Genomic DNA, 123,516 nt, shown 5'->3' with positions numbered 1-123,516 from the left:
GAGTACGTGAAATACAGAGGCACAACAAAAGCAGAGAGAGAAAGGGAAAAATATTTCAGAAGCCAAGAAAATAACAAATGAAGGACTCAAGCCTAAATCTTGTGTTGCAAGAGAGCGAGGGGTCAAGAATGCTGAGGGGAGAGGGAACAGGAAAAAGTACTTAAGAGGGGGAGGGAGGGAGGGCGAAAAAGAGATAGAGGTGATGTGATAGAAGTGAGCAGGGAGAGAGGCTCACACTGAATTTATTTGTATTTCCACTCAAATGTTACCCTGGAAGAAAAGCCCCGTTCCTGTGAAGTTGTGAAGGCTGGGACTGCAGGATCCCTCCTGGGTGGCCCCGGCTGCCGCCAAGCAGCATTACTGGTGAGATATATTTTAGAGTACACCCTGCCACAGCAGGTGCCTGCAATTAGAGGAGAGATCTCCAAAATAGCAGGCGGCTGTCAATTTTTTAGCAAATGGTGTTGCCCTGTTTTTTTTCCTTTGTCCAACTGTGTAGAAATTTATTCTAAGATGCACCATCTTTACAGTAACATTTTCAAAGGACCTGTTATTTTTACCCTTCTGTTGCTTTTTGTGACCAGACGAGGAGCAGAAGGCTAATCCAATGGCCACCAGGGGTGAAATTTTTTTCACTGAAGGAAAGTAATGAGCTCTAATGTACAAGCAAGTTTCAGGAAACTTTCCACTCTGAAAGCAGAGAGCAAATTTCCTCTTGGTTGGAATTTAACCAAAATTGCAATGATTGCTATCTTTGTGAAATATGATTGCTATCATTTGCCTTTTACAGTGCTGCAAAAATGTATCACACCTCAGAACACTCTGGTTTTATAAGTTTGCGTTTACATCTTCCTTTTTTTGAAGAGGAAACTGAGTCATAGTGAGCTTTGTAGTTTGACCAAGTCATGCAGTCATTGTGTGGCTGATAAATTGATAAGGTGTGAGGCCTGAGTTTTGTAGTTTGACCAAGTCATGCAGTCATTGTGTGGCTGATACATCGATAAGGTGTGAGGCCAACTAGCACTATTAGATTTTTTTGTTCCATGACATAGCTCAAAATTAAATAATGCTTTAAAAATACCCCCAAAAGAAACAACTTAACCTAATGAGTTGGTGTGGTTTATTGTTTTTCGGACTAAGTGAACACCTTGTCCCTGAACAAAGGTAGAGGATGGCCAGGTTGGATGGGGCTCCGAGCAACCTGGTCTAGTTGGTGTCCCTGCCTTTGGGGGGGTTTGGAACTGGATGATCTTCAAGGCCCCCTTCCAACACAAACCATTATATCATTCTACAAAAGATCTTTATCTCCTTGTGGTGTAAATCAGAGATTTACCATAAAGTGTTTGTATGGTAGAGGCACAAATATCATCTGGATGGCCCTTAGGGAGATGGGTTTATTTCCCCCCAATTAGTAGGGGTCAGAAAATAGACATATTGCCTTGACTTCTTTGGTTCCTTTCCCAAGTGCGTTTTGCTCAGCGAGGAGAGTGAACAGGGAATGTTCTCCCGCATCTCTTCACCACACAAGCTGCAGCTGGGCTGGGAGCCTGGCTGCTGGAGAAGGGTGGCTTAACCAGCCTGGTGTGACTGCCCAAAGTGGGCCACAAGCAACTCCTGCCAAGCACGATATCTCTGTGTGCCAGCCTTGTTTTGGGGCAGCTCCACCTCTGGGTGGAGTACGGGCTGCTCTGCTGTAGCACAAAGTGTTTTCCTGCCCTTCCAAAAACTTCTTCCACTCCAAAATGTTCCCATGGCTGGCTTTCTGAGTGCAATGAAGGTGCTTTCACTCTGGGCCCTTGAAGTGATCACAGGTCCTGAAATCTCAAATGCAACATGGGCAGGAGTTTGTGCAGGATTCACGTTTGGGATCACAGGCTGTGGCATTCTGCAGCCAAAAGAGCTTTCTCCATTCCCTTCTCTGGAGCTAATGGTGCTGTCTCTGTGTCCTGCAAGGACTGCTGACCACAGTGGCTATTATAAACCAGTCAGTCTGGACATGGAAGCTGTATTGCCTTCACAAAGGGCTGAACTTTATAAATAAATTGAGTGTGCTGTGCTGCTTCCTGTGGAGCCATATCACTCTTGTCTCCTCCAGTCTGTCTGTTGTGGTGAACCTTGTAGCCAGCTGCTTTGTGAGCAAGGCGCCTGGGGAAATGGAAGGAATGTTTCCACTCCTAAAGTCTGTGATCCTTTGGGGTGGATTTGGCAAAAATAAACCCCTAAATGCCACTGCAGAGCGAGCCCTCCCTGCAAGACACCATTCATGGTACACTGTACAGATCTGATGCGTCTTGTCTCATTTTCTGCATGCTTTCACATCAGTGCTTTACCTTCCAGCAGTGAAATGATGTGTGTCCATACACAGAGGTCATAATTTAATTTCTGAATTCCTGCAGGTTATGTGGGAGAGTCCTGGAAGTCAGACTTGTCATATTTAGGGCTGGCATTGTGAGGGGATTTTTGGAAATTTTTTCTTTTATGTAGTTTAGAAACAGGTCATCAGAGAGTTGGTAGTTTCCTGCCTCTTTTACCTGGGAAGATGTGGCTTTTCCTCACTTTTCTTTGTCATTTCCAAGCTTGGGCATTTGGTCATTGTCCGTGTGGCAGTGGGAGCGCTGGAAGCTGGCTGTGCGCTGGCGACGGACCGACTGCGCCAAAGTTCAGCCCCTGCCCAATAACCCAGAGCAGAAGATGCATTCCCTGCCTTCTGTTTTTCTTTTGTTCCAACTTTGTCATCCTAAACTGGATGATGCCTGCAGCCATCTGCTGCATTTGGTAGTCTGCGGCATCATGCCGACTCAATTATGCGCCGCTCTGGGAGAACAGCAGGCTGGCTTTCTCTGCAGCTTTGAAGGAGTGTTCTTCCCTTGCACAGGAAGGCCGAGGGAAGTAGGAGCCTCCAGAAGCAAGCTGGATAAGCTGTTCCCAGCCATGTCAGGTGGACTCCGTGCCTGTGCAGTCCAGGTGTGGTGAGAGAGCTGCCAGTCTGTCACCGTGCCCGAGATGCTGCACCCTGGGACTCGGTGCTCTGATGCCATGGCAGATGTACTCCCCTGTAGCAGCACTTAACCATTTGGCACTTGTAAGCTTTATCACCTCATTTACTTTTCGTGGATATGTATTAAACCAAGGGTATTTCTATTAGACCAAATGTTTTGGGATGAGGTGAAATTAAAAAAGAGATGGTGCAAGTGTAAATTACATTTGCTTTTTTTCAAAACAGCCAGGAGAGAAGGGCTGCAAAGAGATGATGAGCCTTACAGGCTCCTAGCAAAGTTGTTTTGTCATGCTTTCATACTCAGAGAGAAGTGACCAGGCAGGAGGATTTATGTGTGTGATTCAGCGTGTGACATCAGTCTTCTTCCTGTGGTGGGCAGAGGAGACATAACTGAAATCTGGGTTTAAATGTTTTTGGGGTTTTGTTTGTTTGTGGGTTTTTTCCTTCTTTTTTTTTTCCTTTTTTTTTCCCTATTTTTTTCTGCAGGTTTAGGATCAATTTTGAGACTCCAGGACTGCTTTGTTTTTTATTCTTTGCTTTCCTTGCTGGTAGTGGACTTGATGGGTTTCAACATGCAGCCACTCACGTTTGCTGTTTGAATCCTTCTGGGCTGTCCGTAGTGCCCTGATCCTTTTTTCCTTTCAGTAAATTCTCCTCTTCATTACATGAGGATAGGGGTCAGATCAAGTGGTGGGGAGCTAGAAAACAGGGACTTGTGCTATTTACATTTAAGACATTTCTGGCCTCACCAGCTGTTCCATGTGTGTTATTTTCAGAAGGGCAATAATCCACAGGAGGTCAAGAGGGTGGAATTGTGTGAATATACTGGGTGGAGGAAATCAAGACGCTTGGGAGTACCCAGGCCTTGTCATGACCAAGAGTCTGGATCCCAGATGATTCTGGCTGGGAGAACTCAAGGAGAGTTCTCAAAGTGCTGCTCAGCTGGGTGTTTGTTAGCTGTTTTCAAGATGTCATCTGTGTTTACACTGCTGGCAGGACCACCTGTTCTTTTTTTGATCAATAATATGTGTGTGTGTATATATATATTGCTGCATTTCTCCATTTATTTTTAGCCCTTTCTAAAAGTCCCCGACAGGTTTGAAAGATGCTGTGGATTGTGAATGGTGCCTGGCGGCATTGCTCACATTGAAGGTTGTCAGAATTTCCATGCCAATCTTTGCTTTGAAAGGTTTATAACTTGTTCCTTCTATTCTTGGTCCTGCAGCTCTCATACCCTGGAAAAAGTAAAATAAAATAAAATAAAACAAAAAACAAAAAATAAAAAACAAGGAACTTTTGAAAAATGACATTTTTCCCTACAGGTTTGTGGAAATCAGACTTGTTGATCTAAACAAGAGCTTTTTCAAAGCAGCGTCTTGCCACTTTATTTTTCAGCACCTAATTGCAAATGTGTGGCAGGTCTCTTTGACGTGTTTCATGTGGTCAAATGGAGAAGCTGTTTTGCATATCAGGCTGATACAGGCACTGGATGGTGTAAAATGTAAGGGAGCCAACAGCAGTTAGCTCTCCACCACCAGCTCTGAGGAAGCATAAAACCAGCTGAGTTATGGCAGAGGTTGGGCAGACTCCACATCTGGGGTGACACCAGTTGCAGAATCACGGGGTGAATGCTCCTCTTATCAAGAACTAGCAGAGACATGAGACATACCATGGTTTTTTACATTCATAAATAAAGGACATGCATCTCGCTGTTTCGTGCAATCAGCAAGAGAAATCCAGTACAAAGCAGCAGTTGATAATTTTAAGAAATACACAGTTATCCCTTATTAATTCTATGTCCATATTTTGGAAGTGTCTCCCATCCATGCAGTGCAAAGCTGGTTGCAGTTGTTAATCTGCACCATTCCCTGGTGAAGTCCTACACACATCCTGATGATTCCTGGTGCCCACTGAGAGGGATGGTGTTGGGAGGGGATTTAACAGAGTGCCCTGGTGCTGCTGAGAATCCACGGCAGAACAGGCAACAGCACACAGAAACCTGACTCATGCAACAGTGCTAGAAGGAGTGAACTGCATCTCTTCTGAGGGTTTTCCCAGGTTTGGAAAGCTGTTGGAATGTTGGCTGCAAACAGTACATTTGTATGCAGGCAGCAGGCACTAATTCAAAACACGAAGGTAATGAACTTGAAACTGGGTCCTGGCGCACAGTGAGGAGCGTGGAGGGAGCACTGGGAACTTGAGCTAAATCAAAGGCAGGGTAATTTCTCATGCAGCATTCAGCAGGCCGTTCAAACTCAGATTATCTTTTGGCAGATGGGAATAACACTTATTCCCTGTCTCTGCAGGAAGGCTGTGAGGTAGCAAAAGTACATGCAGAAGGCTTTGTCTATGCAAGAGCTCAGCTGTTTTTTCACACTATATTAGTAGCTGTTTGAGTGGCAGATACAACCTTTCCTTCAGGTCTTTTCTGACAGCTCTGGACCCTAGTGGTTATGAGAACACTGCTATTACAAAATGGAAATAGTTGGGTTGCTTTTGTGCATGTTGCATGGGTACACATGCAGTGTTGCTGAAGACACAGAGTTTACACTCTTTTATCCTGATTTGTCTTCCCCAACAACTGATTTTTCTGAAGACACAAAGGTGTTTTTTTCTGATTCCCCTGTACATTTATTGCCTCTCTCAGGTCATGGCATTCCTGTAGGCTCTCAGCACCTCCTTAGTGGGAGGCAGGATCCACTATATTTTTTCAGATGGGAATTTCAGGCAGGCAAAGCCAAAGATGACTGGCCTGTTGTCAGACATGAAACTTCTTGGAGTAGGAACCTGAGGGCACTCTCCAAATTTCCAGGCTGGTGCCTGAGCTGCTTGTCCAGGCTCAGTGTTATCTTTTGCTGCTGTTCTGATCCCATCTGGCTGTCAGCTGTACCAGCCAGTGCTCCGTGGGTATTTATGCTGCTGCCAGTTCTCATGTCTCAATTGGGAGTCATTTAATGCGGGTGACTGAGATTCCTGGAGAGGAAGAATTTGAAGTATCCCAGACAATGGTATAGCTGACATAGTTTTTGTCGTAAGACTATGTTTTAGTATTAATTTTAAGGATTGTTGATACACATGAGTTTTTCTTGGGCTTCAGAGCCTGTGGTTTCAGCCATAAAATAGGGTCAGAGGCACAACAGTCTTGGTATCGGAGTTTAATATCCTTTTCTTGTAAATAAATAGAATAAATGGGAGGAGAAACATATATTTTAAAATTTCCAGTGATGGTGAGATTCTAAGAAAGAGGCAGCACAACACTTTTCATTTATGCATTTGGCATTTTTGAAGAAAGATTCCTGGTAAAGCCTGACTGCAAGTCAACAGAGTCAACACCTGAGTCAGAGAAGGAAAAGGGGCACGTCTCCCTTAGTGAAAAACTTGATTGCATGTTCTCTTACTCTCAATTACCCTAATTTGAAGTGGGGAGCTAATGAATATTGCTAAATGGTTTGAAACAAACAGCAGCACTGTGAACAAAAAATAGTCATTATGAGCTGCAGTGTATCAACCAAAGTGAATTTTTCACAGATTTGTGGGTTTTACTGCTGGGGTGACTGGTCTGGCTGTTTGCTTAGTGTAGGGGAGAGGACCTTACCCAGTAATTTCCAATGGGGTCAGTAATTTCTATTGGTACCACTGCACACCTTTTAAAATCCCATCACAATAATTAGAAATTACCTCATCCCTAGACTGTGCTTTCCAATTGTTAATTAAAATATTACTTCTCATTGTGAGAGTGCTTCTGTTAGAAGAGCAGTCAGATGTCAGAAATGTTGTTCCTTTTTGCAAGATATCAGAACTGGAATCCTTCTCACCTTTGTCTTGGGAAGTGAAGCAGGGCAAGCTGCAGATCCCACTGCAGGACAGTCTGTGGTGCAGAGATGCTGGGGGTGACATGGGAGGTGACACTGCATGGAAGTACAGAGCAGCCAGGCCTGTCTGAGTCTGTGTTTGCGTGTCTGAGATGCTGTGGATGTGAGATGCTGTCAGGTGGATGTGCTCTGCAGCCTCGCTGCTTGCTTAGGAATGCACCTGGTGTGATGGCAGCCCTGATGTGGGGTGTGGGAGGGGTGCTGTGGAGTGTGCCAGGTGTGCACTAGGGCAGGAAAAGGGATAAAGCATCTCATGTTTTTTCCTTTGATGATCTGGAGCCCTCAGGTACCTCACTGTGATGTGCTTGAGTGGTCAGAGATATCCATCAGGAATCAGTGAAGGATTATTCCGAGTTCTCTTTCATTTAATGAATGTCTTTGTTGTTGATTTAGGACTGAGTACTTTAATGAACTTTTCAGAAAGTCCTCAAATTTGGCATTTCTCTGGAAATGTCAGAGATTAATCTCGTGAAGCTAGAAATAGGGAGAGCAAAGTGTAATTATATCCTAAGAAAGTACAAGGCCACAGAGGGAAAAAATAATCCAAAACTTCATTTCAGAGGAAAAAAAACAGGTGAGAAAAGAGTTTTCATGATCTCCAAGGGTTGAAAAAAATGAATTGAACTGAATGTGAAAAACTGATATGAATTGGAAGAAAGTGCATTTTTCTGTGAATATGCAGCAAAGATGGTGGTAATTTCTGCTATGTATGTGCACCTAAGTGCTTTCTTGAGTCTGGGCTGAAGTGGAAGAAAAGCAAGGTGGGAAAGAAACATGGTTTCACTGGACTGCATGATTTTGCAATGTCTAATTTTGGACACTTGTTTCTGAAAAGTCTTGCCTGTAGCCTGGCACACATCAAACTGGTTCTGTCAGAAGCACTTTTCAACCTCAAAGTTTGTTCCCAGGCCGAAGAGCTGGCACGGCATTTACTGCAAAACCCAAACAAATAGCAGCAAGTTTCTGACCTCAGGCTTGCCTCTTGCTGCTAATCTGATTCCTTTTAAGGGTAGGAGCTGGTGGTTAACATGATTTCTAGTGAAACCCTGCTTGCAGCTGAATATGAGAATGTTGGGTTTTGCTGGGGCTGTTGATAAAAATGTCGTGGCCACACACCCATATCCAGTTTCTAGGAAAATCTTCCAATGTGTCTTTTGCATTCTTTATATTGTCAAATGGCTGACCATCACTGACATGCCTTCCTAAGATTATGTTCATGTCCAATAAGAGCATGAAATTTAACTCTCTCATGGGTCTCTACCAGTTCATTTTGACCCCTAGCTTGGCCCCATCTGCTTTACCCCTTCCTGTCTTAAGCACCTTTATCATAAAGAGGATCTCTTGCATATGAATAGTGAGTTGCAAACCCCGATTCTGAGGAATCCCTGAGCAGCTCCCTGCTGTGATCCAGTCCCAAGAAGTGGAGATGTCCTCTCAAAAAATAGCAGGGGTTTGCAGCAGACTTGGTCTTGCTCCTGCAAACGCTGTGGAGGGGTTGTTTTTCTTGCCTGTCATGTGGCAGCCAAACGGAGTTTGTAATACAGAAATGAAAAGAGAAAAAACTGCCTAATCTTCTAATAAAATGTAGCCACCTCGAGGGAGGAGAATGGCTTAATGTAGCAGCCCTACAGGCCTCAGTCAGGGAATAATTTTAAAGGAATATGTAAATATTGCAGCTTTTCTGCATTTTGCTTTCTGACTTGCTCTGAGGGAATACTTTCTTCCAATGTATGTGGAATGATTGCTTTTATTTCCCCAGAGACCAGTGGGTTTGTGTTAATGGGTTGGCTATGAAGCCTGGCATGTTAGAGGACAGGGGAGGAGGTTTTATGCTGGTGCTGCAGTGTGTTCATAGAATCACAGAACCACAGAATCATTGGATATGTTGGGTTGGAAGGGTCATCAGGCTCATCAAATCCAGCTCCTGGCCCTGCACAGGACACCCCAAGAATCACATCCTTGTCCAAACAATTCTTGAACTCTTGGCTTGGTGCTGTAACCACAATTTCCACCAGGCAGTGGTTTCACATCACAGTTCTCTTAGGTGTTTGCTATTACTAATCTAAATGCATTTAACTGTCCTTAAAATGTCTTTTGGTAAGTATTTATTGCATAAAATCTCCAGTGGAGGTGTGTTGTTTGGTTTGTGATTGGCTACAGAGCACGGGATTGGTTGCACAATATTGTTCGTGCTTCCTGAGGGCTGGAGGAACACAGAGCTGCCTCTGGGGTGGATATTGGCCCATATGAATTTAAAATTTGGTTTCCTTGACTAATATTTACTTTCTGAGAACTCTGTTGCCCATCAAACTCAATTGCTCAAAGGTCTGTGGGAAACCAGTGGTGGTATGTGGCCTCAGCAAATTAATTTTTAAAAAAGTGAACCAATGTTCACTGGAGGAAAAATGAAGCATTTCTGCATTATTTGGCTGCAGTGAGTCTTACAAGCTCATTTGATCCTCCTTCTTTTTCTGTCATCAGATTTTCATGACAAAGTTATATATATATGGTATTGCAATTCCCGAGCTCCCCAGAAAGATCTTTAATCATCTAGACCATATAAGCAATGAACACTTCAGGCAAAAGCAAAGCTATTAATTTTGCACTTCAAAGTCACAGTTTTTTTCCCCTACAAAGTGTATCTTATAGAGCTGCCACTCTCCATCCTCATTCTCAGTCTATCCATACCTCTGGTGCCCCACTAACCCGAATCACTGAAATGTTCTTTATTCAAAATGTGTGCAGAACCTGCCATCAGCCCTGTACAGGATCCCCTCCTGTCACCCCTGCTGGGAGGAGGTGCTGGATTCCCTCAGGAGCACTCAGAGCCTTCTGCATGGTTGCTGTGAGCCTCCCAGGGGAGCTCCCCTGGGAGCAGCAGTTCCCCTTGTGCCTGTGTTAGTCCCAGGCTTCCCAGGAGGCAGCGATGCCAGCAGGGAAGCTGCTCTGGAGTACCTGCCATTGCTGTGTGTCAGGCTCTGTGCTATGCTACGCTGACTTTTTGAGCTCTGAATTTCTGCCTTCTTTGTACTTTGGCCATTTGCAGTCCAGTCAAGCATGGTCTCATTCCTGTGAACACACAGTGCTTTTGTTCTTTGGGGTTTGGGTCTTCCTAATTCCTTGGCCTCAGTGATGTTTCATGGAAAAGTGTTTGAAGGGGGATTGTGCAGGCTGTCATCTTCTTACCTATTCCCTTCTAACAGTGTGAAATTTTATTAGCACTGGATTTGCTTGAGTATTGTCTTACCCACATATTCTGGAAGGGGAAACAACTTGGTTGATCCTTGTCCTCTAGATCAGCCATTATTTTAAACCTCTCCCTCAATTTCTCCCTCAAATTTGTCTTAGCCTGCTCTTCTGTCCCACTGTGTTGCTCGTGGAGAAGAACTCAGAGGCATGACCTTGTCTCAGTTAATACTTTATTAGTTTTGGCATTCTATGTATTTTTAAATATAGGTTTTCCTTTTATAGGATTAAGTATTTCTGCTTTAAAGGCTAGTTGAAACATGTTCCTCTGTCTTCCTATCTCAGGCTCAGCAGCTGATCAGCACAAGACTGTAGATCAGAACTGACTTCTGGCTCCTTCAGACATCAGCTAGAGGAGGAAATGGTTTGAGGTGTGCTGACCAAGGAGATAACTGGGGTTGGCATTTCTGCCAAATGCTGGTTCCAGCTGTTGCTGGAGAATTCACAGTTCTGAGAGTCTGAGCAGTCCCAGCAGGTAGAATTGGAGAGAAGAGGGGCAAGAACAGAATGAAAAGCTCTCGTGTTTCCTCTCTTCTCCCTCTCAGAGCATTGTCTTTGTAATGCTGCCATTTAAAGATTGAGTACCTATCCAATAACTGAATTTAATATGTAATGTTGATTCAAGTTGCTACTGTGGGATTGTCTACCCATCCATCTGGTACAAAGAAATACATACTAAGTCTGTCAGAAAGGACAGGTCAGCCTGTAGTAAATGTGCTCCTACCATGGTGTGACAGCCTGGCCAGCCTTGACAGCAGGTTCCAAGAATCACAACTTTATGGCCTGTCAGCTAGTGCAAACATCCATCCATCAAATATCCCCCACTTGTTATGCCTAGAAGACAGAACCATGGAGGCATTAAGAAATGGATGGCAGAGGGAAATTATTTGCTTTGATACATTCAATCTCTAGGATGAGAGAGAGCTGGGATGGTTGTACTCCCCTGGTCTCAAAGATCACCAAAACCCCACCCGTGACTCTGGATCACAGAGGTCTGAGACAGCATGGAGAAGATCTTTGTCCTCTTTTTTTTCAGCTCTGCCTTGCCCTCCAGCAGAGACTGTAGCTTAGAGTTTTTAAAGTTTGGGCTATTGCTTGTTTTAAACCACAAACAGTTTATTAAACAAGGTCTGTGTTCATGCTTGAGAGGCTTTACTAAACATTAATGTCACTCAGTAGCCAAGTGTTCCGCGGGGAGTGCTGCTGACTTCCCCATTGCCTGTCTCTCACAGCAAGGTGACACCCTAAGGGACAGGCATGCTCAGGGCTGTACACATGCCAGTTAAAACCCGGGGTTTGCAGGACCAATCCTGCCTTCTTGCTGCACTGTGGGGCTGTCGCTGCTCACGTGGCATCCTCACTCCTGAGCTGGAAACCCCAAAATCACAGCTCCTTAATCTTAAAGGGTGCCTGTAGTTTCTAATGCAGTTAAAGGTCCTGTCCCAGTGTCCTCATTGAATTCTGGATTCACTCTTTATGTCCCCTCTCAGGCTCCTTGCTGGGACCCAGTACTTTACTGGTCTCCAGCTTCCCAGCCTGCAGAGTCCCACGGGATGGGAGATTGTGTGGAGAAAATGAAGAAGGGCACTTCCTTTGAGTGAACAGGGGGATCCCAGGCCAGAAGGAGGGAGCCTGTGAAAGTTGGAAAGTGGGAGAGCAAAGGATAAATTTCAGAGGAAGGACATAACTGAAGGGAGAAAAGGAATTTCTTTGGGCTGGGCAAATACATCTTGGGAGATTTGAGTACTCAAAGAATCGCTGCAGAGATGGTTAGCAGTGGATTCTCTCAAAACCTTGTCTCTTAAAAAGACTTCAGGGTTCAGCTACTGCATGGACAAGCAATCACATGCATGGGGGACAGGTTTTGCTTCCCTCTTCCTGCTGAGTTGGCTTCACATCACAGGTGTCCTCTCTGGGTACAGAAGTGTGCTGGGATATGAAAGGAGATGCAGAGAGAAAGCATTTGCAACAGGATGGAAGCTCTGCTCCCTGACCAGCTTCTCCTTCCTTGCTAATGCAGAGGCAGGCAGGGGAGCTGGGGGGGTTCCTGTTAACCAGTCAATCAATCATTTCCCTATGTTTATTATTTATCCCCCTGGCCAAACCCTCCCCTCATTCCTGCCACTCTGGGCAATGGGAATTTTCGTGATCTCTGAGCAGCAGAGGCTGGCGGGCAGCCTGAGCCCTGCTAGCAGCTCATTCTCAGCCATGTGAGCAGAGAAACATCCACAAGGAGAGATGGAGTTAGAACTTTATTAGGAGAAACCTGGACACGGCTGACTAAAATCTCATGTTAAGGAAAACACACACGGTCTTTTCAGGATTAAAAAATACAAATATATAAAAACTTACAAACAAAAACATGGTTTCCCCCATCTGAGTGTGAATGTGTATTTAAATGTACAGGGAGCTGTACCAAAGCTGTGTATCAGGAGCAGGCATGCACTTTCAGTGGCCCTAGGAGAGGGAATGGCTCAGTCCCCTCATCAGCTGGTCCCAGGCCTTTTGCTTGTGCAGTCCAGTGTTGGGAAGCTGTGGCCTGTGTCTGAAAGGGCAGTGCAGGGTAAACAACAGGAAGCAGCTTGGCTCTGTTTAGCAGATCTTTAACAGAGGGATGTCAGCTCTGCACTGAGGAAATGTATCTGGAGTGGGAGCTGCCTGCAGACCTCACCCACCAGACTCACAGTGCAGCCTCGGGCCCCAGGGGCTGCTCTGAGAGGTTACAGTGGTGGAAAGACCCGGTCCATGGGTGATTGCTAGCACTGTGTGTGCTAGGATGGAGTGGAGAGGATGGCCTGGGGGCAGAGCAGAGACTTGCTGTGGGGACAAATAACTTGACCTGTGCTGGCTGGCAAGCTTTAGAGAGCAGGCAGGAGCTGAATGATGTGCAGGACCTGAGCAGGACTCTTTCTGCTTGCAGAGGATGCTGAAGTGTTTCGGTAAGTTGGTGAGAAGACACAGGCCATACCTCTTCTGCAGATAAACAGAGGATGCTTTTCTCTCAAGTGGGCAGCTGGCAGCACCCTTTCAGCAGAATTCAGATTGCTGGAAAGATGAGTTTCAAAAAGGGGAAACCCACTTTGTTTCTACATGATACTCGTGAGATATCTGTTCTCACAGGAGAGTCTCTATTTCTGGTAATGGATGTCTTGCTTAGGATTGATGACATAAGTATCTTGGGAAAATTACCCAGTCTTCATCAACTGGTCATCTAAGTGATTTCCCTGGGGCCAGTCTGCTGTGCTGACTTAGGAATGAGGAAGGGATTCCAATGTTAGACATGAGGCAGCTGTGCACTGGGGACCACAGATGTCCTTATTTATGGAGAGGAGTTGTTATATACACAGTGTCAAAAAATTCAAGTAGGATTCATTGTGTAGGTAAACTGGTATAAAATACCTGGGCTCAGGTAGAAAAAGGGAGGGTTAGAAAGAGCCAAAATGAAGCAGATGAGAAAATCTCTTTCAGAAAGCTGGCTGGTGTGTTTCTGCTCCCTGCAGGTGAGAGAAGCTTCAGCTCAGTGTAACTGCCAAGCTGATGTTGCAAGTGTTGAACAGAGACACAGAAGATGTAGGGGTGCAGTCAGTCTGTTGTCAGTGTCACAGTGGATATCCACTGGGCAGTAGTCTGCTGGTCTGTGCTCTACCAGGCTAAGGGTGGGGGGTCTCTAACCCCTGTGGGTCCCATGGTGAAAATACAGCTGAGGGCTTCTTATCCCAAGACTGATGTCTCTCTTCAGTGCCTGTGGCTGCCCCTGCCTTGAGCTGTGAGAGGTGCTGTCTGGACAGGATAGAGAGAGGATATTAAAACAGGGAGGTTAGTGGAGAGAGTTTGGAGTCCACTTTGCACAAGTTTTACTGAGCGCTGGGACAACTCCTTCTCCTCATCCCTGCTGGAGACAGGTCACACAGACAAATCATCCGACCTTGCCTTGCTGCTGGCACGGCTGGCCTTGCTGAGCCGGCGTTTCTCGTTGAAGTAGTTCTCGGGGAAAGCAGGTGCTGCACATTCACTGGCCACCTCTGGACTCTCCACGTAGCTGGACTTAATGAAGGGCCCTTCCCCAGCAGCATCCTCCTGGCTGTGGACCCTCTCGGTGGCGAAGTTGGCGGTGTTCTGCTGGGAGGCCATCTTGTTGCTGAAGGGGCTGATGAACTTCCCGTTGGGACTTGACAAGCACTGGTTAAAATCCGGCGGCGGGGTGTACATCTGTGCCCTCTCCGCCTGCGGGGCAGACTCCAGCCTGCCGGGGGCCGTGCTGGGGCTGGCTTTGTAGGACCGGGAGCACCTCTCTTTGGCTTTCTTCCAGCCCAAGTGGTACAGCTCGGCCAGGCTGAGGAAGAGGGAGAGCACTGCCACAGCCAGCATGAAGACGATGAAGACGTTCTTCTCCGTGGGGCGGGACACGTAGCAGTTGACAGGGTGGGGGCACGGCGCCCGCTGGCAGATGTACAGGGTCTCCAGGAAGATCCCGTACAGGACGTACTGCCCCACAATGAAGGCCACTTCCATGGCAGTTCGAATCAGAATGCTGTAGACGTAGGTGTTGAGCAGGCTGCCCCTGAGTATGATTTGGCCTCCTGCTTCATCCCAGCCAGACAGCTTAGTCTCCTTCTCTGCCACGGAGCACTTCTGCTGGTAGTATGTGTCACCACCGTTTTTGTTCTCTCGGGCCTCCATTTCTGCCTCCTTCATCTTCCTCTTCTCCTCCATGCGCACCGTGTGCATGGCATGGCCCATGTACACCAGGGACGGGGTGGAGACGAAGATGATCTGGAGGACCCAGAAGCGGACGTGGGAGATGGGGAAGGCCTTGTCGTAGCAGACGTTCTCGCAGCCGGGCTGCTGGGTGTCACACATGAAGTCAGACTGCTCGTCCCCCCAGGAGGACTCCGCGGCCGTTCCCAGCACCAGCATCCGGAAGATGAAGAGCACAGTCAGCCAGACTTTCCCCACCACCGTGGAGTGTTTGTGGACCTTCTCGAGGAAGTCTCCCAGGAAACTCCACTCCCCCATTTCTGCTCACCAGGAGGGGTGAGAAGTCTTGAGCTAAGCGCAGTCCTCTGTTGGGAGAAAACAGAGAGTGGTTCTAAGGAGGGATAGGAAATGCCCAGCTGGTAATGGATGGAATGAAATGGATTTTTTTGTTTTGTGTCAGAGGAAATGTTTTCATTTGACCTGAAATGAATGAGGTCTGGTTTGCTGAAAACTGTGTTTCACATCTGCTGGAAACCTTGCGTTGTTTTGGGGATTTCTTTTTCTTTTTAAATTCAGCTACTGAAACAAAAAGTGATCTTCTTTTTTTCTTTACATAACTTATCCACAGCCTGCTAAATGAGTTCCCAAAACCTTGAGGGTGATCCAGATTTATTTTTGATTCAGAAAGTCCTTTCACTGTGATCTGCATATTGCATCCTCTGTGGGCTGCGTAGTTAAAGGAGCATTCACCTGTCTGTAGACTGAACTCTGGGAAATCCTTGGTGGGCTGATCCCCTGGGAGATAAGAGTTACCTTTGTGTAACACCTGCACAACACCTGGAATGTGAAGTGTGTTCAGCTCTGGGTTTCCTTTATGAGCTCAGTGCCACCACTGAAGCACAGAGAAAACCTCTCTGTTGCCCACCTGCTCCCTGTCTGTAGGTTTTGCTTTGGTTTTGCAGTGTTTTCAGCTGCAAATTTCATTTACAAGCTGAAAATGTTTAGGGGAGTGTAAAGACTTTGGTGGGCTGTGCCAGTTCTGGAAACCTAATCTGCTGCCACCCTGTCATGCCTCTCTGAGAGGGAACTGCTGCAAAATCTAAATGGTAGGTCTTGCTCCTTCTGCTTTTCTTAAAGTATGAGGAAAATTTCAAAGTTCAAATGAAACAGACAAAGAAAAAAGCCTCCTTTGAAGTGCCTCTCAAGGACTAGCAACTCCTGGGAAGTGCTGTTGGTAGGTGGTCTGATGACAGGAAAGTTTTGCTGGACCGGGAGTAAGATTGCAAAGTGGAAATGAAGGAGGGACTGTTTCAGTTTTGTTTCTGACTCTGACTGACTGTTTCTGGCTAAGTCACTTAACCTGATGGATAAAAAGAGAGCCATGGGTTTAGTCCATCTTTTGTGGGGCTCTGTGGGAGTGCTTGAGCAATCATTTGATCCAGTTATGCTCACCATACTTTCCTTGCCAGGGCACTGCAAAGCTCTCCCTGGTGAGAGTTAAGGGCTGGGTGCTATAAAGTGTGCACTATTACCTTGGAGCTAATGTCCTCCCACAGTCATTCTTTTGGAAAATAGCATTTTAATAAGTTAATGCAAAAATAATCATTATAATGAAATATTAAAAGCACTAGTCAAGGTAAATCCCAAAGCCACAGGGACTAAATTGTTAACTCTCCTTTATTGTTCCTTGTCCTGTCTTTAGGAGCCAATTATTTTTATAGTGCAAAGAACATTTGTGGAGAGCAGACACTGTTAAAAGCTGAAAATTTACTGTAGCAATATTGTGTGGATTTCCTGTGAGCAAAAGCTGGAGAACAGAAACACTTGTTGAGGGAAAAAATATCCCCTCCTCTAGTTATGTGAGTGATATAATTTAATGTAGCAGCACACACCATAATTCATCCCATCCTTTGTTCCTGTGCTGTGTCCAGCTGCAAGGATGGATGGGACAAAGATCAAAAGCTGAATCTTCTAATTCCTGGTGCTGCTGAGGGCTGCCCTGGGGAAGGTGAGGATTGCCCAGGAAAGGAGACAGGGCAGTGGCCACTTGCTGCCCCACCACCTGTCAGAAGCCATGTGAGCAGGGAGAAGGGACAGACAGGAAGCAAAGGATGGGGTTTGGCTCTTTCCTGCCCTAGCAGGCGTGCTGCAATCATCCTGATGGAGATCCTGGTGGCTGCTTGGCATATGCAGAAGCTTTGGTCTGCTGCCAGCCCAGAGCTGGAGGAGCAGTAATACAGAAAATCAGCTGGTCTTTCTGACTCCTCTCATCTGCACTGGTGGAACCTGGTGAATGTGTGGGTCTGCCTCGCCTTCTGAAATGGCTTTGGTGCAGTTACTGCATTCTGGAGAAATTAGCATATGGCTTCATTCCAGGAGCACCAGGGGATTGAACACAGGCAGATAAATCAGTGATGGGAAATATTTACAGACTGTGGCACTGAGATCAGCATGTTTGCTTTTTTTCCCCCAGAGTGCAGAGAAGGCAACCAGTTGCCTACAGCTCAGTGTTACGTGTGTCCAACATCACTGTGCTGTAGTACAGCTGTATGTCTGGAATATTCCTTACAAGGCAGCACTTTTCCAGATGAGTTTATGTTGTTTACACACGCCTTTTCTTGTCTCACCTTGCTTGGTGGTGTAAATATGAGCACAGTTCTCCCTGGCTGCGCAAAGGCTGTTTTTACTTACTGCCACAGGGAAGTACAATCACAAACTGAGCCCCTCTTCCCATCCATTCCACTGTGTGCAGGTTGTTTGGGGTTTTACAACAGCTTGCTTTCCCCAGGGAAGGCTACTAAGCCTAGACACTTGCAAATTGTAAAAATCAGGATGTGCAGGACACAAAGTAAAGAAAACATAAGTGCAAGAGGAATCCAGAAATAAAAAATGTTAATGGATGCAAGAAGAACAGCAATTTACCTGTCTCACACATGCACAGAGTATTTCAAGAGGCTGTAAATCAGAAGGATCTGAGGCTGGTAGTCATGAGGCTTAGGCTAGATAATGGGGATATTTCCTCTGCCCTCCCCTGCACAGACTGTCTAAAGAAGGTTCTCCCTGGAGGTGCCTCCTGATCATCCTGCTACAGCCCTGTAGAGAGCTGAGGTGGCTGCTGCAAGGGCGTAGGTGGCCACAGGGGAACAGATTTTGGAAACCAAGAGAAGGAGTTTCCCTCCTAGAGCAGCATTTTTTGCTTAGACATTTGATACTTACTAGTGAGCTATTTTTGCAGCGCCAGACCAAGAGTCTTTGAGAGCATCTAGTTCTCTGCTGCCAGCAAAAAAAAGAAGGATTGTCACCTCCTGACAGCTTTTCCTGGCTATGCAGAGCTGCCCCTGACCTAGCCTTTCTCCTCATAGCTTTACTATTCTTGGGAATTTTCCATATAGCTCTTTTTCTCAGTCCCAGACTACTGTTGCCCTCACATGCTTTGACCTCTCAGCGTCTGAGCATCTGCAGCCTTTTATATTCCTAGTTTGGGCTCAGTTGGACAAATCTTGTCCTGCTCTGGTGTGACTGGGCAAAAAACCCCTCTGGGTATTTTTGTGGGGTCTCAGCACCTGGTAGAAGACAGTCTTGGCAGCAGGCTCGTGCATATTCACGAGCAGTCGTGGATTGTGCCACTGCTCTTGCCTGCTTTTTCCTGGCAGCTTTCTGCTGGATCCACACGGGAGCTGGGCACCGTCACGGGACCCTGGCACCGGGAGAAGCGTGTGTGACACAGAGCAGTGCAGCTTGGCACAAACCCAGCGCCGTGGCCAGCCCGGCTCAGTCATCACCTGGAGCGCCACTGAAGCTGAGGAAAACTGAGCATCACCCCACGGGCCAAGCACGGAGTCTGCTCCGCTCCGGGCTGCCTTGTGACTGCCAAATTCCACGATAAAAATACCCCAGCGGGGACAGCACCTGCCAGCACGCCAGGCTGGCTCGCCAGCCATGGGCTGCTCCCTGCCATTCCTTTTTTGCACTACCTTTATCTGTGGGAGGGGAAGTGTCTGTGCCCTCTGAGCAGTTTTGCCCATCCTCTTGGCGATGCCACGTGCTCTGAAGGACAGGCGAGCATTTCACATCACTGCTGCTCGCTCATTCTGGTTGGAGCTAGCCAGGGCTCTAATGAACAGCCAGCAAATCCACACCAGAGAGCCAGGAGGGCTGTTCCTGTGCAATCAACTTGATATGAGTTTATTTCCCTGGGGGTCACTAGGAAGAAAGTTTTCCCCTCTTTAGAAGACAGGCTAGACTATCAGCAGTGATATAAATAGCTGAGCTCAACACTTCAAGCTAGCTTTTCCCACAAGGAAGGTGACAGGAGGTCGCCATCTCTGCGGGATGATTCTAAAATAAAGTGGAGAGTCTGATTATAACACTGTTTCTGCTCTCCCTTGCTGGGCTCACCTTTTTCCCGTGGCAGATCCCAGGGGCACCTGGAGAGGCTCTCCAAGGAAGGCTCCTTCGTGTGAGGCAAGCACAGTTCCCAGGGAGGGGGAAAGTATCAGATTCAAAGCCATTGCATTTTTGCCCAGTTGCTGTGATTTGCTCAATCAGGTACAAATGTGTGTCTCTGGGAATTAATGACATTTCACAAAGAAGTGGAGGGCCCAGGATGTTTTAAGAAGCTCACATTCCAGACACGTGGCTGTGTGTGGATGCCATGCAAGAAGTGCATCCCCTCCAAGCTACTGAATGAGGAGGCAGCTGTCCCCTCTGGGCACTGGGCATGTGAGCAGTGACATTGCAGTGGGGCATCCAGGCTGGCTGGGGCATGGTCAGTGCCTAGGAATTGCTCATGGCTTTCCTCCCTCCAGCTGTGATACCTCATACAGGTCCAGGCCAGCACGTGGCACAACAGATCACGGTGGGTGAGTGGGCAGAGATCTTTGCCCTGTGCTGACACCTGGCTGAACGCAGACAGGAGTGGGGCCCACAGTGCCAAACTGTGCACTCACAGCTGTGGCACTTGGGAAGGACCCTTCAAGCTCTGCACTGGAGGTTGGTTAATGCTGCTTTCCTTTAGGATCTCCAGCCACTTGTTAGTAGCCTCAGCATCCCACGCAGTGCAGGTGTTGTCAGCTCTGTCTTGCAGACGGTGATCACTGGGGTACAGAAGGGACAAACTGCTTGTTTGAGGTCACTGTGTTAGAGACAGTTTGGGGACACAGCTTAGAGGTTGTGACTTGCAAGACTGTGTCCTTTTTTCCACACAGCACTGCCTTTTAAACCTCATGACAGCAACACAAACTGCTTTTGCTGCACGTCTGCTTCTACAGACCACAACCCTTCTCTCCTGTGCCCTCAGACAACATTGACTTGGTTACCTGAGAGAAAACCCTGTCCTGCTGCCCTTCTATAGTTGGTACACCTGGCAGAACCAGAGGCGTTTTGTTTTATTTTGTTTGGTTTGGTTTTGTTTTGCATTGTGGGGCCATGTGGCTTACAGCATTAAATGATGAATAGAGTTAGAAATCCACTCTGCAGAGTGGGTGCAGTGCTTTGGATTACAGAGAATTTGTCACGCTAAAGCCCACCTCAGCAGGTATATTTTTGTTCAGAGTTTACATTCAGGCATTGGCTCCTTCCTATGGTTATACAATGGACAAGCAACAACTTATAAGGCATTTTTGTCCAAACACCATCTCTCTGGCTTCATATATGCACACATATGCTTATGATAAGTTTCTGCCTGAACCAGGCTAGTTCTTTAGCCAAATTTGTAACTCTGATCTGCACATGAATCTGGAATAAAGAGCTTTGTACTTGTGCTTTTAAAGAAAAATAATTGCCACGTTTGCATAGGTTCCATTCTGGTTCCTTGGGTTTGAAGTCCTGTGTTGAGCCAGTATCAGAGTGACTTTGACTCTAGAGCTGAAATCTCATAGGAGAAGAAGAGCTCTGTGTTAACAGCTCTTGTCCTAGAAGACAGACATCCAATGTTTCTTATCTTTCTGCTCCTCCCAAGTTCACTGTAATTTCTGGAAGGGTCATACTGGTATCCAGACCACCAGCCCTACTTGTAGTTGCAGACAGCTTGTTATTCTTGATGAGGTGTGCTTTCCCCCTCCTCTCCAAATGTGGAAAATCTCAGAGTTCACGAAAAAGACAGTGGGTGAGAAGATAAGGGAGTTGAATGACCTGTCACCTCCTGCACACACAGGCACACAACCCTGACGCACACAGGGACAGACAGAGGGGAATCACTCAACACCTCCAAGTGTGTACATCAGGGATGTGTTACACACACAGATGATAATAATATGTAGAATATTTTCATCTGAAGTGATGGTGGAAGCTGCAGACTCCCAGTCAGCTGAATTTTTATTAGTTGTCTGTCCAGAACATCTAATGCTATTCCTCCCCGTGTGCTTTCATATATCCAAATATTAGGGCCAAGCTCTGCCTGGTGTGATCTCAGGAGACCAAGAACAGAAGAGACCTTGAACTCAGATGAGTCAAGCTGAGGGATGAATTTATCCCACTATCTTTGAAAAGCTGGCATCAAATAGTTACATGATGGTGGTATCCAGGCTTACATTTAAAAAGCAGGGAGCATCTTCTAATTCTCTTGGGATTCTGAATTTGCAGATGATACTAACTTGAGCAAAACAGAGGTGAGGAGATAGGCAAAGAGGGCATAGGGAGCTCTGGAAAACAAAAACAAGCTGAGAAATTTGGGGGCTGCTGTAGTAAAAGCTGTCCCTGAGCTCTGCTGAGAGAAGCTGATCTCAAGCACTGCTCAGTTTGTGGGGAAGGCTGGTGTAAGGACACGTGCAGGGATGGCTGGCCTCACACTGGGCACAGTATAGCAGCAATTAAACCTGCCATGTGATTTTAGGCTTGTTCACAGACTGCATGAGATGCAACCTGTTCTAGTGTGGAAATAAAACAGACTGAAGAGGTAATGAGAGAAGGACAGAACTCTCATTCAGACTTTTCCCATCCTTCCTTCCTCTCTTCCCAGTATCTCCCTGCCTATCAGTTCCCCGTGGTTTCCCTACAGTCAAGCTCCCCCAGAGAGCATTGCCTCAGTTTCTGGGCAGTTTTGACCAGCTAACTCTATACAGCACCCAAATTGCTAATTCTTTCAGCCTTAGAAAAGGGACATTTTCAGCAACTATCTATTTCCCACTTATTACTACCTTGTCAAATCTCATTTCTTCCTTCTTTACAAAAATCTGTAGGATTCTTTTCACACTCCAGCATCATTGCTGTATCCTTGCCTCAGTCTGGCTATGTGAGTGGATTATTTTTTGTACTCAGTGTATGCACCATATATATATCTATATGCACAAAAACACACCCCCCCTTGGAAACTAACTAATACTAATTTGGCAAAGCCCAGCAGTAGGGAGTTAGGAAATGCTGGGGTTACTGTTCTCACTAATCTTAATTCAATCTCTTTGTGCCTGTGCCTCTTAGAGTCCTTAACCACATCCTCACATTGTCACCTCATTCTTTGCACAGGATGCCTGCCTTGTTCTGTGCCAGCCTGGCGGGGGCTTTCTTGAACAGCAGCTATTCAATGTTTTGTTTTCTCCTCATTGTTCAATGGGTGGCCTGTGCCTCATTTACTGTACATTATTCAAGTCCAGCTCTAAAGGCAGAATTATTAGTTTCCTCATGGGTTTTCCTATGGCTTTCATCACAACAGTATCTGATCGCTTCACAATTATAAATCTACTTACTTTCATTACCACCCAGAGGTGAGGAGATGGTATTAGATCAGTTGTGCAGCTGAGGGACTAAGGCAGTGAGAGATTAAGATAAAAACTGTTCATTAATTTTGGAAGCTCCTTGGTGATGTGGTTAATCTGTTGGTGCTTTTTTCCCAGTGTACTTAGCAGTGTATAATGTGTATTCAAAGCACAGCTCTGTCTCTTTATGCTGGAGTGGGAGAGTTTATCACTTCCACCAGTTACACCACATGTAGAAGTCAGATACCCAAAAGATAAGAAATGGGCATTTGTGGGGAAATGTGGCTTAAGTGATTTACCTCATCATGACAGAGGAAATTGGAGTAAGAAGCAAGAATTAACCCCAGTCCTCTTGGATAGCTTTATCTCATTACAAACTGGAGACAGTTTTTTCCCATCCCACTATTCCCTCCTTTCTTCACCAGACATCTGAGTGCAGCAGAAGACCCTGGAGCAGCAGAAGACCCTGGAGCTCTGCAGGCATCACCCTTGCCAGACTGCTTCACTTTCCCAGCCACCCTGTGCCCTGACCAAGGCATCTGTCAGCTTTTCTGCTTCGAAGAAATTCTCAGCCATTCTCACAGCATGTCCATAATGACATAAAGAATGGAGAAAGGCAGAAATATAAGTGTAAACCCCGTGGTTCTTAAATTAAAACCCCCTGACACCTCTTCAAAGATACACTAGAGATACTTAAAAGAGTGCATCTCTCTGCTCCTTGCATGCTGTGTGGCATGAATATTTCTTTGTTTCAGGGAAGAGCTAGCATGCTGAGTGTTGCTCACAGACATCTCTCTGTTGCTTATCAATAGCAATAAAATTGATCCCTCCCAAATTTTGAAGTCTTTCTGTTGTCTTCTGGGAATTATTTCTAATTTTAAGCCTCTATCCTTGTGCCTCATTCGACAGCACCCAAAGTGTGGAGCAGTCTCCAAACTGTGCTCCCTAATGGCATAGGGTAGTGCTGAATTGCTCATTCCTCCTTGTCTATTTTCAATGCTGCAAGATAAGTCAGAAAATGGGCAAATGTGTGCAGAATGTGTGAAATTTGTCTGAAGGTCAAAAAGAGAAGAGCGGCTAAGGTATGAAGTTCTGTATTTTCTGTCAGAGCTTAAATTTTTTAATGTCCATATAATACTAAAAATATAATATATACTGTTGATAATATATACTGTTGAGTGGAAAAAAAAAAGAAAAAAACAAACCAACAACCAACACCAAATACTTATAGTAACAGGAATACTTAACATAGTTCCCAAGCGACAAGAGCCTGACGAGTATTTTAAACCCTGAAGCCTCAGGAATTCTCCTAAAGTATTGCTCTGCTCCCAAGAAAAAGGGGAACAAAGTTAGAAATGTGCGCTCTTCTCAGAGTAGATTTTGAAAATAGCAGCAAATGCAGGTTTTTTTTTGGCTCCTGATAAAAATGCTGAATACTGTGAGGCTTTAAAATAACTGTTTAAGCTGCTCCTAGCTGCACACACATATGGACACACATGCTACATGCATGAAGTTCTTTAAAGAGAGGAACACACAGGCAGCAGTAGGGGAAAGCTTTCATCCACAATGCTTCACCAAGGAATTTTGATGTGCTTATTATCATGGAGGGAGAGTTCAATGCTTAAGGCTCATTCAGCACAGGACTTTTTTAGCTGAGGTTTGTCTAGAAAAGCCACTTATATGATCATCTAAAGGTTGTTATGCCACTTGAGGGACAGGGGCACTGCCTCAGTTTACCTGAGTTGTTAAAACCAGAATGCCACAGAGCTCCTTAGACATGACAAATTGACAGCCAAAAGACCCTTCAGGAAATCAAAGGAGCCACCACAGACCTGAGGCGGCAATTAGTCATCAACCTTTACACTTGGTGAGATTGCCTCTTTCCAGGTGGGTGTGTTCCAGGGGTACCATATTCTCAGGGCAGGCTGTTCTTTGAACAAGCAGTGTTAAATTACGTAAATGTAATTGTATAACTATTCCAAGTACAAAAAGTGGGGAGAAAGTTAGGAAGGCAAATAAAAAGAAGCAGCAGCTGCTGGTGTGGGAGAGGACATTTGTCCCTTCAGGTCTGCGTGGCTCCTCGCTGAGGCTGTCACGGGCAGTGTGGGGATGGAGGAGAAAGGCATTCATTCCCTGGTGGCGCGCACAGAACGTGTGACTGCCAGATACCAGCAAGGCACTTCCCTGCACTGGAGCTGCATTCCCAGGCTCCATGTCACAGACCAGCCAGGACACAGTACTCTCAAGGAAAAGAAACTGCAGTATTTTGAAAGCATCCTGCACACTTCACAATATAGGCGGTTAATGCAGACACTTGATAAAGAGTTTGTACCCCGAGAGCCTCTCCTAGGTAAGAGTTCCCTTCACCACTGTCCCCCGAGCAGCTTGACAGCATGTTGAAATGGGATCTGACAGAAATGGCAATTTGCACTTTATACTGTCTGAGGGAGGATGTTTGGGGCTCTTATCATGCTTTCCTATACATTGGAATCTATTGGTATCTATGTTCATCACAGGGAAGTTACTTCTTAATTCTGTAGCTGCCTGTGGCAAAACAATTTAATTTTTAAAATGTCCCAAGCCCACCATGTTACTAGTGGGAATGTTTTGAAGAGAAAATGAAAGAAAAAGTAAATTTCTTAAGTCATTTTTTTGCTATCCTTTTCATGCCTCTCCAAATCCCTTTTTCCCCCTCATGCTGTTTTCCCCTTGAGTGTAATAACTTGATCTACCATCGGCACTTCTGCATTTCTATTATTTCCCCCTCTTGGTTTCTTACCTGATTTCCAGTGCCTTGTCTTCAGTCTCCTTTCCTTGCTTTAGCACTTGCCCTTTTTGTAGTGAAGTTGAACTCCTTGTTCTCCTCAGCTGCTTCGTTTTATTCCTTTAATATGGTTCTCTCTCTCTCTCTTCCTCTCTTTTTCTCCACCCCCTTTCTGTGTCACTTTCTGTCTTCCCCACTGCCTCTCCGCCTTTCCCCCTCTTCTTTCTTCACCTACTTTTCTTGTCTCTCCCACCCCCTCCAGCCTAATCTTTCTATTTTCAAACCTGGTTTCCTGTTGTTTTTCCTTTAAAGACCATGGATCTCATTCCTCCCTCTCCATTCTCAGCCTCTCCCTGTGCCACCCTCCTCATGCCGACAGGATGCATTCGCTGCCGGCTTCGCGCAGTCCCTTCCAGCCACTGCTCCTCCTGCTCCTTTGCACATCTTCCCACAAATAATACTCCAAGCCTTCCCCAAATGAAAAGAGACAGCCTTGCCCCACAGTTACACCAGCCAGACCCTGGAAAGCTTTTTCCAGACAAGACAAAAGACAATTCAACTGACAAAGGACGTATTTCTGACTCGTTCAAGTTTAATCTGGCAAAGCAGAGTTCATGTGGAGCAGGGTCTTCCACCTCTTCAAATCACACAGAACTTGCTCTGCTGGCTTGGACCGGGGGCCCAGCACAGCTGCAGCTTTGTCCTAAAGGACACCAAATGATTCCCAGAGACTTTTTACATGCTCCCTTACTGATAAGTAGAGAATAATCTGCCTGTCAAGAGAGGTGTTTTTTGTCACACCACCCTACCACCTCCTCCCTGCACACACAGTTACACTCATGAGCGTTTGGGCCTCTCTTGAAAATGTTTTTTTGACATATCAAGTCTCTGAAGGTCTTGTATTTCATGTATGTGTCAAGTGAGCCTCTGATTCCTGCACATCAGGAATGGCCCAGCGAGGAGGCAGAATCAGAGATGTCTTCTGGCTTTGATAAAGGTCTCAAAGAATCAGTGGCAGGAGAGTGAGATTTGCACAGAATACTCTGCTGACCTGAGAACTAACTTGCTGCACACAAGCTTTGGTGGTTATCCCTCCAGCAATCCTTCCCAGGCCAGGTATCTCCACCCAGAGCATTGCCTGGTGGTCTCTATGTATCAGTGAGTGCAGATCATGAAACAAAAGCTGTCCAGGGACTAAGACACAACGCTGGGCAACTCTTCTAATAATTTTTCTCCAGCTAATTTAATACCTCCTTTAGTCACAAGATTGAAAGCCAGCCTACAAAGGGACAGTTCTGTGCAGAGGCTGTCTCTGGAAACATGTCCTGTGTGGACACTCTCACTCTGAAGTTAGGAGTGCAATTCTTTTCCAGGAGGGCTGTATCCTCACTGATGGTTAGTGCAGGATGCAGGACAAGGAGTGCACAGTAAATTCCCACAGAAGCTCAGTAACCTCCTGATATGGAGACATGTATAGTCACCTGCTGCCTCATTTCTAACTTTATTGAAAGCCCTTCTGTGGCTTTTAAGAAAATGGAAATGTTTCTGGAGTGGTTTCTCCCTCTCTTGTATGGCAGCTGTGTATCTGCAACGGAAATTCTCGGGAAGGAGAATATCATTCCAGCTTTTTGTCTTTGTAGAGCAATTTCCACGAAGCATTATTATGTAAACTCATGTTGATTTTATGCCAATGAGATTGTCAAGGAATTCATCATAGAAGTGTCCTAAAAAAAGGTGTTAATAATACAGGTCCAGCTCACAGATGGCTTTGGGATAGGCTAGGGATAAGGCTTGTCAAGTGTTTTTCACATGCTGTAGAGAGACAGGTCCTGTGAGAGAGCTGTCTGAACTGCACTCACCTCCCTGCGTGCCTTACACTTTGCTGTACACTCAGGGTGATCAGGTCTGATTCCCCCTGCTCACTCCTTTGTGTTTCCTGCCCAAGGGGTGTTCCTGAGTGTCATACAGAGCTAATCCTGAGTCCAGCAGATACAGTCTGGTCCTGCTGAATGTGTGAGGGAGGGGAGAAGGTTCTGTCCAACACATACATGATGCACAGGAGGTACCTGTTGAGAGCTCTTTCTGTTTGGTGCTAGTGGTAACTATTTGGATTTTGATGCACAAAAAGGAAATGGTAGAAGGCAGACAGGGAGGCAAAAGACAGAAAGGGAAGTAGAGATGTTGTATAGATACTTCAGCCAGCCCCTCAATGTGTCATCCCTTCTACACTGCACCCTCTTCAAGAGAAAACAGAGGAGTCCTGGAAGCTTCTCCAGCCCATCAGCTAGAAAAATAGCTGGTTTGCTCAATCTTTAGCAGGGAAGAAGAATTTTGACTCCCCTCCCCAAGAGCCTGTTACGCAAAACTTGTCTGACTTAAGTGAGGAGAGCAAGTGGAAGGGAATGCTGCCCCAGACAGTGGGAATGAGGAGAGCAGCTGACAGCTTGCCATGCTAAGCTTGCAGATCACAGCAGTTCGTGATGCTGTGCAATGCATTTTGAAGGAAAGCAGAAATAAAACCGGGAGGGAAAGGGAAAATAAAACAACATGTACTATCTTTTGATCAAAACTTAAGAGCTTTCTTCAATTAGGATTCCCAACCCCCTAGGTAAAAGAAACAGAGCAACCCTTATCTACCTGGAGTTCAGTAAACCATATGATACGGTGTCCCAGAAGAAGCAAATTAGTATAGAAGATTCAGCTGAAGAAGACAGGGATTATTAAATAAATCCTCAAGTGAGTAAGAGACTGACAGAATTGATACACCAGTCCCTTAATAGGTTGAAGGGAAATTATCTGTGAGGCTGCTTAAAGATTGCTCTTAGGAATGATCTTTTTTTTTTATATTTTTGTTAATTACCTTGGCACAGAATGTAGAAACACTAATGAAATCTGCTGGCGAAACCAAGCTGGGAGGTATCATGAGGGCAGAGGTGGATTCCAGCACTGCCAGAGCTGAAGGCTCTTTGTGACTGGAGTGATCGAGGTGAGGTTAAGTGGGAGAGTGCAAAGTCACACATTGGGAACTGGTTTGAAGAGTAACAGGAATCTCCATCTTCCAGAAAAAAGACATGGAGAAAGATGGGGAAAGTTCATGGCTCAAAGGAGGAGGAACCAGCGATGCTGTGTGGGGGTGAAAAAGGCAAGGAAATGTTGAGGATGTTGCAGTAGTTACAATTGCAGTGAGTGGAAGTAATGCTATCCAAGAGGATGAGATTTCTCCTAAATAGTGTCTGCAGTGCTGCTTCCCCACATGCAAGGAGGATATCCAGCCTGGAGCAGGTGCAGAGGAAGGCAGTGGGGTGGTCAGAGGGATGGAAGGTGTCTCAGCCAACAGCGTGTTTACTCATCGGTCACAGCAGTGACTGCACAGAGGTATTTGAGCTGATTTGAAAATAGATGTGCTACCAGTTTGAGCTTTTCAGCATTAATTATTTTGCACTGAATTTCATGCTAGTGCAGCTACACAAAGTAATTAAACCACGGTGTGATGTGCCTGCAGGGTGAATACTATAAGGGAGCTTAGTTACTTAGTCTGGCAGAACAAAGGTTAAGAGAGGAGAGATTTGCTGCCTATAAATACTTTTAGGGGTTGGGGGTTGGGAAAGTAAGTGCTCAGGAGAGAGCAGAGCTACATAAGCTAAAGGACAATGTGGCACAAGAATAAATAGATATAAATTGGCCATGAATGAATTTAGGTTGGAAATCAGAAGGTTTCTAAGCAACAGAGCAGGCAAGGAGGTGCTGGAACAGCATTTTAGCAGCACAAGTTAGGGTGGAAACCTAATGAGATTTAGGACAGAGTTTAGTAAGTTTAGAAAAGGCCATTTGGTTTGTACTTGCGAACCTGATAAGCCAAGAGGTCCCTTTTTCATTCTATTTCCTGTACTGGCCTTAGTGCCTTAGCAGATCTGCACCCTTGCATACAAAAGGCAGGTAAATCTGGAGCAGAGTTTGTGTGATGAGTTTTTCAGCACTGATCCCATGGGTATTTAATGGAAGGATTCACTCTGTGCCTGAGATTTAAACAAACGAAAAGAGCAAGCCAAGACGATGCATGGAGCAGGTCTGCAGATACGCAGCAGTACAGATGAGAGCTCACATTTGAAAGAGTTTCTTCACATAAAACAGGTGCTCCCAGAGCACCTGGCTTTGCTGGAAGGCTGTTTCAAATGCAGCTGGATGTTCTCTTGAGATATGAAAACTGAAAGAGATTGTCTGAAGGACTTCTGTCTGTGAGGAGAATGTCAGGATGTTACTGCATCGGGAAATTTCAGAAAAAAACACCACCCAACAGTGGTTGAGTTCATCTCTGCTGCCTGGCCACAGCACTGCACTTACTCTGGTTCTTCATAATGTTCCATGCTGGACAGGCAACTCTCCAAAGCACCTTAGCACCTTCTCCAAAGTACCTTCCTGATGAAACATTTTATCTCAAATCCCCATGCACGGATATGATTGAAAGAGAAGTCCAGAGAGGGAAATTCTCTGTTGTGCATTAGACCTCTGGAGACAGTTTGAAGGCATCCTCCAGCAGGAGGCAAATTCCCAAGGACATGATGGGCCCAAGGGAAGAGGAGTAGCCTCTGAATAAGAACAGTTTTATAGTTACCGTTCCTCATTTAGTAAAAATCCCAAATTATTCCGTATTCATATTCCCAACCCAGAGTACCATACCAGCACAGAGTGAGAAAAGAGGAAACAAGAAACAGCCAGTTGAGAAATATCACGCTGTGTCAGACTCATTTTCCAGTAAAGTTTTCAGCAAGAAAAACTGGAAGAGGTTTTCGTCTCACTGAGGAGAAATTGCCATCTATCCCAAAGCAAATGCTCAGCTGTCAGCTTTATGTTGCTAGAGACAAAGTATGGCCCTCTCACCCCTTCTGCCTCCACTTCTCAACTCTGCAGCATCTCTGAGTAGTTGAGAAGTGCTTTGCAGATGATAATGAAATTGTGAATGAATTTAGGTTGGAAATCAGAAGGTTTCTAAGCAACAGAGCAGGCAAGGAGGTGCTGGAACAGCATTTTAGCAGCACAAGTTAGGGTGGAAACCTAATGAGATTTAGGACAGAGTTTAGTAAGTTTAGAAAAGGCCATTTGGTTTGTACTTGCGAACCTGATAAGCCAAGAGGTCCCTTTTTCATTCTATTTCCTGTACTGGCCTTAGTGCCTTATCAGATCTGCACCCTTGCATACAAAAGGCAGGTAAATCTGGAGCAGAGTTTGTGTGATGAGTTTTTCAGCACTGATCCCATGGGTATTTAATGGAAGGATTCACTCTGTGCCTGAGATTTAAACAAACGAAAAGAGCAAGCCAAGACGATGCATGGAGCAGGTCTGCAGATACGCAGCAGTACAGATGAGAGCTCACATTTGAAAGAGTTTCTTCACATAAAACAGGTGCTCCCAGAGCACCTGGCTTTTCTGGAAGGCTGTTTCAAATGCAGCTGGATGTTCTCTTGAGATATGAAAACTGAAAGAGATTGTCTGAAGGACTTCTGTCTGTGAGGAGAATGTCAGGATGTTACTGCATCGGGAAATTTCAGAAAAAAACACCACCCAACAGTGGTTGAGTTCATCTCTGCTGCCTGGCCACAGCACTGCACTTACTCTGGTTCTTCATAATGTTCCATGCTGGACAGGCAACTCTCCAAAGCACCTTAGCACCTTCTCCAAAGTACCTTCCTGATGAAACATTTTATCTCAAATCCCCATGCACGGATATGATTGAAAGAGAAGTCCAGAGAGGGAAATTCTCTGTTGTGCATTAGACCTCTGGAGACAGTTTGAAGGCATCCTCCAGCAGGAGGCAAATTCCCAAGGACATGATGGGCCCAAGGGAAGAGGAGTAGCAAAGGCCCCTGAATAAGAACAGTTTTATAGTTACCATTCCTGATTTAGTAAAAATCCCAAATTATTCCGTATTCATATTCCCAACCCAGAGTACCATACCAGCACAGAGTGAGAAAAGAGGAAACAAGAAACAGCCAGTTGAGAAATATCACGCTGTGTCAGACTCATTTTCCAGTAAAGTTTTCAGCAAGAAAAACTGGAAGAGGTTTTCGTCTCACTGAGGAGAAATTGCCATCTATCCCAAAGCAAATGCTCAGCTGTCAGCTTTATGTTGCTAGAGACAAAGTATGGCCCTCTCACCCCTTCTGCCTCCACTTCTCAACTCTGCAGCATCTCTGAGTAGTTGAGAAGTGCTTTGCAGATGATAATGAAATTGCAGCTCCTATAAACACCCTCCTTGTTTTACAGGTGGAGGAACCAGACCGTGGAGAGCATAAAGGATTGGTCCAAAGGATCAGCAAGTCATTTTAAAGCAAGGAGTCCTCATCTACCTAGCCACCAGACATTCATCTTGTCCTGCAAACTTCCAGCTGGATGAATTGCTGCTTGACAGAAATATGTGTGTATACATATATTCACAGATATGTTTCCAAAAGAAGAAAAGAAAGAACAGACCTTTACCTCTTTTTTGCTGAGCCTGCACAGGTAGAGAGAGGAGCAGGTAAAGCTGACTGGAGGGTGGGTGAGCTTTAGCACAGCACTTGCTGGAGCACTTGCTGGAGCCCAGCGTTGGGCTCCCAGAAGAGATCCTGAAGAGTCTGAGGGAGGACACAGGCTGAGCAAACCCCGTCAGCTGCCAGGAGCTCAGCCTGTGTCTGACACTGTCTCACTGGCTGGAGATCCCCTCCAGCCTGGAGGACCAGTGCTGGGGGAGACTCGCTCCTGAGCTGTTCCTGACATGCACTGGCAGCTGTCTGCCTGCTATTCTTTTAAAGGGTCTTCGTGGATCAGGATAAAATGTGATCTTACGCAGGCGGCATTGTAAGCACAGCTTGGCTCAGGTTCAGCTCTTCCTCTGGCTCCCAGCTACTCTATTTTTATTGAAGGAATTTGAGGCTATCAGAAAGGAAGTCAAATTGTTTTAGGAAAACAATAGAAAAGCAACTTGAAGTTTATTAGCTTCCTGCCCAGGGCCTGTGACCAACTTGTCAAACTTATTAGAGTGATGGCAGAACTATTTATTTAAAAGGGCTAGCAACGGGAGCTGCAATTTCATTCCTGTTTGGGCCTTAGTGAAAACAAAGGAAAGCCATAAAATAATATCTGAAGGGAGCAGATGGCTAACTGGTAAATGGTGAGAGTAAGGTTGGCCTGTGAGCCATTCCTGGTGTTCACCAGTGCAATGGCTTTTGTGGGATTTGTTATCAAATGAATGGATCAAATTCACAGGCCAGACCCATCACCCCAAATTCCTTACTGTGGCTCAAATTTTCAAGTGGAAGCCTCACACCTAAGAAAACAAATTTGGCAGGAAAAGGTCTTCATTTAGAGCCACTGAAAGGAGCGAAACAATGCATCAGGTCTGCAGGAGAGCCAGGAATAGAGCCCAGGTGTCCCTGACCCTGTTGGGCTGCTGCAGCCCCTCGAGTGCAAAAAATATTTATATCCTTCAGAAGCAGCTGCAGTCTGCTTCCCCATCCAGCTCCCCCAAAGCAGCCACACCATGAAGTCACTGAATGCACGCTGGCACGTGGCTGGTGTGAAGAATGGGCAGCCAAACCATCAGAGTCACAAAGTGTCTGTGAGCCTGAGCCTTCCTGAGGAGCCTCACGGTTTGCAACGAAACAAGAAGAGAATAAAACATGCAACTGAGAAGCATTTGCAAACTCTACCCAGTGCAAAGCCACATCCCTTGTTCAGAGGGCCCTCTGCTAAGTGAGTGTTTAACCAGCTTCCAGGGAGGATATAGGAAGAACTCACCTCTCCTTTCAGCAGGGCAGTCTCTGGGAGCTCAGGCGCTGATGTTCTGAGCTCGCAGAGCTGTGCACACAGGCTTTGCACAGCTCAGTAACCACTTTTCAGATGAAAGGAAGAAGAGCCCACCTCAAAAATTCTCTTCCTTCTTCTCCTCATTAGCTTAACTAAAAGCAAGAATGCAAAGCTGCAGTTTTCTCTGAGGCCTGGGGCAATAATGCATCTTGTATTGGCAAGTGATAGAAGGTCTTGGTTTATATGTTCCTTTTAATTTATCCATGTTAGGTGTTTATAAAAGAGTCACATTGAGTGCATTATCTCTGTAAGGGCCTAAGAAACTGGGTCTTAAAAACTTGGTAATTTTAATGTAAACGCAACAGTCTTCCCTTTATTTAAGGTGTCCTAGCAGCTTTTAGAAGGTTTCTGTGATTTCTGTCCCTCTGAGGTACTGCCTTGGTGAACAAATCAGCCAAAGAAGTGCACTGAGCAATGCAGCATCCTAGTTCATCATGTTCTCTAGGTGTTTACTTAAAATTAAGTACATTCTTGAGTTGCATTGATTGCAGTGTAATTTAATAGTCTGGAAGTTAGGCACCTTACACTGCCAGCCAGGCCAGCTTTCCTGGGGGAATTCCAAGGCAGACAGCAGACAGTGGATGCACTTCTCCATAGCCTCTGCAGGAAGAGATGCCACGTGCAAATCCCATGATGGTGTTCTGCCAGTAGAAAAATATTTTATTTGCACTTATTTGGGGTCTGTCTCCTCTGGGCTGGTCTCACTTAATCTGTGCTTTGTTCTAGTAAGTAGAGTTTTGATCCTGAATGTGAGCTGTGAGAGCCTTTTTGTCAGTCTCTCAGGCCTGCTGGACTCTTGGTAGCCCCTGAGGCTGAGATCCTGCAAAGTCTTGGTCATGTGAGTGCCTTGATATAGCTACAGCTTGGGGCCAGCTCTGTGGGTAAGGTCCCTCCGTGTACAAATGTCATAGACTGGAAAATGCTGTAGATTGTGGAAACTCCTGGGTTTTTTTTTCTTCCAGGACCCAACATGGTTTCTCAGAAGCTTCTGGAATGGCAGCAGCTCCTAGCCTGCTGGACACATGGCTGCTGGGGGACTTCTCACCCCAGAAGGCTGTGACTTGCAGCCATGTGGTGTCAGTGCTGGCACCAAGTTCCTGGGATGTGCTCTCCCATCCTGGAGTTGTGCTGCTGCAAGATCCCAGCTCTAAATCTTGAGGCTTTAGGAAAAGTCTGCAGAGGTGGAAAGAACCACAGGCACGTCTCTTCCTAAAGCAAGCTGTGGGGTAGAAGGACCTCAGCCTGCTCTGTTCTTTGTCCACAGAGGGAAGAGAAATCAGGACTTGAATCTGCTCTGAAGGCAAGGATCTCTAGAGCTTTCCCTGGAAGTCAGCTTCAGAGGAAGAAACAGCTGAAAGGATTTGAGGGAAAAGAGACATGTGCTTGGATGATGGTGAGTGAAACTGAAAAGTAAACAGCCTGAGCTATGGGAGGATTCTCAGATGGTGCTTTTTGCTCCCAGCCAGCTTGTTCTCTTTTGTGATGGTCTGAAAGAATCTCAAGGCGTGACCTCCTGGGTAAAATTAAGAACTTGATTAATTGAAAAAATTCATGAATCCTGATTCTTCCCACCAATTTTGTGATGTGTGTTGGCTGGATTCTGAAGCCTTCTGTAAAGTAAATCACAGCAAATGGGGGGGACGGGGGAAGGGGCAGGAGGACACTGCTGGCCCAAGCAGATTAGAAGGGTGCATTTCATACCAGAAGACCAAGTATCTGTGTGTGTACAAGAGCTCACAAGCCCAGCAGTGGTGTGGGGCAGGGAAAATGCCTTTGAAGGGGCTTTCCTTTCCCAGGTGTGCCATAAGCCCTGTGATAGAAGCAGGCAGCCCTGCTCCTTCATGCTGCACTTCTATGTGGCTGCAGAAAGGCAAATCCTCTCACAGGCATGCATCAGGCACGTGGTGTCCTGAGGATTTATCACAGGAAAGCTTGGAAAGGATTTGTACCCAGTTTTGCTCTCTGGAAGGGTGAAGGATTTGGTCAATTCAAATCTCCCTAATTGTTTTTCTGGACACCTGGGTTTCCTGGTAAAACCCTGTCTGTCAGTCTGCCAGCCCCACTGCCCAGAGAGGTGAGAGGCTGCAGAGGAAACAGGTGTGTGCATGAGTCACCTGCAGCACAAAGCCAAGGAAGTGATGTCCTGCCTTCTCCCCACAGCCACACCGGCAGCCCTGCTGGCTCTCCAGGTGGCCACAAGCTCATGTTTAAAGCTACAAGTAGTGAGGAGGAGGCTAGGGAGTTCCCTGGGGACTGATGTCCTGCCAGTGGCCTAACACAGGGCTTTCCCCACTTAGCTTTCCATTTAATTTAATTTGAATTCTCTCTTGGTGCTCATACATAGTGTGATGCCCTGCTCCATATAAATCCAGGCACTGCATTCTCACTGGGTCCTCTGCATGCTGGAGCTTCTTGTTTTTAATGCTAAGTGAAGTAAAAGATGAAGTATGCTCACAGGACACCTAAGAGAAAACTATCCCCAAAATTGCTACCTGTACAGAAATGTTTGATTTGTGAGTTAATGTCTTTTATCTCTCTGATTTGGTGATTGACAGATGTTGTTAAAATGGCCTTGCACTGTGGAAAAACCCTTGTATGAGTGAATGCAGAAACCTGGGGATAAAATCTGACCAGTAAGTGATGTCAGACAGGATTGTGTTTGCTTGCTGATGTTTATTGCTTTCCTTGAAAAGGTAGAAAAGGAAGAAATATTTAAACTTGATTGAAACAAGCTGAAGTACCTATAAATTCATTGGTTTTGTTCTGAATCTTGCAGTCCTGTTTGGCTTCTTGGTGAGAAATGTGAAATTTATTTTCCTTAAAAACTACCCCTCAGGTTCAATTGGGATATGAAAAAATAGCTATAAAAATGATAAGTAATTTTTTTTCCTGGTTGGGGGTGTTCAGTTTCATCTTTCTCTCTATGAGAAACAGAGATGCCTAAGCAGTGCACATTAGTAGGATATATGGTTTTTGCATGTGATACCCATGTGATGTGGCATAGGGACTTCCTATAATTATCCTATGCCTGTTGAAGGGGAGCAGTAAATTGGTTCTTTCAGCCCAAGAGGAACCCAAGACTGATTTTTCTGACAGTGCTGTCAGTATTTAGGAGTGCTGTCACCAAACCAGAGACAGCACAGGATGTGGCCACTGAAAGAGCTCTTCAGAAAATGAGTGGCAGTGGTTAAAAGCAAGACTGCTCACAAGAAGCACAGAATAAGGAAATGGGAATCCTTGATGTTGTCTGCTATTCCCACACTCTTTCCCCACTTTCTTCTCAGGCCAGATTTGTGAAGAGCCATGTTTCTCCCTCAGGGAAAGTAACAATTTAACACAGCAGGGAAGAAAGAGGTTTTGTGATGTGCTGCATGAAATGATGCAGTATCGCTCAACCAGCATCTGGTAAAACGTTCCTAAATAGCCTCATCTTCCTGTATCAGCATTTCCAACATCAATAACTTTATTGGTAACAATCAGTGAGGTCTGGGATTTCTTGGAGGAGGTTGGATGGCTGCATTTGGGGAGAGAATCTAAAGGGCTTTGAAGAATCCTGATAGAAAAATGCTGAGGCAACATCACAATTACTGAGCTGAGAAATCTGCACTGATTTGCAGTTCCCAAATTGTTTGGAAAACATGAAAATTGCTGCCTTGAGAGTAAGGCTGATGCCTTAATGCCATCAGGTTCCTAAGAGCTGGAGAACTCTCGGAGTACCACAATCTAGGGTGAATCTAAACCTGACTTCAGTGTTTCTCCTGAAGCTCCTGTAGCTGTCCATGCTGGACCCAAGAGGAACTTTCTCCAGAAGTCCCTACAACCCTCTCCCAAATACTTCTGAGAGAAGCTCTTCTGGTAGGAATGGACAAATCCAAGCCAGTTTTCCAAATTCTTTCTAATCCAGGTCACGCAACTTTTCCTTCCACCTGAGCAATCCTTTCAATTTCTCCTCCTCCTCTCAGAACCCTGATCATTCTTGCATTAGAAAAGATACTTTGATAAACTTCTTCATATACTTAAAAAGAATAATCCTCCACCCTCAAAAGTGGGTGAAAACTCCAGCACAGGAATGACACAAAATTATCTGTCAGCTACCAAAGTGATGTGAACTAGGAGCCTGCAGCTGTGTAAGCAAATAGACCAGCCCTAGAGGAATCCATGCAGAGGTCAGTGGTGATCTGTGGACTGGTGTCTGGCCTGCTTTGTGCAGGCAATCTGCTCTGTGCTGGCCTGCATGGGAGCTCACATTTGGTTTCCAAGCACAACAGAGCTCTGACATGGTTCAGCTATGAAAAAAAAAAAAAGATGATGGAGATGAAGAAACTTAATGTGATGCCAACATTAATATTATCTGGCCTTGGTAATGGTCAGAGTTCTCCAAAGATGGAAATTTCTGGGCCTTCTGCTTCCTTTAGTCCCCTGCTGTTACCTCCTGTCCAAGTGGCTGAACCCAGCTGGTGATGGTCAGAAATTCCCTGCAGCATTTCCAGGTGTTGGGGCACAACTGTGGTGACTGTGGTGGCATGGTCAGTGTGGATAGCATGGAGAAATTAATTCTGGACTGAGCTGTCAGGTGCAGTGAAGCAGAGAAGACCCATAACTTCTGTACCTTAAGCCATCTTAAAGCCCTCAGAGTTCTGGATCTGTTTGAGGCTTCTTGTATTACCCAGAGCAGCCTCCAAGCAGCTCTATCTGATAACAGGTTGTCCTCTGAGCTATACCCCTCCTGAGCTCTGCCACCATCCAGGCTAGACTCCTAGTCTGTCTGGAAATAAAGATGGGCTGCTGGAAGAACTGGTGTCAAAATGGGAGGCTGGTCTCAGCTGATAATATTAAAGAACAAAAAGTTCAAGTCTCTTGATGTCCCTTCCCACCTGAATGATGCTGTGATTGTAAATTGTTGAGAGCAGATGGTCTGCAGCAAGTCGAGGTCAATGCAGGCCTATACAGGTAAATCATATCAATGTACAGAATTTCTTCAGCATTTCAAGAAAAGTAGTAAAAGGAGAAATTATTTGTGTTATTTAAAAAAAAAATCAGATCAGGCTGTTAAGGGGGCCAAGTGGCCTTGGTTTGAGAAGGAAGCTTTGCTACAGAACATGAATAAGTAAAAAGAAGGAAATTAATGACGTAGTTTGCCAGTCTAACACAGAAAAAAAAAAAAAAAATAAAGGGACATATCCCAGAGCATGGATACTGTTTAAAATATATGGCAGTGACCTGAAAAGGAACAAGAACATGACCAAAACTGTAACTAGTGCAAATGTATCTACCTACCCATGTATGTGTCTGGTAAGTAGTGTTATACATAGGCACATATGTCCCACAGCATCAATAACATTTCTTATTTGGGGGTTAGATTGCTCATTGAGGATGTCTCTTCTCTCTAATGTTTTAACACACATTTTATTTACTTTTCTAGGTGCATATCTGTCAGAGGGGCCTTTTTTGTTTTGGTTGCTTGGTTTTTCCTGGTTAGAAATAAATATATCAACTTTTATTCATGGCTGGCTTTTCTCAGGAAGAAGGAGCCCTGAAAAGCAGATACAGACATTCTGGATTTGTTTGCTTTCCATGGAGCATTGTTCTGTAGCTGAGACTCCTTTGGCAGAGGATGCTTTGTCCCCTTTGGCAGAGGATGCTTTGTCCCCAGGTTCCACAGGGACTATTCCTGCCTCCAAGTTCCCGTTCCATATAGGGAGCAATTGCTGAAGTGCCTCGTAGATTGACATCTTTCTTTTCATGTGCCAGGGGGTTTCTGAGGCTGTCCCAAAGAGCCATCTCTCCTGCTCTGAGACATCATGGCACGAGTCCTGTGGGAGCTGTGGCCTGGACTCCTGTGATGGAGTAATCTGAAATGGCCAGGGGACAAAGCAGTGAGGCAGCAGTGGAAACCCCTGGCAGGAATACGAGCTGCTGCACTGGCAGAGGAAGTGTGATGATCTTTAAGTACTCCAGGCTCCAGGGTAACCTTAACTCCTCACAGAAAAGGTTTTGGGAAGTATTCTTATGAGCCATTCCATGACAAGAGAGGCACGACTGCCCAAACATGGGGCTTACTGCTGGAGGTGAAAAAACAATGTTTTAATATTAATGAGAGACTGCTCTGCTCATCTTGAGAACAACTGACGTGGCACAGCTTATGTCCATGTGGCTTTCCTCTGCCTCCCTTCCTCCCTCACACCCTATGCTGGGTGTTTCTGTCCATGCTGTCTTGTGGGAGCTCTTATTCATCAAGCCAAGCTCCTGAATCATCCTGGGAGAGCATCACTGAACTGTGAATAAATTGTCAGGGAACACGCTGACTGTTCAACAGTACTGATGACAGTGGGAGCAGACTGGAACCTGTGCCTTGGTCCCTTTAGTTTGTGAGTTTTGGATGGGACTTCACTTTCTGAGAGCACACTGGTTTGGAAGAGGATGAAGGTCACAAAGTAAACACTAAAAGTATGACTGTGCCACTGAGCTCAGGGAGAGAGGGAAAATTAAATGCCTTAAATTGCAACCTGCTGCATTTATTGGACTGTTTTTAGGTAGTGGGTAAGGTGATGGATTCCTCAACTCCTGGCTGCCCAAATAAGTGGATAAGAACATAATCAACACCTTTGTTAAACTGATGAGCTGTTGCAGTGGCTACGTTGTGTAGCTCTGGACTGATGTGCAGGTTGGTGCTGGAGTAGGGCTGGCTTTTGCAGAGCCAAGTGGCTCCAGCCTTTTGTGTCTGTGGTATCTCCATGAGCAGAGTGAGCCAAGCTCTGGGCCCCAGAATTCCCAAGCTGTGCAAGGCTTGCTCTGAGTACAAGCTGGCAGGGAGGCAGTCAGTCCTGAGACAACACGTCCACCAGCTTTGGAAAACGGTATTTGTGCACTAAATCTGCTTTTTGTAGAAGGGAAGCCATCAGCTATTAAACATCTAAGTTTAGCTTGGTTGTCCACTTGTCACAGATTGGAGGAGGAGAATCTTGGCTGATTCCTGACTGCCTTTCAACTTTGGGAAGGTGAAAAATTCGTGGAAAGAATGAAACTGGAGCATGAAAGCCTGCAGAAAAAGTTGGTGCAGTCACACTATTACCAAACTGTGCATTCTTACATGACAATGTTGCAGAGCATTTCTAGATGCTGGAATAAATATCTTGTGTCTGCAGAGAGCACATGCTGTGTCTGGAGGTCCACTCCCTAGTGCACTGTGCCCTTTCAGCTGAGGTGCCTGTGAAATGAATTTGTATATTGATGTTTGTCCAGGCAGCACCTGAAGGACTTCCATTTTATAATTTTATCTTAAGGGTGAAAATAAGGACCACCATGTGTATATATAAGGTGGTTACAGGTGAGATTTTTTTGGAAATGAAGAACAAACCTACAAAGAATATAAAATCAGGAGCCAACTGTATGGCTCTATGGACAGCCAGAAATATTTTGGCTGGCTGAAAACCTGGTTCTTGATCACTGCTTTTCCTCTACGCAGCCAAATCAGAAGTGCTGAAGTACTGAACTGAGCTTTTTAATGTACTGAGAATTACCAGAAACAGAAGATTTTATTTTTTTCCTGCCTGGAGCTCCCAGGAAGCTGTGTAAGTGTCTGTCAGTTCACTTGTTCAGGACTTGTGTTGGCTTGTTGGTCAGCTGCAGGCACCTGGGTAATTGAAATGGCAGTGATGTGTAACACCCCACATTGTTTGGTCTGTTGAACAAGGAGGAGATGCCCTCACCTACTGACATCATTGTGGTAGCTAGTGCAGGCTGGAGCCCATCCTGAAAAGAAATCCCTGCAAAAAACTGGCAAGAAACCTGCTCAGGAGGAGGGATAAGGACATTGGTGGTGAGCTTGTTCTCTGTGCTGTGCCACACGAGTTACAGAACTCAGCCTGGCTTCTTCAAAAACAAGGTCTGGTAGGAACAGCCATCACATCAGCTACTGCAGCTCGAGGAGAAATCCAAGAATTTTTAGCGGGCACAGGTGCTTTCTTCCTGCAGCTCTCTGAACTCACCAGAACCTGAACACAGCTCAGAAGAAACGGTGGATGGGGGATGTGCTGCATCGTGTTGGTGTGCCCCAGGACCTCAGAGATCCCAGAATAAGGTTCTCGGTGTGAATGCATTCCCTTGACTAACAGACACAACCATCTCTGGTTCCCAGAGACCCCTGTCCTCAGCTCAGTGATAAAAGCACTTTTTAACACCAAAGCTGCTGTGTTCCCACGCCTGTTGCTGTCATGGGGGAGGCCGCTCTCGAACAATAGCAGAGGAATAAAGAATGGCCTTGCTAATCAATATCCTGCCCAGACGCTGAGTCAGGTGGCAGCTCGGGCCTCTTTAAAATTCCTACATTGTTCCTGATTTCTCATTTGACTGGGGTAGAGTTTTATCTTTAAGGAAAGAAAACACACAGGACCGCATGTCTCTGCCTGCTCCACCATTCCCTTCCCACACCACCCCCACTCAGTTTTGCTGCCTTTGTCCTGTGGTGGCCTCCAGCAGTGAGGAATATGGGTATGATTTGCTAGTTTGGGCTTGGAGCTGAGTGTGATGTGCTGTGCTGTGGTCAGGACAAGGTGACTGTGGTCTGAGCAGGGCACCCTGAGTCACGCACACCTGCAGGGCTTTAGATAATGCACTCTTTCACACCCACATTTCCATGTGGGCTCATATTTATGTGTTTGGTTTTTAAATGGTTGGAAGGCAAGACAGGGATGCAGGCACAGGTTTCCAGAAAATTTCTCCACAGATGAATGTTTAGAGCCCTGGCAAGATGCTAAGACAGTCTGTGTGTGAACAGACATTTGGAAAATTGACAGAAGTGATATTTGCTTAAACAAACTGCAAGATCCAGTAGCTCAAGCTCTTGAATCCACCTCAGATGTACTAAAAACATTTTCCAGAAGGAGAAGGGGGCCAGCAAGGCTTTCTGAAATCTCACAGGACCTTGCAGGATCCTCTTTGGGGGTTTCACCCAGCTCCTGTCATCCCTGAGCATCGCCCCAGAGCTGCTCTCACCAGCTTGGAGTGAGGCAGGGGAAACTGCGGCTCTGCTCCTTCACCTGCACCAAAGGCTGTGAAGGAGAAAGCTCAGAAACCTTCAGGATTTTCCTCAGGGCTGGCGGGTCCCCAGGACATCTTTGTGGCTCTTTGGCCCTGCTTGCCTCGCACTGAAAGGCCTCAGCAGAGGGGGGAGCGTGGTCCTGGCAGTGCCGCCAGGCAGGAACTGTTGGAGCTGCAAAGGGAACCGGTAAGGGTTACATTTGCGCGTGGAGATATGAGATAAGAGCTGACCTACCCTTCACCCCAAACTGAACTCTCTGAAGCTCAAACAAGGTAAGCAAGTGCTTGTGAAAATGCTGGGGGGAAGCCTACCAGACTGGCAAACTCGCTGCTCCTGTCTGGGGCTGGGAGCAGACCTTCAGCCGCTGTCCGTGGAGTCCACGAGGAGCTTGCCAGGCTCTCGGCTAAAACACTCAAGGACTGACAGCACGGAGGAGTCAGGAGCTGAGGATGCCTGTCAGGAACCAGAGAGAGGAGCAGAAGTGGAGAGAGAAGCAGAAGTTACAGGCAATGGTGAAATTCTTTCAAATTAAGCTGAAATAGCATCTACAAGATGTTTGAGCAGGGCCTTTCCTGCACGTGGTAGATATCCCTACAGCAATACTCATTACAGACACTGTCACAGCCTCTCCCCTCTGTGCAAATATAAACAGGTCAGCATCCACATCTCAGTGTGTGACGGGGCTCCCACATAGGAAATCTGTTTCTTCTGGGAAAGAAACATCTCCCTTTAGTGACATCCCTGCGTGTTTAAGTCTCCTGGGAGCCTCGGATGTGTTTTTCGTAGCATGGGAAGTGGAGCCTGCCAACACAAGCATGGTGTGGCATGGGGAGGGCTGGCCTGGCCCAACAGCAAGCTCTCACCCTAAACCCTACGTGCCTGCTGGAGTGAGCAGGAGGATCTGCCTCTTCTGCTACTGCCTGTGAGGTCCATTGGTGAGATGTATTGGATCTCAGGGAGTAGGGAGAGACTCTTTTTGCCCATGGTTTTTTGAAAACTAGGAAACAGAAAGCACAGGTATCTCAGGAGGTGTTTTCCAAAAAGGACACACCAAGAAGAAGTGACTCTCTCTTCTCTCTGTGAATGCAAATTCAGGTGTCAGAGGATCTCACAGCTGGGCTGGTTAAACGCTCAGTGCAGCTCAGCCTTGCACAGGTGGGGACTCCCTGCAGATGAACTGGACATTTCTTTTCAGACCTGGCTGTCTGTGCTGAGGCTGCTCATAAGGGCTTCACTGGCACCAGCTGAGGAAGGGAGCAGCTGAGCCAACCACACCCACCCCCTGGGAATACAAGGGAGTCTTTTGGGAGGCATTCAGCTTCTTGCAGAGGTTGTGGGGGTTTGCTGTGTGTCTCTGCCTGGTAGCAGTGCTGTGGTGAGTTGGTTGCTCTCCAGAGTAGTGTTGCTTGAGCCACTGGGCCCCACCTGTGTCAGCTCAGGTAGAGGGGATGTCCTTGGTACACGTTTGGGTCCAGATTCCTGAGTTTCAGGCTGTTTTGAAACACTCTAATCAGTCTGTGGCCAGCTGGGCTGTCTCTGCTCTTGCCATGTTGAGTTAATGGTCACTGTGGCAAGGATGGGTCCAGGATGTTTTTACTCTAACAGCATCTATTGCCCTGTGACCTGGTTAAACTCCTGTTCTTTTGTGGGACTCAGCTCAGGGACAGTGGGTGCACGACAGAAATAAATTTCTCATGAGCTTGTTCATCTTCCCCTGAAAATCTGGTGGAAAAACACTCAAGTCCTAATCAAGCTGCTAGTCACAGCAGGCTTCCCAGATCTTGGGGCTTGCCTGAGCAGGGGGCTAATCTCTGTGGGGTGTATGCCAGGCATGCTGCTGGGGACTCTGCTCCAGGCATGCTGCTGGGGGCTCTGCTCCAGGCATACGGGAATGCTTGCCTGGGAAAGAAGTCACTTCAGGCAGCAAATCTTTCCTCCCTGGGAGGGAAGGGTGGGCAGGCATGAAGCAACCAGGAGACACATCCATCAGCGTGTTTGAGCAAAGAAAAACCTCTTAAATGCTCACTGAGGAACCCTTGGACCTTCCATATGAAAAAATTTGTTCGCTGCAGGGCTGGAGTTGTGACTGCTTCCAATGGAGATGGGATGGATGGACGGACAGACGGACAGGAGGCTGCACAGCGAGAGGAGAGGGCAAAAGGTGCCTCCTTCCAAGGCAGCAGCTGGTGAGAAGGAGCCTGGGCTGCTCAGTGTCAGCACACACGTGGGCCGTGGGGAAGCGAGAGCCCAGCTCCAGTCCTTGTCAGTGGCACCTCGTTGACTTTTAGCGCTTCCTTATCGTGTCCGTGCTCACCTCGCGCGGCGCCGATAAAATGCCGCGGCCGGGGCGATCTGTGAGCAGCCCTGCAGAAAACCCTGCCGAGCATGGGAGCTGAGCTGCCAGAGACCAGCCCGGGCTCCAGGGCACAGCAAGGTAACAAAGGAACGCTCAAAACCTGGGACAAGGCGAGGGCGGGATGATCTCCAAGGTGTGCACCACGGGACGGCGCGGCAGCAAGGGAATTTTGGGGCAGAAGAGGAGTTTGCAGAAGTTGGGCTCGCTGGGACTTTCCCATACCTGGCACAGTTGGAAGTGTTAGCCATATGAAGTGATTGCAGGATGTTAGTTCTCCGAGCTATAAACAATAAAGTTGGGAAGGAATGCCCAGGGTTTTGTTTTTTTGGTTTTTTTTTTTTTTGTATATTTCCTTTTTTTCTTTCTTTCTTTTCCAGTAATAACATTTCTTTTTCTTGGGGTATTAAACACCTAAGTAGTTCTGGTACTTTTTTAGTTATCACGAAAAAAGGCTATCATTTTCCCACGTTACTGCTGCCTTACCTCTAGGCCTACCTGTGGGCCCACAGCAATTTAAAGGTAGCTTTAATTAATTAATTTTTTGGTTTTTTTACAGGTGAGCAGCTTGCAGTGATACACTTGGGAGAGTCCTCTTGATGGTTTGAACTGAGGCTCTCTGAATATAAAACCCTGAGCATCTACTGAGCAGGTATGTAATTTTTGAAATCTGTAACTGCTGCCAAACTGGTGAACAGTATCTTGCCACTACAGGAGAACAATGAAACCTGACTGGTTGGAAAGAATAATTTTCCTTCTGAGTATGAAATTTAGAAGTCCTTTTCCTTTATTTTACTTTTGTTTTGTTAAAAAAAATTTAAAGGGTTTTAAACTTAGTGTCCTTCCTGAACTGGAGGGAAAATCCATGATGCCAGAGTTCCTTGCTGAGAAAAAAACCTCTCAACTTTTTACCACAGAACATGGAGTCAAAGTCCTTTATTTTGTGGTTGAAGTTTTGACTTCACCTTTACTGGTCCAAATATTTTAAGTGATTAAAAGTGAAACAAGGGACTGCTTTAGAGAAAGGAGTTATAGTTAACAACAGAAACTTGCAGAGAAATCAATGAAAGGTTTCAATTTGACTTGCTGTCCTTCTTTTATATCTTATTCAGAAAATAGGCTTATACAGCTCTTGGCATATTTTTTTTCTTCTTTGGCTACAGCTCTACTCTGTACTATGTTATTATTGAATGTTATTAACCCAGATCTCTTATATAGCATTGCTCTTGGAATCATCCCTGTAATCACTTCCACATGCTGCAAACTTGCAGAATGGAGCAAACTCCTTCCATATTCCCTGTATTGACATGAGCTTTGCCAAGTTCTTATTCTCCAATACTTGCAGGGATACCTCAAAGTTTATTTTCAAAATCATAGTCCCAAAGCTCTTCTCACAGGAATATCTAGTGTTGCCCCAGTCACCTTTAGGAGTCTTTCACTTTTTTCCCACCAACTTTGATCTGTTCTGTACTTTTGAAGTGTTCTCTTCTTCTGCTTTCTTTTGTTCCTGCCCAACATCTTCTGCTAGCATCTCTTTATTTCAGAGCCTCACCATTTCTCCAGTCTTCCATCATCCCCCACCAACATCTGTAACTCTGTGTGGGAAACCTGGGCCTTTTCCCAAAAGCACCACTCTTCATCACCCCAGCCCTTCTGCTCTTCTCCCTGACAGTGACATTCAGATCCCCACGCCTGTTACTGTGTCTAAGCCCTGCCTTGAACATGAACCTATGAAATCTCATCATTTTCTCCTCTGAAACCTGACTTTCTGTCTATATTGTTTGATTGAAAATGCATCTAAGCCTTTTTTCCAAGCCTTCAAAATTTATTACACTGCATGTCAGTATTGTTGGTCTTCTTGATTTTCTTTTTTTTTTGACTTTGTTCATACTGGGCAGCGTTGAGACCACAACACCTTGAAAACAGTGAAAACTAATTCCCCTTGTCATGGATACTGATTGTCTGCCCAGCTAGGAGGTGGGCAAGGGAATATAAGGTGTTTGTTGCCATTTGCCCCCTGGCACCCACTGTTAGCCCTTTGAGAGCAATACTTGGATTTCCAGCGCTGCTGATGCCCCCTGGTCTCTTTTTTCCAAGCCTTCAAAATTTATTACACTGCATGTCAGTATTGTTGGTCTTCTTGATTTTCTTTTTTTTTTTGACTTTGTTCATACTGGGCAGCGTTGAGACCACAACACCTTGAAAACAGTGAATAACTAATTCCCCTTGTCATGGATACTGATTGTCTGCCCAGCTAGGAGGTGGGCAAGGGAATATAAGGTGTTTGTTGCCATTTGCCCCCTGGCACCCACTGTTAGCCCTTTGAGAGCAATACTTGGATTTCCGGCGCTGCTGATGCCCCCTGGTCTCTGTCAGTAATGCCCTCAAAGTCTGTATTTTGTAACAGCCTGAGGATGGCATCTAGGTCTTGCTTCTTTCCACTGGGACCCCTCTGTCAGGGCTAGATCTCATACAGGTTGTTCTTTGACGTTTCAAGGAGCTTCCACTTCAGATTTGAGTCAATTTCATTCCAGAATGTGCTCCAGCCTGAAGGGTGGAGCCTTTTGTCCAAGGCACTTGAGGTCAAATGGAGAAAGGGTTGATCTTGATTTTTTTCTTCTTTTTTCCCATATTTTTGTGAAATGTGACTTAATTAGTGACCTATGGGGCCACATCAACACCAGCCTGACTTACTATAATTTTATCACTTTTTTTTTTCTCGAGTGCTTTACGACACCCACTTTGTACACAGAGCAGGAAAGACAGCAAGGTGGTGAGTCCCATTCTCAGATGGACACACGTGCTATGGGTGTGTGATATCCATGTCCTTATGAAACCATGCCCTCAGCAACTCTTTTCCCATGGATACCTGATGTGGCATCCCCTAAGGGGGCTGGTATTTGCGAAGGCACCCAGTGCCAGCCACCTCCACTCTTTGTGCAGCAGCGAGGGGGTGTGAGCTCCCAGCTGAGCTGCTCCTGTTTGCTGCTGACCTGGTGAAAAAGTTCACAGTGCCAGAAAAAACGGGAGGAGGAGGAGAAGAAAAAAGGGACTAGAGAAAATAAAAAGCAGAGCATGAAGTTAATGAAAGTGGGGGAGTGTTTCTGGTGTTACAACGTTGCCAGAATTAGGTTTCTTTAGCTCCTGCTGTGCTTTGCTGAAAACGAGTCTAGTTAGCAGCAGCAGATGTAACAGCTGTACAACTGTCAGGGGAACGAGAGAAGCTATGAGAACTTCATGAACTAAGCAGATTCTCTTACTTTCTTTGTGTGGAGGTCTTAGAAGTGGAAGTTTTCAAAGTGTGTCCTGCTGGCTGCTCATGTCAAGTGACTGGGATGTTGTAGAAGGTGAGAGAAGGGAGCAGCAAGCAAGATGCATGGCATGTTTTCAGCCAGGAAAAGGAGAGCATTTGGGGAATGGGTTACTGGAGCTGCTGGGGGATGATGGGCTAGCTGGGAGGAAAGATGTAGCTTAGGAGTAGACACTAATGTTGCAGAAGTGGGGATGGGAATTCATGCAGCTAAGAATAAATGCGTTTGTGGAAAGGATACTGGTGGTTATTTGGTAACCAGAAACTTAAATGATCAAAGAGTTTAATAAGACCTTCTGACTTTGCCTTGCCCTTCCCAAAAATATATCATGGCTGTGTGGAAGGTCACCTCCCATCCCTTCTTAGATGTTAATCACCCCCTTCAGTATAGGTGGCCTATCAGATTGCATAGGCTGGGTAAGCACTGGGATATGTGATAGCATATTTACTGGGCTGCAGGATCTAAAGGTAAGGCTGATATCTGGAATGCCAAGATATTTGTGAGGGGAGGCAGGATTCCTGCTCTCTTCAGCTGCTTGCCCTCCAAGTGGAAGAAGGCATTTCAAATTCCTTGCAAGCCCCAGGCTATAAACAGGCTCTTCCTGTATGAAACAATACGGACCTAACAGTACTCAGGAGCTGTCTGCTTTTCTGAACAGGTCTAATACTACTGAAATATGCTTTTGTGGGGAGGATGAAGCCCATCACTTGTGGGGACAGAAGTGCCCAGTGCCACTGGTGTAGATCATCCAAGAAGATGGTATTGAAGACAGAGTCAAGGGCCAAAGAGGAAATCAAAGTCCCATCAAGCTGAAGCAGTCAGACACAGAAAGGGGAAGGAGTCAAAACAAAAAGAAAGCAGGAAAGAAGAAGAAAATAATTAGACAAAGGTGGGAGAACTATTAACGTTGTTTTGTACAATGGAGAAGTGGCTCAGCCATTAAATACACTGTATAAACACTGTATTTTTTTCAGCTAGCTAGGCTAAGGCCCTCTGTGGGGGCAAGTACACAAATGATGGATCCCCAAGCCCTGCTGCTCTCTCAATGAGAGTAGAATTTATCACCTATATAACGATCCCGAATTCATCTGGGGGAGGTGCTGTGGCTCTAGCATGGTCTGGCTCCTCTGTATCAGATTTCTGAGTAAGCCTGTGTTCCCCAAAGTAATGTGAAGGTTGATATGAGCAAGGGAATGCATTTGGTATTTTACTCTGTGGATCACAGGGCAAGTGCCACATGCAGTAGTCATGGATGCTGTGTTTATCCTTACCCCTCTTGCTAGCTTGAAGACAGTGGTGCTGCAGCTTGAGTCTCTGAAGCTCTTCTTGGCATGTAGGCTTTTGGCATAAAAAATCTCCATGTGTCTGTCACCACAGGCCACAGCCATTCCTTGGGGTGCGGAGTTTGCAAGGTGTTGGTGCTTTGGAATTATTTGTAAAGCATTGCTGTTTTGCCTGGTCCTAGTCAGAGGACTGAAGTGAAGGTTACTGAAGTGCAAACCACGTGGATGATGCAGGAACAGAAGCGCCCCTTACAGCTAAACTAAAATCTTCTAGGAGGTAGGTTGTTCTCACACTCATCAGCTATGACAGTGGGGGGAAAAGTGCCTGTCCAGGTAGGACCTGTTTCACCTGGACCCTTTGTTTGCACAGAGCAAAGCCATGGGGTTTCATACCTTCTTGTACAGTGATCCTACAGTACAATGTGAAACTTCAGATATTCCTTTTTCCCAGATGGGAAATCTGCACAGTAAGACTGCCAGATCCATGAGCCTTTTTCCTCCATGGGATGAAATTCCTTTTTTTCCATTGTGCATCTTACCAGCCAAGGGTGTTGTCTCACCTTATTCATTAGCCAGCTAGTGTTGGTGTAATTAGGGGTTAAGTAGTTAATCTCAAAAAATCCCTTGGAAGTCAAGGAATCCATATATTTGCTTATTTGTAATTTGTACACTGCCCCTGAGGCAACCAGGCATGGCAATGTAATCCCATATTTGTGTATTTAACAGCTGAAAAGATGATGTGAGTACACTATAAAGAAAACTGTGACTGTCTAACCTCCTGATTCACCTCCCCTGTTGCAGGTCATGCATCTCCCTGGTGCCTAGTCCTGTGGAAATCCTGTATTTCAGTATGCATCGAGGCTGTTTTTTTTCTGACACAGGATGGAGCTGAGAGTGTGTTTAAGTTTGTTTTTGCTCCAGCCAGAAAGGGGAAAACTTTCTTCATTATGGTCCTGTTTGTGGTAGGCTCTACAGAAACATTCATCAAATGCTGGCTTTACTTAAAGCTCTGAGAGTCAAATTACACGAGGTAGGCTGAGGCAGGAATAAGTGGTGCTGCTACAGTGCTTCTAGAGAGGTTTGCTGCTGGTTTTTTGCAGTACAGATGTTGGGACTTTACAGGAAACCCATCAGTTCTCCAAATGGGTGGAGATGTGTAGTTGTAAGCAGGAGTAAACATTGGAAAGTTGGTCACTTGTGGCTCAGTGCTATTGAGCAAGACAGCAAGATAGGAACTGATCAGTAGGAATGACTCAAAAAAATCAGTGATCTGGAAAAAAAAATATTTTAAAAAATCCCAACCACAAACCAAAAGAACATTACTGCAATAGTCTGGATGACTCAGAAGGATGGGGCCAAGCATAACATTAGCTGCTGTAAGTCACATGTCAAAGAATAAGGAATACAGGCTGCATTTATCAGTTGGCAAGTCTGTCTCAGGAAGGAGTGGGGGCTGGTGCAGCTCATTGGCTGACTACAGAATTCCAGGAGGATGCTGTAGCTGGGGGAACTCATGCAGATTTCAGTAAATAGCCACAAACTGAATGGTTCTAGGAAGGGCTGAGTGTGTGTGTGTGATTTAGCACTAACATGTCACTTCCCATGTACTCTGTTTAGTGCTTTTGTTGGTAATTCCTGGATGGAAGAGGTTTCAGGGACAATGCCTGAGGGTGTTGAAGAATTGGAAGTGTGCCTTCCAGTAAAAGAGGTTCAAGAGGTGGGGTGAAAAGGGAAAGCTGAAGACTAACTTTTTTCAGTGTCTATATATACCTACAAGAAGAAAAAAACTTCCTGTGGTCTAGCAGACTGAGGGGCACTAAGACCCAAAAACAGGAATGTGAAACTGGATTTAAAATCCCCAAAAAATGATGTGAGAAGAACCACTATTTTTAAACATCATCTGTAATTAACCACTAGAAAAACTCAGGGAGGCTTTTGGAGGATCCTTCCCATGAGGCTTTAAAGTTGTGGCTGGATTCTTTTCAGAAATTGGACCCTTGTGGAGATGGGAATGATTTCTGCCAAGTTTTCTGACGCAAGTTTGTGAAGATGTGGGTCTGGATGATCATGCCACTTCTTTCTGGCATTACAGTCAGATGTTGGCTCACAGCTGTTGGCAGCTCTGGGGTTGAGAACTGGGACCTCAGGGCAAGAGGCAAAGGCATCCCCTCAGCCCAGGCATTGCTCCTTTTCACCCTGCCCTGTGCAAACACTCACCAGTGTTTGCTTCACCTTTTTACTGGGTAATGTTGCTCTGATATCCCAAAGTAAATGGAGCTTCATTAGTGTCCAGTGAAGTGGTCAGTGATGACTAATTGTCATCTATCAATGGTGCTTTAATTCTCTTCTAGCCTAATCAAGGCATTCCTTTTACATCCCATAATCTATGGCTCTGTCATCCATTTCAAACTTTAAACCTTGTTACTCTCTTGTATTTCTTAGCCAAACCAGAATGAGTTCTTCCTTCTGCTACCTCAATGAACATCTTAATTTTTTTATATTTTTTGGTGGAAAAACTATATTCCCTTGATGCCAGGTTTTGCTTTATTTCTTACCTTATTCCCCACAGACTTAAACTTTGTCAGAGGCCAAGTCCTTGCCTGTGGAAGACTCAGAGGTGCAATGTGTGAGGCCTGAGAGCAGGAGAAGGATGGGTGTTGATGCAGGTGGAGGCTGGGACAGCATGAAGAGGTGCCAGCAGAGGCTCTGAGCCTTTGCACACAGCGTGCTGTAACAGTGACAGAACTTCCTAGGAAACACAATGGCCACTTGTGAGCCAGTCCTGGCGCAGGGCAGCGGAGGAAAGCCCGGCAGGGCCGCAGGGCTGGCTGGGTGGGGCGTGCGAGGATCTGTGGATGTGACTGCCGAGGCTGTGCGGGGTGGGAAGCTTTTTCCTCCTGTGACTTCACCTGGAGAGTGTGCCAACCTCGGCACACAATGTTATCGCTACGCGGTCAGCGCGGCTGTGCTCGCACAGCGGGCCCCAGGAGACTTTCTCCCTTTCTCCAGGCCCTGCAGCTTTTGGCCTCCATGGCTCTTGCCAGAAACGTGCCATTCCGTGGTTTTGTTCCCAGTGGTACCAGAGCTGGCTGTGCTCGTGGTGCCACCGAGGTGGAGAGCTGGTTGTGAGGAGTAAAGGTGAAAGGTTTTGTCAGGACCTCTGCTCTACCCCACCCCTCTCTCAATCAGGGCTGCTCTTGGCTCTTTCCTTATCCAGGGCTTATTGCTGTGCTAAACAGCCGAGTTAATGAGTCATTAAGAACACTCTGTCCCTGCTGCATGGGGACTTTGCTGCCCGGATGGAAATCCTTCCCAAGAAGCCCATTTTCCTCTCTGTAGCAAACACAGCTGTTGAAACCTCTTGGATAAATAAATGCAGTCCTTCAGGGCTCAGGCCCAGCCTGTGGCATTGGTTTCCATGGGCCAGGGATGAGTGGTCTGCCTCCAACCATCTTTACTTTTGTCACTGTTAAATACCTTGCCTAAAAGGGAGAGTTGGGCCTGGATCATCAGAATCTCTTGGCAGTTTCACAGATCTCCTTTCACACGGAAAGTTCTATCAGTACAGAAGTACAGAAGTTCTATCTTCTCTCTAAGGACACACTGTAGATTAAATGCTGCCTCTAGAAGTCCCAGCTTCAGCCTGCCCTGCACTAGGAGAAACCCAATATTGTTTATTTTGTTCTCTTGTTCCATGAACGAGACCTTTCTACCCAGACAAGCTCAGGCATCCTTTCCTTAAACAAAGAACCTTTCCTTAAATTCTTTGGCAGACTTTGGTTTTCCCAAGACTGACGTTTCGAAGACATCCATGTTTGCATTCTTTGAATGTCAAAGCATGGAAACAGCACTGGACTAGTTGGCAGAAAAATGAGGTGGCTCCAGCCTTTGACATCTGAGACTCATCATTGACTGGTCTTTGGCATCAGGGAGATGCAAGACACTGGTTCATGCAAGTGTCTGTCTCCAGGTCGTTCAGAAGTCTTTTTAGGTTCATCAACAGCTCTCCAGGACTGGTGTTTGTGCTCCAATGCAGTTGAAATGGTGCAGTACCAAACAGGAGGCTGCTGGCACCCTCATGCTGTGTAAGAATCCTCAGGACAATGCAGCACTTCACCACTTGTGACTCTGCTTTCTGGGCTACCTCACAAATAATACATTGTTTTTGGGAGGTGGACTGGAGATGAGCAGGTTTGAGCCCTTAAAATTACATACCAGCAGCCCACGTGTAGATCTGCAATCTCACATGCTCAGTACGAGGTAAGAAGACAATTCTGGGGGGTACCTTGACACCTTCTTCATTCAAGCTGGCAGGTAGCCATTAAAATAAGCTGGCTTTTGAACCAGAAAATGAGCACTATTTTTAAAATTTAAACTAGAGGTCACGGAGAACACGTAACAGGAGCTTTTGACAGCAGAGGATAAACCAGGACTGAGGTGTGTCCACCTTGCCTCTGTGTGTCAAGCCCAAGCTGTGCAGTGGGAGTCCATGCAGCTCCTCAGCTGCCCGGAGCTCAGAGCCCTGCAGGAAGTCACTGCTTCCTGGGACAAAGTTCTCCACAGCACAGCTACAGCTCTGGTCTCCCTGCGGAAGGGCAGGAGCTGCCCTTCCCTTCCCAGGGATAAAGCAAACCCAGGCTGTGTTTGTCCAACCCTCTGAGCCATCAGGTGTGCTCCAGATCTGCGGTGCCCTTTTTCACAATCCCTCTCCAGGACTTGGTGGCTTTTGTAAAATGTTTGATGTTTTCTTCCAGATTATTGATTACTAAAAATATCCTGATGCCAAACACCCTCCAGGACCTTGGTACAAACATACTATGGAAAAACCCCCAATCACTTCTAGTTCTCAATTGTGTTTTGGAACCAGTCTGATAGGTCATTTATAGTCTGTTTAATGACTGCTGTCTTATTTTTATGCCAAGCAAGTTCTTTAATCATAGTGCCACATGATAGAAGGGAAACTGCCTTCCAGGATCTCAAGTATATTGTACCAGCTTTGTTATATTTAACAACTGTACATGCAATTTCCTTGGAGAAAAGTAGGAACACAGTTCAGTGGGGGTGAATTTTCTGTAGGCCCATGTTGGTTGCCCCTAGTTATATTTCCTTCTTTTTATTCCCTGTGTTCCTTGTTAGCCACTTCATTATTTAGTTCAGGTCTGAGATCCTATCACAGGTCTGTAGTTACTTGTGAGTAATTATCAGATTATTATAAAATATTTATGCCCTTCTACACAGTCTTTAAAAAAAGGCAAACTATGGGATTTCTTCTTCTCCTCCAGGACTTACCCATTGCATCCAAGAAGTACAGAAGATCAACATAATACTGGAATTATGTATGCACCTTATGAAAAAAACCCCAAAACTAACAAAAGTTAGACATTTTCAGTGCCAGGTACCTAGTCCTGGTGATTTAAAATGCCTGATTTAGTAGGTGGTATTTAACTCCTCTGGGGTAGTACAGGAATAGACATGTCATTACCAAGGTCTTCATCAACTACTTTCTTTCCTCTCAGCAGTAGGATAGGAGTATTTATTGATTTTTTCGTTGTTCTCTGCATTGTTATTGAATAATCTAAGATTTCCATCTGATAACAGATCAATACTATGAGTCAGACTCTTTCTGGTCTTAATTTACTTTTTAAAAAAAGACCTTTGTCAGTCTTTCCCCCCCTCCCTTTCACCTCCATCATATTTTTTATAATTCTTATCTTCTAATTTAAATTCAGTTTCTCTCATACTGCTTGTTACATGTGTTATACCTTACTTTAAGCTGCCTCATTTCAATTTTACATCAGGTTGTGTTTTTTCAGTTGCACTATTCCTTCTTTACTGGGGAGTTGTGTATTTTTGGTGCCTTGTAAATGATTTTTAAGCAGTTGCTAGTGATTATTTATATTTTTGTATTTAAATACTTTCTCAGTGTTTATTTAGCCCAGAATTCTTTTCAGGGCTGGGAAACAGGACTTTTTAAAGCAACATATCTTTTAAAGCATTGCATTACCAGTTTGGACCTCCTTCTGCTTTCACATAAGAGTGCAGCGAGCTGGGGATCAGGGAACTTGCTACCAGCCTCTCATTTCTGCTATCACTTTACCCATCCTGATAAGGGAAACGCAAGTTTTGTTCTATTTGGATTTAAGGTCTGCAGATGAGGAAGATGTTAAGAACGTTTAAAAATCCTCAAGGTTGTCTGAGTCAGCAACATTGTCATGTGTTAAGCTAAGCAAAACTTAAGTTTTTCTTTGGTGGGTGCTTGAGTAACCAGTGCTGCCATATTCCAGTATTTCTTGGTTATCCATCCAAATCATCAATCCTCTTACTGGAGCCCCAACTCATAAATACTGAATACTGATAACTAGGAAATTGTAATTCAAAGTCACAAACAAGCTAGCAAGTACTTTTATTTTTGCCCTACTCAGTCTTAGGGCTACACCTATTGATTTTAATATTGTCTTACAAACCACGCCAGCATTTATTGCAATGTCTTACAGCTGTAGTCCCCTGGGCAGGCAAAGCCTTGATGAATATAAACTGGAAAGGAATGCCACAATTGTGTGCAGCTAAAGAGGATGTACTGGAATGGACTTGACTTCTATATTGTGTTCCTGTAAAGGAGGGCACGCTTTTGAAAGGCAGAGTCAGGGCTGCAGCTGCATAAACTCAGCACTGCTCAGGGGGAGTAGAAACACACCAAACCTGCAGCACCCTGGGCCAAAGCAGGGGAGCAAACAGAAATATCAGAGCTCATGTCCTTGCTTCAGAGCTTTGGGGACTGGAGAGATACAATCCATTAGAAAACATGCCTACATTTTGCTGAGGAGCTACCTGTAATAGCTGCATTCACTGGGATGGTGTTTATCAACCAGACAGGAATGGGGCCTCATAGTTCAGGGCATGTGGAACAGTGTTCTACAGTTGCTGTGCTAAGGTGGGATTTAGAAGTTTGGAATGGAATGAAATTAGCTCCTTGAAATTCTGCCAGGTTTCACACAGGACAGGGAACCCCCAGAGAGTCTCCATGCTTCTTTTGAAAGGATCCCAACATGTTTAAACCATATTCCTCCTAAGAATATCATATTCACTGAGCGCTAACAGGGCTGCAAGGGATTGAAGCTTGCTGGAAATAATGAAGAAAAAATCTCCAGGCCTCTCCAAACTGGAAAAGCCCTTTGGCTCTCCCACCTATGTTTTCTGGCAGATCTTTATGTAGATAATCCTTGACTCTCTCCATCTGGCTGTTTATTAGTTTGAAGCCAAGTTGTTTCAGTGAATGCTGAACACCTCTGGATGAATGATGTATCTATGGGCCGGTTGTCTTCTTGATCAGGAAACGAGAATGACTGGCTCAACAGCTTCCAAGTTCAATAACCTCCTTTACTTCTTAATGAATTGCTGAGGCATGAGAGGCTTCCGTTCCTTGCTGGCATCTTTTACACTGTGCCCAAAGAAACAATCATATCAGGCTCAGGAAGACTGAAAGGGCAGGGAAACAGGAACCATCCCCACGGATGTCCTCCCCAGAGAGGCTGGGAATGCGCTCTGCTGTGGGAAATGGGAAGCTGAGGTCAGCCAAAGTGCACAGCAGGTATGCACATCTCTTGGGATGGGAAGGAGAGATAATGCTTCGCTATCCCCATCCCTGCCCTGGCCTGCTGGTGAGCTCTCCTGGGCCACCTTCACACCCTGTGTGCAGAGTGCACCTACGCCGTGTGGTTCCGTGGTGTGGAAATGAAGGCAGGGAGATAAAGGTGGAGAGTGGGTGGTGACAACGCTCCTGAGAGCCCTGAGCCTTCCACTCAGCAAGGCAGGCCCTGGTGGTGTGAGAAAAGCCCAGAAGAAGTGAGAAAGGAGAAGGGAATGAGCCCCCATCAAAAACTGGAAGGCAAAAACCCCAATGGACAGTGAGGTAACAGGGGATGCTCCCAGGCATACAGACTTGTTCCCATCTTTCAGAAGCTTTGTCCCTTCTAGCTCCTTCTGCCTGGGAATGTTAAGAGATTGCACAAAAAGTCTTGATAAAACAAACATATGGAGATCCCCTCAAGAGGCTGGGAGATATTATTAGCTCCTCTTTTACTGGCAGGCCTGGAGCAATTAATTACCAGAAGTATTATCAGGTACTTGTCACTGCTTTCCCTGGATCCACTTCACATAGCCCAGATTGGCTGTAAGCAACATGTTCCCTGGCTGGCCTGATCCCTCCCAGCTCCTGATAGCAGTGCCTCTGCTCCTCTCCTGAGGATCTCAGCACCGGTGGAAGGGCTATAACCTCGAGAAATTTGAGTCCATGGACCACTTAAGTGTGCAGCATGCCTGTATTTTTATGTCTTCTCAGTGATGTGCTCCACCTCTGTGACAGGAGCAAAGTTTTAGGCAGGAGGCAGGGAAAGGGACAGGTAAGATGAGGTTATATGGGGACCTAGGGAAAGGCATTTTGTGTATGATGGCTGCATACTGCATGTTTAACAATTTACCTGTGAGCTCTGGGCCCTGCCCCAGTGCTGCTCTTCAGAAATGCCACTGCAGATGCTCTAAGAACATAGAATTTCTAACTAACACACTCTTGTAAAGGTCTGTGCTTCCAGAAATAGTCTGGTCGGGTTTTAAGTGAAATCATGCTGATCCATGAAATGTGTCTGAAGGAGAACTCTTCTCTTCCTGGTGCTTCTGCAGTTACCTTTGACACGTGAGAATTCATCTTTCTTGCCTTACTTTGTACTTTTAATGAATTTTTACTATTGGTATAATTTTGGTGAAATTGCTATTATTAACCATGTTATTGTCAAAGGGGAAATCATGCAGGTCAGCTGGTATACCTATGAAATATTTGCTGGAAAAGGGATGCAGGTTCAGGTGAAAGTACTAGTAAAAAAGGTGCTTTGTCAACAAAGTTTACACTGAGTCTATAGGTAAAATTAGAGGCATCAAAATGATCTTTATGTCAGTTTAACTCCATCTGCTTAACCACTGTAAAAGTAAAAAAATCGTATTCAGAATAGTCACTACAGCATCACCTCTCATACAACCTCTCATCTTACAACTCTCCTGCGTCTGCCGTGCTAGTTTTGCATCTGCAGCCGAAGTTTAAGAAGCGAGTGAAGAGGAAGGCGGGGTGCAGCCCGGAGAAGGCTCAGCGTGCCCGCGGCGCTGCTGGTCCCGCACAGCATCCCTGGGAGCATCCCTGGCGCACGGATGCGGAGACACCGCCCGCTAGCGGCCCGGGCTGCGCCGGGACAAGGTCAAACCAGCACCTCTGAAAGGCTGGGCTGGGCGACAAAACAGGCTTTGGTTATGGTGAGCAAACACCTCTAACTCTGCAGCACGTTCAGAGCCCTCAGCGGAGGCAAAGGACTCGTTCGTGACCGCCCTGAAGGTGTCCTGGGGACAGCTCTCCTTGCAGGGATAGCCGGGATGAGCAGCGGGAAGCAGGACAGCTCCACCGTGCTTCTCACTGCCCCAGCTAATTAGCCCCGCTCCAGAGGAGATAATTAACTCGAGTGGAATTCCTTGCTTGCACTCCCAGTTCTGAGCTGGTGTCCCCCCAGGCTGGGTTTTCACAACTGGTGGCAACATACTATTATTTTTGTGTGTGTTTTTCAACTGAAAATATTTCCCTGAGGTTTCTTCAGGTCTTTGGTCCTACCCAAAACCATAGAGCCTTAGAAAGCCTCCCTCTCCCCCTGTTTGTTTTTCTGCTTATGAGGTAAGATCATCCTTAACAGATGTTTGTTTACCTCTTCATAAAAACCTCCTGTGATTCTACAGCCTCCCCAAGCAGTGTGCTGCTGTGCTTTGCTATTCTTGCCATTGCAAAGTGTTTTTCTAATGTTTAGCTATATCATTTTTATTGCAAATTAAGCTGATTATTTCCTCTTCTACTTTTGGTGAATGTGGGGGACAACTGTTTAGTCTCTCCACCCATTATAACAAATGTTTATGCGCTGGAAGACTGTTATCATGCCTCCCCTCCCGTTGTTCTTTTCCTAGAGAAAACAAACTCAATTATTTTATCCATTCCTTGTAAGTCATGGGGCTTTTCCCACCTCTCTTATCATTTTTCTGTTCTGTTTTGGACTTTCTCCAACTTGTCTGCATCTCCTGTAAAGTGTAGTGCCTGGGAGTGGACACACTGTTCCTGCTGGGAGCTCAGCAGTATCAAATAAATGCACAAAATAATTGCTTCCCTTGCCTTATACACAAAATCTGCATTAAAGCACCTCAGAATGAGATTTGTCCTCTTCTGTGGGGATCTCACTTAACAGACACACACTGGGTCCCACCCAGCTCTCTCTGCTGGACCGCTCACAACTGAGTTTGGAGCAGCACGCCTGGTGTCTGTGCAGCCCTTTCCTGAGCTGGATCTTGGTGCAGTCACCTCTGCAGAGGCAGCCCAGCTCCCCAGTGTCTCACATTCCTCTCAAATTCCAATCACTTCAGCCTCCTGCCTTCAGGAGGGACTGCTGACCCCCAGCCCAGCTGCCATCCTCTTCCTTTTGTCCTCTAGTCTGTTGTCCAAGACGCTCAAGGAAATACTGAACAGCCCTGGAGGCAGCACTTCAGGGACACAATTCTCCCAGCTGGAAAAGTGAAGCCCAGGTAATTACCCTTGATTATGGTACTTCAACCTGTGTACCTTCTGCATGGTGACTCTGCTTGGTGCTCTGGGAGCATGTAATCTAGGTATTTTCTATCTGTTCACTGAAATCAAAGTATTTTACACCTACCCTTTCCTCCTCATCTACCAGGCCTGTTAGTCAAAGAAGGAAATTATCTTGGTTTGACATGATTTGTTCTTCAAAATTCCCTGCTGGCTGTTTCTTATCAGCTTATTGTTCTTTAGCTCCTTATAAATTGATTGTTTCATAATTGGTTCCATATCTCTCTAGGTATCACAGTTAGGCTGACTGGCCTGTAATTCCCCAGGTCCTCCTAGAACAGTAATTTTCAGAGAAGAACTGCATTTAACAGATATTGAAAGACATTCACTTTTGCCCTGCTTATCTTTATTAATTGTCTAGTTTGGTTCCATCCCTTAAATTAAAAACATGTTTCCCATAAGTATTCATCCTCCACTAGAGGCTCAGCACAACCCAGCCCTATCTTCACCTCTCCTGTGTTCCTGCCCTCCAGTTACATACTTCCCCAATTTTCTTCCTCCTTGATGCTTTATATCTTCCTCCCTCTCTTTTCTTTATGGTTTGCTTGCACCTCCCTAGCAAAATATATTCCCCAGCAATTCATATCCACCTGCTGTCTGGAGAGAGTCCTGGAAAAATCTGGGAGCCTGGCCCTAAAAATGCAGGCAGTGACATTTGCCAGGCTTGCAGGGACATGGTAAGGTCTGCTTAAAGATTTGTCCAGGGCTGGCTGCACTTTACATGATTTCTGAGGCCAGTAGGTGGCAGAGAGATGATAAAATCTGGTGATGAGAGGATAGATCCCTTTGGCTCTGGGATGGACAAGGACACACGCTACCAGAGAGCTGGGTGAGTGTCTGGCACAGGAGAGCGCTGGGTGAAGGTCCCAGCTTCTTGTAGGGAGGCTGAATGTGCCCAGTGTTCAGCCTCTGCCACAAGTGAGAGGTTTGTGTGCTCAGCAGAAGAACAGGAAGCGTGTGCCACTTCCTAGCTAAGCAGATCCCCAGAAGATAACTCTGTTTGAGGGAGGGGTATCGTTATCCAGGGTTGTGCGCTATATAATTGCACAATCTGCTATCATGCATGAACAGAGCTGTTCAATAGCATGGCCCTGCCTTGTCCTGACATCATGTCTGTGTTGGAAATCCGTTTGGAATGAAAAATCCCACATTCCCCAAGTGACCTCGTAGTCTTTGAGCAAAAGGCTGAGTTGCAGTGGAGACTTCACAGACTCAGTGGTGCCAGGGACAGAAGCTCAGTCGCCAGCCTCAAAGCAGATAAAGGTTGAGAAGTCAGCAATGAGGCAAACTTCTTTCCAAAAGAAAATATATTTGAAAAGTGCAGGAGATGCCCATGACTTTGAAGGCAAAAAAAGTCCCGAAGGCAAGGAAAAGCCACTGTGAGTTAACAGTGTTACTTTCACTAGCTGGTACTATTTTTAGCACTGTTTTTGGGGATGAAAGTACTCAGCACATCTACAGGTTGCCTAATGAGAACATAAATACCACGGTACACAGGTTGAAAGTGTTTGCCCTTCTCAGTCTGGCACTGTCAGTGCTGCAGTTCTTTTGTAGACTCAGTGATTGTCACATGCTGCACGTGAGGTCCAGGCTTGTCGACCTTTGCTTTTATGGTCTCTACTCCTTCCTTTCACAGCCACTGCTTTCATGCTACAAAGCAGCATGACTTCCAGCATTACCCTTGTGCCTAGGAGAATCAAGTCCTTGATTCTTGTTCTTCTTGTGCTCTGCCTTCTCCTCTTCATGCCCATCTCAAGCAGTCACTTCTCTGCATAGCCCAGTACAACAGTAATTCCTCACTGCCCTGCTTCATTTTCATTTAGACCCTTCTCTTCAGAGGGAGGAGGCCCTAGTGAGTTGGAGAACCTGACCCAGAGCTCAGTGATGCTTTCATAAAAAGCCTCCAGATGAAGGGACTCCGGTTTTCCATAAACCAAAAATGTCCTGCAAACTGGGCACACCCCATGCTAAAGGCTCTGCACTCTGTGATACCCAAGAAAGTCAGCCCTGATCATTTGGATGAAGGTAACACAGACCCAATAATCACAGACTTCAATGTAATTTCTGCATCAGTTGCATATTGCAAGCTGTTCTGCAACTTGTCAGACAATGTTTGATATTTGGATAGCATTAGCAAAAGGCAGATAGAAGGTTAATGGGAAAGGTCTCTGACAGTAGCTGGATGTAATTTAGAGATGGACTACAGCCATGTAGTTGCATACCAGATTTGGGGTTTGGCTCATTATATTAGAAAGAAAAGGCCTAGAAAGGGATGTGCACATTCAGCTAGAGCTGAGTTTTCCAAAAAGACAGTTTTGGTTTGAAAAGGAATGGGTTTGGTTTGAAAAGGGAAGTTTAACATCTGAACCACCTGCCCTCTGTGATGCACCAGCCTGCAGATACTCTCTAAAAGTGCTGGATGCTGGTGGTACTGTTCCTCCCTCTCTTACTGCTTCCCAGAGAGGGGTTGAGGGTGGCAGTGATGACCACTCACTCATGCATTGATACTCGTTTATCTCAGTAGTATATAGCAAAGCAAAACAAAACCACAAAGGTGATCTTTCCTCCTCCTTACTCTCCTTATTCCTCTCATTTATCCAACCATGCCTTTTCTTATTCATGTCGTGTTCTTGGGACTTGTGAATTCTCCATTGTGTGTCCTCTCTCCAGGAAGACTGTTCCCATGCCTTATGTGGCATTGGGCTAAAAAATGTTCTGCTACTGCTTCCCTGTTTAGGAGAGTGATTTCGTAAGGATTCTTAATACAACTTTCAGTCCAACTATGTGCATTGAGGGTAATTTTTCTTTTGTGTCTCCAGACTGGTTCCTCTTGCAAAATATTATTATTTTTCATCTCTCACACTTCAGCTTTTTTGAAATCCAGTTTGAAAAACATCATCTCTGCCTCCAGTTGTGCTTCGGACCTTGCGGCTCCGCAAATCAGCTGAAAAGCTGTTTGGGAAGACAACTCCTGAGATGAAGCTTGAACTTACATGGACACAAATGCCCAGAAACACAGAAGAGTGGCCTGAAACTGTTGGTTTGAAGGTACAAAATTTAGTGGCCCTCATGTTTTAATATCTCGTTCAAATGATAGCATTTCTGGAGACAGAGTGTCTCCCAGTGCCATTCCGGGAAATTAAATTCAGTGCTGAGTTTGCATAAAGAGAGAGGAGAGGTACTTGCTGCTTCATCACTTTGTGAGCCTGGCATCTGTATCACTGCTTAGCAAATCTTGCTTCCAGTAATCCTCTTTTTCTTCAGAGCTGAGCACCAAGAGCACATTCTGAGCAATGCCTCCAGAGAGACTACAAAAACCATACCTCAGAGTAAGGTTATAGCCTTTGACTTGTAATTAAAACTCTCAGGGCATTTAGTTGTACTTGTGGATGCATTACTGAGCCTGTGGTTCCTCTCTTCTCTGACCTCTCCAGCACTTTTGCAGGTGGCTGGTGGCAGGCAAGTGTGCCTGGGGTAACATTCCTGTGTGCTGGGCTGCTGGAATTCAGCTGTGCTCCTTAACAAAACAGTTTGGTTTAGACATTCTTGATGCATGTGCACATGTAAGATGCATTTGGAAGAAAAAATAAGCAGAGCTGAGAGGTGAGGCTGTAAAAATTGATCTTTCTCAGCCTTGATTAATATTGACTGATAATCTTGTTTTCCCATTCTGCTGCTTTTTCCAGGTAAAAGATGTTAAAGAGCAGACCAAAGTATCCGATAATGCCAAATATAAACCCAGTACTTCAGTACCTGCCTGAAAATGAGTAATGAAACTTGTCTGTCAGAGTTGGGCGTTAGGGTAACAAATTCATTCAATTAATGCTGCCACCATCAGAGATGTTGGTATTCCCTTTTCACCTGCCACACCACAGCACCTAAAGACCAGCGAGTGTGGACACACACAGAGCTGTGCTGAACCACAGTGGAACTGCAGAGATGCTTTGGTCCCTGCTTAACTGAGCAAACTCCCATATATGCATGTGTTAGGTTTTCACTGCCTGCTGCCTGTTCCTCTCCCCCCTCTGCTTTTTCATGTTCAGTGGACTCTCCCCTCTGTGTCTCTGCCTCTCTCTCTATTTTTTTCTCCCTATTGTTCCCCACGTCACTGACTGTCACTCACTTCATAAAGCCGTCTGGCTCGGAGCTTAAATATTGCAGGGCAACTAAAACCCACCATCAGAGCCAATTCAGTCATATCTGCTCAGTCGTGCGACAAGATTGGGGCTTTTAGGGTAGGGAAGAAGAGAGACAAAAGTTCACTCTTCCCTACAGAGTGCCAAGAGAGGAGGGGGACACATTTCTTCGGTGGAGCCTCTGACAGCGGCAAGTTGCTTGCTCCCCATCCTTAACCTGTCGAGCCCCTTCCGCCGGTAGCGTGCGCAGGTTGCGACGTCTGGGAGCGCAGGGCGGGGGGCTGCAGCCAGCCCGGGAGAGCCCACAACACCAATCTGTTGGCTCTGAGCGGGCTTAGGCAGAGTCCTGCTCTTTCCTCATGGCAGGCGATTTCAGGGGAAAGGTGGCTACCTAAATACCTCTTTTTTTTGAGGCTGGAGGGTCAGACTGCTTGCAGGTGGAACCCCAGGCATTCGGACTGGTTGTGCAGCTCCTCATCCCTCCACCCAATATCGTTGCTCGCAGTTGAACCGACTGAGCAACCTCGAACCACTCCACTTGCAGAAAACAGAGGGGATGGGCATGGCAGAGCTGTGAAGAACGTGGCCAGCTGGAAGTGATCTCAGGGAGGGCTTAGCCAAACATAGCAAGCTGCGAGCAAGACGTGCGATGGAGTTAGAAGGGAAACATTTTCTCTTCTCTTGTACAGAGAGTTTTCCGTGTGATGAAGTCTATCACACCTAGAATGTTGCTCTTGAGGGCTGCAGTGGAAATGCTCATATGATAGTGTAGATATCAGTGTGACTCAGGGGGAGAAGGGGATGGAGGTAACCGAGGTGCCTGGGAGACAATGAAGCTTGTACTGTGTGTAGTCATGTTTTTTACAGAGTTGCACGTGATTGGTAACTGGGGGGTGTACTTTGCTCTGTGAATTTGCAGAAAGAGGATGTTTAAATCAGTTTAGATAATGTATGTAAACAGCATAATCTTCTGCTAGACTTGTTAATGTAAGCGCTGACATTAACACACTTCTTTACACGACTTTAATGACTGAGAAAGTAGCAATTTTCCTTGGTGATTAAATTATATGTTTGCCACTTATGTATGCGAGGTGTTTGTGCAAGCTGAGGAACTGTGTTCTGTTCTTCATTTTCTAACATGGCTGTCTGGGGTAAAAATATTGTGAGGTTTGAAGGCAAGGAATATGAGTCCATCTTGCTTTAGCAAAATGCCATCATAAGTTTGTGGGGCTTTTTTTTGTGTTTTTTTTTTTTTTGATTGAAAATTTGTGAAATTCCCCTGAGCCATAGAATTCTCAATATTTTCCGTGTTTGTCTATGTGTGACTACGTACACAGAGTAGTTGAAACAGACTGGTGTGCGTTGGTGTGTCATAACATATGGCATTACAAATATATCCCAGTGGTATCTGAAGGAGGAGGGAAGTTTAGATACTCAGATTTTCATGCTGTTGACTGTACCTTCCTTTTCCGAGTGCTTGTGTATGTGTCTGCATTTAGGGAACTATAGATGGAGGTAGTATCTAAGAGATGGAATTCTAGATCCCTGTGAACAGCTATTTTATGAATAATGTTCCCTGTTTCACTTGTCATGCTCTACAAGTTGGTCTTTCTGGGCCACTGTAATATTCCGCATTCCTCAGAGACTTCAGACTGCTGTGATGTGTTAAATCAACCCATACAAAACAACTTTCATCTCTATTTTACTCATTCATAAATCTTCCCTTGCCTGAAATTATATAGTGGGAAGTCAGGATATGCAGAATGAAGCCCTGACCTAGGAATAATTTCCTATAATGCAAAAGTAATGACAGATGTAATATTTGACTTGCATTACTCGAAAATGGATGACTGCCTTAGCTTTCCAATAGTGTATCTGCAGCTGGCTTCCAGCTCTGTGTTAGCATGAGATAGTGGCACTGACATTTTAGAGACAGCAAATAGCATTTTAGGTCCCAGTTAGAGACTGTGGTGTTTTCCCCAGGTTGGTTCCACTGTCAGCGTGGCAATCGACCTCAGAAGGAGGTGCGAAGAATAGTCCCAATAGCCACAAATAATTATATTGCATATAACATATTCTATGTAGCAAAACTAATCTATATAGCAGTTGTTAAGCTTATACAGCATTGCTACCACAGTAATGGCGTTGTAATTGCTGTTCTTAGCCAACAGTGATTGTTAAAGTAGGATTGACATTTGCAACCTAGAGAGAATTCATGTTTGTTTAGGTGCAAGATGAGTGCAGATTTGAGATCTGTTTGACCCGAGAGGGGTTCTGGTGCAGGAGTATTTGAAAGCTTCACCCTCTCTTCTAACCACTGCAGCTGCCTGCTGATAAATCTGTTCCACTGTATTGCTGGTGAGTGTTTGTACGTGTACAAAATCTAAGCAGACTCACAGAACTGAGCCTACAAGGCGCCACAGAAGACTCTCACCTGCAAAAGGAGATAAATATACTCCCTGGCTGAAAAGTAATTGCCCATTTAGAGCCATGGAAGGAAGAATTTAGCAGGCAGCTTGCTCTGGTTTCCCAGCCCTTCTTCTGCTAATAAATCATTGTGAACAGGCAAATCAGCAAGCAAGCAACCGCCTGCCTTTCTGTTCTCAAAGCAACAAAAGACATCAGCGGGAAAACCTGAAATCTTTAAAATTTAGCATAATTTGTGGTCTTTCTCTTTGTTTTTTCTTCCCTTAGACCGTAAGAAATGGGTGACTGGAGTTTCTTGGGGAATATTTTAGAGCAGGTGAATGAGCAATCCACTGTCATCGGGAGAGTTTGGCTCACAGTGCTCTTCATTTTCCGCATCCTGATCCTGGGCACGGCTGCCGAGCTCGTGTGGGGAGACGAGCAGTCAGACTTTGTGTGCAACACCCAGCAACCTGGTTGTGAGAACGTCTGCTACGATGAGGCCTTCCCCATCTCCCACATCCGGCTCTGGGTCCTGCAGATCATTTTTGTATCCACCCCTTCACTCATGTACTTCGGGCATGCTGTGCACCACGTCCGCATGGAGGAGAAGAGGAAAGAGAGGGAGGAAGCTGAGAGGCGCCAGCAAGCTGAGGTGGATGAAGAGAAGCTGCCCCTGGCTCCAAACCAAAACAAAGGCAACAACCCTGATGGAACCAAGAAGTTTCGCCTGGAAGGTACTCTCCTGAGAACGTACATCTTCCACATCATTTTCAAAACCCTCTTTGAGGTGGGATTCATAGTAGGTCAGTACTTCCTGTATGGCTTCCGAATTCTCCCCCTTTACCGCTGCGGGCGGTGGCCCTGTCCCAATCTTGTGGACTGTTTTGTCTCCAGGCCCACGGAGAAGACCATCTTCATTATGTTCATGCTGGTGGTGGCTTCCGTGTCCCTCTTCCTCAACCTGGTGGAGATCAGTCATTTGATCTTGAAAAGAATCCGGAGGGCTCTGAGGAGGCCAGCAGAGGAGCAGCTTGGAGAGGTCCCAGAGAAGCCCCTCCATGCCATCGCAGTCCCCTCCATCCCAAAGGCCAAAGGCTACAAGCTGCTGGAAGAAGAGAAGCCGGTGTCCCACTATTTCCCTCTCACGGAAGTAGGGGTTGAGCCCAGCCCCCTTCCATCAGCCTACAATGAGTTTGAGGAGAAGATTGGGATGGGACCACTGGAAGATCTCTCCAGGGCGTTTGATGAGAGGTTACCATCGTATGCGCAAGCGAAGGAACCAGAAGAGGAGAAGGTACGAGCAGAGGAGGAGGAACGAGAGGAGGAGCAGCCAAGGCCTCAGGAAGAGCCAGGGGTGAAGAAAGCAGAAGAGGAGGTGGTGAGAGATGAAGTGGAAGGGCCTTCAGCACCTGCTGAACTTGCTGCTGATATGAGACCCCTGAGCAGGCTAAGTAAAGCCAGCAGCCGGGCCAGGTCAGATGATTTGACTGTATGAAGGTGCAGGATGCGGGGAGCACATGAAAAGAAAAAAGTTGAAGAGAAAAGGAGAGATAGAGAAAGAATCAAAAGATATTTTTAAGCAAAGTGCTAAAATGGCCACTTGAATATTATTTCCTTTTAAGATTTTCAACTGGAAAGGTACTACCATGGTAACAGTGCCTTATTTGCCCCATATGTCCCTGTATTTCCCTGTTTCCACATGCCAGCTCACTCCTTACAGTAATATCTACACTGTACACATAACTGATGTATTTTAAAGCCTGACACGGCAGTGATACCCAAATGTCGCCACTGTGATCATATTTACTGAAAGCCTTGTGTTCCACATTTCTCTAGGAATGTGGGGCAGACCTGTCTTTCAGCCAGCGAGGGGAAAGACTGATCAACAACTGTGCCTAGTCTTTCTCTTTCTGTTTCCTCCTATGGCTCACTGAGCAGAGGTCCCCTTTGCTGTTGGCATGGAATTGCAGTTATTAATTCACAAAGTGAATTCTGTGCTTAGCATCAACACACTAAAATACCAAGCCAAATACTTCCCTTCTTTATTCAGAAAATAAAGGCAAAAATGTTCCAAATTTCTCTGTGAATGCATATCTCAGTTAGGTAAATACATTTTTCCTGGTCAAAAATATTTCTGCTCTTCAAGCGACATTGACAGTGGGCAAGGTTAACAGTAGCTCTCTACTAGGAGTTAGCAGATGCCCAGAGATGGATTATTTGTTCCCAAGAGGGCCGTCCAGCCCTGAGACTAGTTCAGAATACTGGAAAGAATAAATTCAAGTAATATTTTTTACTTGTAGCCTTGTGACTTAAAGATTTGAAACTAGATTTAGCCAAGCAAGAGGGAAAAATCTTCTGAGAAAGGAGGGGACAGCTATAGCCCCCAGAGCATGAAACCAAATACAAGCTTTCACAGTATGATCCTGACAAGTGTTCGGTTCCTGGAGCTTCCAGGCTCCCAGGCACTCAGCAAATCTCAGGTACAGAGTCCTGAAGGCACCTGTGAACCTAAACCAGGGGTCTGGGTAACTATGTGACTTTTTAAACTTCTAAATACAAAACTGGTTGGTCAAGTTTGAAAAGACTGATAGGGTAAAAGTCTTTTGACAGCCTTTGTTTTTAATTTGACAGACAGGAGCCATTCAGTGGGCTGCTTCTCCATTAAATGCCAAAGTCTCGACCAAGTAAGACAATGCCTTTCAAAAGATGACTTAGACCTTTTGTGCCAACAGGTCTGTACAGAACTCTCAGAGACTCAGAAAAATCTTTTTTTACAGAAGGCAGAAAATTATGTGCTTGCAAACGTTTAGATGTCCAATATAATTTCTAATTTTAGGACTACAGCAGCAACTCTTGGCTGGGACAGTGCAGCAATGCGTTCAAAAGCTTCAGGTTAACAGCTATGTCCCCCCAAAACTGAGCCCCATGCCAAAAAAGTGCAGGTATGCACTCTGCTCTGCTCTGCTCTGCAAACCTCAGAGCCTGCCATCTCAGCAAATTCTTTCTGCTGGGCTGCAGCCCATCCCATTGTTCCCAGGGCAGGCTCTAATCCAGGTCAGGGAAAAAAAGGTCTTTGGCACAATGCATCAAACTCATCCTGCCATTAGCTAGAAAAGACCCCCTGCAGCCTCACATTGTAGCAGGTCTGACTGAAAGCCCAGGAAATGCAGATGGGTGTCTGTGAGAGCCCTGGGTAGGCTTGGGCCCTGCCCCAGCCCCAGAACAGTCAGTCCTGTCGCTCCTGATCCCACTCCTTTGGTGGAGTTCCCTGCCTGGACACGCGGCCATGAAGGTGGCCGGTCTTCACTGCCGAGTGACAATAAGCTGTACATATGTAGAAAGTCTGTAGGGTGCATTGGGATTCTTCAGCTGCCACAGAGGTGCCACGTATTGGTGCCCGTTTTTTTTTTTTTTTTTTCTTTTTTTTTTTTTTTTTTTTTTTTTTAACACTATTCATCCTTTTGCTCCTCTTGGGCCTGGATATTTTCCCAAGGTTTGCAGCCTGAGGTCAAAACCTTTTTTTCCTTAGACAAAGGCTGTTGGGTGTCCTTCCTTGTGAAGGAAGACTGGAAGGTCCCTCCTCAGTTTTGGGAAGGAATATGACAAAGCAACACATGAAGAGAGAGAACCTGGAGGCTACCATTTAGCCACTTTCTTAATACAGAAACAGGAGAACTTATCACAACTGAGGGAAGAGAATGTTTTTCAGCAGGAAGAGTCCACTGTGCCCAGTTCAAGACACTAGAACTAAAGAAAGGACTAAGATTTAGATGAAAAACACAATCACCACACTTACACTAGATGGGATCTATTTTATTTTCTCCATAGAAAGAGACAAGAGTTTGAATGATTCGAAGCATCAACCAGCCCACTTGTTGAAGGGGGTTGGAAACATACTTTCCTGCAGGTAAAACCCACAACCTTGTTACAGTTTATATGAGGTACCTGAACCAGAGCATCTGACCCTTCCAGATACCAAGGTACTGGACTGGTTGAATCACACCCACTCATGCTGACTTCTAATTACTTGACAATTCCACTCCTGATCTCTGACACTCATACATTCATTAGACTACAGGACTACTTAAAGATGAGTGCTTCTTCATCAGGAGTACATGGTTCATAACGTGGCTGAGAGGCAGGGCAGTCTTTAATCACCACATGTTAATTCTGTCCTTTTCCACTGGAGAGCCTCAGTAAAATGCACCATGTGCAGTGCACTCCACGGACACTGTGCTTCTCTCACAGCTGCCACAGGAAAGCTCCTTTCTTCCTCTGGGTCCCAACAGCACAAGGAGAAGCTGGCATTTCCCTCCTACATCCACTCAACTGCTTGTTGCGTTATTTTTTATTATTAAAGCCAGTTTTCAAGTACTCTGCCTGGCTGGCAGAGAATCTGTAGCCACCAAGCACAGGCCATGGCATCAGGACAGAGCTGCTCTGCAAAGGGGGCAGGGAACAGTCCGGTCTTCTGGCACTCAGCTTCATCTCTGCAAGGAAATCTCTGTGGGACTGCCAGCAAGTCATTCTTCCTTCTTGTGCAATTGGGAATCACTTCCTACCTTACAATCATGATGTGAGGCCTGACATGTTGTGCTAGTTATGGAAAGGGAGGTCCTTGGATGGAAAGCCCTACAGATGAGCAAAGGATTATTGCTATTTCTGGATGTGATAGCACATAAATGTGCTTTATTCCCTCTCAAAGAAACAAACTTAATCGTTTATTCAAGAAATTCCTAGTGAAGTTGCATAACAGCCTCAGAGCTGTGGATTCAGTGTATGATTCTACCCAAAAAATAACTTAGCAAAACACAGAGATATATATCATGAATGAGGAATATTATTTCCTTGGGAAGGGGGAAATCACTGGACAATTAGAGCCATGCCTGGATCATTTAAAAATGTGTGTTTGCCCCCTTGGCTCCCTGTGCAAATAAACTCCTAACTGATCACATGGCTCTCTGCAAGGAGCATAAGATGCAAGTGTCAAATCACCAAAGGAGGTGAAAGTAGAAGAGCAAGGTAGTCTCTTAGCTTACAATAGCATGTGGGGGTTGGTGTTCTCTAGTGTCTAGAGCAGTGGACCTAGGATAATAATCTTAGATTTATTTCCAGCTCTGCTTCTGACTTGCTGTGATAATCACTTTACCTCTCAGTGCCTTTTTCTCCACCTGTAAAATGGGTGTAAGAATTTCCACCTACCTCACAGGGATGTTGTGAGGCTTCCTTAATTCTGTTTGTAAAGTAAGTAGGAATGATCTGATGAAAAGCACTGCTGAAATGCATGGTATCCTTGTTATTTCTTGGCAGAACTGCTAACTTGGGTAATATATGACTCCTCCACCAGAAGGGCAGTAGTTTGGAAATGGGAACACTGCACTGCACTGACAACATGAACATGGATGTGGATTTGCCTTGGGTTAAAAAGACTTTATTGATTCCCTCACCCATGATTCCCACCTTAGCCAAGGCCATGTATGAAGCTGTGGTGACAGTGTGGTGATGTGGTCCCCTGCCCAGCATCCGCTCTGGGGCAGCATTTGTGCTTCAATAAGGCAGCTCCTGGAGCACTTGGTTCAGGCTGATGGAGCTCTGACAGTTTTGAGGTGCTTGCAAGGCATGTGGGAGAGGGTTGTATCATACAGAATATTGCTGGGCTTCTGTTTAAAACCACTCAGAACAACTCAGACTGACACCCACGACCTCTCAGTGCTGAAACACAGTGAGGTGCAGATTCCTCCTCCTGCAGGAGAGGAGAGATTTGGGGGATCTCTGCTCTCTAGGTCTGTGTGGGCATCAAACCTACTTAATGATGGGGGAAGTCCTATCTCTCCTGCTGCTCAGTAACTCACTGACTGTGCAGTTTTACATTTAAAAAGCAGCTGTGTCACACAATGCTGAAAAAAAAAAAAAGTGGCAGTTTGCTGTTTTGTATAGAAAACAGCTTTTCAGGCTAACAACCAAAAGTAATCCTAGCCTAGGCTTAGTTTTGTTTAGTAAAGACAGGAACATCCAGGAGTACTACACTAAAGCTTTCCTGTAAGCCCAAGGCAGCTGTGATAAAACAGTATATGGTGCCAGATTTCCTGAGGGCCAGGGCTGGATAAATGTACCAAAATCAGGGGACCTGTTGAAGTATTGGAATAATTTTTTCCCCCCAACAGAATGACATTGTCATTCCTTGGGCTCTGTGTGTGCTGTACCTTTTAACACGGCTCAGGAAAGGCTTTTTGCCAACACCAAATGTGCTCACACAGCTGAGCAGTAACCATGGCAAGTGAATATGTGTCAGCTTTGCCAAGACATAGCCTGGCACACAATCCTTTCCTTGCCACTAGCTTGGCACCAGCCTATTTCAGTAGAAGAGGCAAGACTTACGTATCTGTCAACAATTCAAGCTTTCCTCTCAGCAGCCTGCTGTACAGAGACACAGGAGGTTTGTTCAGCCTGGAGACGAGGGGGCTGAGGGCACCGGGAGCCCTAAACGCTTTCTCCAGGTTCCTAAGGGGGAGGAATTCCAGGGATGTTGGAGGCAGACTCTTGACAGAGGTGCGCAGCAAAAGACCAGAGGTAACAATCACAATGAGCAGCAAAGGAAAATTTTGACTAAAAAAAACTCTGACAAGGAAAAAAATAGTTCAAATGGAGAGTGGTTCAGCACTAAAGCAGGTGTCTAGAGACATGGTGGGATCTTCATCCTTGGGGGATGAAGCTTGGCCAAGGAAAGCACTGAGCATCCAAATCTGGTTGTATTGAGCTGGAGGTTGGACCAGGTGATGCCTTCTAGCCTGAACTATCTATCCCATGGGATATCCCAAGCTGAAAGCTCAGTGCAGTGGAGGAATGACACGTGTAGGGCACTTCCTGCCTCTCGGGGTGCTCTGGTAGAGCTGGTTCAGGCTGTCCCAAAGGCCAGACCACCTCCCCAGGCACCAGCAGAGGCCCATGCACACACAGAGCTGCTGGTCAAGTGTTCAAGGCCTGGCTGGATGGAGCTCTGAGCAGCCTGGTCTGATGGAAAGTGTCTCTGCCCATGGGAGGGGTTTGGAACTGGATGATCTTCAAGGTCCCTTCCAACCCAAACTATTCTGTGATTCTGTGATTCTATGAAATGGTATTTGGTAGCTACAAAGCTGCTTGAGGCCAGAATCGTGTTGTGTAACTGGTTTGGAAAAAGCATTATAAATAAAAAAAAAAAAAAAAGAAAAGAAAAAAGAGAGTATGCTTTCAACAGATAAAATAATGGAAACATAGCAGCTTAGGTCTTTCCATATTTTAACTTCAGCATCAAGTGTGCCTTTAAATCCATCTGAAAGTGCAGAGGACTGCATTTTAACATTCTGTCAACAAAAACCTGTGTGTTTTAAAGCTTGCTGATCTGGGATGAAGCAGCACTGAATAGAAATGGTGATTACAGAGCTACTGACAGAACATTTTGAAAAAAACAAAGAGTGCTGGCCTTCGCCTTGCTAGATCCAGCTTGGTACAGTGAAAGCAAACCAGGCATTTATTGGCTTCCAAGGTGCAAAAGCTATATAAAAAAATGCTCAGGTAAGTTTTTCAACACATACGTGTTAGTTCACAAAAGAGTCACAGACAACCCTGAAAAGGAATCCATGAATTGCCAGTGAATATCACCACCTGAACTCATCAAAAATGAACTCAAAAGAAATGCAGAAATCAGAATGATGTGGGAATGCTTCCAGCTTCCAGAGTTCTTGTTTATGAAAACCTCTGGAGAGAAGAGAAAAGAAAATGGCTGGCTGGCTGCCAGCTAAGGCTATTTGTCATAAATATGCCCCGTAGCACCTTCTGGAAACCTGTGTGATTTCTAAATATACTCTTGGCCAAACCCCATGATTCAATTCAATATGCTGCACCTTCCTGCTTTACTTAAAAGGCTTGATTTCGGTTCTCTCTACAAACTGAACATAAAATAGCCTCATTCACTATAATATGTGGAAGAATAACTACAACTGAGAAGCTGCCTTTGTACCTGTGGAGGGCCATGGACCCTTCTCCCCACACACGCACATCAGCGACTATCTAAGGAGGAACAGCACAAAATAAATTTCCCATTTTCTTTTCACACTTTTTGTCTTCCCTCGAGGAGAAGCCCTGGGGCTGAGAGGTGGGTGCAGGGCTGGGTTTTTCCTGTAGGAATTATCTTGTTCCCTGTGTGTTTCTCCCAAGGCCCAGGGATCAGTAATTTACAGCTAAGCAGAGGCATGTTTCAAGCCTATTTCCAAACACATGCAAAGAAGAAAGTTTAAGACCTGTGACCAAACTCTGCCTTGTTTTTTACCCTCGTGCTGAAGTTGAGTGACCAAGGCATAAACAAGATCAGAATTTGGCTCCTTGTAACTTATTTTTAAAGGATTTCCTGTTAACCTTGGTCTCTAAAAGGCAACCAACAGCTAACCTTGCCCCACAACCTACCAACACAGAACAAAACAACCACAAATCCCTCCAAACTCAGGAATCTCATCACTTTAGGAAATAACAGTTTTTAAGTAGCAGATACAGAAAGAAAGAACAGGCAAGGCCTGATCTCAGCTCGTCATTAACTGGCAGCGATACCAGAAGGTGTAAAACAAAAGGTCTCAGACCAGATACAACAAGCTGCTCCCTCAGTTCATTTCTCCATGAAAACTGAATGTTTTCTTCTCTTTGCAATGCTGCAGACAAGGAGACAAATTTCAAACCAAGAAGTCTGAGAGCAAGACAGAAAGCCAAACAACCAGAGACTGTGGGACTAATCTGGTGTCTCGGCACAACCAAACATAGATTTTTTTTCCTAGTGAAATGAGTTGCAATGAATAAAGTTCCCTGATTTTCAGTCAGCAGGGGCTCTGTGCTTTGTTAAACTCACAACTTGGTTCTTCTCTTCTTGTTTATTATTCTGAATACAGAGAGTTTTGAGTGGCAATGGTTAGATCATAGAATCAGAAGCATTAAGGTTGGAAAACGCCTCCAAGACCATCAAGTCCAATTGCCAACCCAGCACCACCATCAAACCATGTCCTCAAGCACCATATCCATGTTTTTCAAACATTTCCAGGGATGGTGACTCCACCACTTCCCTGCGCAGTCTGTTCCAATGTTTTACAATATTTTCTGTGATTTTTTCCCCACTAATGTCGAATCTAAATGTCTCCTGGTGCCACTTGAGGCCATTTCCTCAAGGTGTGTATTTAAGAGGAAAAAGATTCAGACGCCATGAAGGTCAAGTGGGAACGACTGTGACATGAAGGATCGGATCTCACACCGATAGCCATCAGGAAATTCCCTGTCTGCACTTTTGTTTCCCTTCTGGCCCCATTCCTTGGTATATTGCAATGGCAAGTCCTGAAAGGCATCTGCAGTGGAGGGAGGATGGAGAGGGCTCCAGATCAATGTCCCCTAGGGGGGAAGGTGAGCCAGGAGCAGTTGTGGTGTCTCTGCTGCCCTGCAGAGGAGTCACAGAATTGTTTGGGTCTTCAAGAGACCTTAGAGACCATCCAGTTCCACACCCCTGCCATGGACACGCACCAGACCAGGCTGTTCAGAGCTCCACCAACCTGGCCTTGAACACTTCCAGGGATGGGCATCCACGTCTCTGGGAAACCTGTTCCAGTGCCTCACCAGCCTCACAGTAAAGAATTTCTTTGCAATGTTTAATCTAAACCTGCCCTCTTTCAGTTTGAATCCATTCCCCCTTGTCCTGCCATTCCACGCTCTTGCACAAAGCCCCTTCCCATCTTTCTTGCAGGCTCCCTTCACACACTGCAAGGCTGCAATTAGGTCACCCCTAAGCCGTCTCTTTTGCAGGCTGAACAATCCCAATTTGCTCAGCCTTTTGCCACAGGAGCGGTGCTCCATCCCTCCAATTAACTCGGTGGCTTCCTCTGGACTTGCTGCAACAGGTCCGTGATGCCCCCAGAGGTCGGTGTCCACCCTCCCCTTCTCTTTGTGCCTCGCACAGCCCCTTCTGCCCCCAGGCCAGCAGCGGGTGCCCTTCCCGCGGCTTTGGAGGGCACCTGAGTTTGGAAGGGCTCAGGTTGGCGGCCGTGCCCGCTCGCTCCCCTCACACCGCCCCCGCCATGTTCCCGCCTCGCGGCCGGTCCCGCGGGGGGGCGGAGCTTCCCCGCCGTGGCCCCGCCCCCTCCGCGAGGAGGGCGGGGCGCCGAGCCCGGGGCATGCGCCCGCGCGCCTGCGCACCGCCGCCACCGGAGCCGGAAGCGCGGCGGGCGGGGCGGGCAGCGTTGGGCGCCGCCATGAGCTTCCTCATTGACTCCAGCATCATGTTCACCTCACAGGTACGCACCCCTTCCCCGCCGCTGCGGCGCGGCGCCTCCGGCCGGGAGAAGGGCGAGGGAGCGGGGAGGTCCCGCCGTCACCGGCCTTCCCTCTCCCTGCGCCCGGTCCGTGCCTGGGGAAGCGCGGGGGCGGCGCCTGGGGGCGCGCATGCGCAGCGCTCCGCGCGGGGGGCGCGCGGACCCTCAGGGGAGGCCGGGCCCGGCCCGGCCCAGGAGAACCGAGCGCTGCTTGCGTTTAATTTTAACTTTCTCCACTTGGGACAGACAGGGAAGTTCGTCTTGCGGGTCTCTACCGAGCGCTTGGTTTGTTGCTGGTGTTTCTCGACAAGGCTGGTCCCAGGCGGTTGGAGCAGGTGGAAATGCGTTTAAGTGGATCACAGAGGGAGCTGATGTGAGCTGCTGAGCTGGTGTGAAAGTTTTGCTCTGTAATGATGAGGGATGAGCTGAGGGAAAGGAACCTTTCCCCTCTCAGCAGCACGTGGTTGTCTTAGATAGATTGCAGTGCACAACCCTAATTCCTGAGAATTTTCAGGACAGCTTTTGGATGTTTCCTAGAAGAACAGTGTTAATTGTTCTTCTAAGATAATTCCTTCCCATTTGATAATACTTTTTCACTCTTGGTCTTCACTCTTGGTGGCTTGAAGGTGAGGGTTCGGGTTAGGGTTAGAGCATAGCTTTGGTACTTTTAACAATTCACCCAGAACAAAAACACACTTTTTTTGCTTTGAGTTCTGGGCTCTAACTTGTCTAATAGCTTTTCTTTCACTTCTGATGGCAGCTTTGAAGTCTCTCATTACCTTCAACAGTACCAAGTTAGATGTTCAGGTCGCCGCATGTAATTGTCAAATGCTCAAGATTTTACTGAGTTTACATGTCACGTTCACCTGCAGTGTCTTAGAGTGTGAACTTTTACCAAAATGTCTTTCTTTGCTTTTGTACAGTCCCTAACACAAGGGGAGTCTAATCTTGCTTAGTTTTTGGTTATTATTGTACCTACTCATCTCTTCATCTTTTACTTCTTTTTGAAGAGTTTGTCTCTACCTTTTTCCTCCTTCCCACTGTTAAATGTGGAATTCCTTGATGTAGATCTCATTTGCTTATCATACTTATTTAGCTTATGACCCCGAGATAGGAGGCTTATGGAATATCTTTCCTTTTTGCTAGCAGCTACTTTAAAGTCTGAAGTCCTTCCCAAACAAGTTTTTCCAGCTGTTACAAAGCACTCATTCGACCTCATTCCTATTTCAGTTGTTCTTTCAAGGCAGCTGTGTTTGATCTTCTTGCCCAGCATTCCAGGTATTCCTTGTCTGTAAATCATGTCAGTGTGTTACCTTTGCCACTGTGGTTACTCCTGATGTGCAGGGAAGTAATCCACAATAATTCCTTTGTCTTTGAATGTTTCTCATCTCCACGGCAGGGTGGGCAGAAAGCTCTGGCCTTTTCTATGTGCTCTAAGGAGACACACTGACTTTATTCCGTGATGTCTGACATACACTGAATTTTGTCTTTGCCTCGGACAATGCTACTTCTGTAAAAAACACTGAGTATTTCCTGAATTCTCTTTTTGCTTGGGTTTTTGTAAATCATTACACTCCCTTTCTGTCTTATGAGGAATAGATGGGACTACCCATGGGAGGCTTGACACCACAGTCCCCTTTTACTTTCTGAAGACAGGTAATTGCAATTTTGGCCACCTTGTTCAATTTGTATTTACTTCATTTAAGTCATCTGCAAAATAGCTGTGATACTAAGTTGATCCCTTCTGCAGGTGAAGAAACTTTAACAAATTTTGTAATGTGCTTTCATGACCACTGAAATGCAAAGTGTTACTGGCTTTTTCTGCTTCATCTGCCTTGTCCATGTGGCTTCCTGCAGCTCCAGGTTGTATTTGGGGACAAAAATTCACACACACTTCTAGTCTACAGGAAACAGCAGAATTTTTTATATTGTTTTTATAGAATTCACTCATCCCTAGAAGATGTGTAGCTAGTGGACACTCAGGTGTTTGCTTAGCCTCCATTTCTGTATTTCCTGTAAAAAAACCCATAGGCTGTAATTCTGTAGATTACAAGAGTGAAACAAGAATCAAGAGTGCAAAGGATTCTGGTAGGCCAGGAACTGAGGAATTCTGAGAATTTAGGAACACCAAAATCTGTTGTCTTGACAAGGTCTTCCTTAAGGCCATAGCATTTTGTGTCTGCTGCACTTAGATATTTAAAATGTTATTTTTTCCATGGTACTGTGGCAAATTTTAATCTTTTGTGGATCTTGGGTGCTTTGGGTTAGCTCTTTTCCTTCCATTTGTTTAATTTGCACTCAGCAGTGCAGTGGGTTTATGTCTGGAAGTTGCAGGATGCAAATGTTGAGTGCCTTGTCTCTTCTGCAGGTGCTGTTCTTTGGATTTGGGTGGCTCTTCTTCATGCGAAAGCTCTTCAAGGATTATGAGGTGAGAAGAAACCTTTCATTACCAGTCTGTATCTTAAATACTCCTAATTATAGAAATATTTTTAAAACTGCATTTAGCCTTACTCCTCTCTTTAATACCTTTTATCTTATCTGCAGTTACTTTCTCTTTAATTTCCTTTTGTGCTTCTGTTTGAAAGACTCCTAGATATCTGAGTAAATGGGTTCTTCTGTGGCCACTGAAAGTTTCCATACTGGCTACTGTTAAATAAAAAGAAATATGGAGGAGATGCAGGGGTAAAAGGAAACTGAGGGAGCTGTTTTGCCTTTTAAAGGTGGGTAAGCTCACCTTATATAAGGTGAAATTTTTGAGACAAAATCAAATCCAGTGGTTAACTTTAAACCTAGTGAGATATGTCAATTGCAGCTGAATTGGTTGTGAGGATTGGACAGGCTAAAACACCATTCTCTTATCCATAGTGGAGTATGAGATTGTAGTCTAGGTCAGACATGGTTTAGGTGCAAGCCAAATTCAACCCCAGCAGTTTTTCTGATGCGGATTTTATTTTTAAAACTAAGGTTAATGTGAAAGATCTCTCTTAGTGTATGAGTTTGCCCTCTGTTTTCCAAGAGGCTTTTGCCTTCCTCCTAAGCAGATAAAGGGCTTGGTGCCTTTAAGCAAGAGACCCAGTTGTGGGCCATCATACCTTGGAATTTGTTTTGTCATCTGAGGATATCAGGATGCCATTCCAGAAATGTAAGTGCCTGATGTCTCTGGGTTGTTCTCTGCATTGCAGGTGCGACAGTATGTGGTCCAGGTGATCTTCTCTGTGACTTTTGCCTTCTCTTGTACCATGTTTGAGCTCATCATCTTTGAGATTTTGGGAGTGTTGAACAGCAGGTGAGTCTGGGAGCCCACTGAGGACTGGCCTGCCTTGTGCTCTGCAGCATCTTCAGTCTAACTTCTAAATTAATGGATTAGTCTTGGATTGGGGAAATCACAGGAGAAAACTGTCAGCAGCTCAATGAAGATGTTTGTGCAGTAACATTTATTTATTTGACAGAACGTGGGACTAGTAGCCATAAGCTTCCAATTTCCATGCAATTGCTATTAACAATTGGTCTAGGTCCTTAGGGCAAGGCTTTTGCCTTTGATGTTCTCCATTTGTGAAGTTAAAAGAAATTATTTCTTTTATGGAAGTATTGTAACTCTTCAGATCATGCTAAGAGCACTTTTCAGATGCTAAAGAGTACAGAATGCTTAAGCACTGGTTTTTCTTTGGTGGTCAGAGGAGTGAATAAGATGTGAAGCTAATTGTGGAGTGCAAGCTATGTCTGTAACAATACAGGATTTGTGAATCAAAGGTGAATCCCTCCTCAACAATAGGATGAAGACTTTTACATAAAGGTGATGTTAAAAACTGTCATCTTTGGAAGTCAGTAGGAAAGAGAAGATAGAACAATAACAGGTAGAGGCTAAATTGGATTTCTTCTTATTATATCTCATCTCAAATATAAGAGAGTAGTCACAGGGGTTGAAAGGCAAGAAGTACAGAACTGATGAAAGGTAATGTTAGTTCTGTGTGTTATTAATGCATGGGGCTGGAAGCCAGAGAGATCACTGAGGAGAATGCTTTTATAAGCTTCAATAAAGGGCTAGACTTCAGTATAGAAGTCTATATAGAAGGAAAATGTTTGCTTCTGAATTAGTTAGGAAAAAGTGACAAGGATCCTTGTAATTTCATCTTCCCTGAGGATAAAAAGGATATGAGTTAGTGTTGGGAATGGGGACATGTATTTTCCTGTTCAAGTAAATTGAAAGTTCAGTTCAGCCAAGATGAATCTCACCTGCATTTCACTACTCTAACTTGGTCAGAGGAGTATTCATCATATTGATCTATATATGTATTTATAAAATCTTGCTTTGCAAAGTCTTGCAGATGAGAATCCACTCTGAAGTGAAACATGCTGATTTATCAACTTTGAATATTTTTAGTCTTTTCAGTATGAATTAGCTCTTTTTTTGACTCAGCTGTTCATTAGAAAATTAATTACTGCTTATAATTAGTTTTAATTTACTGTTCAACTGGATGAGCAGTCAGTCACATGAATCATGCTGCAACTGGCATTAGTCACCATAAAAATACAGTATTTGATAAAATACCCAGTGTGGTTTTCTGGACAATTATTTAGTTTTAAATAGACATTCTTGACCTCTGTATTTAAAAATAAAACCATACAAAACCCCAAACCATACAACTCCCTCTCTTCTACCCTAATAAAAAAAAAATCCAGATTATTCTATATGCTAAGCCAATTATATTCATTGCTTGATGTAGTTGAAAAGATTTCACTGACATGCAATTTTCTTTGAGAAATTTGTTGTATTATGATGTTGTGTTAGTCAGTATTTTGTCTTTATTTCAGCTCTCGATATTTTCATTGGAAGCTGAACCTGTGTGTCATTTTGCTCATCCTGGTCTTCATGGTGCCCTTCTACATTGGTTACTTTGTTGTGAGCAATATCAGATTATGTGAGTACTTGGTTTGTGGCAGGGGAGCTGCTAATTTGAGCCTAGTAATGCAAATTAGAAATAATTTTGGTTACTGTCCTTGTACCTCCCTCCTTGCCCTGGTTTTGTTCTGGCTAAATACCTTCTCTTTTGAACTTTATGCTTTATCATGAACCATGCATTGAACAGTCAGGAAATGCTTTACATGACCCCAGCAAATGCTGCTTTTCTTCATGGGTTTCAACAGAAAGTTGAGCACTTCGGAGTAATATTACTGGGATTTGTTCCTTTGCAATTTTAAGCTTGCAGACAAACTCTGCAACCCTTGGCAGGGCTGTGTTTTTCTGCTAGGGGGCAAAAGAAATGAGGCAGAGAAGCTCAATAAATCACTTCTGAAGCAGAAAAGCTCAGTAAATTACTTTTGCTGGTTTTGTTTCTGCTGTCTGGATGAGGCCTCTTCCATGGGCTCATGGACACTCTAGACATCACTCTTTTGTGTGAAGCTTAGGCATGTAGGTTGGGAATATTAAATGTGTAGTTTTGCCACAAAGATGAAATATTTAAGATTCACATTCAAGATGACACAAGAGAGAAGCAGTGAAATGGTCCCATGTGGACAGGGGAGCCTTGTGGGAGGTGAAGGGGTGCACACTGCAAGCTGTAGCTCTGTCAGGTGACACTTGCTTTGGCCACCAGTTCTCAAAGTAGCATTTAGATCAATGTAGAAATGTTGAAAGCTATAAAAAGCCCTAAAGGAAGAGCCTATTTTAAACACTCCCTTTCTCCTCTCTATTAGTGCACAGACAGAAACTACTTTTTGCATGTGTTGTGTGGTTGACATTCATGTATTTCTTCTGGAAGCTGGGAGATCCATTTCCTATCCTCAGCCCAAAACACGGTGAGTTTCATTTTCTTGCTGATTTCTTCCCTTCTGCAAATAGACTTTGTTATTTCACTTTTATTTTGGAGCTTTTATTATCTCAGCTCTGCAGCTGGCACTGTAGAAAGCAGTTCCTGAAACTGAGAGTCTGCTCTGCTTTGAAATCTGCAATGTGAAGGTTGTCAGACTGACAGAAATGGCTGGATACATCTGGATTATTTTCATTAGTTTTCTTTCAGTACCACAGCAAAACTTGAAGGAAGTAAGTTCTAACTGAACCTAGACTATGTAAGGACATGATGTACTTTTGAGGACACAGAAACTTTATCTGCACAAAAAGTTGATCACAATTTTTATTTACCTACTTCTTTCTATTGTGGAGACTAAACCTAGTTTATTTAAGAAGAAGAAGAAGAAGAAGAAGAAGATCAACAACCAATCCTTAATCTGATGTTTTTTCAGTCAAGTTTTTCTTTCTTGTGGCTGAAATCAGATGAGTTTAGCATGAATGGCTGTCCAGTTGTGTCCAAAACACAGCAGTGTGCCTAAACTCCAGAGCTGCAGACTGTAGCCAGCAAGGGGCCTGGCAGTTGTGCTGGTTTTGGTACAGATTCCTGCTGTGCCTGAGCCCAGAGGCTGTGCAATTGCATGGAACTGGAGTGTGGATTGGTAAATCCTGCTGGATGCCAGAGCTGTTTGTGTACAGAATTAGCTTGGGTGTCTCTGTTGTGGTCATGAGTATTTTCAGTGTGAAAATACTGTGTGCACTTGGGCTAGTTTGGGTCCAACAGAGTTGGCATGTGCCTGGCTGTGCAGGATTGTAATGCTGTTAGAACCAGACTGTTTGTCAATGGAGTTACCTGTGTATCTTATATTGCCCTTCTGTTTCCCCTGCACTGGAAGATTGTTTGGATATTGTTCCCAATAGGTGAAATTCAGTCAGTTTGATGGAAATTGGTGAATGTCTGTCTGCGTACAAAATGCTCATCTTAGTCCTTCTGTTCTGTGGGAAGCTGCTTGACTCTGTACTCATATGAGAAGTTGAAGGATACCAACTGGTGTAGGGTGTGCTCACCCTTTCATCTGTGATCCTAAAAGTTTCCTAAGAGAAATGTGTGTCTGTGTTTTGCAATTGTCATTTACCTCAGAAATCCAGTTGCTGATGCATAGGGCAGATCCCTCTGCCCAGTGTTCCATTGCCAAGAAAAAATTGTATTCACTATGAGCTGCAGAAGGTGCTTGAGTTGGCAGAATGTAACAATCCAGTGGAAACTTAGCCATAGGGTTTGGGTAATCCTCTTTAGGGTCACCAAAAGGTTTTAGGAGGCTGCATAACACCTGCAGATTTCCAGAATGGGTAGTAGAGTGCTTTACAGGGTGTGATACCTCCACTTAAGAGTCCTACAGTGCCTCATCCTACCAGATGTAGACATGAGGTTAGAGCAAAGGATTGCACATGTTTGTTCCCTGCTGTGTTGTTGGGGTGCTGCTGTCCTGCATGCACAGACAAGGTTGCTGTGGGTTTCGTCAGGGAGTGGTGACCCAATTCAGGCACGTGGGGATGGGGACGGCAGTGTCCTGCAGCTGAGAAGTGCACCATTGAGCAAGGGCTCCCTTGGACTGCAGCTTATCTAACAAACCTGAGGTTGGGAGCTTGTTATGGAAGGTTATGCTTAATGACACACCAGTATTCTAATAAAGCTCCTACCTCTGTTTGAGTTGATGGAACATTCATTCATTTTATGTGTGAGTTTCATGGGGAAGCATTGCTCCAACCAGTGGAATGTCATGTCATTTTGAAGGCACCTCTCTTTGAAGTGCTGCAGTCTGACAGTGCGTGGGGCAAAAGGCCAGTGTATTGTAGCACATTCTGTAGCTCCTGTAAATCTCTGTGCAGCTGCACATGACTGGGTGTCTCAGTTTCCCTTTGTGAAGTCTTTTTGCCTTGTTTTCATCATTCATTCCACTTCTCTGAAGCATGAAATGTGGTTTGGCGCTCAGCCATCTCAGCTTTGCAGTCGTGTAAGCTCTAAATGTGCTGTGTGTGGCAGCTGCTCTATAACCAGCTCCCTAAAAAGTGACTGGTGTTTACTACACATGACACTGTGTCCTGGAAAGGCAGGTTGAGGTCTGTGATTAAGAATAAATGCAGCTTCAATGCTTGGTGATGGTTACAGCACAGGCTTGATGTTCATGTTGAATTACATGTTTTAGAGTCCCCTTGGTGCTCAGGTAGAAGACCTTGTTGGTGGTCACCTCAACAACATGTTGGTGTCAACCAGATGAGCATTGAACAGTCAGGAGCAGCTTAAGCTTCCCAACCCCACTGTCCTACAAGCACAGCTTGTATCTGATCTGGAGGGGCCGTTTCTAATGGGATGGGGGTTCAGACTTTTTTAGGCCAGTTTGCCAGGACCAGCTGGTTTGGTGATAATTGCAGAAGTACCTTTCTGGAAGACACTCCTTTATAAGTGCCTGGTGGAAGATCTGGGTTCTCACCTCAGCAAATGACAAACATGTTTTATTAGTTTGGAACCAAAATATTGATATTTAGTCCTCTCCACGTATCCATATGTCTGCCTTAAGTTTCTTCATAGCTGGAGTTCCCCATCTCTGTTTCTAAGCAGAGTAATGTGATTTCTGAGGGAGACTTCCTACCCCTTTCTTCTCCTAGTCCCTGTCTGTCCTTCCTGTTACCTGGGGTCATTGCAGTGGGAAGGCAGTCAGATTAATTAAGCAGCTCTATGTTATGTTAGGAAGGCACCGAGTGCGGAGCAGAGTGAAGAGAGCAAGGTTGCTGATGCCATGTTTTTCCCTCCCTCAGGAATCCTGTCTATAGAACAGCTCATCAGCCGTGTTGGTGTGATTGGGGTGACACTCATGGCTTTGCTGTCAGGATTTGGGGCTGTCAACTGTCCATACACTTACATGTCCTACTTTCTCAGGTAACTTCAGCCTTGTGAAATACTTGTCCAGCTTTTTGAGATTATTTTTCACTTTTCCTGTGGCATTGTTTGAAGTTTTTTTGTTACTTTTTTTCTGAATCTAGCTGTTGTCATGTCTGCATGCTAAAACCATTTCCATTGCTCTGCATATTCCCCTTATACAGGCTTTTCTTTGCCTCATAGGCATGTGCACATCTCCTCTGAAATGGGGTAACAGGCCTAACTGGGGTCTTTATTTTGCAGGAATGTGACAGATGCAGATATTCTGGCTCTGGAGCGACGACTCCTTCAGACTATGGACATGATTGTTAGCAAGAAAAAAAGGTGAGAGGACAACAGTAGCACGAAATTATTTATCTCAAGGATTTACAGTCAGTGTGGTATAAGATGGTTCTTGAAGCGGTATAAGATGGTTCTTGAAATCTGAATTGGGTTGAGCTGTGTGGTGTTTTGTTCTGGCCTGGTGCATGGCTGTTTTTAACACTAAGCAGTGCCCTTGGTGGCTGCAGTGGCACAAATTAGGCTTCCAAGACCATTTGTAACTCTCTGCTGGCAGAATACCTTACCTGTAGGGTGGGCACCTTTCTCTCCTGCTGAGTCAGGGACCCTTAGGCCACTACAGCTGGCTCTTACTCGTGGTTTCAGGACAGAACGTGGTTTGTACATATGGTGGATCCTGGTCAAAGCTGAAGCAGGGTAGTGAGCTGGTGTGGACACAGCTGTATTCTTGCAAACAGCAAGGTTCATGTTGGTTAAGTTTTGCAGAATTGCAAAACATTGCTAATGTGGATATACTGTAGTACATCAGTGTGCCATCAGAACTCTGCTGGCATTGGTTTAGCTTATTTCATGTCCCCCAAGCTAAAAAAACCCACCTACTTTCAGAAACCATGTAATTTGATTTACACTGGAAAGATTTTTGTTTGCATATTTCATATCAGTATTACATATTTCACGTCTTGCTAGTAGTGCAGAATAAATCCAGTTACTGGACTTACTTCAAAGGTTTGACTGTCTGACACAACAGTCTCCCAAACTTTATTTTTGGTGCCTTAAAGTTTCAATGGAACTTTTAACATGTGCAGGGGAGCTTAGATAGAACTTTGCCAAATTTATCACCATGTGTATCTGCTGATGAGTATTAGCTGATGGAAGTGTAGTTAAAGCATAACGTCCTTCCCCTTTGAAAATGTTAAGTGGTGAGCAACTGTTAACTCTGTGGTCATGTGTGAGATGGTAAGTAGTGAGAGAATTTAATTACTGAGGTTTAATTGATTTAATTGACTGGAAGCACTCTAAAAGAATGCCACAGTTAAAAGATACTGTGTAGTGCTGTTTCTGACTCTGCTCTTTCGTTTTGTACCGTGTTTTTGGACCTCTGGTTCAGGGAGAGTGATGTTGGGGTAAAAGTCAGGATGCCAGAGGCTTGTAACTAACTAGCACATTCATGCCTTTCTATGACCAGGAAATCTTCTGAATATGGCAACTTCCCAACCGCTATGAAGAGCCATGTATTAATCACTCGGGAAATATAATGAAACTCATGTATATGTTTTAAAAAACCCAACAAAAAACCCAAAACAATGTGCAAAACTAAGTAATCTCAGAACTGTGCAAGAAGTAGCAGAAGCTTGAGTTCTGTAGATTCTTGTTCTTTTTTTTTGCTTTGACAGGGAGCAGTGGGCTTGCATGATTGGACTATCTGCTCATGTAAAGCCAAATTTAAAAGGTTAAACATGTATCAGTCCAAATGCAACCAAGTAATTGGCAGAACAAGTGGGAATAGCAGTATTTTCCAGCTCAGGGGAAATGCTGCAGTTCCATCAATTGTCAGTGATGTGCTGGCCACCTTCTCAGTACTACTGATAGCTCAGAACTTATCAGTGAGCACAAGAGCTGTAAGTCAATAGAACATAAAGCTTTTTGTTTTCTTTGCTGATCCTGGCATTTCTTCTCATGCCAGCCCTTATTCATGCTGGCTTTCTAGTCAGCAGCAGATAGCTGGTGAAAGTTGTTTGCCCTGATGGTTTTTGCACAGGAATCACTTTTCTCTTCTTCCTGAGCACCATCAAGTAAAGCCTTATGAAAACTCACCTCTAAGGCTGTCAGATTCTTTATACTTGTTCTTGCAGGTGTGACATAACTAATCCTCAGCTTTGAAATGCCAGCATTCTGATGGCATTGCTTCATTTGTGTCATGTTAGAGTCAGATCAGCTGATGTGACATGCAAATACCACACACCGTCATTACCAATCTACACGCAGAGTGTTTGGGGTTTGCCCGTGGATCCGTTCTGTGAGATATCCAGAACTCCTGGCTGCTGTGTGGATACAGAGATCCCTGCCACCTCTAAAAAGAGAAGATTTGCCTTTGTGTATCTATAAGGTGTTTCCCCTGGACGTTGCTGCATTTTTGCTGCAATGCTGTGGATCATTTGGGATGGCCCATTGTGAATCTGTGTACTGTGAAGAAAGCAAGGATTAAAAATGCATTTCTTATATTTGGCAGCTGTCAGGATTCTAAGATCTCTGTTATTTGTAGTCTGTGGCCATATGTGCCTTTATCTGTATGTAGGGTGCCCCAAGGGTGTTTCTTTTGCTGATGTCAAAGGAATGATGGAACGATTTTTAAATTTTTTTTTATTGCACTACTTACCAACATCCTTGAAGAGGGCTCAGTGCCAAATGTAGCAATGCTGGCTGCAGCTACAAGAAAGGGACTAAACACCGCAGAATCATGCATCATCCTGAGAATCCAGTGAATAGTTTTCAGCTTAGGAATGGATAACTTGCTCACAAATTTCAGTGGGGAGAAATGTGAGGGAAGGAGACCAGAAGCCAACACTGCTCGTGGGGATTATGCTGTGGTGCACATGGAAGTGTGAGGGACGATACACAGCTGCTGCTGGAGTGTTGGAATTAACTTCAGGAGTCACGTTCAGTTCGCCTGAAGCATCCAGTGGTTCAGTCCAAGAATGGATTTGTGTGTTTCTGCTTCATAGCAGCTTGTCATGCAGCCCAGCAGTGAGTGACAGCATACCAGAGAGTGCTCTGCACACCATCCAGAGCTCATAGCTCCATGGAAAAGGCGGATGTGCCGTGATAAAGGAGAGGTGTCCAAGGGGAGGGAAGAGCATCAGAAGTCTTCTAATTCCTGAGCTGGAGATAACACAGTCATGTGTTTGAGGAAAGGAAAGCAACTAATCATATGGCTGAGAAATCCCTTTGAATTCTGAATGTTTAACTGGGTTTAAATCCCTTGAGGGTTGAAACAGGATCCTGAATGGAAGGCTTGGGAAGTGTCTCACTGAATCTCACTTGATTAGATCTGGGCTCTACTCCAGACCTAATCAGGATAATTTTATGTAGTGGGATTGGTGCTTAGGGGAAGAAAAAAGGGTCATCTATTTTTGGTGAATTTAGTTTAACAACTTCTAAGAAACTGGTGGATTTTTTTTTTCTTTTTTTCTTGTTTTGATTTTTCATAAAAATATTGTATTCCTAAGGACTTGTGTTTTCTGTTCTTTCAGGATAGCAGTGGCTCACAGGACAATGTTCCAGAGAGGAGAAGTGCATAACAGACCCACTGGCTTCTGGGGAATGATAAAAAGTGTTACAACATCTGTTCCTGGCAGTGAAAGTATCCTTCATCTGCATGCTGGCACCTGCCTTGGGAGGTGGATCCAGCTTTCTTTGTTTTGAGAGGTAGAGTGTTAGCTGGGACAGTCACAAAGCATTTGTGTTTCAGCACATTTCAAGCCTAGTGTCTCCTAGGAAGTTTGTTCTCTGGCACTGTCTGACCTTTTGCCCAGGCCTTGGGCATAGTTTTACTGTGACACAGGCAGAAGTTTTATGTTTCTGCCTTGCTCTATAAATGTTCTGTTGCATCACCATGTGTGAGGTGTACAGCAGATCAGGGGACACTTGATGTGCACACTTACCACAGATTCATAGAATGATTTGGGTTAGAGGGGACCTTAAAGATCATCCAGTTCCCTGTAGAAGGAATCTCTTGGGAATGACAAGGATCTGTACTTCTCTAACAGAGTTGCTTACCAGTGATTTCTGTCAGACCACTTGAAGTGCATTTTGCATATTTGAGGCTGAGGACTCTTCTTCCTCTCCTTTCACACTAGCTGCTAAAATCAGAATTTGGCTGTTTGACAGACTATTCATAGGAATCACTAATCTCTTGCAGCAGTTACTCAGCAGTTTTGTTTATGAAGATGATCTGAGATGACATATTGTGAGATGCACTTCAGTGGCAAGGGACACTGATCAAAGTGGAGCAGCAGTTTTTGAGAGCTCTGGTTCTATTCTGTGATGTGTTTCCCAGGCAAAGAGGTTGGTGCATGACTGCCTGAATACTGTGTCCTGCCTACCTCCTTAAACTGGAGTAGTGTGCATCAGGTTCATCCTTCAGATTTCTTTCTTGCTGTTTTAATGAGGACCATGAAGACTGAATTACAAAGCTGGTCTGGATCTAAGAAGGGACTAAACCATTAGATGTGGCCCTTGAGCTGAAGATGGGGAATGTTTTCTTAGTTGTTAATTCATGATGTGTTCTAGCCTTGACTATGTTGGTTTGCCAGATCTGTCCCTTATCCAGCAAGAAGTGGATGCCCTGGAAGAATTGAGTCGGCAGCTTTTCCTGGAAACTGCTGACTTGCATGCAACAAAGGTACACAGCAAATAACTGCCCAGATGGGTGTTGGGAGGTCAGAGTAGTTTGAAAGTGTACATGAGTTATGAGAAATTGAAACCTGTTCAATAGGTAAATGGTGAAATGTTGTAATGCAGTGGACTGAGGATCTGTTCCTTTAACTTCAGGGCTAGGTGGCAGTTCAGATCCATCCTTGTGTCTGCCCCATGGCCCTGTAACTATTTACAAGCTTATGAATTAACACTTAGGAGTTCAGAAACATTTGAATTAAAATATGTAGAAAGATAGGGCTGTGTTTGCTACTGTTGGTGCTCCACTACAATTTTATGTTGTGGGTGATTGTGAAAATGACATATTTTTTAATGTTCTGCTCCCTCTCCCTTATTTTTTATTTCCAGGAGAGAATAGAGTATTCCAAGACTTTCCAGGGAAAATACTTTAACTTTTTGGGTTATTTTTTCTCCATCTATTGTGTCTGGAAAATCTTCATGGTATGTAAATGTTTTATTTCATTTTTTGTGGATGTATGCAGATACCCTGCATACATTATGCTACGCATGCAGTTCATTAAGTAATGCTCTAGTTTGTTTAAAATCCAGAAATTCTGAAAGAAACTGGCCCTTGATTGAAATAAAGCTCTGGATCTGGCTTTTTCTATACAGCATTACACCAGTAATTCTTACATGGATGTGTTTTGTGCTGCCTTTGGCAATCTGAACACCCCCTGCCCTTTTCTTGGTGGTACAATGAGCCTCACCTGTGAGAGTGAGAATTGTTTTTCCTTTTTGCTTGAATGTAAATCCATCTCTCTTGCAGGCAACCATCAATATTGTATTTGACCGTGTGGGGAAGACTGATCCAGTCACAAGAGGAATTGAGATCACTGTAAATTACCTGGGAATCCAGTTTGATGTGAGTCTTTATTAATTCTTGCAGCCTTTTCAGCAATTCATATCTGAATAAAATCATCCTGCTGCTAGGGAGAAAGTGATAGACCCTGAGAATATGGCTTTCCTTTTGACTTATTGAGGAGGAAAGGAAAATGCACCATGCATGTTGCTTTCACATTGATTTTATGCTGAGATGGGGATGTGGTCTTGCCAAAGAGGCAGTGATTTGGGTTTTTTTGTTTTGGAGAAATAGAAGCACTTTAGACAATCTGCTTAGATTAGTACATTCAGCCCCAAAGTAATTTTTATTTTTTTTTATGCAAATAGTTGTTCTGTCATTTACACAATCTATGAAAATGGGATTCTTTGTAATTGGTATAATCTAAATCTCCTTCTCTTGTGTTTGGAGTAAACAGTTGCTAATACATTTGTGAAAATGTCTGTTATATAAACCTTGTCTACAGTAGATAGCTGTACAATTAGGAGAGACAAAGACCCTGAAGAATTGGTAGCTATACAAGGTGGCGTAAATGAAGTTATTGTTAAAGTTTTAACTGTGTTCTTGTTGATACAGGTCAAATTCTGGTCTCAGCACATTTCCTTTATTCTTGTTGGAATAATCATTGTTACCTCTATTAGAGGGTTGTTAATCACACTTACAAAGGTAAGAACTAGGACTGTTAAGTGGTTTTACACAGAGAAATTAATTATCAGATCTTTACCTTTTGATGGAACAAGTACTGTATAAACTTTCAATATGTAATTTCAATATGTATGTTTAAATGTCTGAATATAAATTCTTGCAGAGGGATGAAGTTAGGAAGAATACCTTTTGCAGGATATTTCCCCAGTCTCTGTCAGGAAGGGATCTAGATGTTAAATGTAAACAAGGGTTCAAAATGATGCTGTAGCCAAGGCTTATTAGTAAGGTTGATGAGATGTGATTAAAAGCATTTGCATTACTTAATTTAAGCTGCTGGTAGGACTGAAAGCATTAACTCAACAGACATGTGACTCATTGACTTGACCTGGCCTTTGGTACCTATGCTTAGACTTCTGTGTATTGTTTTGTGATTTTTAACACAAGGTGCATCTGGCTGGGGAGGATTGATGCAGACTAGGGTTTATGAAAGTTTATGGAAGGTTTATGAGAGTAGTTTATAGGTAGCCCTCTAGAGTGTATGGTTTTGATGGGGTATTTTGGGATGAAAAAATGTGCCTTTCATACTGTCCTAAGACACATCAGACTTACCTAACTGCTTATTTCCAATGTTTTTGGTTTTTTTTCCCTAGTTCTTCTATGCCATTTCCAGCAGCAAGTCCTCCAATGTTATTGTTCTGCTGTTAGCACAGATAATGGTGAGTATGGAGAACCGTGGGCATCCCCACGTGCATTTCTACATGCATGCCTTGTGTGTGTTTAAACACATAACAGTATCTTTGTGTGCTGCCCCCTGCTAGCCACAGAGCCTGAGGTGAGGCAGTAACTGCTGTCCCTTTTTTAACTTGCAGGGAATGTACTTTGTATCATCAGTGCTCCTGATCCGCATGAGCATGCCTCCAGAATACCGCACCATTATCACAGAGGTCCTGGGAGAGCTCCAGTTCAACTTCTATCACCGTTGGTTTGATGTGATATTCCTAGTTAGTGCCCTGTCCAGTATCCTCTTTCTCTATTTAGCACACAAACAAGCCCCAGAAAAGCATATGACCCTCTGAGGCAGAACTGCAGGCATGCACTGCTCTCTGTCCTGTCAGCTGCACTGCTGCAGCTCCTGTGGATTGCAGAACTTGGAGAGACAGGACTGCTCTGTGTGTTTGGCAGTGTAACTGCAAAACTTGGAGAGACAGGACTGCTCTGTGTTCTGGCTCCTTGAACCTCCACACGTGTCATCATCAAGCTCTGTGGCTCATTTTCTTCAGTGCCACAGCTGGAAGGGATGGGGGTGTGTGTGTTAAACTCGAAACAGTTAATTGCAAAGTCATAAAAGCAATCCTGGATACACCACTATCCAAGGGCATCAGAGCTTGTGTGGTAGGCTGGCTGAGGGAGCACCTCCTACTGTTGGAACATTATCTTCACAGAAGGCACAAAGAAATGTGATTTTTGTTTTGAAAATCAACTTATAATTGGGATTTGGAGGACAGCAATTCTGGAATTGAATGTTTGAGTCTGTGGAATTAAATAAGCTTTTGTAATATGTGAGTATCACAGTTGTTTTTTGTCAGTCCCAAAGACTGGGCTGGATTTGAGCCTGAAGGTGGCTGGGATTTGCTGTCCAGCAGGAGTGGAGTGGAAAGAACTCCATTTCTGTATGTAGTGTGTATCACTAGTATCTACTATCCTTAGGAACTGGAGATTTTCTTTCTCTTACTGAGTGTCAACTTTCTTTTCTCTCTGCATAAGTGGAACTGAGGTTTTGGGTTCCTCTTTGGTAGAGTTCAGTGTTAAGTTGAAGACCACTGCCATGCCTTGTTTACATTGTATGTTAGGAATTTTATTCTTGTGACTTAAACTTTTAGGTTCTCATGGCCACTTTCTGAGGCTTTGTTTTATAATTGTTCTGGAACATAAATTATAGGTAGTAAGAGTAAGACTTGGAGTGGGGGAAATAACCACTCTAAACAATTTATTTCTGTATTGTCTTTGGTGTACAGCAAGGAAGCAAGTGCAGCAGCAGTATTACAGAACCATTTATGTCACATTCAAGACAACATGGTGGTGACTTGGGATTAGACTGAATTACATACACTGTTCAAATCCACAGCTTTATGCAGAGCAAACAAAATAGTGATTAAACACCTTGAGTTGTGAATTCCAAAGTTAGCTTAATGTTTGAAAGAAGTTTCTGCAATGTTAGCAGGAAAAAAGATAATGCACAGAGTACCTGGGCTTCTGCCATTTCAGAGCAGCTGTACTGCTGTAAGCAAAGATGCCACAGAGGTTGAGGTGATGGACTTGGAGAGCTGTCCTTCCTGGGGGATGGGCAGAAATCAATTGCTCTTTATTAAGAGCTTATCCATAACAGCCTAAGATGCTTACGAATCTATAAAACATTTCCAGCTTCTGCTGCAGGACACTTAATTCTAAAGTTGCAGTTCTTTAAACCTTTTCAGAAGTGAGTGCCTGAGTGCCCACTTCACAAGGCAGAAATTGTGCCAGTGGAGCACAATTGCAGAGTGTTAAATGGATGCAAGTTACACTGAAGTGTTTATTGCAGCAAGAGTTTGTAGTCCTTTATGGTTCTGGTACTCCTTGGAACAGCCAAGTTCTGAGAGGTGGAATAGCAAAGAAGAACTGAAGAAAAGATTTGGCAGGTTTCTTTTTTGTTGTTCTTGGCATAGTTTTGTCTCGTCACAACTTTGTGTCATCGCTGTTGTCACTGTCAGCTCTTGTGGAGGCTGCTGATTGGGAGGAGGAGGATGAGTCTGCCTGCAGAGGAGTAACAAAGATGTTGTGATTACTTTCAGTTTGTAAACATGTTTGATAGTCTGCACTGTTGCAGACTCCTGTTTTCATCTGCACTAATCACACACTTGTTTAGATGGCAGAATGAACCAACAAATACCATTTTTGTTGTTGAAGGGTTTTTTTGTTAAAGTACATTTTCAGAGAATTTTGTTCAATAGAGTGTTTCTATTGTTGAATTCCCATATCTGCACAGTTTGAACACAAAAGTAGTGCTAACTGCTGCAAAATGCAGCTTGGGTACTAAGATATTCTTGAAAAAACTTGCAGAAAAGGCTAATGAAAAATAAATGGGCAACACTGTTGGTCTTACCTTGTCTGTCTCTTGCATGATGAGAAAATAAGCATTTTAATATTTAAGGCTGACCACAGAGGGTTAAAAGTGTTTCAAAAAGTAATACCTTCTTGCTTTTCTGACTTTAGTCATGCTTCAGATTCTTCCTAGTGGCATGAAGTGAGTAAAATAATTTCAAATCAGCACATTGCCTAGAAAATGTCATAACCTATCACTTGCTGTTCCTTCTCCAAATGATGATTTTGAAATATTTCATGTGGTTTTCACAAATGTTGTTTATGTTTTCTGTTTAAGCACTGTTTCTATGTAAGCACTTTTCCCTCCACTTCCACAATTGTATTGCCTGTTTCCTATCATTGGGATTACTGTATTTGGGTTATCTTGTTCCATAAAATCTCTTGTATGTGTGTTCTTTATGTGATTTAATATTGCATTAAAGATACTCACCTGTGTTACGTGTGGGGAAAAGAAGAGTTGTTGTGATAATTAACAGCTTTCCATTTAGTAACTTGCAAAAATCCCAGCTCAAGTTAACAATCTGGAAAACTTACTACCTGAAAAAAAGATTGTTTTTCCTATCCCCTGTGTGATCCCTCAGCATCTGCCTAATGCAGGATTACTCACCCTTTCCCTTGGCTCAGGTGAGTTCCTCTCTGGCTCTGCTGGATGGTTTTCTGTGTGAGCAGGAGCCTCAGGAGTGTCTGACTCTGCCATGGAGGCTGTGATGGGAATGTTTTGGCCTTGGAAGTACCTGTAAGCATCTTTGCTGCACACCAGCAGTGTCAGTCTGTCCCCAGTGCTTTGGATCCTTGCCACCACCTTGTCATAGGATTCGTTGGTCACGTTCACTCCGTTCACTTCCACCAAGAAGTCGTTGTTTTCCACACCTGCTCTGCCAGCTGCTCCCTGGCTTTGTACCTGCAGAGGGGAGTTCAAAGCAGGGTCTTGGCAGAAAGCTTGGAAAGATGCATGAACAGCTGAGGGTTAGCTGTGTTACTGATTTCCCTAGAGGATGGTGAAATAAGCATGGGGAAGGGGAGGTTTGTGGGGCAGGAAGGAATTGGGATGGGCAATGAGCCCAGACGTAATAAACATGGAGCCCATCAGTTTGAGATTTTAAAATGTTGATCTTGATCGGTTTACATTATAGGAATGTGGCATGGAAGAACCATGAAGACAGGTAGAAAAACTTTTCTAACTATTTGGAGGTCTCTGTCCAATAACTTCAAAGTTTAGTACAATTCACAGATCCTTTAGTAATGAGTGGAGCCCCTCGTCTCAAGAAAGCTGAAGTTACAGATGTAATTTGGAACAGAAGCAGTTTGGCTTTTACCAGCTGTGGAATTCAGAGAAGGTGAATTAGAATTAGGGCTAAGGCATCTCTTCTATAATTAAGCTGTTCTACAGTAAAAACCAATTCTGTCTAAAATACTCATTTTAGTATTCTAGACTCATGAATAACAGCCAAAATTATGCAAAAGCTGAATTCTCCTTCCCTCATGTTTTCTGGTGCTCATTTTTTATTTTGGGCCTACAGTGTTAGTCTGACTTAAACAATTCTAGCTCTGATCTGAGAACATTGGAAAAGAGACTTGTGCATTTGTTTGCAGGATGGAGGGGAGGAAGCTGCCCAACAGACTACTTGATCTTGCTCCTCGTTCTTCATTAGTACCTCAGTGATGAACAATCCAGGTTTGCTCTTGATCATGTTTAAACTGAAGCCAAATCCATTAGGTCCTTTCACCATCTTGCAGATCCTTGGCTTGTGGTTCACTTTCTGCTCAGTGTGCAACTCCACTCTTTCCTCCGTTTTAGCTGGGGTTGAATCCTGTGCTTTGTAGTAGTATGAGAAAGGGGAAATTTGAGCCTGAAAAAAGTGACAAAATTACATTAAAATAATTTCTGTTGTGAAATCTGTTTCAGGCTCTCATGCTCAACATATTTTGTTTGAAACTTTGTTAATGACTCGGACTTTAGCTGCAGTGAAGAATTCTTCCCTGTTCTGAGTGGAAGACTACAGTGTTGATCTATGTGAGAAGAGAAATTTGTTATTATAAATAGTTACACAGTCATGTAGCTCTGAATTTATCTTAACAGCAAAACTTAACCTTTTTTGTGATGTGTTTGAATTTAGAGTTGTTCCAATAGTGTCTATAAAAATCAGGAAGAGGCCAAAGATTTGGGTGTTAAGTGACTTCCTGTACCAGTGTAAGGGGAGTTGCTGGAATACAGGTATCTCTTGGCATTTCCTGCGAGTTGAAGAAGTGTCAGAGCAGATTGGCTGTTCCATTGTGATAAATTATCAATTCCTAGCAGCAGTTTGCATTTTCTTACCAGTTTGTACATGCTGTCAGTTTCCTTATCCACCACCAACAGAGAGGTTCTTTCCTCAGACTGCTTGATTTTTCCCACTACGCTTTCGTGATCCAGCCCATCCACTCGCTCGCCGTTGACAGCCACTAAGATGTCATTGTCCTTTAGACCTGCCATGGCTGCTGGGCTTCCAGAATTAACATCTTTGATTACGTGGTCTGAGATGAGAAGGGGAGAAAGATTGCTGTGAAGGTAGAGCTTGGTGAGTTTTAAAGACATTAAAAAGCATGGCAAACATAAATGGTCAGAATTGCTCTTCAGGTTGAAGCTGTTTTCCCTGAGGATTTCTAGATGGCCAGCAAGAAGCCAAAGAGAATGAGGGCTGCAAGCATCATAAAAGAAGAAATGGTACAGCAAATGTCACGGCCTGTGTGTTAACTTGGATCTTACCACCAGTATTTTGTTCCATCCGTAGATAAAATCCATAACCGCTTTTTCCTTTCTGGAGCTCAATAAGTCGTGGTTTGAGGGGAAGCAACCTTAGGCTGGCGCTCTCTTTGCTCAGTGCCATCCTCTGGCTTGTGAAATAGCGGTCTGTTTCTTCATTTGAAAGTAGAAACATAATATGATTTTCAGACTTCTTTACCTGTGACAGCACATGTACAGTCTCAGATGTCACCCCTTCAACAGCACGTGGGAATTGGGGATATTTGGTAACTGGTGCACTGACACATAGCAGAGTCTGGGTGCTGTTAGTCCAGGCCATGCTACTATAAATTGATTTTTCTTTTCCCTGCTTCCAGTCAGAAATCTGGACCATGACAAAATCAAGGGCATGTAATGAATGAGGAAATTTTCCATATTTCATACTGTGTTCCTGACCTGTAGGGAATTACCTGTGGAGGGCCATGGGGGAGGCATACAGTGCTGTAGAATCCAGGGAGCCTGAGTAGATATTGTTTGGCTATTCTGGGTGTGGAACTCTCTCATATAGACATATCATGCCATCTATACCACTATTTTAGATTACAGTGACATGAGTCAAGTTTCTGTCACTCTTGGTGCTCTTCTGTCTCCCTGTACTCCTGATTCTGAGGTGAGGTTTTTTCTTCTGTCCAACCTCTCCAAGTCTGTCTTTCTCTTAGTCCTTTCTGCTGGAATGGGTGCTCTTTTTACTCATCTTAACCAGTGTCACTCTGCTGCTGGTGTTGCAGTAGCGCAAAGAAACCCAGGTGTTGCACGTTTTTTCTTCTGTCCAACCTCTCCAAGTCTGTCTTTCTCTTAGTCCTTTCTGCTTGAATGGGTGCTCTTTTTACTCATCGTAATCAGTGTCACTCTGCTGCTGGTGTTACAGCGCAAAGAAACCCAGGTGTTGCACAATTCCACAGTTAGCCGTGTGCACTGAATGCTGCTGGAATGCTGGAGTCTCGTGGCTCTCTGAAATCTCTTCAGCTCCAGCTGCGTTTTAGCAGTGCCAACAGCGGAAAGCTGGAAGCCTCATTAGCATTGTTCTTTGCAGCCAATTAGTGAAATTACTTGCACAGTAAATTTCATGGGTTTCGGACTTCTTCACAGGAGAAAGGGGACTAGTGTCTAAAATCATGAAATCTTCCCTGCTCCATGCTGACTGTATCATCAGAGGCTTCCTTCTTCCTGCCCTGGAAACCACATTTTATGACATGCTCTCCTGCCATTAGCAGCATTTCCAGGACTTCTAGGGAATGGATTTATTTCATGGGGTTCCTGGCAGCACTATACTTGTGTTATTTAAAATCCTGTGGCCTGTCTTGGTGGCAGTGTTCACTGAGAGGCAGTTCAAGAGGCTGCTGGATAAGAGAGCCAGCACAGAGGGCTACGCTGGTGTGTTGGTGGTACATGAACAGCAGCTCCCAGGATTTACTGTGAAGTGCCTAAATCAGCCAGCCTGGCCTCCTCAGTAACCCTGATAGGTTGCTGTGAAAGTAGGCCAGAACAGAAGATAAATCAATACCTTTTCCACCACTTCCTCGTGGGTGTCATTTTCCACATTTTTGCCATTGATTTCAATCAGGCGATCGTTATTTTGGACACCAGCCTTTGCAGCTGCTCCTTGTGATGAAAGCTCCACTATGAACAGCCCCTTCTGACCTAAAATAAATGATAACTCATTACACAGGGTAAGTCACTGCAATAGGCCCAAATACAGTGGTTAAGGAAACTCAGCACTGATGTCCTCGGAGATTCTTGGTCTCTGCTTGCCTGCAGACTACAGGAGCACCACAAACCTTTGACACAGACGCTCCTCTGTCTCTTACTCTGGCCTGGAAAAATCCTTTCAGTGGTGGAGGGAGATATTTGTTCACTATCTGCAGCTCAAAATGGTGTTTATTTCTCTACCAGGAGTGCAAAGTGGCTGATTAACATAGCTGAAAGGGATTTGATTCCTATTCCCCCCCACCCTCGTCTCCCCACATCATTTTGAAGAGAGAAGCTGCTTTTTCTATTTTATACATTTCATAATTTCCTGTGTTTGGAAGCCTTCTATGTTTGATCCTTCAATTATATTGCATTCCAAAATACCCTTTAGAGGGCTCTTTAGAGGTGGTGCTTTCCAGAAGACCTCCCTCTTCCGTTGACTGGCCTTGGAAAAAAAGGCATATATGGAAAAGGTTCAAAATTCTTTTCTTTCTAAATGAATTAACTTAAAAATCAGGGAAAGTGTTTATTACGGCTGTCTAGAACCTCATGTGCTGATTCCTGAGGTGATTTTGAGGAATGTAACAGGACTTAACATAGCACATTGGGTGTGTATCTAGTGTGTGAGCAGGGACTGTAAATTTGGTTTTGTTAAGTGGGCTTAAATAACAAGCAGAAAATAGCTTATTATTTTTCCCTCTCTTTCTTTTTTTTCATTTGTTTTCCACTCCATGAGAAGCATGGTCCTCAGAAAACCTTGCGCTGCATATGCTGTACAGAAATGTTCTGGAGATGGATCTGAACTCATCCTGCTACTTCTCACTTTTTTTCTGTTAGCAAGAGCAGTTTGTGTCTCCCCACTAGCCCCCACGTGTTAACTGTGGTTGCCTGTGTCCCTGCAGCCAAATAGATACATATATATATATACACACACACATATATATAATATTATACATATTATATCTATTTTTAATATATATGTATTTATATATATATATATAATATATATTTATAATCTCCAGTTTGTTCTCTGCAGGCTCTCACCTTCTGTGCTTTTCAGGGAGAAGCCGTAGCCTGTCTCCTCCTTCACCAGGTAGCAGAGCCGGGGCTGTGGAGCTGCAGTGGCCGTGGATGGTGGGCACTGCAGCTCCTGCTGTTGTCCTGTGGATGCCTTTTGACCCAGCCCTTCCAAGTTCACTCCCTCCTTTTGTGCCTTTTCATAGGATGCGTCATCCAGAACAAGGAGCACAACGGAATTCCCGCTGTTTCTGACCATCTCCACTACCTGTAATGGGCAAGGGGAAAAATGGAAGCGGGCACTGGAGTGATGGAGCGAAAAGCTTTCCCCAGGAAAAGCTGCATTGTCCACTGCCTTTGTTGTCTCACCCCCTGCTCATGTGCTAGGGAGGCATCCCAAAGACATTCCATGCCCGTGGTGGGTAATGAATGATGCAGGGGGATACTCGGAGCAGTTGACTCTGCTCCCGTATTACTGCAAGGGGACAGAATGATGAGGAGGACTCTGTCTTATCAGAAGGCTAATGAATTACTTTTTTATACTATACTATATACATTTCATCTAAACTGAATCTGCCTCGTACTAACTCTTGCTCACAGCTGCACAGAACTGCACTCCTCATCTGATTCTCTCTTGTGACTGTCTCGTGACAGTCCGACACACACTCTCCTGGCCCCGAGAGGCCAAGGGAACAAAACATCCTCACTTTGGGTAAACAATCTCCATGTTGCATTCCACTTTGGCACAATGCAGGCACAGCAAACGAGGTAAAAATTGTGTTTTCTTTCTTGGTTGTTCAGAGAATGTGAAACCCGGAAATATTCTTGGGAAGAATTGCGCCTTGCTTTTCTCTGTGAAGAGAAATGTGGCAACACTCCTGGACTTCCTAGCCATAAAAATCACACAGCAGCTGTGGGCCTGGGGCATGGTGTGGATCCCAGAGTGAACAGATTTGTACCTTTGCATGTTCCTCCTTGTCCACGAAGACACCGTTGACCCTGAGCACCCTGTCTCCATCCTGCAGGCCAGCCCTCTGGGCTGGGCTGTCGCGCTCCACGTTCCGGACGATGTGCCCCGCGGTGTCCTGCTCGATCCGCAGGAAGAAGCCGTACTTCTTTTGGGGCTTCTTGGTCACTGTGCACTCTCGGGGTTGCAGAGCAGAAGTCATCTCTGCCAGACAGGATGGGAAAAATACCTGTGAGTAAGAACAGGAAGCTTACCTTGGCTGTATTCCCTCTATTACATGTTGAGAGGGTTTGCTTCAGAATTCTTGGGGTGGTTTTTTTTGGTGTGGAGGTTTTTTTGTTTGTTTGTTCTAGTATTTGCAGGGTTCTCAGGTGAAGGAAGGAATGATGAATCTGACTCCATGTTCTCAGAAGGCTAATTTATTATTTTATGATACTATATTATATTAAAGAATACTAAACTAAACTATACTAAAGAATACAGAAAGGATACAGACAGAAGGCTAGAAAGATACTAATGAAAACTTGTGACTCTTTCCAGAGCCTTGACACAGCTGGACCCTGCTTGGTTCTTAAGTCAAAACAATTCACATGAAACCAATGAAACAACCACGTGTTGGATAGACAATCTCCAACCACATTCCAAAGCAGCAAAACACAGGAGAAGCAAATGAGATAATTATTGTTTTCCTTTTTCTCTGAGGCGTCTCAGCTTCCCAGGAGAAGAGTGCTGGGCAAGGGGATTTTTCCAGAAAATATGACTGCCACAGTTTGTTTGGTTTGTTTTGTTTTTGTTTGTTTGGGTTTTTTGGCCCCAGGAAATCCAGCTGTGCAAAGCCGAATTTAGTGAACAAGGCTAGTGAGAAGAAACCAAATCCTCTTCCCTGACCCTCCTTGCTTTTTTTTGTCTCTGTATCTCAAATGAAGTTAAGCAAAATGCAGAGCTAAGAAAAGTCTGCCTGTGAAAACATAGTAAGGATTGAGGAGAGGGTGTAATAATATCAGGATTCAGTTTTACAGAGGAAATTAAGTTTTGGGGAAAGGGATTGTAAGTGGAGTGAAGGGATTGTTCCCTTCTCTTTGACACTTGGGGGACCTCATGTGGGTACTGTCACCAGTCTTGACCTCCCCAAGTAATTGCCACATTTGAACTAGTTTGCAGAGGGAATTTTGGTTCTGAAACACTTATTTAAGGAGGCTGAGACAGCTGGGTTTGTTCAGTCTTGGGAAGAGAAAGTAAAGGGAAGATCTTATTGATATCTTCCCACTGCCTAACTGGATTGTGTGGAGAACACAGCCAGACTCTTCTTGGAAACTAACAGTGTGGGAGGATGAGAGGGAGCAGACACAGGCTGCAGCACAGCAAGGGAAATCCCAACCAGACATCCATTAGGACAGCTTTTCCTCTTGGAGGACAGTCAGATACAACAAGAAGTGCCCAGAGAGGCTGTGAAATCTCTGTCCTTGGAGATACCTGGATTGGGCCCTGAGCAACCTGATCTAAGCTGGCTCTGTTTCTATGGGGCATTGCACCAGGCAACTTCTAAAAGTCCCTTCCTACCTAAACTGTTCTGGGATGTAAAGAAACTGTGGTTTGGGTGAAGCTTGTCCTGCAGGAATATCACATGTGGAAGGTAAATAACAGGTGGGACCGGGGAACATTTCCCAAGACATGGTCCTGCCAAAGATCCATGAAGACAGTGGAACGAGACAAATGAAGACAAATCCCTCCAGTTGGAAAAGCCAGGTAATTAGCAACTTTGGTAATTACTTTACTGGGAAGACATTTTTTTCCTGTCTCCTTACAGACAGAAATCAGTTCTTTAGATCTGCTGGCAGTCAAATCCTTCTGAGAGAGCGGCTTAGTGCAGAGCCACTGCCGTGGCTACCCATGGTGCAGACTCTGCAACGGGAGCTGAAGCTGCACTGTTGATGCTACTTGGGCAGCACACACAACAGCATGGATGTGTGGGGTGAGTTTGGCACAGCTGTCACTGAAGCTGGAATTTCAGCTTGCAAGGATATGCAGCCTGCAGATCATGATTCACTTGTTGTCTATGGTCAGGTGCCTTGAGCATTTTTGAGTCTCTGTGTGTTGCACTGACATTAACTAATAAAGGGATGAACTTTCCTGTTATTTGAACATGGTTGAGAACACATCAGACTGTATCAATTGCAAGTACAATCCAAAGCAGCTTTTCTTGACAAACAGTGGGAATCTGTGATAATTCCAGAAATTAACATGCAAAACCAGTACTACACAGAGCTGAAGAAACAGTAGGCTTCTATGGAAAAAATAATTTCTTCATATTTAGAAGTGGAGAGAAGGTTACAAAGCACTGCATATGACACCTTTTGATCCGTGCAAAATTTGTTTTGCAAAAAAGAAGTTTTCAAAGGGAAAAGGGATTAGGAGAAAAGGAATTTCTTACCTGTATGTCTATGTAGAGCAGCCTTCACTGGAATTCTCTTTTGCTGCTCCTCCTGTGGCTGTCCGTATAAGTAAGACTGGACTTTGATTGGGCAAAGGTTGATTTAAAAGATGATTTATTTAACCAAGTTTCACTGAATGCATGATACTTTGGGCAGAAGTGCTAATCACATGCATTTCTCATTAGCTTTGTATTTTGTCCTACTGATATTATACTCAAAAACTCACCCAAGGAGTCATCTGAGGCAAGCCTGACCTTTGCTCTGGGCTGGAGCCTTTTTCTGCTCTGAGAAATGTCTTAAAGGGAGCAGGTTTGGGTGCTGCTGGATTGACCTGGGCCAGCAGCATTTGCTTGCAGGTTAGGAAGTTACTGGTTAAAATCTGTATGCCCATTGTTGGATGGAAAAAAAGAAAAAAAAAAGGCTGTGCCAGGTTAACCTTGACCAGATGCCCCCTGAGCCACTTTCAGCCCCTTCCTCTACAGGACGTGGGAAGAAAATAGGATGAAAAAGCTTGAAGAATTCAATATAAGGATCATAACTGGGATGGATGCGTTGAAAAAAAATGGGTTTGTGATTGAGGGGTGGGCCCTGACTGTTGAGGCCATAACACATGTGAAACATGCACTGCAATCAGGTGATCCATGTAGGTAAAATCTCCCTGGGGCAGGCAGAGGGAGGTGTCTGTGACAGCAATATGGTGAGGCATGGCAAACTGGCCACACTGCAGGGGCACTGGGAAAGGCAGTGTGGGCTGCTCTGCCTTGGGAAAGGGAAAGTGCATTTGTGGGATTGTCTTTGCTCAGGGACCCGTGTGCACTTGGAGCAGGAGAAAGTGGAAATCTGCTGTGTACCTCAAGGAGATTTATCCCTGGCAGAAAAGAATCCATTATTTGACTTGTATGGTATAGGAAGGAATACAGCAGGAATCATCTGCACCAACAGAGAATGAGCCCCACCAGGAACCATGTGAGTGCAGTGCTGACCCACCCCAAGTGGTCTTGTTTAACAATCCAAGGTGGTGCTGTCCTGAGTGATCACCTTGACAGGTAGGACCAAAGTAATTGACTGTTCTTATGGAAATCTGGGGGAGGGAGGGCATGGAATGGGGGAATAATATCTGCATATAGGTCAAGGAACAAGGTATAGTGGTTATAGAGGATGTGTAGACCTGACTGCTGGATGTAAAGATGGTTTAGGTATGGAGTATAAGTTGGAAGTGTTGGTAAGAAGCAGTTTCAGGAAAGATAAATAGGTGGAATGAAAAGGTTTGAGTAGTGTATAGATAGGAAGCAATGTATGAGTGGCACAGAGGATACTTTGGTATCTCAGATCACACATGATATGAATGGTTGGAATGAGGGGTTGGGGCTGCACTGTGTCTGGCTGGGGTGGAGTTAACTCTTCCTCCTGGCAGCCTTCGTGGTGCTGTGCTTTGCATCTGTGGCTAAGAAAGCGTTGATGCTACACCACTTTTTTGGCTGCTGAGGAACAGTGTTTGCTTCCTCTCATGGCTTTTCTTCCCAGGCTACAGGGAGGGGACAGAGTGGTGGCAGCTGACCTGAACTGTCCAAAGGGATATTTCATATTCCACACCCTTTGATGTCGTGCTCAGCATTAAAAGCTTGGTAAAAGGAGGAGGAAGGGCAGCTATTTGTGGTTGAGGTGGTCTTCCCAAGCAGCTGTTGTGCATGTTGAGGTGTAGCTTTCCATGAAGGTAGCTAGAGATCTGCCTGCTGATGGGAAACAGGGAATCAATTCCCATTTTTCTTTACTTGCATGTGCAGCTTTCCTTTTCTTTCCCTATCAAGCTATCCTTATCTCAATGCACAAGTCTAGCCTTTTATTTTGTCCCCATTCAGCAAGAAAGGAGTGAGAGGGAGTCAGGGTGGGTGTTTGGATGTTGGCTGGGGTCAGCCTGTCACAAGGGCATATCTTATCCATGATCCATGAGCACGTGCAGGATATACTTATGGGCATGGACTTATGGGCATGGACTGACCTGAAGGTGTTTCTAATAGAGGTGGAAGACTCTAAATTTGAGATACCAAGGTAATTACTAAACTGACCATGTGAACTTCTTGTTAAAAAACCTAATTCAATTTTAAAAAGCTTTAAAACTGCTTATTTCTCTCGTTGACTTGCTGTGGAATTGGATTATTAGAAGTAATACCTGTGTTTTCCCTGGCTGTCTGCTCCCACTGTTTAATTCCAAGGGAATTCACTGTTTAATTCCAAGGGAAGGCAACAGAAGTGATCATAACCCAAATGTGCTGCAATGTGACAGTCACTGGTGTTGTAAAAGCCTTACTGTAATCCACTTACCCTGAGTGGATTTGCAAGCTGTTGTGGCTTGGAGTTGCTCCTTTTGGTACAACTTCAGACCCACCAAGTGAAGCGAGCGAGGCCTGGTGTTGCAAGAACCAGACAAGTCAAACCTGCCCTGACCTTTGCTTGCAACCTTTGACACAAGTCAGATGATGAGGCTGCATGATGAAGGACATCAGGGAGCCTCGTCAGCCAAGATGGGAACTCTGCAAGGATCTCAGGTCGGCATACAGGGAAGCAGCAGCTGATCCAAGGTTTATTTTTTAATTGTAGTGCCACTGCCATAGTCAAGTGAGGTCATTTTGGGTCCTGACAGGATTTTTCCAAGAAGAAGGTGCTACATGAATGTAAAATGTTAGTGAAGCTCAGAGATTCAAAAATTTTCCTATCCTTCCACTAGTAGAATGAAAATTATTTCAGAATTTATCAGAGTAAATGTAGCTTGTATAAGGTTTCCTTTCTTGGCTCTTGAGCCTTTTGCAAGAATGTTCTCAAGCATATTCATACAGCTACAAAAATGAGGAACCTAACAAAAAAGAGAAGCTATCTTTTTAACACTGTGAAAAGTGGTAAAATATGAAAAAACCCCTCTTAATTTACAATATTCCTGTATTGCAGGAGTTGGCAACAGCGACTTAGGTGGTGTGGTTCTGTTAGCACAGGAACTAGACTTAGGGGGTCTGCTTTCTCCAAATTATGTCTCTTTCCAACTGTAGCCTGGTTGTAGTAATACATGAACCTTTGTTTCTGGTGTCATGGTGTTATCCTGTGGGATAACATTTACAAAATATTTCCTGTAATTTTTTTTTTTTGCCAAATCTTTCCTGATGTTTGGTTAGAAAAATTTCTGTGAAACTCAACTGTGTTGTCAAAAATGGTCAGAAATAAGCATTTTCTAGTAGTTCTAAGTGTTCACATTGTTTCCTCAGTGTGTTGTTGAATGGAGGGAAGCACCTTTGTTCTTAATTTTGCTGCTTGCTGGGATCTCTTACTTTAGTAAATTCACAGGTGAAGTATATCTTTAATATCTTTAATACTAGTGTAAATTTATGAAGTTCAGTTGACTAAAAGGTGCCTTTTGTTATTAACACCATTTTACAAGGTGTCTAGCCCTAAAATTGAATGAAAATAAAGTTGTGCTCAAAGGATCTGTAACACTGCCAGCATTGTTCTGCTGACAAAAGGTTTATGTGGCTATTTTGGTGTAAAAATGTTCCTTCTTTGTTATGGTGACTGACTTTCTTGCCTGGGAGCACTTACCTCCCTTAAAAATTGATGTGATGAGGGTTTCTAAATAGTTCTTGTTCACCTATTGCTTATTCTAGACTTGCTGACCACGGGCTCACTTCTCTCCTTGCAGTGCCATCCTTTCCTTGGATTCATAACAAAGCAGTTAATGAAAATTCATGGTCAAACATTTGGAAGCATCCTTCATTTGTTGCTGTATTTAAGCCTTTCAAAGTCACTTCAGCCCTTTCCCTCTGCCCCTTCTTTTGCCAGCGGTGGTTTTTCCACTTCAGTTTGGCAAGCGCTGTGTAAAGCACAGTGTGATTTGGTAATAGAAATATTTGGTTCGCTGAAGTCCTCCGTGATCATGAGGCAAAGTCCATTTGAGCTACCAAATGAATACTCATCAGTCATCCTGTACGAAGCCAAGTGGTAATTAATTCTCTCTCTTCTGGTCACCACAAGCCTCTGACGTGGTAAAGAGAGGAATAAACGGAGAGGAAGCAAATGTTGCAATCCTACGATCCTAGAGGAAGGGCGGAATACCCCTTCTTCGAGCATTTTGGGCTTAATATCTTCCTAAAAAGTAGGAGAGAGGAAAAAATAATTTGCTGTCACTGTGTTTGGAGCAAAGAGAATTTTTCTGTCCCCTGGACCTGTCAGTAAGGAACTACAGTGGCAGTAGTAGTTGCCACTCTACTCTTGCCCCAGGCTTTGCTCTTTGTGCTTTAAATATTGAATTGTCTTCCCTAGTGCCCTTTTTACTGGGAATATGAACTCTGAGCAATGCTTTCTTCTCTAGAATGTTCTGTATTGATCATGAATCTGGGCTTTTAGGTGCAGAATTTACTACTGAGTTAACTATGAGTTCCTCCTTTGCCGCGTGTCAGACTGAAATCAGTGTTAAAAACCTGGAAATTCCTGTTGCAGCAAAAATTCAAAGGTCTTAAAAAGGAAGATTTATGCAAGCTAAGTGGACTTTTTTGGTGGATTTGTTGTAGTAAATGGCAGTACACACAAGGACATTCACATGCATGCACAGCAATCAGGCTGTGTGCAGCACTGCTTGGCTAACTGGAGCTGATGTTGGTGAGATTAATGCTGCTTGAATGGAAATGCCTTTGGAATTCTCCTCTTTCCTCAGGCCCTGGTACCTTGAGAAGACTTTTCATTCCAGCTCATCCCACTGGACATTTTCTGCATGTGTATTTCTTCAGTTTTGCCTTTCATTTGCTGTATCATTTGGTACTCTTTGGACATGCAGGACGCTGAGACATAAAAAATAATGCCATAAATTTACAAGTCTGGCTTTTCCCATCACAGCTCATGGATTTTTCTTTTTAGTACAGTATGTACCCTTATAAAATGTTGGTTTTTTTGGTTTTTTGTGGTTTTTTTTTTTTTTTTTTTCTCTTGACCTATGAAAGAAAAGTGTAAGTTACTTACCTTCTCTGTTGCATGTGCATTTCTTGCCCTTTGGAGAGAGATTTCTGAATTTGACAGCAGGCTGTGTTCCTTTCCTTTTAGGCATTTGAAATGTAGAGATAATAACCACGATGTCTAATTCACTATTTTCCTCAAGGAGTACGATGAAAAGGTGCTTATACAATTACCAGAGAAAGCACATACCCTTCCTGCAGAAATACAGCTCAGTGAGACAGGAAGCATCCAGGCCTAAGGCATCGATTTCTCTTTCTCTTCCCTTCTTCCATTCCTCTTCCTGCTCCCTGGGTCCCATCTCATCCCACTCCACCCCCCAAATCTGTAATCCTTCGAGGAAATGCCCCTAATTTCTGCATTAACCTGAGTAGTCAGTGTTTAATTTCACTTTGCCAGTAAAGACTCTACTCTGAAATTTCATTACCCTAAGATCAGGCTGAACTGGTATTTGGAGTGCTTGGGTGCTTCAGCCTCAGCTAATTAGGACCTAACTTCTGCATCAAACTTTTCATTGGGTGCATTCACTCTTGCAGCAAGAAGGATTTAAATTGGACTAGCATTCATTTACCTTTCTATCCGAGATCCGTGAGCATAATGGAAAAAATCTGAATGTAGCCTTGAAGGCAAAGAGAAATACAAACTTCCTGTAGGCTTCCATCTTCTTGGTTGCTGTATATTGGCTTTTGTGTTGGGAGAACTATTGTGTTCTGCTCTGATGAGGCTTTTGTGATGCTTATAGAACTTTTAATGGAAACGTGAGGGTGGATAATGCCTGGTCTTTATTAGTTCTTGTCACTTTGTGGCTTTGAAAGGCTTGTTATCTGTTATCACAAAAAGGAAATAGCTACTGCTATGTTTGGCACTGCAGAAATGCAGAATGCAGCCCTTTTCCTGTGTAACTATTGAAAACCATTATTATAAGCTTTGAGAGGGATATAAATCTAGACCCTATTTGAACCCATGATTAATAAATAAATAGTATAGAATTAAATTATTTTGATATAGTGTAAAACCCAGTAGAATTTGTATGAGCTTATATTTATTCTTTTAAAATTCCCTCCAAATAAGCAACAGATCCTACCAGAAACCCATGCCTAAGTACTAAGGACAGGATAAATCTCAGCAAAATGCATACCTGGAACTAAGGTTGGTTTGATTGTAAATCCGGTTTTGGTTACAGCAGAACTTGTGCCCCTGATTTAACTGGAAGATGACAAAAACTTTCTAGAAAATACCCATCTACATCTTAACCTTCTGACAGCCTTGAAAATCACCCTGATCATCCTGGCATGACTATATCTAGGCCTAAAAAATGATCCTAAATGATCCTGAAATGCTGAACTGGATTGAGAGCTGCAGTGAGTGGCACATGCCCTTTCAAGAAGGAAAGACCAGAGAAGGAAAAACAAAAGATCCAGTTATCCACAGACAAAATTGAATTTGGTTCCTTGGCAGATCATCCAGCAGAGGAAGAATTTAGGGATCTGTGTCACTGGGGAAGCCAGCATAAGCTTGGATGAAAATCCTGTGTGTGGCAGTAAGTTCAGGGTTTGAGTCCCTATAGCCAGTGACAAGATCCCCAGAAGGTGAGCAGTAAATAATTTATCCTCCTGTCATATATATATATTTTAAATTTTATTTTAAATATTTTTTAAATTTTTTAAATTTTTTTTTTTTTTTTTGCTTTGCAGGGGGCAGTTACACTGTTATCTCTTGGTTTTCATTTGTCTGTGCACATGAGAGATTCCCAGCAGAGTTCTTTAATGATTTCCTAAACTTAAACCATAACTTCTCCCTGAGTCAGATTTTCTCACAATGATGGTTGCATTTTAAGCTGTTGCACGACTTAACTGTTAGCCATTTTTTTTTTTTTAAAGCTCACTGTGTCCTTTTGAAAAAGAGAATGATAGAGTATGGACCCTCCTGTAACAAAAGGCAAAAAGTACCTAGTGCACACTCAAAGTTCATTTATATTAAGTAAGGTAATTGAAACTGAAGGATGTTTCATTGTCTTAAACTCTCCTAGGGTTACTTTAGAGTGGCAATAATCTGTTATTTTACTTTGAGGGCTTGATCACTGGACTGTGTTACTCTGTTGTTCCACTGTAATACTGTGAAATTCTATATTTAATTGTTATTTAGTTAACACTGCAGTCTTAATTTATCAAGGTTTGCATACTTTTTATTTGATTGACATAATTAATTTTATTATATTGATTAAAAAAGTGGTGCACCTTTTCACTAAATTATATCCTGTTTTAATTCAATACAGAACTCTTGGGTTTTGATGTTAATTGTTAAATTTTTTAAATTTTATTTTTCTATCTTGATATAAGAAGGTAAAATTGGCTTATAGAAATGACAAATGAGCTGTCAGCGTATAACATATGTAAAAATGAAGAGGTACTCTAGAAAAGCAAACCCAGAGAACTAAGTCTAAAAGTGAGGTAAAGCAGCAGGGTAAAAAAGTGCCTTTTGTCATCATTGAGTTGTTTGGATATGTATATTTCCCATGAAGATGCATTTTTTAAACAAAGTAGGATAAAAATATCAGGATTTCAATAGCTAAATTTTATCACTGTTTAATATTTTGATTTAATATAAGCATAGGGAACTCAAACCATCTTTTTTTCCTCCTCTTTCAAGAGGAGGTGGGTTTCTAGTGAAGGACATATGTAGGATACACAAGGACAGTGGAGAACACACTGTCTGATCCTCTAATCTATGTTTTTCCTAGTCCTGACTGCCTTGCAGTCCTGTAATGAAATTTGTTAACTGTTGTATTGAATCTTGTATTAAATCAATGGATTTACCAAAGCTGGGCTGTCTGAGGAGGTCACACCTGCCTGAAAGAAAATGGGCACATATTTGGATTTACTCATCAAGAGAAACTTTGCTATTTTGATATTTACTTTTTTTTTTTTTTTTTTTGGTCGTTGAAATTGGAGATTTTTTCCTTCTTTTAAGCCCTGGGCACACTGTGTTCCTGCGCTACTCAGCTCCAGTGATGTTGAGAATGTGTGTGCAGATCACAGTGAGAAAAAAAAGCCTCCCAGGGCTTTTCTCAGATGAAGGGGTTGTTCACTACCCTGTTTCTGAGGGCACAACCTCAGAGACATGTCCAGTGCTGTTTGCTGGTGGATGTGAATCCAGAGGCTTCTCTGAGGAGGCTGAGGAGCTGGGATTACACTGCCCTGAGAGCCCCAGTGCTGGATGGACTTCCAAGTGCACTGCTCGCTCTGCAGGAGAAGGGATTCTTTGGGAGTGCCATGAGATGTGAGGGAGCAGAAGAAGAGAAAAAACCACCGTGCTTTGCTCTCAGAGCTGTGCACGCTCTGTGAATGGCTGCTGCTTGTGTCTGAGGTCTCAGCCTTCCATGTCTTCTTAAGGAAGTTTGGAAGCAACTCTGGAAGTGAATGTTTTCCTGCGCAGAGAGTTTACATTCTCAGTGAGCAGTTCTGGGACACTGAACTGCTTTTTGTTAGTAGTAAGGGTTTGGATTGCTTCAGTGACTTGCAGAGGCTGTGAGCTGGCAGCTCCCATTATTCCCCTTCCACGAACCACTGGGCTCTGTGCACATCTGGAGCTGCTAGAAGAGCAACTGAACTTGTGCTTGTTTCCTGCAGTCTGAAATTGAAATGTCTTCTGAGTCTTTTAAGAGTCTGAAAATCACTGGGCCATCAGGAAAGTCTAAGCCAAGCTGCCCTTAATTAATAAAAGCCAACAAAATCTCCTGGTCCTGGGTAGCTGACCCATAGCTGAAAGTTTGACACCAGAGAGTGCAATGTGGACCCTTTTAGAACACCAAGAGAGAGCTGAAAGATAAGTGAAAAATACACAGGATAGTTAAAATAACACAGAAACCAACCAGACATTTAACTTCTTGCAAGTACAGCCTACACAGGAATTTCTGTGCTGTATAGAAAATTGCAGATAAATGCTTGTAATTTTTAATCCCATTTGCTGTCCTCCCCTGCCAACAAGATCAGGGCGTACCCAAAATAACTGTTTTAACTCTCACAAGCACACAGCTTATAAGGACCAGGCAATGTGGAACAACCAGAAATCCTTCCATGGTTAAGGTGAGAAGGGGGAAAAAAATCAATCCCAAAGCAAACAAACACTTGATTTTTAGTTTCCTATTGAATCACAGAACCTCTCAAGCCATCTACCCATCTGGAAAATGGAGGCCAAGCAAACCACTCTTGTTTTCTCCTTTCCAGCAGTGTGTACCAAGTTCCACTTGCTGGTCTGGCATTTACAGATGGTTCTAAAAGACAGATTTGTTTTTCTAGGAAAAAAAAAATCTCTATTTTGAAATAAAGAAAAAAGCTCTCCTGCCTCTTAATACTAGTCTGAAACAAAAAAAAAAAAATCTCTATTTTGAAGTAAAGAAAAAAGCTCTCCTGCCTTTAATACTAGTCTGAAACAGGAGGATGTTGTGGTAAGCATCACTCTTTTTTCTTTCTGAATTTCTCTATTTTTTTCCCTGATGCTCGTGTCAGAATTCTCCTACTTACAGTACAGTAATTAAGAATATTTTTTTTCATCATTGAAAAAGAGATGCCAGTAGCATGTTGTTCTATATATTCATATTGGTGGGAGTCTGACTCTTACCTCTGCTAGCCAGATAATTTGATACAGGTGCTCTCTTGAGGAGGAGAAATAATTAAAAAGGAGTTTTGGTGGCTTTTGGCTTTTTTCCAGTCCAGTTTGGGAGTTACTTGGTGTGGGCAGGAGGTGCTGCCTGGGTTCTGGGAAAGAAAGAACATCTATTGCAATAAGTTTCTGTTGAGGCATGATGTATTTCAGTCTTTTGTTTTCTTTATGCTCAATTTTGCCCAGAGAGCTGGGAGGTGAAACCTGATCCCAAAAGAGAACTATTTTGAACCAATCAGTATTTTTAGATTATCTTTCAATGGAACAGCTCAACATCTGATAAAAGGAAAAAACTTTCAAATTTAAGAAATAAGAACAAAGAGCTCTCCCAAATATCCCTCTCCCCTGATGCTTTCACTTGCTTATTTTTTGAAGAGAGGATGCTTTCCTCATCTTCCATTTTAATGAAAACAGCAAAGCTTATAGAGAATATTCTGTTGGCATAAGGCCTTTGCTGCAAGATCTATGCTAGGAAATAGATTTCCTGTCCTCTGATGTGAAGGGAAAAGTACAGTTTTCATTGTGCTGCCTGTTATCCTGGGTGCTGTGTGCACATGTGAAGCACAAGACAGCCCCTCCTTTTACAGATAAACAAGTGGAGGAGAATGGGGAGGGAGGGGGACTGGCCTGGCACAAAGGTCAGCTCAGTCAATGTCTGCACTCTCCCACCACAGATCACAGCATGCTGGAAATCATTTATGCATCCGCCACAAAATACCTGGAAGAAGGAAAGAACCTGGATTGGAGCTGCCTCATCAGGCACCAGCAGAATCACAAATCACAAATCGAGGCTCACGGGTGAAAAAGAGCCAATAAGGACAACGAGACTGGGTTTGGAAAGGAGAGGGAAAGCTTGCACCTCCCACAAAACTCAGAACCCATGGCAAAAGTCACGTCCTCACTGAAAACTTCTGGAAATAGAGGCAGTCAAGCAGTCAGGCAGTGTCTGCTATCAGTGCAGAGCCAAAATAAAGGGTATTTTCCTACCTGCTGTGGGCCACTTCAGTATGGTGAGTGTAACAGGTAAGCTCTGTGCGTCCAGGGACTTGCTTGTAGAGGGAGGTGACACGGTGGTGCCTCAGCAGAAATTTCTGCATGCTAAAAGCAGTGTTCACGAAGATGTATCCTCTCCTCCTGGGGTGTGAAACTGAAATTGATTGCTGCCACACTGTGACATGTGCAATAAGTTTCACACTCCTCTGTCTCTTCATCTGTGCATGCTAAATGCAAGGCTGACACGTGAAAAATGTCAGGGATTTGTTTTAGCTCGGCTGTGCATTTCTCTGAGCTAATGGAAACAGCTTCCCATGGGATTTCTGCTCTGAGCACCGTTACCAGAGCTGAAAGAATTTGGGTGAAAAAGGCAGGGTGGGAAAATGTGTGCTAGTCTCAGGTTAGATGCAGGTCTACCCCAGCTCACCTAGCATCTGTTCTGGGTTCATAGCCACAGCTGCATTCACAGGCAGCAAAGTTATTTCACCTAAAATTGACATCTATGCATTTTCTTACATTGAGAGCTTTGTGTGTGCAAACAGCCCGGCCTTATCACCTCTGGAATTAATTTTTGTGTAAGTAGAACTCGGGGAGGATAGGTGCTTAGGGGGAGTGGGACTTGAGGAATGGCAGCCACTGCTGGGAGTGACTTGTTCTTTTTAATTCTCCTGCTTCATTGGTTACAAGAGAAAAAAAAAAAAATTGTGCAGAAAGGCTGGGGAGGCTGAAACACATGGTGGCAGTGCCCCTGTGCAGTCATTTCCCCAAGTGACTTAACTGGGCACATGGCGTGCTGCTATCCTCTACTTGTGCCCAGTGACTTCAGCTCCATACCCCCAGCAGAAGGAAAGATCTGTTTGGCCTAAGTAGCCAAGGTGGTGAGCTCCCAGAGCTTTTTGGGTTGATTCTGATGTGTGTTGGGCTGAGAAACCAGCCCACATTCCTTCCCAGCTGTTCCCCAGCTTTGTTAAAACGTAGGGATTAATATTCACCTTTCTTTCTCCTTCCTGAAGTTCTCTCCAAAATATTTTGACTAAAAATAAAAAGAGAATTATGCCTTCAGTCATCTTTTTGACACCAATTTTTAGGTAAGGCAAGAGGCAGTTCTGCAGACTTTTATTTGCATGTTTGTCATTGTAATAACAGATGTGGCACTGCCAATTCCACAGAGAGTACAGAGGTTTACCTGGAATGGAACAAGGCTGTGAGGGTGGATTCTGGGCTGGAAAAGATGTGGGCTGTGGTCATGATATCCTGGGTAATTGTCTATGTGAAAAGTAAGAAGATATATACATATGTTTTAATTTTTTTTTTCTGAAAATAAGGTGTATGATTGATTTTATAAAGTCACAAGTCTCTTAGGTGGTTTTCTGGAATTGTCTATATATTTATTGACACCCCTTCCCCAATTTTTTTTCTCCAGCTGTACTTTCTGGGACCTGCTTCCCATGCAGGGAGGTTTTCTCCTTTCTTCCACTGCTCTCTGTGCAAAGAAGGTTTTCCTGTGTTTTTCTCTCCTCTGAAATATCTTCTGTCTCATTTCTAGTCCATCCTCTGTGCTCTTCAGTTTGCTCTGAGAAAGCTGAGAACACTCTCAGTGGGATGAGCTCAAGGTGGAGAATGGTGTCAAACTCACTCTTGTACAAACAGAAACCAAAGGAAGTTGTGATCTTTTACCCAACTCTGTGATATTTTGAAAGCTTATTTTGTCTGCAGCCTTTTAACACTGCTGTGTCCCTCTCCCCTTTTCCAAGGATTTGCCTTTTGTGAAGGGACTTCTCTCTCAGGCCTTAAAATTTGGTACCAAATGGCAAGGGGAAGGTGTCTACACCTGTGTCTGTTTCTGTGGTGTTTCTAAGGCTTGTCTGATGAGCACTGCTGATCTCTGCCATGTTCTTCATACTTGGACACATGTGTAATGTTCTTGAATGTCAAAGCAGACACACAGACCAAGTGAAAATTTATCACCTTGTCACTCTGATTGTTTATCAGTTCTGGAGGGCTGCAGTGGCTGCTGCTGTGGGAGCCTTTCAATCACAGGCAGCCTGATTTTGGATTCCTGTCGGAATAAATGCGTAAGCCACATCTGACAGACCCAGCTGCTTTCAGGGCACCCATAGCAAGCAGTAGAGATATCCTGCTAGGTGGGGGGAAGGGGATGTGCAGGGGCTCAGGGAGCATTGCATGATGCTGTGTTTTGGGCTCCAGTGAGCCAATTTGGACTGCAGATATTTTTGGCACCATTCTTCAGCAGGCAGCACGCTGTACAACTGCACAGCAGCACCGTGCTTCTCCCTAGGTTGGTGTAGCTATGTTTCCACCTCCTGGCAACTATGAGGAATAGCTGTGGAGAGACTAAGGAGAATTTTTCTTGTTTTTGCAAGGCACTAGAAGATGAAGCAGGAATTTTAAAGAGGCAGTTCTCTTGAGCTCAGGGAGGTTTTTAACTCATTGGCATTCAGTATTCCATGCTGTGTATAGGCATAGAAGCTGCTTCCAAATATCCTGCTTTGCAACAACTGTGAATATGAGTCCTTGAGCTGAAGGGTCATAAAAACAAGGTGCTTGCAGCAGATCTGTGAGTAATAAGACACCAGAGAGACACTTTACGTTGAAGGAGGGAGCATCAGTGTATATCCATAGTAACTGGAGACACAAACACACCTACTGAAATCCCAGCTCCAAATACCTGTGCATTCTGTCTATTGGGAACATCAGTTGCTACAGAGGCACATTCTGTTATGGAAGACACACATTCAAGACTAGGAATTCTGTGATGTGAGTAACAAGAAAATGCTAATTTTTTTGTCAAAAATGAGTGTTTTAGGTAGCTCAAAGAATCAAAGGAATTGGCAAGAGCAGGTTTAATATTAAAGTGAAAGCACGAGAAAATGCATTGGCAAGGCTGACTCTACTGCTCACTGGATGGTTAAAGCACAGAGAATGATCACGCTGAAATGTAAAATCAATCAATCTAAAACTAAAATCAACCACAAATCAGTGTAGATACTGAGGCTGGGGAAGAAAAAAGGGTAAAGAAGGGAAAAGATAAAGATAGAAAGGAATAAGGAAGGCCCTCCCAATATTCAGAGAGGTCTGCTTTGCCAAACTTAGGCCTGGACTTGGCCAACAGCTTAGGCCTAAACTCAGGTTGTTATTTAGAAAAATAAGTTTTCAAAGCTGTTTGTTAAAAACCAAAAGCTTGTTAGACTGCACTAGCTCCTGGGAACAGACAGTGTTTCTGATAAGCTCAGCCCAGATGCAGCTCATCAAGGCCAAGGCTTAATGAGAATTTAAAATCATAATGCAGCCCGAGGAGCATGGGGGAGGCGTTCTGTGAGTGTCCTTCAGTAGAAAGAAAACACTCATTTTCCCAAATAAAAATCTCTTGCACAAGTCAGTATGACCTCTCCTTGACCTTGACAAGGGTAGAGCCAGAGCTGGGTTTTCTTTCAGGACCTGCTCAGAAATCCCAAGTGCCTGTTTCTTGTCCCATGCCAGGGCAATGCCATGTCCCTGTTTCACAGGAAAGAATGACAGTTCTTTACCCATCTCAGAACTGCTCTGTGAAAACAAGGAAAAGGCAACTTTGAGTACATTGTGCAGTACATGTTTCTAGAGCCTATAAAGAAATATAGGCTGTTAGTTCAAAGCTTCCAGTGAAAATGTATTTGCAAGGTAAGTGTCCAGGTATGCATTCAGCCAGTATCCCTCACCCTGTATGTTCCTTATGCCCTTGTTAACTGCATTAAAACTACTTAGAAAAAAACAAAAAAAAAAAACTGCAAAAAAAGGACTTCTGTTTTGCAGCACAGGTACATAACCCTGATGGAGTAGGTACTGGACTCGCTGAATCTGGATTTTGAGTGAGGTTGTTTCCTTCATTGTTCAGTTGCAGGTACCCCCCATGTAAAATGCCATCAGTTGTCCCCAGGTCATCTTCTTTTACATGAGGAAAATTATTTGGGGAAGATCATTGTCTTCAAAGAGGTTAGTCAGAAGCCTGTACAGTTCAAAGTTACCTCTATTTTATCCCTTTGAATGCATTTTAAAAATAATTTTTTCCAGAGACTCTTTCATTACAAAAGCCATAAACTAGCTCTGACAACAAACCACGTGGAAGCAATGTGCAAAACTCAGATTTCTAGTGGAGGAGACTTTGCAAACAAGCCAATTAACTTTTCCTGCTGTGTCAGAGGGCTGTGAGTGCAGCAGCTCCAAGTGTGTGCATAAAGTTGTACCTCTATATAATGATTTAAAAAAATATTAATGTATGTAGCAATACACATAGACATGGCCACAGCACAGACACTTTTAGCAGATTAAAACATGTTTTTTCGTGCATTTTAAGTGAGCCCTTAGCTGTGCACAGGCACAGCCATATGGCTGTAGCCTATGTATGTACATAGCCTACACAGGCAGGGCTGACCAAAAGGCTGTGGTCTGTGGCATGAATGCACTCAGCAGAGTCCTTGTGGTGGGGAGCTAGAGGCTTCCTGATCTCTGTCTGACACTTCTGCATTCTGTTTGCTAGTTGACTTACTTTGCGTGGTTGGTTTTTTGCATCTTCCCTTTTTCTCATCTGTGTTGTAGCTCTGCATCTCAATTTTTCACAGGGTGCCTTTGGACATTGAGTCAGGAGACAATGATGTACATGTTCTCCCAGCCTGGAGAAGCTCTGCCACCCCATCCTCAGGAGCTTCCCCCCTGGGCTGTACTTTAAGCCACTCTGGGAAGATGAGAAAATGAGAATCTTTTATCAGCAATACCCACAGTCCCTGACTGAATTAAAATCTGTGGGAGAGGACCTGAACTTATACTGTGTTTTTCACCTGCAGACCACTGGACTACAAAATATGGGGGGAAGTTTGCTTAGCAGAAACCTGAATAAGGACATATTGTAGGGCTCCTCCCAGCTACTCCACTCTCCTGCATCATCCTGCCTCAAATGGAGCTTAAAATCTGCCAGGAGCAGCTTAAAATCTGCTGGTAACCAGAAAACAAATGAGGTGAGAGGTTTCACTGGAAGCCACCAGGGAGAATTTTTCTACACCACTGACACAGAGCTACCTGGCTCATGAGCAAGGGAGTCTGTGACAGCAAAGAAACCTATATGGTGAGGAAGGAAAAAGGACAAGCATCCCCTTTGGTGTATTACGCCACACCAAAAGAGTGTAGGCAGTGACAAATGGCATCCTGATCCTGGTGTCATGACTTTACTTGGTATTTGAGAGGGGGGATGTGTAGTTTTTTTCAAATATATATGTGGGTTTCTATTTTAGGTATATATGTTTTGTTACACAACCAGTTTATTCCCATTGTGAAAAAAAAAAAAAAAAAAAAAAAACACAGAAAGGGAAATGAAAGAAAACTATTCCTCCTTTGCCACACAAAAGTAGTATGTATTTCATATTTGTAAGTGTTGATCTAGCTGCTCTATAAACACAGGGGGCAATTTTTTCCCTTCCCTAAATATATAAATAAGTAAAATACATATCTTGTTCTATGTGGTGACTCCAATGAGGGCAGAGAATGCAGCTCCTTGAAGAAGCTGGAGAAGCTGTCTCCCAGCTGATGGGGGCTCCTGGGTCTTCGTGCAGGATCTCACAGCTGTCCATGGAATGGGGAAGCTGTAGATTTCAGAGAAAATGATGTTCCCTGAAGTGTGAAGGGGAAGGAGCAATGAAGAGCTGAAGGAGAGAGGTCAGGTAAGTCCCTGCTTAGCACTGCCTAAACCGTGGTTAGCGGTGCTAGGCAGGACAGACTGACAGGTGACGAAGGACTACGTGGTGTTTTATTTCTGCTGTACACCAGGTCTTCTGCTATTTCTGTTCTTTTTAAAGCAGGAATTACTTGAGGTTTAAAGCAGGAATTACTATGTGCAGTTTGGGATGTGTGGTGCAATTCCATCATGTTTGGCTGTGGAGTGGGAGGCCAGAGTCTGACTGAAAGATGGGGAGGAAACCATCATCTGGGGAGCCTGGGATACATCCTGATGCTTACTAAAGGAGCTATACACCAGTCTATAATCCATCTCCTCTCTGTTCATCTCTGTATACTTGTATGGAAGACTTCTCCTCTGGCTATCCACAGCCCTGAAAGCAGTAATTACACTTGTGGGTTGCTAATTCCCAGGTTATTTTTCTGGGAAATCAGCAGCAAAAAGCAGTAGGCCCACAAGGGGCAGGAGTTAAAGCAGTTAAGACCATGAATATGTGTGGTAGGTAGATTTGTCTGCTGCAGTGCTGGGACTGAGCAAGAAGCTTAATGACCTGCAAGTGATAAGGGGAATCTCTAGGGCCAGGAGTAGAAGTTGCTGAGCATGGCCCTGCTGGCCCAGTGCAATCAGCTACAGTTAAAAAAGAGAAAAGAGATATGTTTCCTTGATCTCTGCAAATTGTGACATAATTGCCTCTGGATATTTTAACATGGAAGTGTCAGGTTTTACAGGCTTCATTATCAGCAGGGCTTTCCCCCATCTGTTTGCTGACACTGGTGAGAGCCACAGATGGTTTATACCTGGGAAAGTCAAGGTCTTAGGTACAAGAACTGGGGGTTTTTTTCTGCATAAAATGAAAAATATTAAGCAAATGTCTTCTCTCTTTCTGGAAGGAAGAGAATGAGCTACTAGGGGTGGTAGTAGCTTTTCATTCTTTCTTTGCTCTTTCTGCCCCTTCCCAACACTGGATTACTCCCTGAGGGACTGGCTGCAAGGCAGCTACAGGTGTGAGGAATATGCCTTGGCTTGTGCAATAGCTTCATGGGACTAAGCTATTTTCCAGATGAGCTAGTGACAAAAAGGTAAATATATCTGAGAAGAGGGGAGATGCCCAACTGCTTTCTGGAATTACAGCTACTATGTATGACAAACTTTTTTCCCCTGGGGAAAAATCCCAACTTTGTAACGTTGGTATTACTCTAAATACTGCTATCTTGATGAATTCAATAGATGGCACAAATCTCTGTCTTGCTGTGGAGGAAATTTCAAAACTATTTACCTTTAGGTGTATTTACCTAAACACTGTAATTTTACAGTTGTTTTGTATAACTTGCTTGTGATTGTTTTGTGAGCTCATTCTATTAGGCTAATCCTCTCTTTCAGGGAGCCATCCACCCTCTATTTCCCATTTTGCAGAGAAAGCTTTGTAGTTTGGAACTGAATGAAACTAGCTCACAAACTGGATGGACTAAATTTCAAATCATCTCTAGCTTCAAATGATGCCAGCAACTGTGAGACAAACAGGGAGTCTGAGAAGAAAATGCACTATGGAGGTTCTGATCCATCAGTCCCTGACAGAGCTAAGAGTCCTCTGCTGTGCTAGTACAGGAATTCAGAGGTCAGTTTTCAGGGTCAGGGTATCTTTAAGAGAATAGAAATACCAGGAGGCTCTGAAGTCAAGGCAGAGGTGCATTACCCAGCAGCATTGTCAGGGGCCAGCCACAGATGGCTAAGGAAGATGGCTAAGAACAGAGAAAGAACACAGCCTCTCCTCTTGCCCCAGAGCTTTCCAGTTTCAGCTTTGGGAGTATCTACCTGCTGGCCCTTTTGATATGTTTTGTCTTCCACACAGGGCATTCAAAGTCTTGCTATATTTTGTTGCTTTATTTTCAGTGGAGGGATTTGAGGAAGTCCCAGGAGAGGACCATTGGTAGGGAGAAACGGGATCAGAAGAGCCTGACCTGTGGATGTTGAAAACACAGCATAACCAGCATCTCTCACTTCAGAAAAGTGCAGGCTTTTGAGTTGGGTGCTGTGTGGTCTTGCTGATGAGGCAGAAACATCAAATACTACCTAGAAGATGCTGCGGCTGCTCTGACTGCCAAAATTGTGGGTTTGGATTTTAAACAACGTAGCCTTGATTTGCAGAGCAGTTACCTTATCCTTATAAGAGAGTTGATCCAGATGTGTGCCACTGCTTTCTCTTCTTGCCAGCCCTTCCTTACCCAAAGACACACACCTTACAGAGAACAGAGACCCTTCTAAGGCAGGGTCTTTTGTAACCTTTACAATGTGCTTTCACTTCAAAACAGAACCCTATTTTGCTGAGTTAAACATGGGAATGGCTCTGTGACATCCTGGTTATCCTTTAAAAATTTGTGGTGACAACTGATGGATACCTGACCTTTCCCTTTTTCAGGTTGTGTTAGCAAATCTATAAATCATGTTGGACATTGCCTGATTTTAGGTTGGTGCTTTGCATAGCTCAAGGCTTGTGGCTGGTGTGTGATGTGTAACAACAGGCAGCTGAGGTTGTGACTTGTTCATCGTGTCACAAAGCAGTTTGTTTCTCTCAGTTTAACTCTGCCACATCCTCTTCAGGGCAGTGTACCACCACAGGGTTTTTTTGACTCATCTCTCTCATGAGGGGAGGGGGGTGGAGGCTTTGTCTGTAAGAAAAATCAGTTGCGTGTTAAGATCTCAGAAGCAGCAACGAAAAGAAACTCATGAACCATACAGCCGAACGCAGGGATGGAGTCTCCTGAACTGAGATAGTTCCCACTTTGCCGTTATATCTGGGCCCTTGGTGAGGACAGAGAAGGAGGGGAGCTCCAGGTACATCCCTGGTGTGCAGGAGCTGCCTTGGAATCGGCCCTCAGGACTGGGATCCCGTGGGAGCGCTGCCAGTGCTGAGGTCTCCCTGCTCACCCCAGAAGGAGAATCGGAGCACCAGAGCGCGCTGGAACTGCTGCTGCTCCCCTCCCAGGCTCGGGGGTGAGGAGGGCTCCTCTTGAGCCTGCCAAGTGAGTGGATCTCCCCCAGCCTCCGCTCTCCTTGGGATGAATCCGAGCGGGAAGAGTGGCACACGTATCGCGCGGTCTTGTGCCAGCCACCGCCACCGAGGCTGAGTAAAAAATTTAATTTATTTTAATGCAGCTGTTGAGGCATTTTAATTCCATCAAAGGCAATAACACAAGGCGAGCCACCGAGTATTCGTTTGCTACTTTTAAATGGGTTTGATTCATCTCTGCTTGGTTGTTCCTTTATGGATTTTGAGAGTTCCTTCTCGCTCAGAGGCACAACTGTTCAAGGGCTGTGAATTTTAAAAATTGCAGATTAAATTCTGCATTTCACACATGAATATTTAAACAGTCATATACGCTCTTCTTTCTGTAAGGTCCCATTTTTAATCATTAATGCCTGTTCTTTTGAGCAAATAAACCGCATATATGAAATTTGAATGCATTTAAAAAAAAAGATAGTTCTCTGGGACAAGTTCCAATATGACAATATTCTGTTATGAATATTTATGGACCCATCAAAATTGGTGAATACTGAATTTGCTACAGAAATTGTGGAAGGTTTGTTCT

General features: G+C 44.4%; 5 protein-coding genes across 15 annotated transcripts in view; 3 read left to right on the top strand and 2 right to left on the bottom strand.

Annotated features, from left to right (window-relative positions):
* Positions 1–12,361: 12,361 nt before the first annotated feature.
* GJA5 (gap junction protein alpha 5) lies at positions 12,362–32,033 on the bottom strand. Of its 3 annotated transcripts, none has more exons than XM_041480272.1 (2): positions 31,738–32,033; positions 12,362–15,179 (listed from the first exon to the last, which is right to left on the bottom strand). In XM_041480272.1, the coding sequence occupies exon 2, from the start codon at positions 15,130–15,132 to the stop codon at positions 14,020–14,022; it is 1,113 nt and encodes a 370-aa protein (XP_041336206.1). In that variant the 5' UTR covers positions 15,133–15,179; positions 31,738–32,033; the 3' UTR covers positions 12,362–14,019. The 3 variants fall into 3 exon arrangements, with proteins under 3 accessions (XP_041336206.1, XP_041336205.1, XP_041336204.1); XM_041480271.1 differs by having other exon boundaries at positions 31,744–32,033; XM_041480270.1 differs by lacking the exon at positions 31,738–32,033 and adding an exon at positions 25,285–25,551.
* Positions 32,034–44,548: 12,515 nt separating this feature from the next.
* On the top strand, positions 44,549–69,688 carry GJA8 (gap junction protein alpha 8). Of its 7 annotated transcripts, XM_041480295.1 has the most exons (6): positions 44,549–44,585; positions 45,064–45,156; positions 48,474–48,704; positions 49,193–49,375; positions 62,627–62,806; positions 66,589–69,688. In XM_041480295.1, exon 6 carries the CDS (start codon positions 66,599–66,601, stop codon positions 67,796–67,798), a length of 1,200 nt encoding a protein of 399 aa, XP_041336229.1. In that variant the 5' UTR covers positions 44,549–44,585; positions 45,064–45,156; positions 48,474–48,704; positions 49,193–49,375; positions 62,627–62,806; positions 66,589–66,598; the 3' UTR covers positions 67,799–69,688. The 7 variants fall into 7 exon arrangements, with proteins under 7 accessions (XP_041336229.1, XP_041336227.1, XP_041336231.1 ...); XM_041480293.1 differs by lacking the exon at positions 62,627–62,806; XM_041480294.1 differs by lacking the exons at positions 44,549–44,585; positions 62,627–62,806 and adding an exon at positions 44,600–44,640.
* Positions 69,689–76,496: 6,808 nt separating this feature from the next.
* Positions 76,497–93,096, top strand: GPR89B (G protein-coupled receptor 89B). Of its 3 annotated transcripts, none has more exons than XM_041480267.1 (14): positions 76,497–76,601; positions 78,988–79,047; positions 79,802–79,905; positions 81,432–81,538; positions 82,314–82,415; positions 85,222–85,342; positions 85,586–85,666; positions 88,873–88,982; positions 89,935–90,023; positions 90,404–90,496; positions 90,822–90,917; positions 91,470–91,559; positions 92,189–92,254; positions 92,408–93,096. In XM_041480267.1, exons 1-14 carry the CDS (start codon positions 76,560–76,562, stop codon positions 92,612–92,614), a joined length of 1,368 nt encoding a protein of 455 aa, XP_041336201.1. In that variant the 5' UTR covers positions 76,497–76,559; the 3' UTR covers positions 92,615–93,096. The 3 variants fall into 3 exon arrangements, with proteins under 3 accessions (XP_041336201.1, XP_041336203.1, XP_041336202.1); XM_041480269.1 differs by lacking the exon at positions 76,497–76,601 and adding an exon at positions 76,917–76,992; XM_041480268.1 differs by lacking the exon at positions 76,497–76,601 and adding an exon at positions 77,876–77,897.
* A 136-nt stretch (positions 93,097–93,232) lies between these two features.
* PDZK1 (PDZ domain containing 1) lies at positions 93,233–101,333 on the bottom strand. Its single transcript, XM_041480265.1, has 8 exons — positions 101,124–101,333; positions 100,192–100,432; positions 98,963–99,099; positions 97,423–97,618; positions 96,994–97,190; positions 96,332–96,526; positions 95,284–95,577; positions 93,233–94,328 (listed from the first exon to the last, which is right to left on the bottom strand). The coding sequence occupies exons 1-8, from the start codon at positions 101,331–101,333 to the stop codon at positions 94,251–94,253; spliced, it is 1,548 nt and encodes a 515-aa protein (XP_041336199.1). The 3' UTR covers positions 93,233–94,250.
* A 21,359-nt stretch (positions 101,334–122,692) lies between these two features.
* LOC121360443 (cell surface glycoprotein CD200 receptor 1-B-like) overlaps positions 122,693–123,516 on the top strand; it is a 7,795-nt gene continuing 6,971 nt past the window's right edge. The window contains exon 1 of the mRNA XM_041480279.1: positions 122,693–122,949. The gene's annotated coding sequence lies outside the window, so the exon portion shown is untranslated. The remainder of the gene's footprint in view (positions 122,950–123,516) is intronic.

This window comes from Pyrgilauda ruficollis, unplaced genomic scaffold (assembly GCF_017590135.1).
Source record: "Pyrgilauda ruficollis isolate IOZ18807 unplaced genomic scaffold, ASM1759013v1 scaffold50, whole genome shotgun sequence".
NCBI classification, from domain to species: domain Eukaryota; kingdom Metazoa; phylum Chordata; class Aves; order Passeriformes; family Passeridae; genus Pyrgilauda; species Pyrgilauda ruficollis.
Note: the sequence above shows the minus strand (reverse complement) of the source record. Positions and strands in the feature narration are given on the sequence as shown.

Bases quoted from the DNA above. Each gene is read 5' to 3' on its own strand.
- GJA5 (XM_041480272.1), bottom strand. From the start codon at position 15,132: ATGGGGGAGTGGAGTTTCCTGGGAGACTTCCTCGAGAAGGTCCACAAA.
- GJA8 (XM_041480298.1), top strand. From the start codon at position 66,599: ATGGGTGACTGGAGTTTCTTGGGGAATATTTTAGAGCAGGTGAATGAG.
- GPR89B (XM_041480267.1), top strand. From the start codon at position 76,560: ATGAGCTTCCTCATTGACTCCAGCATCATGTTCACCTCACAG. The intron at 79,906-81,431 runs GTGAGTCTGGGA...TCTTTATTTCAG, and splicing joins TTGGGAGTGTTGAACAGCAG to CTCTCGATATTTTCATTGGA. The intron at 88,983-89,934 runs GTATCCTTCATC...TTGGTTTGCCAG, and splicing joins ATCTGTTCCTGGCAGTGAAA to ATCTGTCCCTTATCCAGCAA.
- PDZK1 (XM_041480265.1), bottom strand. From the start codon at position 101,333: ATGACTTCTGCTCTGCAACCCCGAGAGTGCACAGTGACCAAGAAGCCC. The intron at 100,433-101,123 runs GTACAAATCTGT...TGCCCATTACAG, and splicing joins ACAAGGAGGAACATGCAAAG to GTAGTGGAGATGGTCAGAAA. The intron at 97,619-98,962 runs GTATTGATTTAT...GTGCTGTCACAG, and splicing joins ACGAGGAAGTGGTGGAAAAG to GTAAAGAAGTCTGAAAATCA.